The sequence below is a fragment of the Ruditapes philippinarum genome, unplaced genomic scaffold, assembly GCF_026571515.1.
Source record: "Ruditapes philippinarum isolate M1 unplaced genomic scaffold, ASM2657151v2 ctg5773_1_1_1_1, whole genome shotgun sequence".
NCBI classification, from domain to species: Eukaryota; Metazoa; Mollusca; class Bivalvia; order Venerida; family Veneridae; genus Ruditapes; species Ruditapes philippinarum.
The window spans coordinates 1-142,443 of NW_026853206.1; the positions used below are offsets into that span (position 1 = coordinate 1).

General features: G+C 32.1%; 8 protein-coding genes across 11 annotated transcripts; 4 read left to right on the plus strand and 4 right to left on the minus strand.

The window, feature by feature from the left end:
• Positions 1-1,635: 1,635 nt before the first annotated feature.
• Positions 1,636-12,563, minus strand: LOC132736096 (radial spoke head 14 homolog; the record flags this gene model as incomplete). The annotated part of the gene is made up of 9 exons (XM_060723170.1): positions 12,358-12,563; positions 11,479-11,584; positions 10,010-10,096; positions 9,150-9,284; positions 8,137-8,213; positions 7,232-7,380; positions 5,563-5,679; positions 4,651-4,675; positions 1,636-1,698 (listed from the first exon to the last, which is right to left on the minus strand). Coding segments are annotated over exons 1-9 (852 nt in total), but the record flags the coding sequence as incomplete, so codon positions are not given.
• A 138-nt stretch (positions 12,564-12,701) lies between these two features.
• LOC132736103 (uncharacterized) lies at positions 12,702-44,358 on the plus strand. The gene is made up of 16 exons (XM_060723183.1): positions 12,702-12,822; positions 16,886-16,994; positions 18,823-18,927; positions 21,727-21,848; positions 22,328-22,375; positions 22,896-22,961; positions 34,342-34,393; positions 36,161-36,272; positions 37,037-37,126; positions 38,291-38,357; positions 38,951-39,029; positions 39,645-39,693; positions 40,530-40,645; positions 41,505-42,290; positions 42,535-42,617; positions 44,137-44,358. Exons 2-16 carry the CDS (start codon positions 16,892-16,894, stop codon positions 44,356-44,358), a joined length of 2,100 nt encoding a protein of 699 aa, XP_060579166.1. The 5' UTR covers positions 12,702-12,822; positions 16,886-16,891.
• An 8,027-nt stretch (positions 44,359-52,385) lies between these two features.
• Positions 52,386-77,646, minus strand: LOC132736097 (CCR4-NOT transcription complex subunit 4-like). 4 transcript variants are annotated; one of them, XM_060723172.1, is made up of 22 exons: positions 77,518-77,646; positions 76,052-76,112; positions 75,585-75,653; positions 74,886-74,951; positions 74,514-74,560; positions 73,825-73,914; positions 73,371-73,518; positions 72,837-73,001; positions 72,162-72,220; positions 70,778-70,876; positions 70,369-70,495; positions 69,174-69,358; positions 68,649-68,845; positions 67,852-67,986; positions 65,467-65,637; positions 64,733-64,825; positions 62,287-62,426; positions 61,473-61,605; positions 58,874-58,960; positions 55,872-55,976; positions 55,500-55,598; positions 52,386-53,488 (listed from the first exon to the last, which is right to left on the minus strand). In XM_060723172.1, exons 2-22 carry the CDS (start codon positions 76,076-76,078, stop codon positions 53,478-53,480), a joined length of 2,253 nt encoding a protein of 750 aa, XP_060579155.1. In that variant the 5' UTR covers positions 76,079-76,112; positions 77,518-77,646; the 3' UTR covers positions 52,386-53,477. The 4 variants fall into 4 exon arrangements, with proteins under 4 accessions (XP_060579155.1, XP_060579154.1, XP_060579158.1 ...); XM_060723171.1 differs by having other exon boundaries at positions 52,387-53,488; positions 72,153-72,220; XM_060723175.1 differs by lacking the exon at positions 64,733-64,825 and having other exon boundaries at positions 52,388-53,488; positions 72,153-72,220.
• Positions 77,647-85,290: 7,644 nt separating this feature from the next.
• LOC132736104 (ethanolamine kinase 1-like) lies at positions 85,291-95,665 on the minus strand. The gene is made up of 9 exons (XM_060723184.1): positions 95,624-95,665; positions 94,222-94,347; positions 92,727-92,848; positions 91,560-91,697; positions 90,744-90,886; positions 88,481-88,564; positions 87,980-88,143; positions 87,118-87,191; positions 85,291-85,894 (listed from the first exon to the last, which is right to left on the minus strand). The coding sequence occupies exons 1-9, from the start codon at positions 95,663-95,665 to the stop codon at positions 85,822-85,824; spliced, it is 966 nt and encodes a 321-aa protein (XP_060579167.1). The 3' UTR covers positions 85,291-85,821.
• Positions 95,666-96,172: 507 nt separating this feature from the next.
• Positions 96,173-99,465, plus strand: LOC132736101 (uncharacterized). The gene is made up of 2 exons (XM_060723180.1): positions 96,173-96,405; positions 97,696-99,465. The coding sequence occupies exons 1-2, from the start codon at positions 96,347-96,349 to the stop codon at positions 99,041-99,043; spliced, it is 1,407 nt and encodes a 468-aa protein (XP_060579163.1). The 5' UTR covers positions 96,173-96,346; the 3' UTR covers positions 99,044-99,465.
• A 3,942-nt stretch (positions 99,466-103,407) lies between these two features.
• On the plus strand, positions 103,408-105,123 carry LOC132736105 (uncharacterized). Its single transcript, XM_060723185.1, has one exon. It carries the CDS (start codon positions 103,408-103,410, stop codon positions 105,121-105,123), a length of 1,716 nt encoding a protein of 571 aa, XP_060579168.1.
• A 14,571-nt stretch (positions 105,124-119,694) lies between these two features.
• On the plus strand, positions 119,695-122,413 carry LOC132736099 (uncharacterized). The gene is made up of 2 exons (XM_060723177.1): positions 119,695-120,388; positions 120,797-122,413. Exons 1-2 carry the CDS (start codon positions 120,045-120,047, stop codon positions 122,139-122,141), a joined length of 1,689 nt encoding a protein of 562 aa, XP_060579160.1. The 5' UTR covers positions 119,695-120,044; the 3' UTR covers positions 122,142-122,413.
• An 11,790-nt stretch (positions 122,414-134,203) lies between these two features.
• On the minus strand, positions 134,204-136,274 carry LOC132736102 (uncharacterized). Its single transcript, XM_060723181.1, has 2 exons — positions 136,121-136,274; positions 134,204-135,868 (listed from the first exon to the last, which is right to left on the minus strand). Exon 2 carries the CDS (start codon positions 135,841-135,843, stop codon positions 134,539-134,541), a length of 1,305 nt encoding a protein of 434 aa, XP_060579164.1. The 5' UTR covers positions 135,844-135,868; positions 136,121-136,274; the 3' UTR covers positions 134,204-134,538.
• Between the last annotated feature and the right edge of the window lie 6,169 nt (positions 136,275-142,443).

A 142,443-nucleotide genomic window follows, 5' to 3' on the forward strand; every position in this document is an offset into this window, starting at 1 on the left:
ACCTATATTTAATTTCTTAACTTATTTTTACAGAGCTTTAAATTATTGACCAGCCTGTACACTTGAAATAAGAGCAACCCCCTCACTAACTTGCAGTACTAAACAACTTTTTACCCAAGTTTGACGCTCATTTAAACCGCGTAAGCCTGTGTTTTGGAAACTAGCCAGGACTGGTGTAATGAAGAAATTGATCAGGACTCCAGTAGGGCGTAAAACCAACATGATTTTGTTCAGAGGCAGACACCTTAAACAAAACTCTAAATTTTAAAACCTTCATACGCCTGTAACCCCAATTCTATTTTTTGGCTGCTCAAATTTATCTTTATTGAAATTGGTCCTGAATTCCCTAATTCACAATTGGGCCATTCGAATTAAAAGCAGGGAATTTCCATTAAAAAATTCGGGGGGGTTAAAATTGCCCTTGTTTTCTTGTAAATTACATTTTCTAGTTTGTCAAAAACTCATGATTGATAATCTCTAAGCTTTTATATTATATCCTTGTATGTTGAACACACAATAACAACTGTTCTGGCTTTTGATAGTTGCACATTGTGTCCTTTAATTTTTATAGATTTAAACTGATCTAAACTGAATCAAAGTAGTTATAGGGAAGAATTCATTTTTCCCTGAGACTGGAAGAAAACATCTGTATTGATCCAGTTTTGACAGTAAGTTTTATATCTCATTAAAATATTGCCAATATGAATGATAGAAATTCAAATTTCATTCCACTTGAAAGAAAACTTTTTATAGGGTTATGCATAATAAGTGCAACCAGTGTAAACCTTTTAGTTTATTTACCTAAATAGGAGGTCTTTTCTGAAATAATGATAAGGTTGTATAGCTTCTAACTTAAATGATTTGAGGAGTTCCTAATTTTTCTCAAATGCATTTTAAATCATCTATATCATTTTGTTAGCCTTTTTTGTGTGTTAAACCAAAAAGAGACCGCATTTCTGGACCAGCCAAGCTGTCACTATTCAGCTGCAACAACTGACTATAAACTAGGTTTTTGATATCATAACATTTCCTCAAGATTTTATTGCACAGGAAAAGATAGGGAGAAAATAGCTAGCCATACAGAATGCTAAAGCTCAGACAATTTTGCTCAAACTTAGCTTAATAAGGACTAATTATTTGAAATCTCGACAAAAAAGTCTTCCTTATAGATTCAGTGACCTAACTCAGTAGCAATCTCGCTCACATGTAACCTTACTCATAATAGACCTTACTCATAAGTGACCTTGCTCATAAGTGACCTTGCTCATAAGTGACCTTGCTTACAGGTGACCTTGCTGACTTGTTATCTTGTTTGTGACCTTGCTCACTGGTGACATTGGTCTAAAGTAAACGTCCCCAATGGTGATCTTGCTTATTAGTAACCTTGCTCATCAATAATCTTTCCCATTAGTAATCTTAACCATAAAGGACATAGCTCATGAGTGATTTTGCTCATTAATGTTCTTGCTCATGAGTGACTTTGAGAAGATTTGGGTCATTTTCCTTGACCTTTATTTTTTTTCTTTGTTGAATAAATTAAAAAAAATGCATATTTTTATATTTAACAAAGCTACATTTTATAAATGACTAAAATAAAGCTTTATACACGAATATCAAACAAAACATGATACAAACCTTGTCAACATGTTGTAACAGTGTACTTCTGCCTTCTGGAGCCTCTGATAAACATGTTAAAGCCTGAAAGAAACAACAACATCATCTGGTCTTACATAATGTTTCTTTTTGCAGTATGAACAACCATGTTAACAATACCACAAGTAATATGAAAATACATATATGTATTGATAATGGTTTTAATATATGACACAAACATTTAATGTGGAACATTTATTGTAAAGTGTTTTAACCCCATATTAACATACATACAAAATAACAGCCTTAAATGGGTACACCCTAATAAGGGGAAACAGTTAAGTGCCATGCATGACAATTGATAGACCACTGCATGCATGAAATTGATTAAATCAATGTATGTGTGAATGATAAAAATTGCAATTTCATTACTTCAATGCCTAAAACTAACTTTTCATAAACTAGTTACCATTTTGTATTTATAGGTTTTTTCTACCACAATGGTAATTTGTAATTAATATGTAAAGAACAGGTAATACACATTTCGTTTAAGGGGAATATTCAAATTAGTCTTTTTCTTCACTTTTGTGCCTCAAAAACTTTGTATTTTAAATGTTTAATGTGAAACCCAAGCAAAACTGCATAAATTCCTTTCTTTTCAAAAGCTTTGAAACAAAACATTGAAAATAAAAGTATAATACAATACAGTAACGACTATTCTAATACCGACTTTAAGTATCACGTTGACATGAAATTACCACTCATAAATGGTTTAAATTTTAATAAACCCACAAACGACTATCCCTATTTTCAGTTTTTTTATTCCCAGGCCGGCAATTTAAAACTTTCAATATAATAATTTGAAACTTGAACATTTAACACAAGACGTTTGATTTCGTCTAGGGTTTATAAATTTAATAACATAAAAAGTTATATATTAAGTAAGTAATAAAGTTTTTTGCTACGGGTTATTTTTCATGTGTGAAAATTATTTTGAGCTGTCATTAGATATACCATAGAAAAAAAAAAAACCCCAATGTTTAATATGACATCTAAACCTACAGCTTTGTGCCCCAAAAGGCCGTATCTTTTCCCTTTTTTTTTCATTTTTGTTATGTCTGTTTCTCTCACCAATATGAAACATTTTCTCGATGCTACTGCATAAGCAAAATTGATTTAAAGCACATTTTCCAAAAAATATAAAAGATGAGAACAAAAAAAAGTTGTTGCATAGCTTAATCATCTTCTTATATAGAGAGAGCCCTTCATGAGGTAGACAAGTCAGCTTGAATTTTTGTTCTGACTTTAAAGGTAATAAGGTAACAAGGTCTTTTCAAGTCACTGCTTTAAGGTTTAAAATATTATTGACTACATTGTTAAATTTCTAGATTAACTTGTAAAAGAAAGACTTCAGGTACCGTTGCAATGATTATCCTGGCACAAGGGCACCTGAGTAGAAATGAAACCAACCTTTCATAAAATATGCTAATACAAGTGGTTGGTGCGCCAGACTTAGTATTTCATAAGTATTAACTTGAATGGGTTGAGGATAAACCCCAAATGAAGAGGCAAGCAGTTGTTTTTCTGTGAGCAAAAAACTTTACCTTATTGCTTTAGTACTGGTTGGTTCCAGGAACTGACTTGAAGAGTGTTTTCAATAAGCCCTTATAGCTTTCAACACAAACTAAATAAACAGTATAAACAAAAGTAATACAAAATCCCTTGCCATGATTTTAATCCCACAGGCAAGTAACAGACACTCAAAATGGGAAGACCAAGTGGTAAAAGGCTTTGCACTATGAATAGATCCAAAAATGTTATTTTTTGAAAGTCTAGTTGTTTTTGTGCAAATAAGCAAGTGGGAAGATAAGAAAAAAAATATTTATAAAATAAAATGAAACATATAAATTATCGCTTGGAATTATGTTAAATTTAATAATATGCATCTAAAAAGTCATTGAAAACTAAAGGTAATTTGATCTGTTATATGTCAAGCAGAGCAATACTTATTATTCAAAGATCTTATAAGTTAGTGTGCAGTTAGTTTTAAACCCTTACCAAGTCAAATAAAGTCAGTATGAACAAAACTGAACATGTTTCAGTACATTGTTTTTGAATTATCCACTTCAATTAGAGAGTACTTCAGTTTTGCATAAATTTCAATTGCAAGTGATCATCAATTTCCATAAAGTACATATTTTACTAATGGTTAAATGAATGTTAAATAAATGCACAAAAAGTTATAGTGCTCCTCTTAATTTATACAGCATTGTTTAATTGTATGTTGAAAGCAGTTCTTTGTAGTTGTTAAACTAATGGTACAACAGGACATGGCTAAAGATGAACAGTCATTTTTTTGTGAAAAAGTTTGAATTCTTCAGTATAGAGGCAGGTCAGCTGGCAAATTTCAACAGTCTTACTTAATACTCTATTATTTTAGCATTTTGATGCTGAATACCTTTAAATTATAAAATGGACTGCTCCAAGTTTTTAGAAGTTTAACTCAGGACTAGTCCATTTTAACACAATCTTGAAGTCAAGGGTTTGAATATGTGAAGTCGTGTTCAAAATTCCTTTTTCATAATTATCAATATTTTATTTACAGTGACAAACATTTCTTAAGAAGTTAATTTTTAGTTTCATGCATAATTAGCTTTGTGCTTTTAGCTGTCCTAGAAAATATAATAACTGTCACAAATGTGCTGGGGAAAATCTACATCTTTTTTGTTCTGTTTTATTTATATTACTTTTAATATTAACAAATGTACATATTTTTTGCCCTTTCAAAATAATTTACATAGAACCTGGTTTGGTATTCGGCATTTATGAGAAAAGAAGTACGGATATTGATATAAATTAATTAGGAATCCAAAAAGGCAATAAACATGACATTTCATTGTCTTTTAAATTGCCCCGTTTAAATATCTGAAATATCTTTTGATCATTAAAATTTCATACCTTTAAAGAATTTTGCCCTCACTTCACTGGGTTTAGGATTCGTCAACAAGGGGACAAGGTTTGGTGGTTATTGCTTTCGCATCTAATTGCTGTATGTACTTTCCCTTTTGTTGTTATTGTGATTCTTGAAATAAGACAGATCTCATAAAATAAACATAATTCGTCACCAAAGTGCAGATAAATTGGTTAACTTCTTATATAATTTTTATAGGTGTTAAAATTATTACTGCACTAATGTGACGTAATATTATTTTTAATTTCAATCCACTATTTTTATCCAAAACCATTTGACTTATTGTTTGGTTTGTTTTGGGTTACATACGTCACATCGACACCAGTAATAGGTCATTATCCGACGTTCCAGCTTTAACTGGGTGGAGAAAGACCTCAAGGTGCCCTTCCGGGTGCATTTTTTTATTTCAGGCACGAAAATGGGTACCTGAGTAGAGACCACCGACGTTTCCGTAGCTAGCGGATAGCTTCCTCACATGAAAGAATCCAAAGTCCCTGTCGGGATTCTGAACCCACAGCCCGGTGAGGGGCAAGTGGTTTTGAAGTCAACAAAACCTTAAACCACTCGGCCAAGGATGCTTATTTGTCAAATTAACCAAATTAAAAGTCAAATATGTAAGGTACATATGTAGGCTTCCCTCTTTTGAAGGACTGCTGACACCCGTACATTTTTAAGCAGCAAGCAGAGAAGGGCAAAAATTATTCAAAACCACTAAGTGACTGAATCTGCTTACATGAATCTTAGGATAAAAAGCATACAACTTTTTATTTCAAATAATAAATAGTAAAATTTCAATTGTAAATTCTAATAACATGATAAATTATTTTTGCGAGAATAGTATTTTTTTTACAAAACAAAAAACAGTCAATTCTAAATTTGTCAACAAATCTTCAGTAGGGAAAAGGTTTTTCCAATAGAACATACATGTAATTATAGTTTCGGCAGTTTCCAGATCAGGGAATCACTGATCAGAACTTAAAGATATGATAATAACTTACATCATAAGAGCTCCCGCTGCATTAGCTTTAACATCAGGCGATTTGTCTTCCAGCAGACCAACCAGTGCTGGTACAGCATTCACTTCTACAGCCTTGTTCTTTCCATCTAGAGGAGCACTGTATCACCATAACAATTCATAATTAAGTTCTGACAAATGCTATACAATACATAAAGTTCTGAAAATTGCTGTTCAGTTCAGTAACAATTCATAACTAACTTATGACAAAAGCTTAAACAATTCAAAATTAAGTTCTGACAAATGTTATATAAGTCATAACATCTTAAAATGAATTTCTTAAAAAACATTATATAATTAACCTTTTTTTCCCTTATATAAGCGTGTTTTCGACGCTTTTTGCCCCCCCCCCCCCTTTTGAGGCCTCAAACAGTGAAAAAATGTCCCATTTAGACCCAAACACTGTTTTTCGTTTGAGAAATGTTGTTAAAAAAGTGACCATTTTTTCGGCGCCGTCCCCCATCCAAATAATACATCAGGGGTTTGCCAGAAGGGGGATGTGCCCCCTTCTGTTTGGGGGGTTTGAAGGGGGGCGGAGTCCCCCTCATCGCCAAGAAAATTTTGGACTTGTGAGAGGCTTAAAATGACCCCAGGTTGATCATAAAGTAACGTGTAACCAACGCTGAAAGCCTTTGACTCTATCTCAATCCATTGAGAAGTTGCAGCACTTTGAAATAAATTTTGATGGGAAAAAATCGAGGCAAAATAGTGATTTTTGGCAATTTTGAGATGTCCCTCGTTGCCATGGTAACAGGAAATTTAAGACTGAGCATGTCGTTACAAAGGCAATGGTCCAGTCAACATTTGTGCCAAGTTTGATTAGTATTGAAGCATTTTTCATAGTTTCATAGCAGTTTGAACTTGTAAGAGGAGGCTTTTCAGTTAAAATGGCCATTTTTCACGATATGCTCATGGGGGAAAGGGTTAAACAACAATTCATAATTAAATTCTGACACATGCCTTATAAGTCATAACAAATTGCAATCAGTTTCTTACATAAGCTATATAGGTTGCAGCCATTCATAATTAATTTCTTACAAATGCTATAGATAATTTATCACAATTCACAATAAAGTTCTGACAAATGCTACATAATTATAATGAAATTCAACAACCTCAATGTAAAAGAATTAAAACTTGAACAATTTCTGACAAATAAACTGTGATATACATATATACAATAACACAGACTTTGATGCATCAAATACACAAATTTCTCAGAGTTGAGATATTAAAACATTCAGTGACAGCTTGGATGAGGAAAAGTTGTGCATAAGAAACATAAACTTATTTGACAGCAGAGACATTACAAGGGCAATAGAGTAAGAGGACAATGAAAAGGAATGGAACTCAGAGTCAGAAATGCTGCCGGAGTCAGAAATCTCAGTCTAGAATGGTTCGACAAGTAGAGGAGACAACTTTTAGCTTAAAGTTAAATGTTTGATAGTCAAGGGCTGATAAAAACTACTATTATCAATGTGAAACATTTGCTTTTGATAGATGCATGATAATTTAATGCAGAAAAATCATGATAAAATGCAGAAAATCATAATAAAGTATCATATGAATATCGATAGACCTTTGACCATTGACATTTTGTGCTGCTTTACCAAAATTAAATTGAATACCTGTAACGAAAATACAACATTTACCTGAGATCCATGATGTCCCGTGCAGCACAAGCCCTGATGGCTGGATCTTTGTGTGAAAGAAGGGAGGTAAACACTTGCATTGCATCTGCTTTCAGGGCTTTTTCTGTGTCCACACGCATACAGAAATGTAATGTGTCTAATATAAGTTTCTGTAAGAGAAAATGATTGTAATTATACTTTATAAGCTTTAATTCTATTTTTTGTCGGGACTCATATTGACACTGTAGAGGTTAAAGGTACAGTTTCTATTTTTAGTAAATGGAAGACCTCATGTACCCATTCATGCATTACGTCTGGCACAAGCTGGCACCTGAGTAGAACCATTAACCTTCTGTTAGTGAGCTGGATAGTTTTTCTCATATGAAAAAATACAGTCATGATAGGCAAACAGCAAGTGAGTTTAAGCCAGGAATATTGACAACTCTGCCACAAAACATAAGTATTTCATTGGTTATATGAAGTTTGTTAATAGCCAAAATATACATTGAATCTAATGCCAACAATTAAGAATTTCTGAAATCTCTTTTTTCTTTGTTGGGTTTTATGTCGCACCAATACTGTAAAGGTCATATGGTAACTTTCCAGCTTTACTAATGGAGGAAAAATCCTCAGGTACCTCTCCGTACATTAATTCAGGCATGTACAGGTACCTGAGTAGAACCATCAACATTCCAAAAACTAGCTGGATAGCTTTCTCACATTAAAGAATCCAAAGTCCCTGGTAGAATTCAAACTCACAGCAGTGAGCGGCAAAATGACCTTAACCACTCATCCATAGAGTCCCCTGTCTGAAATTTGTTTTGGTGCTCACTTGACCATATTAACAATGACCGCATAGCAAATATGTATATCTTCAAACATATCTTAATTTAAAGCAATATATATCATCCATACAAGTTACGCACCTTTATTTCTTCCAATTCACTTTTTAACTTCATGACTAAAGTTCCGATCAAATCAGCTTTAACAATACCCTCAGCACCTGGTGAAACAAAATAATGTTAAAAATAAGCAAACAACTAAACATAATCTAAACCCTTTATATTAAGAGATTAATACACGGCAGAGTAGGGCCGGAAGGTGATAATCGGCCCGCAAAATGAATAATGGCCCCGAGGGCTTCAGCCCGAGGGCATTATTCATTTCAGGGCCGATTATCACCTTCTGGCACACCGATGACGTGTATTAATGTCTTTAATACACTTGGTAGATCTAATAGTAACTTTTTTCTAAAACAAATACTTTGATATTTCTTTCGTTGAAATTCCTGTCTGTACTTATACTGTACTGTTACTTCTACTGAGTTGTTTACTTTTTATGTGTACAAAGTACACTAGAATCTAGAAGCAAGTATTATTTTCTTTCTTTTTTTTTTTCGGAATGAATTTGTCGTATTATTTATTTAAATTTAAATAGTTAAAAAACTGTGTTCACAATTAAATCAAGCGATTCATGCTAAAAACCTACTTTCACTTTTACAGTTAACTGTTTGATGACGTAAAATCTGACGTCATTGTTAGTTTGTGCATGTGTATTAGTTCTGCGGGCTGATAACTAGTTCTCGGCCCCGGGTCGCAAACTCATAATAGGTCACGTGACACTCATAATCAGTTGAAATCATGAGCAATTTTGTTACTATATATAGTAACAAGTGTATTAATTTGTGATCCTGAATAAGATATTAAGTCTTAATGTAATGTACATAAAATTTAATAAATTTGATAACTGAACAATCATTGGAAACTTAATGTTCAGCATCATTTGCTTATCAATGAAATAACCCAAGGATCTTTCTTTAAATACATAATTGTTTCAAAATCTAAAACAGAGAATATTTTGGTAATGTGGTTTGCCATAATAGATTTATCAAATTATTTAAAGAAAATGTTCAATTGAGAGGGTGTAAAATATAACTTACCTAATGGTGTTTCAGAAATCATTTCAATAGCTTGATGAGCATTTTTCCTGGCAACATCAACTTTATCATCAAATAATTTTGATACTGGTGGAATTATATTATGTTCAATAAATGCATCTCTTCCAATAGCATGACCTGAAATGATATATTGTATTACATCTCTGTTACAAATCAGTCTTACAATTTAATGACAAAGGCAACCAGTATAGAGCCAGGCTAGCCTTGAACATCTGTGCAGTCAAACCAGACTCTATCCCGTTGGCTAGGGCTACTCATAATATTTACATTTATGCTAGTGTGACTTATATGTCTAATGGGATAGGTGTCTTTAAATGTATTCTTATCATGTACTTATGGGTAATATTTATTCAGTGTCACTATAATAAACAATTTACTTACTTACTAACTTAATTACTTATAAGTTATTATGATATTGAAATACTTTATATATCAGTGACAGTGTTAAAGTCATATATAGCAAAAATCATACATGCCAGTCTATGATTTGTAATGATTATAAAGATTACTATTGAACAACATGAATATTAAAACTGTTGAAAAATTTCAAGCGAATAAATACATTGTACATAATCTTATATATACATGCATTCTTCCTAATTTTAGTTAAACATTTTGTTCACTACACAACAGGCATTCATATCTGCAGTTTAAAGGACCACAATGGAAATAAGAATTTGTTTTAACTCTTCTATTTTCTTTGTTTAAATGTTGTTTGATATTGGCATTTAAAAAGACATACATCTTGTTTCTATTTTGTGAATGTTTCATGGTGCGCTACCATAAACTCATCATATATTGAAATTATCATTCACAAAAAAAGAATGAAGAATCATACTTACATCCTATAACATACAAGCACTCTGTTGATTTTTGTCGGACAGTGATATCTGCATCTGTTAGCAACTTTTTTAGACTTTCTGCTATCCCTGTTAATTAAATATAAAAATAGATTTTCATCACCTAAAACTATGACAGGACTTGTTCAGGACTATTTTTTTCCACTAGGAATTTTCAACATCATATGCACAAGTTTTAACTCAAGTTTGTTTCTGTTACTGTATGTCTCATATAGTGGATTTTATTTACCTAATATCTTTGTGATTTGCTATTAACCTTTGAGAATCTGTATCATCACCATCGGGAATTTCAGTTTAGTCACTGCACCTTCACAGGAAATCATTACAAAAATATACTGGCTGACTACTGTGACACATGTAATTTTAATTAAAATAAAAATACATTAATGTTAATATTGCTACTAAACTTATGGTATCATATATGACAAACAAAATTTAACTACTACTGGCTTTATTTTATCATACATACACATTGTCAAAATTTAAGCAAAATCTAAAATTATTCTTTTAAATCAAGATTTTCTGTAAAATCAACAAGGCACTTTTCATCAAAATTATCTCAACACATACAAAAAAACAACGTAGAATGATGATAAACCTAGAAGATTTATATTTTGATCAAAGGCCAATTGAATAAAGCAATAATGATAATAAAAACATGCATATGATATCTGGATTAAATTGGATCATCCAAGTTGCAAGTCTTCAAATTAGTTTGAAAATTCATGTCTGAACAAATTTTAATCACTTCACAAATTATGCTCCTGACACTTTGAAAATACATAAGTACAGATATTGACATGCATAGAAAGTTAAAGATTAAACATAAAATCAAAGGCATTCTTTTATATTTGTAATTTTAAAAATAACACATTTGAAGAATGAATACATCATAATATATTAAAATTTGTAGACAAGTTTATCTATTCTTATATAACACGATTATAAAGTAAATATAAATGTAACTAAACCTATGTTGCAGTCAAAAGTTCAATCATGGCTAAATGTTTTGTATATCACAACTTTGAATCAAATTTTCAGAGTATTTTTTAAAGTACACTTATAATATGTAATATTTGAATATAACAAAAATCTTCTTTTATCAGTTAAAGCTCCGTATAAAATAATTTAAAAAAGAATGACATAAGCAAGGTTGATGAAAGTTGGATATTAGAAAATTTTTGAAAATTATCTTTTTCATATTTGGTTTACAGTCTATTTAGAAAAATGGCTTTTGGGAGTTTAAAAATCCTGAATTTAACAGGAATAATTCTGATTACTGTCAACAATGCATGCACTTATTTATAGGTAATGTGATAATAAAACATGAAACCAGTGCTGTAAAATTGAAAATTAATACTGAAATAGCAAAATAAAATCATGGTTTCAATATTTATTAAATTTAGGCTTCATTTCAAAATTCAAGGCTAGGAGTACAAAAAGTTTCTTACCAACTTTTAAAGCTTCTGCAATGTGTTCAGGGTCATGCAAGTGGTCACAGAGTGACATAACAGCCCTTTGTCTTGTCATCAAATTCTCATCATTTAGTTCCCTATTCTAAAAAAGGTAGTTAAATACTCAAATTACTAAAACAGTTAGTCAGTAATATTGTGAATCATCCAACTACATGTATTGTCATTCTGAAATATTATAACATCCAGTTTATTGGAACCACTGCTTCTATTTAAAAGTTTAACATGTGAATAAATGCTTGTTGCTATTACTAACATAATAATCAGCTTAATTAACTCTCATTTAAGGTATGTTGAAATTTCTGTTCATCATGCATGCTCTTTCAAAATATTTTTTTAGAATATCAGCTTGTTGATATTTTAAGATCAAGCATTGCCCATAAGTAAAAATATCACACAAATCAACATCTTATTTGTTGGACTACACACATGTAATGTAGAATTCAACCTTTGGAAATGTGAAACAATTCATATTTCAAGTCTAATATTCAAGATTATTAAACACTCCCAATTGCAAAAATCTAGGCATTGACATTACTGCTGATCTCAACCTGAACAAACACATCAACCTAGTTACATTTACCTCAACAGCCATTCATATTTTGAAAACAAAACTTCTGTAAAAAGCAATGTAAATAATTTATATCTACTATTAATGCTGAATAAAGTAAGTTAGCAGAGCTTAATATACACTATATAAGAACAGCTTAACTGAAAACTACCAAAGTCATTTTTCATATAATAATAAAAGCAGTTCTTCATGTCTATTTAATAATAAGGCTCAGACATGAGTCCAGAGATTAAAGTCTTCAATCATTTCACATTTGACAATGATTATGAATTTGTAATATAACTTACTAGTCTTGGTAAAGCTCTGTCCCCATAGGCCAATGGTGTTTTTGTTGGGTCAATGTGTGGCGGGTATTTCGCAGAAATCACCGTAAGTGCCATGTTTAACACGAAATGTTTTCAAGTTTATTACAGTTTGTGTTGTTGTCGAAAGAAACTTACAGGTACACCGCTTCCTGTTTACCCAACATTTCCATAGTGACGCCACGCGCACCTGATACGGAGCTATAAACGGACTATTGATTTATAGTTACGAATATATTTTTTTTTTAAAGAACTAACAAATCTTACAATATTTTTCGTCATAGCGAATTTAAAACATGTGCTTCACGTTCATTCAAGATCAAAAAGCAACGTCTGATACATATTTCATACCCATTAAAAACAGCGTTAGTTTCGTAGTTATTGCAAAGCGAGAATACAGACGAATTTTGTGACTTCACGGTCAGGAAAACCATCTCTGTCCCTTACTCAGTAAGAATAAAACGCATTGTGCATATATATCTTAATTGTTAAATGGAAAACCAATTATTGTTTTATCATGTTTATGTTTGGTTTTTAATTCAGAGATTTATTAAAAAAAATTAAAAAAAAAAAAACAAAAAAAAAACACAAAAAAGCCCTAACAAATCTGTCAGGGAAGACCCGTTGCTAATGTTGAGAGAACTTGTGGGTCAACCCTTTTGCCAAATATGTCATGTCATTGTATTGTAACTGTCTACATGTATGTATATGTCTTATTTTTGGCAATAAAATATGTTTAAATCTAACAAATCTGTAAGGAATCTTTCAATTTAATATTTTACAAATTGTCCAAACCAACCTTTATTTAGTTATCAGATTTGAATGTGACGTTTATCTGAATTAACAATAGATTCTATATAAAAAAAACTTTTGTACAACTGAGAAATCGGCTCTCATATTCCCTGTTGGTGTTAGCATGGGTCACTGTATTATTGACATACTTAACATTTTCTATATGTCTTCATTAAATTTCATTTGTGAATTTGACAATTAATATTTTATGTGAAGCAGGTCAAATTGCATGACCGCACATGATAAAATTCTGAGAGTACGTCTCACAGGGTGAGAAAAATGTGCAGCCTGACCAGGACTCGAACCCAGTACCCTCGGAGTACTGTAACGCGGCTCTACCCACTGAGCTATCCGACCGCTTACACATTATCACCCCTAAATAGTGAACAGTTCTGAACTGTGACGTACTCCCCTGCTATATTGAAATTTGTCCTCAAATTTCACAGAGTTTAACAGAGCGATATGAATTAACTCTTAGCTATATATAGTCACGGTCCCCTGTTGAGCGCCAAATGTCAAAGGGTGAGAAAAATGTGCAGTCTGACCTGGACTTGAACCCAGGACCCTCGGAATACCGTACCGCGGCTATACCGAATGAGCAATCCGGTTGCATACGCATCATCATCAACAGTTCTGAACCGTGACAAAGAGTTCAGGGCTGCCGATTTTCCGCGGATTCCGCGGAAATCCGCATATTTCGTGAGCTCCTGGGTCAGTTTTGAGATCGATGTAAATTCGACAAAGACAATAAATTCATTCGTCATACTTTATACAGTACCCAAAAACCGGCACGCTTCGGCTTTTATTGTTACGCTAGCCGCCTATGGTAGGTCTGTAAGCGCTTTTCTCATTGGTCATATCGAGTCTTTTCCGGCATTCTATTTTAGAATAACCAATCAAATTACAGTTTACATTGTCGCTCTTGTCTGTTGTCAAAATGCGTCAAAATGTCGGATATTTGTCAAATTTAGAGTCCAGGAAATTGATTTTAGGGCATACCAAATCATCAGAATCCAGGAGCTTACAGTGGCTTCGCCCCCTGCTCCCCCACCAGGGCTCTGCCCTGGACCCGCAAAGGGGGCTTGAGCAGTCCCCTTGACCCCCGGCATATTTTCCGCTGATTTTGCAATTTGCTGTTGGCAGCCCTGGAGTTGCGTTGATAAGACCGAGTTGGAGTTAGTCCTATCAGGGTCTTTCAAATAGAATGGTCTGGCAACACGCTATGTAAACCCATCTCATTACAATTAAACATGTCTTGGCAGAATTCAGTATAGTTTGCTTTACGCAAATTATGTAAGTGTTCATGAAAAGGCCAATAATTAAATACAGGGGCAAAAATGGAAATTCTAACAACATGATGTTCTTTAAAAATCTTTTAACTTTTGAAAAAAATATAAATATTTCAGAAAAAAAAAATGTTTTTAAAGTCATATTTGTTGAAAAACAGAAGATTGCTTGTTAAAAATATTTGCCGATGAACGGTATCGGGTAACATTTTGAAAATGCACCAAATTAAACATCAAATATTTGTAAATAACATCGTGAAATATTATAAAAATTTTAAATGATACAATTAAATCACACTTTTCTATGTAAAATAAATTTTGTCATTGAACTATAATATGCATAAATTTAAAAAAACTTCTGAAACTCCCTATTTTCAAATATGAGCAATAGATTTTTATCTTGACACTGGGAAAAAAATAAATCCTACTTAGCAAATCTATGATATTGTTACTTTTTAAAGTAAAAACTGATAATGTAATATAACAAGGATTAGTTTTCAGTAATCTTTTAATCAATTTAACAAAACATTATCTTATAATTTGATTTTTGAATGTTGATGTACTATGCCAGATCATGCTGGGTAGACAACCTAATCGCGTGACTCAACCGAGACATTTTTTTTCGTAAAATTGATTTGACTCCAGACCATTCTATTTGAAAGACCCTGGTCCTATAACATAATCGTGTTTCTGTTAGTACTATGCACACTACAACGTGATATCAACTCCTTCATATTTAGTTCCTTTAGCAAAACTTGCAACGATTCTGATTACATTTATCTCTAGATTTGGTTTGCATAGCTTAAGGTTCTGATGTTTACCTGTTTTTATACTGTGATATGATTGGTACGTTTAAGAGAAAATCCACCAGGAATCTGTCATATAGTATCCATTCATGAAGTGAGGCGCTTTACTCTGGAATAGACACCAGGATCTTTTTTTTTTCAAAAACCAATAAAAGTGATTTTCACAGGTTTTTTTATTCTAAAAGAATTTAAGTTAGAAAGAAATGAAACGAAAAATGTAATCTTGAATTATTGAAATTATGTTAACAGTGATGTTCCAGTATATGTCTGTACTCGAAGGGGTTTGTATGAATTATGTCATACAGGTTCTTGCTTAGTCCCTTACTTAGTGTCTTTGTCAACAGAGGTCATTGAAATTGATGATATGCAGTGTGTTGGCAATTTTTATGACTGTACTAGTTATTTTTATGGTATCAAAAGTTGTTGAAATAATTGTTTTATTGAAAAATGCACAATGATTAAAGGTGAAAAGGGGATTTGCAAATTATCTGAACATTGACTATGCAAATGATAAAAAGAAAGTAGAAATTTTCCACTACATGGAGTTTTTAAATAGCAAAGAAATTGTCTGCAACTTGTTATATATAATTTTTTTCAGATTTATTAAATACTGCATGAAAAGTGCAATTTAATTGAATATTAGTTGTATGAAATCAATGCAAGGACTACCTGATTATAGGTAGAGTTATAGACTTTAGTTTTGGAAGTTTTGCATACAATTTGCAATTGATGCAGTGGCATAGTTTACTGCAAATTGGACTTCAGAGAATATTGTAGTTCTTTTGATATACTGTGAAATAATTCTTTTGTAACGAATGCTTAAACATGTATAACTCATGAATTAACCGCCTACCCCCCCCCCCCCCCCACAAAAAAAATGAATGGGCATTTATTTCACATGACTGTTAGCCGATGCAATCATACTGATATCACATACAAAAGTATGTAACATTTTTATTGTTTAAATAATCACTGACCTTTCATCTTTCCCTGTATTGACCTGGCATTGCTGTGGTTTTTATACCAAGTTGACCTGGTGGATATGTCCAAATCACAGTGCCATGCAGGCTTTTAGCAGGGAGTTTTTCATCTGACATTCTCTGCAGGGCAAGGCATTTACTAGGGATTTAAAAGTACAGTGGCAAAGTCTTTGTTATTCCCCAGGGGTGGACAAACAGAAGTAATAATTGACTCGTGCATTACCAAGTCAAAGCTGAGAAAAGTCTCCCAGTTATGTCCCATTTATGTGTTTTGGAAGTTGGTATTATGGTTAAACTCTTTCAGCAAGCTGGATTAACCTAAGGTTTTTCATGTGCCAATGGTTGTATACTGTACACACTATAACATACAAATACAAAACCATGATCATCTAAAGCCCTTGTGAGGCCATTATTCATTTAGGTGGGCTGATTATCACCTCCTGCCATACTCTGCTGTATTAAACTTGCTACTGATGTTATAATGAGGTTATTGCTATACACAGTGCCTTTCCTTAAGAGGTTTTGTCACATTAAGTACACATTTTCGTTTTTATCCTTACCATGCGATTGTATCACATGAATTATAAAATTGATGCCATGATTTTCAAAAATATATAAACAATGTACAACAATAAATTATTATTTCCAGTGTTTAATGAAATCATGTTCAATGGGTAGAAGTTCACGAGATAGAAAAAAGCGTACCAGAGTGTCAGAAGAAGAGGAACAGAAAAAGATTCGGGACAGTATTCTCAAAGGTATTATCTATATTTTTTTCATTTCATTTTGAAGAAAAAAGTAGAGCTAGTTATGATGTTAATGTAGCCAATTTATTCAAACATTTAAAAATTATGTACATGAAAACTTTGAATTGCTTGCTTTATCATGACATTTGTGCCAGTTGTTTGACAAAGGGGCACAATTCTAAAATCTTATATTTGAGTTATGCCCCTTTTTTACCTAGATTTTTTCAGAATTGCTGCAAATGTTAACACTGCAATGGTGCTTCTGGTTTAAAAATTTATTGTGAGATGATTTTGTTGCTTTTTAACAAAGATGATTTATTAAAATATGAATTTAATTTCTTAGGGTTGTTAAAATGGAAGAAAAAATGGAAAGAAACTTGAAATGGATAGAAATAGATTTTTTTTTTACGGAATTTCAAAGTTTTTTTTCCCCATAAGTGTAAAGAGGTCCTTGCTTTCTTGAATTGTGAATGACCACCATTAATTTCTTTGAAATCGTGCAGGGATCCTGCAGGACGAGTGGCTTCAAATTTCTACTTGTCAGGTATTGGCTATGCTTCTCATCCGGGCATTTTTTTATTTAATTTCAAAATAAACTTTGCAGATGCAATAGAAAACCTCACCAATGCAAGGAGAGCGCTAAAAACTTCTCATAATCAATTTGTTTAACATAAATTTAACAAACCCCAAAACCTAGAATCAAAGCTTGTTTTTAGGTTATGTATAAATCACGCACTTTATAGAGCATTTTTTCATGCACATTCCAGTCACACCCATATTCCAATATTAATAATGCTTTTAGAGCTTTAAAAAAAGTGCGCCAAATCATACATAACCTAAACACAAAGTGTCTATTCTAGGAGGGCGATGGGGGGGATTCACCCATTTTATTTGTTTTTTTTAGAATTCCCCCCTATTTTTTCAGAGGCAGGGGGAAAATTTTACATAGAGAAAAAAGGGAAAAAATCAACAAATGTAATAAATTCTCACTTTTCGATAAAAATCCCCCCTGTTTTTTTAATCCTAGAATAAACACTGAACACAAGCTTTGTTTGGCAAATCAACCTTGTAGGTAAAAACGGTTTCCGATCAATAACTTGACAACCCATGGCCACTTGGCCCTCAAACTGTATCAACAACTCATGGGCCCTTTACCTACAAATTTCACAGGTGCATTTGTCTTGGCCAGTAGATAAGCCCTATTGATTGAAGGGTCAAAGGTCAAAATCATGTTGACCTTGTACGTAAAAACAGTTTCAGATCAATAACTAAAACAACTTAAGTTGCCTTGGTTGATATTTTTTATTAAACTAAAAATGCTTTTGGTATACACATTTCAAGGTCTAATGTAATATAACAAATTTGCTGTTATTAAGGAATTAAGGAGCCTACATGATTTATTAAATTTATGCATTTATTATTTGGTAAGAGATTTTGTTTAACTTTGTCATAAAATTGCTGCACAAAACCTTTTAAGGTCACAATGACCAATAGATAAACCCCCCTATTGAATTTTTGGTTTTCACTAGGTCAAAAGTCAGTCACAATAACTTGGCCAAATGACTAATTGGTTGCCACGTTTTGCAAACATATCTTTTTTTAAGTATTGTGTTGCCTACTGAATGATTTGGAGTTACAAAATTACTGTGCTGAAATGTAATTTGTAGTGATTCTGTGACAATTGAGTAAAATCGAATAAAAGTTGCTGGACACAAAAACCAGCAGCAATCAATTCCCTTTCCAATAAATTGGATATTATTTATGACATTGTTGTATCGTTGTATTTAATTTAGATTCTGCTCTTTATAATTCTTCGACAGAATATTTCCTATATTTGTAGTTTTCCAAGCTAGATTGTCAACACCAGGTAAAGGTGGTGCATTACTAGTAGCTGAACCAAGACCAACTGAAAAATCAAAGCATAAAAAACAAAAGAAACATAGAGGTACCGGTATTATTTCAAAGAATTACTTGTCTTTATTTTTTCATTTATTAACTGAGGCATAGATTGAATGAGCAGACTTCCCGAAAGTTAAAAAAAGTGTCAGACATTAGACATGAAAATCTGTCGGACCGAAACAAAATCTGTCAGACCAAATAAAATTAATCAAAATCAAAGGAAAACTTGTGTTTGTATTTTTAAAACACTTTTTGGTTTTAATTTTTACACCGTAAAAATCAGCACAGTCTGTACAGTGCATTTTCACCTCCTCCGTGTCGTACACCAACAATTCATGGTCCTGCTTCCATTTTTCATTAAATTTTGTCTCAGGTGTATTCTTTTCATACTTTTATTGCTGTTCTGGGCGCTCCTCTGACATAGATTTTCGTTTTTTCCCAGGTTTGGCACCTTTAGCGACGCCATTTTGTATATATGCGGCTTGGATAAAAGCCGGACAGTTGGACCGATCCGGAATATAGAATCGCCGGACCTTGTCAAAATTTATCGGACATGTCCGTCGGACCGACGTATTTCGGGAAGTCTGTATTATATTAATATGCCACTGGACGTCATACTTCATAGGAATCAGTTCTTATTAGTCAAGGCTGTATACTTAGAGAGACCTAAAAAACAAGATTTTTATGCTCCCCGAAAAATTTCGGGGGAGCATATAGTCGCCGCCTTGTCCGTCCGTCCATCCGAGCAGACGAGAGCTACATTATGAGGTTTAGGTTTATGTACAGGCACTCTGTATGGGGTTCATTCCGTAGAGACATGTATTATGTGGTTAAAAATGCTCTTATGGGGTTAAAAAAATTTGCTCTTGTGGGGTTAAGAGATCAAAGGAATAACCCCACAAACACGTCTGCTAAGTAAGTCCGTCCGTCCGTCGCTTTTCTTTCCGGGACATAACTTTAAAACAACAAGAGGTATCAACATGAAACTTTGTAGGTAGATAGATCTCATTGAGTAGGTGTGCAGTGTACAAGAACCATAACTCTGCCTTGCCTAATTTTTGAATTATTCCCCTTTGTTTATTTTTACACTTTGAACTTTGTCCGGGACATAACTCTAAAAGTATAAGAGGTATCAACATGAAACTTTGTAGCTAGATAGATCTCATTGAGTAGGTGTGCAGTGCACAAGAACCGTAACTTCTGCCTTGCCTAATTTTTGAATTATCCCCCTTTGTTTATTTTTACACTTTGAACTTTTGTCCGAGACATAACTCTAAAAGTATAAGAGGTATCAACATGAAACTTTGTAGGTAGATAGATCTCATTTGGTAGGTGTGCAGTGTATAAAAACCGTAACTCTGCCTTGCCTAATTTTTGAATTATCCCCCTTTGTTTATTTTCACACTTTGAACTTTGTCCGAGACATAACTCTAAAACTATAAGAGGTATCAACATGAAACTTTGTAGGTAGAAAGATCTCATTGAGTAGGTGTGCAGTGCACAAGAACCGTAACTCTGCCTTGCCTAATTTTTGAATTACATCCCTTTGTTTATTCTTACACTTTGAACTTTGTCCAGGACATTACTCTAAAATTATAAGTGGTATCAACATGAAACTTTGTAGGTAGATAGATCTCATTGAGTAGGTGTGCAGTGCAGAAGAACCGTAAATCTGCCTTGCCTAATTTTGAATTATCCCTGTTTGTTTATATTTACACTTTGAACTTTGTCTGGGACATAACTCTAAAAGTATAAGAGGTATCAACATGAAACTTTGTAGGTAGATAGATCTCATTTGGTAGGTGTGCAGTGTACAAGAACCGTAACTCTGCCCTGCCTAATTTTTGAATTATCCCCCTTTGTTTATTTTTACTCTTTGAACTTTGTCTCGGACATAACTCTAAAACTATAAGAGGTATCAACATGAAACTTTGTAGGTAGAAAGATCTCATTGAGAAGGTGTGCAGTGCACAAGAACCATAACTCTGCCTTGCCTAATTTTGAAGTTATTGCCCTTTGTTTATTTTTACTTTTTGACTTTTGTCCGAACTATAAGAGATATCAGCATGAAACTTTGTAGTTAGCTAGATATCATTGGATAGAACTGCACTGCTTAAAGAACCTAAACAAAGCCTGGTCTAATTTTGGAGTTATTGCTCTTTGTTCATTTTTACACTTAGAATTTTACCCGCTACATAACTCTGAAACTATAAGAGATATCATCAGGAAACTTTATAGATAGATAGATCTCATTGAATAGAGGTGCAGTGCAAAAAAACATAACTCCTCCTTGCCTAATTTTGGAGTTTTTGACCTTTGTTCATTGTTTTACACTTTCCTGTGTCCAGAACCTTCTGGGGGAGCATCAACCGGTTCAACCGGTTCTTGTTTTCTTACAAACCACTTGGTTATTAGTTTAAAAAAAATAGAATATTGTATGATAAGAATGGTCATTTGCAGAATTAATGCTTTAGATGCTATAATGGTATTGCAGTTTTATAAAATTCATTCTTCTTTCTGAATGGATCTTAAATTTCAGTTATTTGGGTGTTTTTCCAATTATCAAAAAAAAAAATTACCAAGATCATTATTTCTATGTGAGTCTCTTTGTCATATAAAGATTACCTAACATTTTGTTTTTTCAATAGTAATTGCTGGCAAAAAGCTGACAGTTTTGCAAGTGTACACTTTACCTAAACAAATGTCATTGATTTCATATACCTTTGTTATTGATGTCATATATACCTTTGTCAATGAAATTGGTAAGTAGGCCTGTAGAAAATTCTTACACGATACCTAAAACCATTTTTACTGAAACATTGCAGTCTCTCCATTTTGATTTCAGCAGTAAGTACTAGCACAAGTACAGATGATTCCTCCTTTCAGAGTATGAGTGGGAGGGGTAGGAAAAGAACCAAGTCTTTAACTAGAAGGAAATCCAGGAAAATCACTAAACAGAAAAAAGAGGTAAAGTAGAAAAATAAAGAGATCTTTTTTTGATTTAACTTAAGAATTGACTAAATGGTATGTATAAAATGTTTTAAGAAGGGTGTAAACACAAACAAAGGAACAACTCTACAAATTTTGTTAATCATTGTTTCTGTGATTTTGTTTTTGTGAAGCATACTTATTTGAATATGATGATTTAGGCATAAAAGAAAAGATTAATTCTGTATTTTACTGTAAAGTCATTCAATCTAGATTTATACTACATGTATATCACATTAAATAGGTTAGTAATAAATTTTTATTTTCTTGTAAGATATTTGCTATTGATTTGATATAAGAGTTAAATTTTTTATACTACATTCAATTTACAAATTTATCTTGTAAGATTTTGCCTATTGATTTGATATAACAGTTAAATTTTTTACTACATTCGATTTACAAAGGTAGTAGTGAATATTTATTTCTTGTAAGATTTTGCTATTAATTTGATATTGCAGGTAGAGAAAGATACAGCTGTTGCAAAGCATTTGAGAGGTTGCCCATGGGTATAACTGATGTAAGTTGCAGTCTAAAGTATTGCAATTTGTCACCTCAAAAAGGAAATAATCAGAATCCATGTCACTGTGTGCATGCTTAAGGTCAAGGTCACATTTATGGTTCCAAAGGCCAAATAATCAGATAGTTTCATTTGTCCTTTACCCCTGAAGGATTTCTTCAAACTTGGCTAACGTGCATCTCAGCAAAGCAATTTGCAAAACCCACACTGTCACTGTGCAGGCCCAATGTCTTTGAAAGTCAAAATTAGAAAAAAATTAAATGAGTGCACAAAAAAATTCTATTCTTTTTTTAAATTACTTTTTATAAAAACTTAACTTAAATGTTTTGCTCTTAAAAAATTGCAATACATTATATTTGGTGCCATATAGGTCAGGTTCAGGTCTTCATCAATGCTGTGGCAACTCTAGTAATGTGCCAGGCATGTGCTTTATTAGCAAAATGTAATTTTGTTAACTTACTGTGAAAAAAACATTGATATCAAATTTGATTTTCATATTCTATCACCAGACTTCAGCCGGAATAAAGAATGACATAAGGAATAAACCAAAGATGTATTCTCATTCCAGGATTACAGTAAGTGATTTAATCTATTCTGGGTAACAGTTTTTTTAACTAAACAGCTATAATACCTGTCCTTAGGGAGTTACTGTAGAAAAGATATTTAATTCTCATACTATGAACAGTGGATTTGTGGCCTGCTGGGCCAAATACAGGTCTTTCTTTCACAGGTACGGGAAGGAGCCCTCTCCTTTTGATTTTGGGCAAATATAACAAAGCACTTTTCCAAAAGGGGAAGTAAAAACCAATTTCAGTTGAATGTTTTAGGTAAACTGCATGATTTAAAAAGTTTTTCTGGGAAAAAAAGGCCTATAAATGGCCTCTGCTATGGAAGGGAAACAGCTCTGCTATGTTTCCATTTATGACACCAGAACTGCTTAGTTCTAGGAAGTGGACATGAGATTGTTCAAATATGCCTAAAGCTCTTGTTACAATCAAGCTTATCTACATATATTTGATCTAACACAGGGTTTTCCCTTAAACAGGTTTTCTGCGTCTCTGATGCACTTTTTGGCCATTTATTTCCATTTTTCAACAGGAGTGCATACCAAGGACTCCCTGAAAGTATAATATTGATATAAGGACTAACTTAAAAACTTCAATATACTCTCAAAGTCTCAGACATGTGGGTCCATTGTGCGAAATTTCTAGGGAAACCCCAGATAACATAATAGATGTCCAGAATGAGGTAACTTTAATATTACACATTTGGTTATCAGAACAGTTATTAGTTTATTTTATATAATCAGAGGACTAGTAGCTCTTCTTTCTGGTCACATATTCTCCCAATTAAAGTGCTGGTCCTTGAGATCTTTGATTTCTGCAACAGGATATCACTTCAAGTGTCATTTATTATGACAGTTTAGTTTATACCAAATTATTTTAGTTTGATTGTGTTGGAGGCTTTAAGCTTATGAACCACTCTCAAATCCGTTCCTATAAGCATATTGAAACACTCTCGAATCCGTTCCAGGAACCAACCAGTACTAAGCAATGTCAGTGTCAACTTTCTTGCTCACAGAAACAATGGCTTGCGCTGACGGGGTTTAAATCCACACAGCCAGCTTTCTTTAGATTTCTAGTATGACATGTTAACCACTCAGCCATGCCACCACTAATTACAGACAGAATAAAAGTGGTTCAGTCTAGAGTTAATAATTGTACAGTGTTGATTTCCTGATACAATTCCACATAAATGACAACAATAACATTTACAGGCATTGTTTGATCTATTTGTAAGTTTCTGTAAGGTACAATAATTTGTATGGCTACACTTATACAAATTGAGATATTTTTGTTGGTTCACTAAGATAATGTTCACAAACTGTGCCGTCAATGTACCCGTGTAAGCATAAAAATTGGGATCTGCAGAGGGTAATATGAGTGTTTTGAATATGGTCATGAAATAATTCATCATAAGAAGTTATTATAACACTTAAAAGCTAAATTGTGACCTTGTTAAAAAGGTAAATTTTGCGAAGTAGTGTCCATTAATGGTTCTTATTGAACAATTTATTCTCAAATAGATTTATTTCATCTTTGCCCTAAATGTTTATATTGCATTGCTACAGATTCAGAACTAAACAAAATATCTGGGACAGGACACTCATAAGCTTTCATAGCTTTCTGCCCAAACCCTAATATATTGTGTAAATATTGTTCATCATAATGTAAATATATCAAATAAAATATGTTTAAACCAAACAATCATTTTTGTGATGAAAATATGTACATGTGAAACATAGGTAGAAATTTATTAAAATGAATGATCATAATGATTTTGAAAACAGTAATCAAAATGTAAAGGAAGAATGTTGAATTACAGTATCACACTTCTAATACATTGCCTTTGACTTGAACAGTATTTAGATAGACTAGAAGTAATGAGTGTTTAATCTTAAATAAATATCATTGGTATTTAGTAGCTAAGTAATACATTGTACTAAATTTGATAGACAAAAATATGGTACCTGATATTTTCAGAGTCTATAAAATCAAAATTACACAGAAAAAGCGGTTTATATTTTACAAGATAAACCAATAGAATTCAAAGAAAATTTTAGTAAATTTTAAAAACAGCCCTTATTAAGAAAAGTTAAGAGATTTAAAAAAAAATTCTGCTCTCTAAGCAGGAAAATGGTCAAACAAGTGTTTAAAATAAGTCATTTGCATGAAATTTGTTTGCTGAATGTTACAATTTGTTCCTTTAAAAGTACTCAGTTGGAAAACATTTTTCAGACTGATGATATTACAGATTATTTAGAGTCAACTAATTTCTGAAAAAGAGCCCTTCAAATACCCAAGCTTACAATCAGAAAAGTGTCAATAGGTCCCAACTGTATGATAAATTTGATAAATTTTTTGCACACAGGTGACAGTGTTCTTTATGGAATTAAGAACAGCTTCCTTGTCAGATTTACAGTTCCTTATAGTACACATTAGAGGTGTGCTACCTTAAGGCCTCAACAGACGGTAGGATTTCAAAGTACAACACCAATTAAAAAAATTAGATGTACAAGCAAATCTTAATGTGTGAAGGCTATAATTTTTTGAATTCGTACAACTTCATACTAGATTTACAGGATAGGACATGTTTTATCTCTTAATTCTAGTTGTACAGACCTCCTATGATGACAGGTGACATTTCCCAATTACCCCCTGATCATAAATGTGTTTAATGAATGAAATTCCAGAACAAATAGGCCTAAAATGTAAACAAAGTAGTAAGATGGCTTAAAAAGTATGTTGAAAAACTCTTGGGAACCCCCAAGTTGTGGCATGTTGGAATCCCAAATTACTCCCAAAAAATTATTATAGACTTTTTTTTTTGGAAAAAGGAGGAGTTTTCATCATTATACCCCACCACAAAATTGGGGGGGGGGGGGGGGGGGCTATAATGGATTCGCTTTGTAGCGTCCGTCCGTCGTCTCAATTTTCTTGTCCCCTCTATAAATCCTTATACCAATTGAAGGATTTTCTTCAAACTTGGCTGGAATGTTCACCTTTAACAAGGCAAATGTGCAGAACCCATGTAGCCCATGTGTCAGCTCAAGGTCAAGGTCACAATTGAAAGTCAAATATCAAACAATCAAATATTAGACAGTATGTTGTGTCCGCTCTGTAAGTCCTACACTAATTGAAAGATTTTCTTCAATCTTGGCTCAAATGTTCACCTCAACAAGGTAATATGCTGAACCCATGTCACCCTTTTGCCAGCTTAAGGTCAAGGTCACACTTGAAGGTCAAAAATTGACTTAGAAAATATTCTTAAATTTTAACATGTATTTTAATATTTCTAAAACTAGAAAAGGTATATGCTTGAAACTTAAAATATATATGAAGTGTCACAATTAGATATGCAGGTCAAGTTTCATAACTCTGTAATGCATTTTAACAAAGTCATGCCCCTTTTTAAGTCTTCAAATTTACATACAATCAAATATTAGACAATATGTCTTGTCCGCTCTATAAACTATACTAATAGAAGAATTTTCTTCAAACTTTACTCAAATGTTCACCTCAACAAGGTTATGTGTAGAATCTATGTTACCTTTGTGCTAAGAAAATGTTCTTAAATTTTAACATGTACTTGAATATTCTGAAACTAACACAGGTATTTGCCGGCTTTTGCCGGCTTAAGGTCAAGGTCACACTTGAAGGTCAAAAATTGACTTAGAAAATATTCTTAAATTTTAACATGTATTTGAATATTTCTGAAACTAGAAAAGGTATTTGCTTGAAACTTAAAATATATATGAAGTGTCACAATTAAGATATGCAGGTCAAGTTTCATAACTCTGTAATGCATTTTAACAAAGTTATGCCCCTTTTTAAGTCTTTAAAAAATTTACAATACAATCAATATAGACAATATGTGGTGTCCGCTCTATAAATTCTATACTTATGGAAAGGATTTTCTTCAAACTTTACTTCAAAATGTTCATCCCAACTTGGGCAATTGTCAGAACCATCTTCACCTTGTGCAAGCTTAAGGTCAAGGCCAACAACTTGAAGGTCAAAAATTGACTTAGAAAATGTCTTAGTTACATTGGGAAAATGAAAGGTTTTTTGTAAATGTTTCCCGAACGATGATTTTGAGAAAATATATTTAAATTTACCTTACTTTCATTTGTCTTTTTTTTTTTCACCGGAGGTTTTTCTTTTTATTTATATGTATTTGTGTGCCCTAAAGTTTATTCCTTAAACCACCTTTTCCAAGTTTGGTCTTCTGTCCAAGGGACATTGGTGGGGGTATGAAATCGCATTCCAGGCGCAATAGTTCTAGTTAAGCTCTTCTGCAGAAAGATAAATTTTCACCATGAGAACCAAAAATACATGACGTGTAGAATGCTCAGTTATGTTATACATTCCAGAAGCATTTGCATTTCCTAAATGCCTCCGCCCATGCTCTACCACTGGCCTACCCTTAATTAGTATTTCTTAAAATTGGGTCAATGCCACAATTATATAACATTTTACCTCATATTCCCCAGTAATAATAGTGAATAAAATTCTGTAAGAAATCTATTCGGATGGAATTGTTTTGGAGGGAAATCTGGTGATTCATACAATAAAGATTTATGGTCTGAATGCAAGTGTTGTATTTCTTTGAAAATAGTACATCATATATTTAATTAGTGTTGTACAGCTAAATCCTACCGTCTGTTGATGAGACCTTTAGCAAGATTTCAATTACAAGTGCTCCAAACCACCCCCTCCCCCCACACCTGCCCTTGTAAGATTTTGTAAATCTACACTAATAATAATGTTATAGTAATTCTCTCTTATCCTAGCTACGTAAACATTTCTGCTAATTTTTTTGGCATACTTCTTTTGTTCTTCTTCTCTAGGACATATTTCTTGTAAAATGCTTGCCATCTTTCTGCCACTGTTCTAATTTTGCACCGATCATATCTGTAGGACAGCAGATATCTGCGGCATTTTTGTAGTTTTAATAACGACTTGATCATTTTCCGGAGATATTTTCTTTCACGCTCTTCAAAAACAATTTTGTTACTTTTGATATGGATGTCAGGTTTGTCTTTGAGTATTGATGGTGGGTCAGCATTGGTAAGAAAGTTCAACACATTTATTACACAATTTCCTATTCCTTTTGCTACATCATTTGTACAGTCATAATGATGATAGATAATTGCCTTCTTTATTTTGTATGATGATAGCTGGAACTTAAGAGCATGGCAAGAAGGAGGTACAATTTCATTTAGATTGTCTGTATATTCTACTACATCGGTATAGACATGTCCATTTATTAGATATTTTAAAACTCTGTATGCCTTGAAATGTTCTTTGGACAACACATTTCTCACAAATTGAACCTCAGTAGGTGTTACAGAGATTTTGTCTTCAATAAGTAAATAATATCCAGTTTTTATAACTTCATTATAAAACTGTTCCAACTCGCAGAAATTATCGATATCTTTTAGATTATGTTTGATTACTTTCAGCGCTGGAACAAGGTCTACATGAATGTCAAAGTATCCACCTGTTTTCTGCCAGTATTTGAACAGTAATTTAATTGAATTTCTTCTTCTTTCTTTTATTTCAATGAAAACTATTTTCCCATAACACTCAGATTGGTGACAGATGGAAGAGACTTCTTGTGTCCTTGAATCAATTATATTAAGAATTGGCATAAATAAACATTGTTGAATAATAGAAAGCAAAGCATATAATTCTACAAATTCAGGGTAACAAATCTGATCTGGTTTGTTGAATTTTATAGTGTTTACAGATAGGATAATATCAAATTCATCTGGAAACCCATTCTTTGTACCTTCATAGAAACTGCCAACTTTGATGATTGATGCTTCTTCTTCAAGAAGTTGAATGTTCTCCATTTTATTTATATAATCCAGATTTTCTGCAAGTTTATATTCGGAAATAATATTTCTAATCTTTTCCATTATAGTTTCAATCCCTCTTTGAATAAAATGAACTTCCTCTTGGTCTATAGTAAATTTACATTCTTTATCATACACATCATTGAGGTAGTGTTCAAGATCATTCTGTTTTTCTTTTCCTTGCTTTAGATCTCCTGGTAAAATGTCCAGTTCCTTTCTACCAGGCTTTAGATCTCCAGTTAAAATGGCAAGTTCTTCTCTGTCAGAATTATGATCTTCTGGCGAAATGGCAAGTTCTTCTCTATCAGAATTATGAATTCCAAGATTTGAACTTATTTGGCTTGAATCCATTTCAAGAACTCTCTTTCTGTTTATGCTGATTTTTCTTGTAACTGAATTTTTATATACAAATGTTCATGTAAATGAATTTAGAAAGTTAATCTTTTTTATTTTAGTTTTTTTTAAAATCCAAAATATTTATAGTTTGCAGTTTGTACAGATTTAATAACAACACTGTTGATATAAAAAATTTTAACATTCTGATTTAAAAAATATCCATGTTTCACCAGTATTGTCAAAAATATAAATAAAGAACACTTTAATATCACTATTGATATGTCACAGCTAAACAGTCTGCACATAGAAACATGAATAAAGAAACAAGAATAAGCCAGTTGTATTACAGCCTTTATTTGATCAATTTATACTGTACCAGTATCAAATTTCATATTTTAAGTGTATGACTTCCCTTGAAGGCCAGAGATAATATTGTGCTTTTCAAATATCTGAATAGGATATTGTGATAATTGGGGTAAATTTTTATGGGTTTTCTCTCTTACATTTGAAATGATTTAGTTAATTTTTGTTTCTATTGTTATATTAAATTATTTTATTATATCAGAGCTTGCCCAACTGGATATAGTGAAAGAATCTGCAAACAGTCAATGAAACAAAAAAAAAATCAATTTCACCATAAAGGCAAAATTTGCCCTCCATCAAATCAAAAGAAAATGTTACTAAATTCCATTTTTATTAAATATTTGTCTTTCAGTCCTTCAACTGATTTTTTTATATACTTCTCAACTTTTGCTAAACACCATGAGTTAATTTTTATAAAATATAAAAAAGATTTCTTTCAAATTTTTGAAAATTCTGATTCAGCAATGTTTAGAGATGGTCCCCTGACATGAATCCATGTTGACTAATCCGTTACAACTTGTCTAGGTAGCATGTATAGCGTGTACCTTAATATTTGCATGTTTTTGATTGGGTGTACAATCACATGTCTTTTGTTATACGGCAACATTACTGGCTTATTGTTATTCAGTGGCTTACATTTCTTACATCTGTAACCTTGATATGGCAAATGCTAACATAAGGCGGCATTTGAGAGAAGAAGTTATGGAGGGCTATAGGGATAGTGCAGCAGGGGGCCACCTTCTGCCAGGTTGGTGCGCCGCTTGGTGCACCACACCATCATCACCAGAGCCTGGGAGAAATACCAGCTACATGGTACACCCAGGCATGCTGGAGGTAGGCAAAGGGTCACAACACCAGCTCAGGATCGGTTTTTGGTCATTCAGACATGTCATGCAAGGTTTTCGTCAGAAACTTCTCTTCAAATGATGCAGGGGGTCATGTTTCCACACAGATGGTACTTAGAAGGCTGCATTAATGTAATTTGCAGTCGAGAAGACCTTGTGTACTATCCCCTTGATGCGTCGACATGGCCAGGCTCGTTTGGAATGGACCATGGAGCATACATGGTGAACCATGCAACACTGGAGACATGTTTTGTTCACTGACAAGTCCAGATTCTGCCTAGACTTCACAGATAGGCAGGCTAGAGTCTGGAGAAGACGAGGTTAACGGTTTCAGACTGCAAATATTACTGAGCATGACCGCTATAGAGGTGGTTTAGTTATTATGTGGGGAGGTATCAGCTGGGATGGATGTCATGTTGGGCATAATGCATGACTTAAAATTGTTTAACTTTGTGAATCTACTTTTGTCGATGTAAACAATGTTACTTGGTTAACGTGTTCTTGTAGTTCTACAACTGGAAACATGTTTTCTTAAACTCTGTTTTCTGTATTAGAGTTTAATTACATTTCATTTCAATTGTACATACATTTGTCTTATCTCAGGCTGTAAGTGTGCAAACCTGCTTATTTATGTATTATATGCAATGGAAGACACGAACATGTAAATTTGTTTTTGTTTTTTCATGTGAGGTCAGTTGTTTGGTTCTATATGTAAACTTGTCATTTAAAAACGAGAACCTTGGAGTAAAAGATTAGATTAAAGGTGTATTATTTCAAATACTCAGATACAGTAAAAAATGCTAGGCATACAGTCATGTTTGCATTTTCAAAAGTAATCTTCAAAAGGAACACTTTACATGTCTGGAATTTTGGCAATGATTGCCCTCCATAGCTGTTCCATCCATAGAGTACATAATATTATGTGGGAGACAAATGTTTTGTGACAAAAAAAACCCTTAAGTCTTTTAAGTTTATTAATGGATTGTCTTTATACTTAAACAAAACAGCATGTAAGCCAAGAACTTTAAGAAGATAAAACTGAATTCAACCTTGACTCATAAATGAATTTGACCTTCAGGGTCAAATTATTGTATTTTCAGTGTTTTTGGTCAAATGTTTATCAATATACATAATGCTGGTGACAAATAATTGAGATCACATTTTTAATCCATATTTCTAAGGCACCTGTGTCTTTAAGGTCTAGACCAAATTTCAAGGTCAAGGGTTCTGAGCAAATTTCTCACAGCTTTTTATGTCTAAGGAACCCATGGACAATATTCATTAATGTAGAGAAGATTTGGATGTCAAACATTGTGTATTTTGTATTAAGTTAAATATGAAAATGATAGCAGTGTAGCTGTGTTATGAGGAAAGAACTTTGCAAAGCTTCATATACTGTAAATATTTTGTATTCTATAAATAAAATGTAGTGTCATGATGCCTTGAAGAGCAATCAAGCAGATAATAACAACATAACAACATATTTAAGATCTAGGAAGGTGTTGATTTTAATATCAGTGGTCTCAATAGTGAGGTCAAATAAAGAACAAAATAATGAATTGGGACTGAATTTGGTGGTCTTAAAAGTGGATAAGTGAGGTGGTCTTAATTCTGGATCATGTCACCATTGACATAAAGAACAGAAAATTCCGTTCTTTAAAAAACTGATCTTAAATCCGAGGTGGTCTTTAGTAGAGATTCTACTGTATTTTCAATACACTGATTTTTTCAGTTTCATGATTAACTTTTTATTATTGAGTAATATACTTTTGAGTGACATTTAACAGTAGGAAAATGTTTAACACAGTCACTTCTGAAAAATAAAAATGCTGATTTAACTTATATTTTGGGTTCCTTAACCAATTTGCCTTTCGATATATACTGTTTTGTTTGTGGAGTTTTTGATTAAATATTCCATTCATGAATATATAAATACTCATTTGGTAAGTAGATTTTCCTGTTGTAGTGTACAGTATTTATTATACCCCCAAAAACGAAGTTTGGGGGGTATATAGGAGTCACCCGGTGGTCGGTTGGTCGGTCGGGCGGTCGGTCGGTCCAGACGTCCGTTGCATTTTCCTTGTCCGGAGCATAACTTGAAAACTAATGGTTGGAATTCAATATAACTACATACAATGGTCAAGCGCATTGAGAGGAAGTGCAGTGCACAAGAACCATAACTCTATCTTGACTAATTACAGAGTTATTGCCCTTTGTTACTTTTCCTTGTCCGGGGCATAACTTGAAAACTACTGGTTGGAATTCAAAACAACTTCATACAATTGTCAAACACAATAAGGGGAAGTGCAGTGCACAAGAACCATAACTCTATCTAAAGTAATTACAGAGTTATTGCCCTTTGTTGCTTTTCCATTGCTTTTTTTTTTTGTCCGTTGCATTTTCCTTGTCCGGAGAATAACTTGAAGACTAATGGTTAGAATTCAATATAACTACATACAATGGTCAAGCACATTGGGAGGAGGTGCAGTGCGTAAGAAACATAACACTATCTTGACTAATTACAGAGTTATTGCCCTTTGTTACTTTTCCTTGTCCGTGGCATAACTTGAAAACTACTGGTTGGAATTCAAAACAACTTCATACAATTGTCAAACACAATAAGGGGAAGTGCAGTGCACAAGAACCATAACTCTATCTAAAGTAATTACAGAGTTATTGCCCTTTGTTGCTTTTCAGTTGCCTTCTTTTTTTGTCCGGAGCATAACTTGAAGACTAATGGTTGGAAAACAATATAACTACATACAATGGTCAAGCACATTGAGAGGAAGTGCAGTGCATAAGAACCATAACTCTATCTTAAGTTATTACAGAGTTATTGCCCTTTATTACTTTTCCATTGCTTTCTTTTGTCCGGACCATAACTTGAAGACTAATTGTTGGAATTCATTATAACTTCATACAATGGTCCAGCACATTGAGAGGAAGTGCAGTGCACAAGAACCATAACTCCATTTTGACTTATTACAGAGTTACTGCCCTTTGTTTCTTTTCCTTGTCCAGAGCATGACTTTAAAACTACTGGTTGGAATTCAAAACAACTTCATACAATGGTCAAGCACAATAAGGGGAAGTGCAGTGCACAAGAACCATAACTCCATCTTGACTAATTACAGAGTTACTGCCCTTTGTTACTTTTCCTTGTCCAGAGCATAACTTAAAAACTACTGTTTGGAATTCAGTACAACTTCATACAGTTGTCAAGGACATTCAAAGGAAGTGCAGTGCACAAGAGCCATAACTCCATTTTGACAAAATACAGAGTTATTGCCCTTTGATACTTTTCCTTGTCCGGAGCATAACTTAAAACGTACTGGTTGGAATTCAAAACAACTTCATACAATGGTCAATATTAGTAGATATCATAGAGTATGGTGGATGATTTGGTACACTTTTGATAGCGACAACACAATCTATATCGTTATTGCCTTTTCTTCTTGTCACTAGCGAAATGCGCCAAACAGGCCCCTTTCCGCACTGTAGTCTTGTTGTGCGGTCACTAGCGAAGCATGCCAAATGGCGCATTGTCTTGCGGTGCGTTGTTGCGATAGGGATCCCCCTGTCGCTTGATTTGTAAGCCAATCCTTTGATTTGATCTGAGCGGCAATGTGACATCGTAACAACACGCCGCACAACAACACGCCATTTGGCATGCATCGTTAGCAACAAGATGAAAGTCCGAACAAATCGCCCTTTGGCGCTTTGTCGTGCTGCTGCTACCGACAACACGACCCACAAAAGCATTCAATATCAGCAGCATAATAGAGCACAGATTGGAAAAATATATGCAGATATATTGAATAATTTATGATAGCTGCATAACCTTTAAATAAGGACTAGTGTGATATAGAATATATCTCATTGGGAAATTTCATTCAGACTATCAGCAATTAAAGGACCAGCATAGATGAAAATTATTTAGGTATATCTCATTATATCAATATTATATTGTTAGTGTTTTTTTTTTTTCAGCAAAAAGTTGGACTGATCAGAACAGGAACAAAGAGTGAACTGGCCAGTAGAGGTAACAAAACATTGGTTGCCTTATTCTGTACCTTTTCAAAATATTTTACAGATACTTCCAAATGAAGTACAGTAGAATCCCTACTTAAGACCACCCCGGAATTAAGACCACCCAGCTATTAAGACCATTTCTTAAAAGAACAGAATTTTCTGCTCTTTATATCAATGGTTACATGATCCAGAATTAAGACCACCCCGCTTATCCACTTTTAAGACCACCAGATTCAGTCCCAATTCATTGTTTTATTCTTTATTTGACCCCTCTATTGAGACCACTGATATTAAAGTCAACACCTATCTTATCTTAAATTTTGTTATGATCTGCTTGAATGCTCTTAAGCTTGACACTTGATTTCACAAGGTGTCAACAACTGTTGTTATTTGGGTTATTGTATGAAAAAAAGGTGAGAAAGTAAATTTTAGAGTGGTTTAATGTTGCTTTCAGCACATTTATTTTATGTATAGAATTAATTTCTTATTTGACAGGTGAATTATATTTATCATTTAATAATTAATATTCAAATCAGACCAAATAGAATTTAATGTTAAATTTCTCAGAAATATATTTAGATCAGATTATATATTATAACATACTTTTATATTGTTAATATACATATTGTTTGTTCATATAACATGACTAAAATAGACCACGGTCATAAAGTATGTAAGCAATAAGAATATTCACAATTAAGACCACCCCGCAATTAAGACCACTTTAGATCAGTCCCGATGGTGGTCTTAATTGAGGGTTTCTACTGTATTTTGAAATAAATATTAAATGCAGATGAATTTTGAAGGTAAATTTTTTAATTTTTATATCTTGCCTGAGCAGTTATTTCTAATGTGAACTTTCAGGATTTATTTCTTGTCTATCATCTGAAGTCTCCATGTCATCCACATTTTTTCATTTGCACAATATCAGACTCATTGTTAATTCGTTTTTAACCAACATTGAATAGGACTTGTAAATCTATACCCTTTTTCTTCCGCTTTTCTAATTAAAAACTGAATTATTGTCATAACCCACTTAGCAGCAAGAGCGATAGGGGTGGTTCACCTTTCTGATGAAGTTTTTGTTGATGGTCATTTAAATTAAATCATGCCCCTCTGTCATAGTTTCTTCCCTTTATATAAGTATTTACAGTTCGTAAAGATAAAGTACAAGTACTTATCATTCATAAACATTAAGAGCTTTTAGTTTATAAAGATGAGAACTTTGAGTGAATTTGTCTAAAATGGAAATCTGTATAGCAATAGATAATTACATTGATAGTATTTAGTATCACACATAACAACAAACCATCAAAGAATTATATATGGATGTAATTGGTAAATGTGAGATATATATGATTCAATATTTCACATATTCAAATATTCATATAGCAGATAATAAAATATTTAGAACAAAATATTATTATTCATCATATAAATGTTCATACTAAATCACATTAAACTTTATCAATATTTTTTATCAAGTAATATTGTTTAGGAATATCCAAATGATACATTTCTATTGTATTCATCAGTATTTGAAATACTTATGGCAATTGTGCTCAATCCACTCATTATATACCAATATACTTAAAGTACTTAGTTTCATAAAGATTCAAAGGAAAGATTTAGTACTTGAAATTCATCAAGATTATGTACACATGGTTCAAGATATTTTACTTACAGTTCAAGTTTATTTACCAATAATTGATAATTCATAGAAACTAAGAACTTTTAGTTAATAAAGATGTACTTATAGCTCCTAATTCATGAACAGGTATAGTTGTTCCAGAACATATCTCCAAACAGACAGATGAAGAGATCAGAAAGATGAGTGAAGAAGCAGAGGCTGAGCTACATATGGCTGGAGATATTGAAGTTGCTGAAAAGTAGGACTTTAACTTATTTGAAACCTTTAACCTACTGAAATACTTTTCTTAACTTTAATTATCTAGAAATTGACAATTGACAGATGTAGAAAGACAAAGCATGGTGGGTTATTTAGCATACATGTGAACTTCTTTTGATGATCAAGTGGGATATTTTTCTTCAAAAAGAGGGAGATTTTAAAATTTGCAATAAACAAAGTAGAAAGACTAGTCCTACATCAAAAAGAGGGAGATTTCTTTAATTTATGAAAATACCCCTTATTTTTAGAAAAATCTTTGAAAATATGGCTGCAGAAAGTGGGAGTCTCTCGCTAAAAGTGGGAGAGTTCACATGTATGACATAGGGGTATTTTTTTTTTTTTTTCAAAAGATAAAGAATCTGCACAAAATTAGAAAATGTACTGGTGTGAGAATCATGCATATACTACCACAAACTGATGCTAGATATGTATTATCATGTTCTTCTTCTTCCTCACTTTGAAGTGAGAAAATATCCATCTTTACATGTGCTCTACCTGCTGTTAATGCTGCAATTTTTACACTTTAGTGTGTTATATAGCAAGCATATTAACTTGAAACTGCTTTATAGCACTTAAAAATGAAACGGCAATTTTAATTGCCCCTGTCTAACATGAGCATTGAATGTAGTTTCAAATGTTGTTGTAATACCAGTATCATTTTATTGGTGCTGGTATGCTTACATTTGTAATAGTGCCATAGATTATCTAGCACAAAAATATCATCATGCTATTTAATTATCTCAGGTTGGTTTTGAGTAGAGTAAGAGCTGGTAGTTCTGAAAAGAAGTCACTGACACCAGCTTCTATAGATATGAGGCCCCAGTTCTCTGTGCCGTAAGTCTTTATTTCTTTTATAGTAAATCAAGTACAAATGCCAGGGAATGAGAAAATAAACACTATGTCTGCCTTATGTATAAAAAACTTTGTATTAATATTTGATTGTATAAATATTTGATTATCATATTTGTTTTGTATAAATATTTGATTATCATATTTGTTTTGTATAAATATTTGATTATCATATTTGTTTTGTATAAATATTTGATAATCATAATTGTTTTGTATAAATATTTGATAATCATATTTGTTTTGTATAAATATTTGATTATCATATTTGTTTTGTATAAATATTTGATAATCATATTTGTTTTGTATAAATATTTGATAATCATATTTGTCATGTAATGTTGTCATGATACAATTACAGGTATATTTTTTACTTATTATATATACTATGCATAATAATGCCATATTTAATGATGAGATAAACTTTGTCCTTCACTTAGCCTGAAGTACTACTTAAAGTAGAATACTACTTAAGTAGAACTACCTAACATTCCTTTAGCTGGCTGGATAGCTTCCTCATATATGATTTGTGTGGTCATGCTGACACTTTAAAGGTCTTATAGTGGCTTTCAAGCATTCTGGTGAAAGAAGACCTCAAGTGATGATTCTTCCTGAAATGTTTCAGGCATGAGCAGGCACCAAGTAGAACCACTGACATTTCATAAGCTACTTGGATAGCTGCCTCACATGAAAGTTTCTAAAGTCCCTGGTGGGATTCCAACCAAGTGTTTAAAGGAGCAAAGTGATTTGAAATCAATGACCTTAACTATCAAACTACATGGGACTAAGTTCCTTATACTTTATCATATTACAATTTCCAAAATTGTACCTAACTTGACTGGTTGTATATACTGAAAATTTTGTGTCTCTTCTTAGTTATAAACAGTTCTAGACAAAAAAAAAGACTATATAAGTGATGAACCCTATTATACTGCTGGCGGTTACCCATGCGACCAGTGCAGACAAAGATCAGATGACACATGGTCTGCACTGTTTGCTATTTAGTCATATTTTGACATTTTCCCAAAAAATGATGAATAGTATTATTCTGATTGAAAAGGGGATAAGTCCATTTAAGACAAAGTTAATCAAATGGGAATTTAAATACGAGATGTAACATTTTATCAAGAAATCTGTGTGATTATATTTCAGGAGTAGTGCGGAGAGTGTTAAAGATAGGCAAAATCAAAGTGGTGTTGGAAGTGGAAAATTTCCAGAGGTAAAATGTATAAGATGACATAGAAAAGTAGATGTAATTGACACATTACATGAATTTTGTTACTGTTAAAGTGCACTCATATCAAAGGGCACTCTGTTGAAAAAATTATAATTTTATACTTCACTTGTTTGTGCTACAATCTTTCATTTGAAATGTTCAGGCTGACCTTATTGGACATTTTTAGATGGATGCTTGGTGGTCTGCTATCTTAAACAGTTCTTCTCTAAAAGAATGTGTCTGTAGCATTTATAGTTTTCTTTAAAAAAAAAAAAAGAGTACAGTTTCTTGGCATAAAACAATAAAACTATTTTCCTTAATGTTACACAAAACTTTAACCTTGACCAGAACATGCAAGTCCTTGCACCTACAGCCTCCAAACATTACATGTGCATGCACCATGATGAACTCTATCCTCAAGACCCAATTATAGGTCATTGGTTTAAAGTCAGGATCACACACAAGGGCATGGTATTCATTTGATCATAGTGCTCTTCACTTTAAATATTATTGTACTTTTCACATTGTGAAATAAATACATACATCAGACACTTGTATTATTTTTGTAAGGAAAAGTGATTTTTTTTCTTTTTCAGACATTACCTGTGGGGGAAACTGTAGCTTCATTGTTGGTAACACTCAAGTATCATACAAGAACACTATATCCCGGAAGAGGTAAAGTAATGTTCAACAAGCTTTTGATTTGAATACTTCAAAATAATGTTCTACTAATATATAGCTCATTATAGAGAATGCTTGGTATTCTGACCAAGAATCTGTCCATGCCATTGAATGCTCTACTTAGTTTTTGTTCAAGATAAAAAGTTAAAATGTCATTTGCATTCCAGTATAATTCATATGATATATAATGTGAAGTTATAGGAATTGAAACCTAGTTATAAACTGCATAGAACACATGTAACTGCAATCTGCCAAATTACAGATACAGAATGATATGAACTTAAATCCCATCAGGAACTTTGTATTCTTGTTAGGAACCTCAACCCACTAGGTTACGAAAGGTTGGTTGTTCTACTCAGACGGTTGTGTCTGAAATAATGCACCAAAGAGTATGTGGGTTGCCACCACAAGATAGGCCTGAAAATTGCCATATAACATTCACAATGTTGACTGACTTAAAAAATAATATAAATAGAAAAATAAAATAAAGTAAAAATAAAAAAAGACTTTACATGGAACTTCACTTCTAAGTTTAAACATATAAATGATGAATGTATTTTTGATTTGAAGACAAGAAAATGCTCATACTTTATATTTCCTGTATTTCAGATTATTTGAAAGAGACCCACGATGAGTTGCTGAAACTCTTGAAGCAAAAGTAATAATATAAGATATTTTATTGTTTGTTGTGTTGTATTTCAAGATATTACTGTTTATTATACACTGACACTTTTTGTACACTATTTTCATGTTATATGTTGTATATTATTTAAGTGGACAAAAATTGCATAGGGGAGATATATAATTTATAGGTAACTTTTCAAAGGGTGTCTGCAAGCATAAAGCTGAAGTTGTCAACTTTGTTACCTTGAACCATGTGACCATGATCATATGGTATAGAATAATCACACAGGAGTTTAATCATACTGCAAATGAACTATGAAATATAGTTGCCTATACTTTATGTCTCTCAGTCCAACCCTGGCAATCTCTCTTACAGGAAAAGATAGATATTTTCAATCATGAACTTTTTTAGTGGTAGTTTTCTTTCATATGAGCTTGAGATATAATTTTTTCACCACTTGATTTTGTGCAAAAAATGCTGCCATATTTTTCAAAGTCAGTAAAAAAATAAATACCATTGTATTTTGTTTGAAATCATTAACAATCCTACTTGATTCCTTGAACATTGTTGTATGAACATTTATAACAATATGGTCATATGTGTTGAACTGTAGAAGGACCTACAGATCAAGAGGTAACTATCAAACTGAAGTAGAAATTGTAACATCTCAATGCATGTCTTTTTTCGCTGCATTGTTCAGATTGGAAAATAAATATAAAATTCATGGCCTTTTGTGACAGTTTTTTTGTAAGGTCTTTAAAAAGAGTTGGTCCTTTAGTACAAGTTTGACAGTAACTTGTTGAATATTGATAACCTTGTAAAGGCAACCATCAAATGGTATGTAACTGTGATTCGATTCTGTATTGCAGTGCTCCTAGAAGTGCTACACCTACCAGATTGCCTGTGTTCAGCACTATAACTAAATCTGGCTCGGTCAGGAGACCTCTGGTGGAATCTTTTGACATTAAAGACTCACACAGTACCGGTAATTGTTTCACTGGTAATATTTCAATATCATTTTTTTTATTTTTATCTTTTACAGTCACAAAGCTTTCAGATAGGAAGATGAAAAAGGTTACAAACTTATGACCAGTTTAATTTTGGATGATAATATTAAGATAATTTAATTACATATACATATTGTTAGTATATATATAATTGATTAGGTGTATCAACTGGCACTTTAACTGCAAAACAGGTGATACAGCAATTTTTCTGTTTTACTGTAAAGCAGATCAATAGGCAATAGATTACTCATATTGCATTATGTAAGGTGGAAGTAAGTCTAAATGACCCACTCACATGTATATTTTGGCTATAACTTGGATTCGAACTCACTGCTGAAAGACTGAAATATGGATTTTTGTTTCCTTGGATTTCATTGTTGTAATTCCTAAAGTAGTGAATATAGAATACCTTAGAATATCTTTGTCATAAATTGCCTTAAAAGGTATGAAAAGGGAGTTGAAGCAATCATGTTTGGTATTCCATTAGATTATGACTATGTTCATTTCATACTTAAGAGCCAGTGGGTGTGCAAGTTCTTTTTGAAAAGGAATAAGACCAGAATGATTAACATATAATTATATAATGTTTGTTTTTGTTTCTCTATTATTCAAAGAATAGGGAATTGGCGTCTCTGTCACACTTTGGTTGAGTTTTTGCTTGCAATTTGTATCTCAAAAACTACTGAAGGGAATGGACACTTGTTTGAATAATTGGCACAAGTTCCATAACTCTGGAGAGTTACTTTTTCAGAGTTATTCCCCATTCCTAACTGTAAGGAACTGAGAATAGTTGAGCGCGCTGCCTAACAACAATTTATTTGTTTATTTTATATTTAGATAATAAAAGAAATGCAGCGGATGTGATGGATGTTGGTAATAAGAATGACACAGAACATGCTTATTCTTTCAATAAACATATTTCTATGGTGCCAAAGATCAACTTTGCGGATAAAAACCCATTTCAAGCAACTAATAATAATGGAGGAAAATCTCATAGTGATGTAAGAAATGTATATCATACTGGTTTAAGTAGCATAAAAAGAATCCGAGATCAGCATTATAGTTATAAACAGTTAGATGTAAATGGTAATGCTAATGGTAAGGAGGGTAAGGAGAATGATTATGAAGAGGAGAGTTTACATCATTTATATAACAATTCAAGATTGTTAGATCATAGGAGGAAGAAAGTTCAGGCGGAGATCAGATCATATATTGACACACACAAAAACAGTCACAGTGGTGATATTAAAAGTGGCAACTTAGCCATTAAGAATCAATTTAGTGGAATAGATTACTTCTTTGCTAGAAGTAAACTAGAGGAAGATGACTATTTCTTCCCAGGTAGTAGTACATCATGTGGTCAGAAAATGCCAAAGTCTCCTGTACTTAAAAGTCGAGTAAAGCTAGTAATGCCTCGGTCCCCTGTGTTGAGTTGGGAGGCTACGAGTTTGTTACAGGTCAATGAGGAGAATGATTATGATAGAGACATGTTTGAACCGATGGAAATCGACACAAAATCAGCTGAAGCTGTGAATCTGTTGCAGCAAAATGATATACTGAAAGATAGATCAAAACAACATCTACTCATCGAAAGGCAGGTTTCAGGTCTTGATAGAACTTTAGGCAAGTACATTTTATAGTTATTTATATCATATGTCATTGTAATATATTATTTCAGTAAAAATATTTCAATTAAACTGGCTAAAGTATGGGGTTGTCTAGGTTTTTTTGGTGAGCTTTTTATCTGCAACCAAGTTGATTTATCACAATATTTGCCGTTACCAGGATTTTAAAAGAAAAACTTATCTTATTTTAATTATGATACTATGACTGTATGAAATATGAATTACATGTATTTCTCTGACAGATTGGGTGAAGAGAGAAGGCCGAAGTAACAGTCAATGTTCACATTGTTCTCAAGATTCTGGAGAATTTAATTCACATGTGCAGGTAACATTACCTTTCTGCTGCAGTTATATATAACATGATTACTATAGTCCTTTTATGAAACAAAAGGTTTTTAATACCCTGACATGTTGTGGGGGAGGCTTGATTTCTGCCCGATTCCTTTGCATGAACAAACTACTTCTATATGTATGGTAACAGAATCCAAAAGGCCATGTAACTATACAGATTGCATTCTCTCTGAACAACAATTCAAAGTTGGGAATTTCCTTAAAATATTGAATAGTTTTATGGTCCGACTTTAAGATGGAACCAAAACAAAGCCTCATATAGGATTATTTTTTTTGTGTCAAGGATTTACCATTAAATTTCATATCGCTTTAGTTGTGCAATGTGATTATTATTGGTATGAATGGTAAATACCTTCATTTTAGTTGTAGCGGAAACTTGATTTTGAGTTTTCCATTTTAAACATGTGTTAATTATCCAAGCCTTTGATTCAATGTACTTAAAATAATTGTTAAAGAAAAAGCGTGAAAGTTATGATTAACCGTGAAAAAATGAAAAAATTTCTTTTGTTTAACATTTTGTGAAATCATTGGGAAGTTTTTGGTAAAAAAATTGTTTTTATTATCATTTTGATAGTCTTTTACTGGAAAATGTTGAGGCACGAGAATATTTTCATTGTAGTTTATTGTTATGTATATTTGGGTTGGCGATGGGGGATATACCAAATAAAGTTACATATTGCACTTTCATAACACATACAAATTCTTTCTTTTGGCACGAGAACTAAAGAAACTCTTATTCATTTCTGATGCACAAAGTTCAACAAGAAAAGTCTAAAACTTGTGATTTCAGGCATGCGAACTTAACAGATCACATGTGAAAATTGTTGTTTTTCTATCAAATACAAAATCCTTATAAGATTAAGGTTTAACAAACATATGCTAATTATATGTTGATGATGAACTTCTTCATTAACCTGGCCGACATGGAAGATTGGGTAACCAAATGTAGCTACAGTAAATAAAGACTTTACTTTCTTACTTTTACATGTATTTATTTACTTTACTTACTTTACTTTCCTTAACTTCACTTCAGTCAGTGTCTATATTTGTTCATTAAGATAATTTTCATACTCGCTATAATAATTAATGTCATATGTTCCAGCTTTAGATTACACTTAAAGTACTGCATCAGAACAGGTCTTTCAGTTACAATTTGTGACTAATTGAGTATGCTTAGCTGGTACAGAGTCTGAACCACCTGTGTCAGATACTAAATTGTGTTTTGTTATCCAAGCTCTTGTGATTGTACATAACACTTATAATATAGCCCTAAAATTGAAGCATTGCTGTGAACATTTCTATTACTAATCAAGATTTTTCATTTCAATAACAAGAAGTACAAATGTTATCTCACCACCTTAGATAATTTAATTGTGTAATCCTTGATATATTTAGGATAAATTCAAAGATGATGTTTCTGTTTTGTGTATGTTCAATGGTGTAATGTTGGAGTCAGTCGGTCTTTGGAAGTCTATTTATTTATGTATATTTAGGTTGAAGCTATGGATATACTGGACTATGCTGACCAAATAGGTAGAGATTCTTACATGGACTGTCGAGGTGACCAGACTGCTTCACTAAACACATCCACATCAGACTGTTCCGGGTCACTAGGTTGGAGGGCACGAGACACTGTCCCACACAGAAAAACTGCTTTACCTGCATCACCAAAATCTCCTGATGCACCAAAATTCTACCCCAAGAAAATGTTCTGAAAACTTGTTGATTTCAAGGCATGCGAAAATCTTTAAACAATCAAAACGATAGTGATAAAATTTATTAAGTTGTTTTGTTACTAATTTTTCAAATACAGTAAACTCCACTTATAATGATATTGCTTTTAACAATATAATGCTAAATATAGCTGTTGCCATGATCCGAACTCTTGTTTTCAAATTGCTTGCCTCTTGGATATATCGATATCTGGATATGAATTTGGCCGTCCCCAGAATATCGTTATAAGTGGTGTATACTGTATGCAAGTACTACTTTCTGTGTGAGGATATGGAAATGTTTTAAATTATATTGTATTGAATTTGAAAGTATATTCCTATCAGTATTGAAATGTTTTAAATGATATTTACAAATATCCTTAAACCGAACATAGAAACTCCTTTAAGGTGATTCTGCATAGTCAGTCATGTTTGATTTTCACTAAGTGGATGCAAAGTGAATATAAAGACAATGTAAGATGATGAACAATTTGCAGTTACACTTCCAAGTCTATGTATTAAGAACTAATATACATAAAACTGAAAATTTTAACAACAAAAATATTTACATTGAATAGTGTTAAATTTCTGAAGACCAAGTAAAATCTTTAGTAAGGTTTTATGCACATTTCTTAAATGACAAAATCTTGTTTAAAGTCAGTTATAGGGCATACAGAACTTGCAAAAGTTTAAATCTAAATAAAGCAGTTTCTCTCACCTTGAAAAAAACATGGCCTCCATGTTGTGTGTAAGAATTTAGAAGTGCCAGAGAAATAAACATTTTTTATCCATTTATTGTGTACATTATGCAGACATACTCACTTCACTGTTACCAAATATAAAGGTTGAATTTGAAAATATGATTGCTGTTTTCATTATAATTGTAGTTCTTGCGTCAATAAATGGTGATTGCCTCCTTGCACTACTTTTTTACACACAATAATTGAGGCCATGTGCTTTGATGGACACAAGATACTGCTTTACTTGGAATTAAGATTTTACAAGTTCTTTGTGCTTGTTGCAAAAAACTGGCATCTGTCTGCACTACAACAGGATTTTGCCATTCATGTAATGTTCATACATCTTCATACAAATATTTTACCTTGTCTTCAGCAATTTAGCACATTTCCAGATAAATACAAGTGTATTGTTTTTGTTACAATTCTCAGTTTTATGTATATTAGCCCTTAAATGCATAGCCTTTAAAGTATTTTAGCAAACTGTTCATCATGTTACATTGTAAGCTTTGTCTGCATATAAAAATTGGCCTACTTCCACTTTGGACCCGCTAAATGAAAATCAAACATGCCTGACAATGCGAAATGTCTTTAATACCAGTATTAATTCTTTTTTAATGGAAATATTGCATCATTCATGCAACTTATACCTCCATCCTGGTTTTTTATCTTTTCAGCTGTTACTTGTCAACTAAAAATCTTCCTATGTACAAAATTGTACCAAAGTAGATCTGACATCCATGACCTCTGTCAGACTAGTTTAATTTTTGGCCATTTTATTGGTTTTTTTATACAGTGGATTATAAAATGTTTTCATTGAAATGTTTATTTTATGGTTGTTTGAATGTAAAAATGTCTCATCTTTGATATATTGGGATATTATCAGCTTTATAGTAGTTGACCCTAGATGTATCAGAAAAGATTATTGTATTTAATCAATAGTATACCGGTGTAAGATTGCAAAAAAAAGCTACCAAGAGTACAGGGCCTGGTCTGACTGCTGATGATCAACACGCCAATCTTCATGCTGGCTTGAGTCTGTACTGGTTGCATGGGCATTTAGATATCACAACCAGTGATTAAGAGGTGCGATACAGCGAATTATTAGTTAATGTCACTTTAAAAAAGATGATGATTTTCAATACAAGGTGATTGTTGTACAAAATGAACTCAATTTTCTTATCTCTTAACATGCTGAATTGGAGTAATGGATTTTGCCCTGCTTTGAATTTGGTAATATTCTATTCAAAATTTAAAGAATTTCTTTATTGATATACAAAGGAATAAGCTACTAACAGTATAGAGCCTGGTCAGACTACACACTGGTACAGGCTGGCCTGGCTCTATACTGGTGGCAAAGGCTAATCAATTTCTGTTTCAACAGGTTAAACTGTTAAGAATATGCCTACTGTGATGTAACAAGTAAAATAGTCTGTGATAAATGTAAATAACAATAGTTTTGCCTTTTTTGTGCTAAAATGTTAAGATAGTTTTGACATGGATTTAGAGGCATGTTTGTTTAAATGAAAGTAAATACATGTATGTACACATTGAAATACTTTATAATAAAGTATTTCTAGTTATTAAGTGTATAAAGCTATGTATATGCTGCGAAAATTATTGTTTGGATTTTAAGAATACTTTGTAAATGTTAGTATGAGAGAAATTTGGTAGTATATTGCCCTTAAAAGCAAATGGTGTGTGCACAAAACCATTTCTAAATGGTTAAACCCCTTACCTAAAATTACAGCATATTTTGTTCGGTAAAATTTTATTCGGTTTATAAATATATAAAATATCCATGTGTTTTGATTAACATAGACATTTTAAGTCACAACTGGTTCAAGAAATTGACCATCAGTTTGCGTTTAACTGTTGATAAATCTTATAAAAATATTTCATAAGATATAGCTTTATATGCTGTAATAGTAAATTTTATAGTACAAGTTCTGAATATGTATGTGAATACATTTGAGACAAAAATATTTAAGTTAAGCAGATATACCTTAATTTCTGCATTTTCATATTGAAATATTTAGTCGACCTTTTAACATACTGTCTGGGAAACTTATCATCCGTAAGATTCATTGGATTCTTAATTCACATGTTTATAAATTCACACATTTACAAATATATCCATGTTGGGTTTAAAACGGTATTTTTTTAAGACAGTTAAATTAATGTAGGTAAATGTCTGATAATGGCATATTTTTCATGTTTTCACCAAGATAAAAAAAATTACCTTATAGATGCACTTTCTAGTGCTATCTTCATGGGAAAGGGTAGTTGCTCAAAAACATTGTTAAATGTCATGGAACAATTAAAGGGTCTATTAAAATATTCTAAAAATTGTATGGAGTATTTTATCAGAACTTTATGAAATTTTGTATAATGATGTTAGCATATAAATTTTTATGGATGTTTGATGTCTGATTTTTACAATGTACCATCCCTGCTTGGTTCTGTTTGTTGATAATTTTAAAAGTTTCAGTGAAAAAAAGCTGACATTAATCTTGAACCTGCTGTTTGATTTTTCATGCTTTGAATTTAGAACAGGTCAAGTTTAAAGCAGGATGCCTACAGATGAGCCTAAGTTACTTTTTCCAGAAAATCTAACTTGAGAAAATTGTGCCAAGATTTTAAGCAAAGAAAAAAAAGATACGAGTAAACTACATTTTCTAAGGGGGTGCATCTTTTGTGGTTTAATTTTATTTTACTTTAAAATATTTTTTTCTCAAAATGTTCACGAAAAGTAGCATCTGGAGGCATGCTGCTTTACAAAGAACATTAGTTTTGAGCCTGGTAAGACAGCACAGATGCTAGCTGTATATTGTTACCAAAATTCAGAGTTCAGTAGATGCTTTTTGCTATGTCAATATAAATATGTAAATCTATTTGTATATTTTTTAACCATGGCATGCCATATAAAGGACTATTTTTATGGTTACAAATAAAACATTACTTAAAATACATTTTGATAGGTAATAAGGAATTGTCGTTATCTAAGCAAATGTTTTGTGTGTGTTAAAAGTATGGTAACATTCCAACTCTTCAACAAAATTCTCTTCCAAATTCTGTACATACAAAAACATAACTACAAAGTTGCTGAAATTTATTACTTTGTAATTTCGTTTAAAGTGATCCACATTTCATACAGTCATTTAATTTTTATGTTAACTATGCAAAGTAAGATTATTTGTGCATAATACTTGCATTAAGTGCTTGTTTTGAGGATCTTTTTTAGTTTGTTTATAATTGTGAATGTATCAGAGATAAAAACTTGTTTATAGATTTGTTATTATTGTAATCATTATTGTTATCTGTTAATTTGTTGACAAAATATTGCCATGCAATAAAACTGTGATGAATTTTTCATTATGTTTCACTTTTGTGGCTGAAGTTACCTCTCCATGAGCATAAGACTCCTATTGGAATTCGAACCCAAAGTGGTGAGGGCAAGTGGTTTAAAGTCAACCACTCTGTCCTTATAAAGCTGTATTATTTATAAATGTAGAACCACTCGGGCCATGACCGCCCCTACATAATTAGATTGTAGACAAAAACACAGAATAAAAGCTTCGCCATAATAAATTTTCGACTTGTCTCGGGGCTGGATATTACAGGCAGGAATTGTGGAAATTCACAGAAAAACAATTATTGTTATGTAAATGTCCTTTGAGGAGTGAAAGTCTATTGTCATTCAACATATAGTTGTGATATTTTTAGACTTGGGCTATTTCAATAGGCAAATTATGGGACTTTAATAATATTTTTTCTCTATCATTGCTTATTATGTAGAATTGTCATCCCTGCTTTCCAATGGTCAATAATCCTATTAAGGACCAACAATACACTTCAGATTTTGTCAGATTTTATACAAGGAAATAGTTGTGCTCTGTGTGCATTATTTCAAGCAAAAATTAGATACCTGGGTAAAATTAATCTGCAAGCTAGCTAGATATGATAGCTGAATCAGACCTACTGCAAAGAATGGCAAATATCTTAGGTAAGTGTCCTTTACCTTAATGGACATGGGAGCCACAAAGGAAACGGATAAAATACAGAGACTATATAATGTTGATAGATTTATTAGGTTTAACTTGGTAATAGCCGTACCAGTAACACATAAATTAAATACCTATGACAGATGATAGTTTGGCAACACTGATCTCTATGTCAGTTTATCGTCATGCATCTATACCCTCTACATTATAACCTCTAAATCAGTAACTTCACAGAGCAACTTGCTTACTATCATATTCTTTATATCACCTCTTTTTATTAAATCCCCTTTCCTTGTGTAATGAATACATATATAAAATGGTACAGTTAACCGTTATACGTTGGTTTTTTATCCTGACGAAAAAATTCTTTCTACAACCTGCTAAATAGCTATTCAATAATTTAAGCTGTCTTTATTCTATAGGTAAAGACTAGCCTTTTATTTCCATCTAGACAAAAAATAACCCCACATTTGTTAATTACCGCACATGTCTTCTTTTTTTTCTTAAAAAAAAAGAAAGAAAAAAATTTAGTGTGAATATATTTGGGAAAAAAAATACCATACTGTTTAGGAAATAAACAACAGACACATGAAATAAAACTGGTAAAAATATCTTGTCACAAAAAAATGATTTTCAACAACTTAAGGCTGAAATCATCGGCATCACAGCATTTAACAGTGAAAACTTTACCATTACATTAACACCAAACAGTTCCTCTATCTTACATAACCTGTGTATTATCAGTTAGGATCCAGAAACTCGATGGATATTATGCAGCTGTATTTTTGAACTCTCAAATTTAGTAAAGTTCATCGTTTTATTAATGCTGAAAAAAATAGATGAAATTGGCTAAATCCAAAGAAACTTACTGAGTGAAACAAATTACCTTAATCAACATTAATGACAAATAGCCATTTCATTTCATTCGCAAAATCTTGCATAAATATCATTGACAATTCATTTTAACTTCCTAGTAGTAAATACTGCTTACCTAAAAGAAAACACCACCATTGTAGTTATGTTAATGCATAATAAGTAAAAAAGATTTGACTACTGCATGTTTCTGGTGTCCATACTTCACTGTGGGAGAAACTGTATGGTATTAATACAATGGCATGAAGCATGGCTCAATATTTCACAACATATATGGCATAAAAAAAATCAATCAAATGACAGAAGAAATAGTTCAAAAATTTCATATTTCCGTAGTTCAAAAACGATTCCTTCTGCAAAAAAAATGTCCTCCGATGTCAAATTTACAAATGGGTGTTTTAACAAACTCTTAAAATACATGTCAAAATGATACAATATCTATCAAATGAGAAATTTCAAAATTTTCAACTTTTAACAAAAGAAAAATGCATTTTTTTCATTTCAAAACGAATCAACTATTGTTCTCAACATGCCTTTTCAATCAAAGCAATTTGGTAGAAGAACACTCTAAGACACTATAAAATCATAAACTAGGCAAAAAATAGGAATTCAGTTCACTTTTTTGGCAACATGTCAAAAGCTAGGGGAAAAGCCGGTTCATTCAACCAATCCGGTGCAAAAGACGAATTCATATCGGGTGATAATCATTACATCAACCTTTTTTTAAATCGACCGACATAAAAGTAAAATAAAACATGTCAAAGTATGCCAAGGCTCTGAAACTCCATGCTTGTTTAAAAATGAAATGATTCCACTATATTATCAATCATGAATGGCAATTTACCAAGGTCACTAATGTTTCCAGTGAACTAAATCAGTTGATGTAATGAAATGTCATAATACACGGTCCTAAATAAAACAGGACTTCAAATATCCATATATTTACTTATTATTTCAATTAAACTGCATTCAACAGTTGTAATAAATCTAAGGCTAAAACAGTTTTGTAAATAAGAGACATTTTGTAATTCAACAAAAATCTATGTAAAAGTTCTTCTTATCAAAATTAACTTGTTCCATATTGAAATTCTTTCTGGATTTAAAAGCAGCACATCTTGCTCACAGTCGCAGTGAAATCTTTTTCTTTCCAACATGATCATCATTTTTTCATTTCATGTCAAGAAACATATAATTTATGCGCTATTTAAAAAATGACAAATTCAGTAATAACTGTCTGTTATATATGGAAAAACGCAAGACAAAAATTTGAGTTCTCCATTATTACATTAAAAAACTTCACAAACAGTTAGCTCCCTTGGGCACTCAGCTAAAACTTCTAATGAAACATAATGTCAAAATATGTCACTGATCACTGATAAAAGTGCCACTTAATTGTAATCTAAGGGAATGAGAAAAAAACATCATCTGTGAGTGTGAGCAAGTCAGCTTCAATAAAAAAAAAATTCTTCTGCAAAACTGATTTTTTTACATGACACTGTTCCAAAAACAAGAGCTGTCGGAAGGACAGCACGCTCGACTATTCTAAGTGCTTGATAGTAAAAGAGCCTTGATAATGTTAAATTTTTCAAGTTCACAAAAGGGCTAATTTTTTTTTATAAATTCATGTTATAGGCCTTAGAGAGAGTCTAATTATACAGTATTGGCTTGACTATTCGGAAGGTAATGTCCAAGGGTGTTTTATTGAATATAATAATACTAATTACCTATGAATACATAAATTTGACAGACAAGGTACAAAGGCTTGTTATTAAGATGTTTTATCAAGAAATCACTGCTTTATTATTATGAATGCATAAAATTGTCCAAAAAAGGCACAAACCCTTCAGTAGTTATTGAGATAACAGCTTACAAACAAAACTTTACCATGAAAAATCAGCCTAAATGCAAGATAGAATTATGGATCTTTGTCAGTGACCTACAATTATGACCCTAAAAGCATATGTGAAGTTTTAAATAAATATCTTTTATAGTTATTGAGATATGTAAAACTTGCATGTAAACATTAACCAAGAGACTAAGTAGAAAAGGGGATATGAATCAGCCTTAATGCAAGATAGAGTTATGGAACTTGGTCAGTGACATACAATTATGACCCTCCAATTATGACCCTAAGTGCATGTGTAAAGTTTCAAGCAAATATCTTTGAATACCTTTAACCTTTAACCAAAATTACTAAGTTTCAAAGGGGCAAATAATTCTGCAAATATTGCAGGCAGAGTTATGCAATTTTGCACACTGATGTACATTGTTACTACAAAAAAGTATTTTACATTTCAATTGAATATCTCAAGCAATAATTGAGATATTTAACTTTACAAAAAAACTTTAACAAAAAAAATTTCTAAGTTCCAAAGGGGCATAATTCTGTCAATATTGTAGGCAGAGTTATCCCACTTGTCAATCTGATGTACCTTGTTACTATAAATAAGTATTGTAAGTTTAAATTGAATATCTCAAGCAATAATTGAGATATTTGACTTTACAAAAAACTTTGACCAAAATTTCTAAGTTAAAAAGGGGCATAATTCTGTCAATATTGTAGGCAGAGTTATCCCACTTGTCAATCTGATGTACCTTGTTACTATAAATAAGTATTGTAAGTTTAAATTGAATATCTCAAGCAATAATTGAGATATTTGACTTTACAAAAAACTTTAACCAAAATTTCTAAGTTAAAAAGGGGCATAATTCTGTCAATATTGTAGGCAGAGTTATCCAACTTGTCTATCTGATGTACCTTGTTACTATAAATAAGTATTGTAAGTTTCAATTGAATATCTCAAGCAATAATTGAGATATTTGACTTTACAAAAAACTTTAACCAAAATTTCTAAGTTAAAAAGGGGCATAATTCTGTCAATATTGTAGGCAGAGTTATCAAACTTGTCAATCTGATGTACCTTGTTACTATAAATAAGTATTGTAAGTTTCAATTGAATATCTCAAGTAATAATTGAGATATTTGACTTTACAAAAAACTTTAACCAACGCAGACGCCGACGCGGACGCCGACGCCGACGCCGGGGCGACTACAATAGCTCTCATATTCTTCGAATAGTCGAGCTAAAAAACCAACACAATTCAAAGCCCTGTAAGGTTTCTTGTTATTCAAATTTGTCATTAAATGTCATATAGTAGTGGAGTTCACTAGAGTTCACAAAGATGTAAAAACATTATACACTCATAGATACAGTTGATTGTAATCTGTTACAAACTCCAATCTTTTTTTTAAATTTTATTTACAAAATGAAGTTAAACATTTAACACTGTTGATCGATTCCATTGTCTTGAAAAAATTTCTTTTGATGTAGAAGTCCGTAGAGAAAAAAAGCGCAAAAAGTTGATGAAAAAGTTCATGGATTACGTACGAAGAGTGGACAGTTTACGTATGTAGAGAAAGCATGTCAAATTTAGCATGATACAGCTTACGATGAGGACAGCAGGATGTGACTGGGGAGCCAATGCTTCATAGTAATGCCTGCAATATTCACTGGAGACCTGAAATATTCAATCACATTATTCTAACAACCGTTATCGTAACAAAATTAATACATATACTTGTCAAATTATTATAAATCATCACACAGATCAAAAACACTTTAGAGCAGAATCTCAATGTCTGTTGTACACTTATATCATTAGCATTAACATATTACCAAACAAATAGATAATTGACAATTAACCATCTGCCTAACAAATCCAACAAGAGGGCCATGATGGCCCTGAGGTCGCTCACCTGTATATAGGCCCACCCAACCCCCACCCCCCAACGTTGCAGGGCCTATTTAACCCAAGGGCTTTTATTTGCACAAACTTGGTAGACACCCATAAGAAGATGTTTCATGCTAAACATCTAAGCTCTAGCTCATTGGGCTTTTTAAAAATAGATTTTTTTTAAGTTTTTACTATACACATATAGTTAAAAACAATGAAACCCCTGGGGCGGGGCCAGTTTTGACCCCAGGGCTTTTATTTGAACAAACTTTGTAGACACTTACTAGAAGATGTTTCATGCTTAATATCTAAAATCTAGCTATTTGGGTTTTTTTCAAAGAAGATTTTAAATTTTGCTATACACATAAAAAGAAAATCAATGACCCCCGGGGCGGGGCCAATTTTGACCCCAGGTCTTTTATTTGAACAAACTTTGTAGACACTCACTAAAAGATGTTTCATGCTTAATATCTTAACTCTAGCTATTTGGTTTTTTTCAAAGAAGATTTTTTAAGTTTTTGCTATACACATATAAGGAAAATCAATGATCCCCTGGGCGGTGCCAATTTTGACCCCAGGTCTTTTATTTGAACAAACTTGGTAGACACCTATTAGAAAATGTTTGATGCTAAATATCTTAGCCATAGCTCTTTGAGTTCTTTAAAAGAAGATTTTTTAAGTTTTTACTATATGCATATAGGGAAAATCAATGACCCCCCGGGGTGGGGCCAGTTTTGACCCCAGGGCTTTTATTTGAACAAACTTGGTAGACACTTATTAGAATATGTTTCATGCTAAATATCTTAGCTCTAACTCTTTTGGTTCTTTAAAAGAAGATTTTTTAAGTTTTTACTATATGCATATAAGGAAAATCAATGACCCCCTGGGGCGGGGCCAATTTTGACCCCAGGGCTTTTATTTGAACAAACTTGGTAGACACCTATTAGAAAATGTTAAATGCTCAATATCTTAGCCATAGCTCTTTGAGTTCTTTAAAAGAAGATTTTTTAAGTTTTTACTATATGCATATAGGGAAAATCAATGACCCCCCGGGGCGGGGCCAATTTTGACCCCAGGGCTTTTTTTTTAACAAACTTGGTAGACACCCATTAGAACATGTTTCATGCTAAATATCTTAGCTCTACTTCTTTGGGTTCTTTAAAAGAAGATTTTTTAAGTTTTTACTATATGCATATAGGGAAAATCAATGACCCCTTGGGGCGGGGCCAATTTTGACCCCAGGGCTTTTATTTGAACAAACTTGGTAGACACTCACTAGAAGATGTTTCATGCCAAATATCTAAGCTCTAGCTCTTATGGTTTTTTAAAAGAAGATATTTAAAGTTTTTTCTTTCGGTTGCCATGGCAACCAGAGTTCTGCATGGAATTAAATTCTTTGAACAATTTTTAAAGGTGACCACCAAAGAAACATTCCTGTGAAGTTTGGATGAAATTGGCTTAGTGGTTTATGAGGAGATGTCATTTAAAGTAAAAGTTTACGGACGGACGCCGGACGGACGGACGGACGCCGGACGAAAAGCGATCACAAAAGCTCACCCTGTCACTTTGTGACAGGTGAGCTAAAAAACTAAACTAAAGTTTCTGTAACATCGTATTGTAAGCAAGTAGGAAAGCAGCTTTAATGTAATAACTTTTAGTTATGATACAATTTATATGCCTAATATACTATATTAAATGGTTGAAACAATGTTGTAAAACACTGAATTGAATAATAAGGAATGTTGGTGGAAAAAGTGCTTTCTTTTTGTGCTTTTTTCTCATTACAATTGTTTACCTTCAGCAAGTTTGTGAGGATCTGCGGTCTGTAGGGGAGGTCTGATGTGTGTCTGAAAGCCAGGAGGGGGATTGTGTGTCTGTGGAGGCCATACTGTATCTGAAATTATAAAACACATGTATACAATACTTTTTATTGATAAAACTCCAACCGACAAACACACCAACATGATTTGGCCATTTTAGATTGCTTGTAACTTCATCAGTCAAATATGTCATATGTATTTCCCATCATGTTTAGATATGACCATTTACCAAATCAAAACTTCTGGTCAATCAATAATACCAATAAATTTCACACCTCTTCATTTCTATAAATCTATACAAAAAATTAACACCAAAAAAAATAACAGTAATCCAATACATCACTTACTTCTGACTGGAAACTGGTGTACAAATGGCAATCTGTGGTTGGCTGTTTCCAGGTCTGTTAGTTGATTTATAGATTTGAGCCAATGAGGATCTTGTAAACCATTATCTGAAATATAAGACAATATTATATACTCTGAAATGATCTTTGCTAATTCACTTTTCAAAAATGTTCTAATTGAAATCATAAACATGATGTCCCTCCAAGTCCTTGTGAGGTCTAGAAAATATACTTCAATGTCAACATATAGATAGATACATACATAATTATGAAATGCAAAGAATTGTGTCATTTATCTACATGATGAAATTATAGTAAAGTAATCTATTGCTACCTTAGATTTCACAAGATTTATTCTTGAAACACATATGTACTTGTAGTAAAGGTGTTTTTATAAAATAACTAAATAATGGTGAATTTCATATAGTAGTGAAAGCTTGCAATTGCCAGCTTGCAATTTAGGACCAGAAATAGATAACAGTACGTCAAAATGTAGCTTCCTTCTAGAGGTAAGTTGTATTTAAGTATGAATGCTCTAGATTACAAAAGTTGTCCACAAATAAACAGACAGGACAACAACAAACCCCCCCATCTTATAGCAAAAAAGACATAATTCATAAGAATGAATAGCATGTTAAAGACAAAGCACATCAAAGTATGGCTAAGCTTTCAAGCATTCTAATTTAAGTTTCAAGTTAACAATCATTATAAGTTTCATTTTCACTATATTTATGAAATAGCTTCACGACAAAGCCATCAATGTTGGCCATGCATTCTACGTCTGCTATATCTTTGGTTTAAATTCTGACCAATATAATCACAAAGAATAAAGCGTTTCCTGTCAAACAGCCACAAGCATTTGTTAATATGATTACAATCTAAAATCTATGAAATACAAATTGATTTACAATGCATTATTTTGGAATAGAAAGCAATGCAATTGCATCGTTTTTAAAAGAAAATCTCTTAGAAAGTGAATTATCTCAAATAAATGCTGGAGATAGGAAAATATTTGCAGCTAGACATGTATAATTAAGTAGTCTGTATTTAAGTATATATACTTTAACATTTCCCTTATGATAAAATGGTTATTACCTCTCTACAACAGTCAATATAATTCTAGATTATTAAAACATCTATTTTTTCTATGATTTCTTAGGAAATTGAAATGTTTAGAGTAAATTATTATAAATAAAGAAGGCAAAATATTCATGGAGATTTGAAATGCAAACCAATATTAACAGGGGAATAAACTCTGTCATCATGTTTCACTATGAACTATAAAGTTCATCATAATAAGGATGTGTTTAGAAGTAACATCTATTAGAAACAGCTGACAACATCAATACAAACCTTTGTCATTTTTCTCTTTTTTTTTTACAATAAATAAAACACTACAGTCAATAAAACAGTAGAGTCTCTATGCACATAATTTGAACCATATATAACACATATGTAATCATTTTTACCAAACAATCCTCTTCAACTAAGAGGTACCATGACACTATAAGTGTGACAAAAAAGTCAAGATTTGCTGCAAAGTCTTCAATTTTTTTTTATAGTTGTCCATGTTTACAACATTTGCATTGATATTCTCTGAAATTCATATATTTTCAAAACATCATCTCTGCAACTGTACAATGTTCAGGACATAACCTCTGCCATTCTTTGTCACTGTAAACTAACTTCACAAATAAAACTACCATAAATATCAACATGTTGACAACACTACTGCAGCAACTGATTTACATAATTTATTCAGATAACCTTATTGTAAAAAGGTCAGAACAAGGTCTAACAAAATAGAAATCACCAAGAACAGACACTGTGTGATTGTCTGGTGATCAGTTCAGGTAGTTTACTAGAGCCACCATCAAGTCAAGAGTCAAGCCAACAGTCACAGATAGAAGCACAACATCCCCTACTCTCAACCAGAAAAAAAAATAACATGCAAATGTTTCAGGGGAAAAAAACAAACAAATTGTAAATTGACTATATTGTTAAGAACTATCAGTCTTTATTTTTTTCAGTTGTGTTAGTGTAGAATCACAATCATGTTGTAGAGAGATAAAAACTTACATTCTGTCAGGGTATTAAGGATAAAAACTTAAACATACAAGATGTTATGCTCTCGAATATCTAAATTACAAACACTGTAAAACTTTGGTTAGCCAATGAAAACAATGCATCACAGGACGGTGAAAATGATGAGTTGCAAAACTTAATGTGAGCAGAGTTAGAGCGTAGCATCAAAAACACTGTTAGCTAGATCTGATTACATGATGAACAAGCTTCAAAGTCATTATGTTAGACAGAAATGTAAATGTTACATAATGGTGTACGAGGGTAAGGTTTTTCAGCTAAAAAGTGTTGGGACATTCATACAAATCTGATGGTACATGAAGAGAATCAATGATCCTGGGGCTCCTTTACATAACAGTTATCCCACAATTGATTTTACTACCCTTATTTATAGATGAATGATAGTAAATGAATATGCATGATGGTAGATGGAAGTGTTATAAATATATATAGAGGTGTCAGATGGTGTAAGAAGTTACATTAATGATGGTATATGAATATGTTTAATATTGAATGTTGGTAGTACAGGAGGCAGATTGAGGTATTTCAAGTGTATGATGATACATAAAGGTGTATGATGATATAAAGAGATGTCTGATAGAGGTGAATGATGGTAAATGGAGGTGTCTGGTGGTATATAGAGGTGTCTGGTGGTATATAGAGGTGTATGATGGTAAATAGAGATGTCTGATGGTACATAGAGATGGCTGAAGGTATATAAAGGTGTCTGGTGGTTTACAGAGGTGTATGATGGTAAATAGAGATGCTTGATGGTACATAAAGATGTCTGAAGATATATAAAGATGTCTGAAGGTATATAAAGATGTCTGATGGTATTTAGAGGTGTCTGATGGTATATTAAAGTGAATGATGGTAAAATGAAGATGCATGATGGTAAAATGGAGGTGTCTGATGGTACATACCATCTGAGAGATTGCTTGAAGTGAGAATAGCAGGGTCGTATGACATCCAAGAGGATGGTTCTGTGCTTTCTGTTGTTTCTGACCAGTCTGAAACACACACCAGCCAATCACACACTGTATTACATCATACTTCTAGTGTTTGAATATAACCAATCACAGTGCTTGTTTCTTCATTCACTATTAAATTTCAACCAATTACCTGCCGCCTTTTATTCATAAATTTTAAGTATTCGATAACACCTACACAAATTGTTAGTTTCAATCTAACCCATTGTGTATGAATGTGCAGCATATCTATTTTTGTTTTCACAAACTTTCTTCAATTTGGAAAAAACCCTTAACCTGCTAAATTTCTTAATTGCAATATGCCCAGCTTTCATTTTTTTGAACTTTTAATTATCCATTTTTATGATATTTAGATGAAAAAATAAAATTAGTCAGCCACCAGTATAAAGACTGGTCAGACTATATAGATGTGCAGGCTGGTCTGGCTCTATACTGGTGGCAAAGGCTAATCAATTTCGGTTCCCGCAGGCTATGGGTAATTGGAAAAAAGAACAAGAATGTCGAACGACACATATACCCCCCTTTCTAGCCATTGACTCACATAATTGGTAATTTTATTACAGAAACTTGCCAAAAATGGGTACATGGAAGTGTTCAATTATGGAAAAATCAACGGAAACCTTTTTGACATTTAAGGCCCATGTGACATTGACCTTTGACCTAATGACCTCTAAATCAATAGAGGTCATCTACTACTTATGACCAATAACTAGGTGAAATATGAAGACTTTGTGATGAATACTTTTCAAGATAATCAGCGGAAACCCTTTTGACATTTAAGGCCCCTGTGACTTTGACCTTTGACCTAGTGACCCCAAAATCAATAGGGGTCATCTACTAGTTATGACCAATCACTATGTGAAATATGAAGACTTTGTGATGAATACTTTTCAAGATAATCAGCGGAAACCCTTTTGACATTTAAGGCCCCTGTGACCTTGACCTTTGACCTAGTGACCCCAAAATCAATAGGGGTCATCTACTAATAATGACCAATCACTATGTGAAATATGAAGACTTTGTGATAAATATTTTTCAAGATTATCAGCGGAAACCATTTTGACATTTAAGGCCCCTGTGACCTTGACCTTTGACCTAGTGGCCCCAAAATCAATAGGGGTCATCTACTAGTGATGACCAATCACTATGTGAAATATGAAGACTTTGTGATACATACTTTTCAAGATAATCAGCAGAAACCATTTTGACATTTAAGGCCCATGTGACCTTGACCTTTGACCTAGTGACCCCAAAATCAATAGGGGTCATCTACTAGTTATGACCAATCACTGTGTGAAATATGAAGACTTTGTGATACATACTTTTTAAGATAATCAGCGGAAACCATTTTGACATTTAAGGTCCCTGTGACCTTGACCTTTGACCTAGTGACCCCAAATTCAATAGGGGTCATCTACTAGTTATGACCAATCACTATGTGAAATATGAAGACTTTGTGATAAATACTTTTCAAGATAATCAGCGGAAACCATGTGGTCTACCGACGGACAGACCGACGGACCGACAGACAGACATTTGCAAAACAATATACCCCCTCTTCTTCGAAGGGGGGCATAAAAATCTTTAAACAAAAACTAAATAAACCTAACAAGGTTTTTGTATTTAACTGCTTAAAAAAACAACAACATTAAAAGTATGTTATTTCTCAGGATGTTTTCTTCCTTCTGCTTTTGAAAAGTATAAAACTGAAGTAAACCAATTTGGAATTAAAATGATCAACTTACATTGAATCTCTTGACAAAAATACTTTACCTCTTAAAAACCAACATTAAACAAAGTATTTTTTTCAATTACAAGTATTTATGCCTATTTCATACTGATTCAACAAAATACCGTCAAGGCTGTGCTTATATATTTATTATTTTTTTCCATTAATTTTCTGGTTGGGTTTGAAGTCATTCTGACACTGTTATAGTCACATGATGACTTTGCCTTTGTACTAGTTTGTCCCAAATTGCTTACTTTTGGTGTATTTATAAACCACGTTTTTTTCTGTTCTTTTTTTTCTTTCTGAATCTATCTACATATTTTCCCCAATCACATCAAACAATACCTCTACCAACTAGAAGGCAACTACCTAAGATTTTTCCAGTTCAACGTATGTCTAAAATGTCATGCTGAAAAGATAATGTTAACCCCTGTGATGCTGAAATCGGAAATACAACACCTACTGTCACCAGCATAAAGCCAGGCCGACCTATGTATACATGCAGACTGATAGGGTATAAATGTTGATGACTAACTTCTTAATTTTCATCATAATACCCCTAAAATTGATAATCGACTGCTTGAAAATTGAAGCTGGCCAAGTCCATTTAGGGAGTTCAGCAGGTGAGGGGTATCACGTGTGAACCGTGCAACAGGTACAAGTGATCTATCTCAGAATATTTACCTTCCCTCTATTCTACATTCACAAAATATCTAAATTAACCAAACACTAACATAGATTTTGTTTGCATAACCATTACATGAAAGCTACTTTAACAAATAAACAAATTAATGGAAATCCTACTTGTATTTTTCTGCGAAGAATTTAGTTGTGTATTTGTCCGTGCATCATTTTGTGGAGCACCAAAACTGATGTTTATATTTGGTAACAATGCACGTAAACCGTCTTGCCAGTCTTTAACATTGAAACAATCGTTCTGAAAAATAAACAACATAAGCACTATAGGCAACGTTCACAATGCTTGATGCTCAATATTAATGGGAATTTTTATTTTTTTATTTTAAAGCTTATGTTTCAAGATTGACACTGTCAATATGGAACTTCCCTGTAAAAAATTTACCCTGCAGGAAGTTTTTGTATTAAACTTTATCATTGTAAAAGCAACTTAATAAATTACATGCAAATATAAGTCTTCGGCAAAATATATTTATATGCAATATAATTAGATATTCACACTAAAATACAGAGACTGAAGAGACACCAATTTTAACACATTTTAGGTCATATCTCTGCAGATGGTCCACTTTACTGACTTTCCAGGATAACTAACCAGTAATTAGCAATTCCACAGCAAGTGACTGACTACTTATCCCACATGATTTCTGAATCAGCCGTAAGAGACAAATGACTGTAAGGTTCAATGTCACAGATCATTTGTCACTGGGAAATTCTGCCTCACCCACATGATCAAACCAGTGACACCTGCATTACAAATCCGATGCACTCAATATCAAGCAAAGCAGGTTGATGTCAGAGACTAATAATAGAAGTTTCAGATGTATACAGAAAGATATTAAAAACTCAAAGAGGAAGAAATACCGGAAAGAATATAAGTAGGAATACAGGTGTGTGGGTGGATAGAGAAAATTTGTATTACCTGTGAACGAGACGACTGTGGTTGTTGATGAATATCTTTGTTAGGGCCACCAAGCATTGAAAAATCAGGAAACATATCTGGATACGTAGAATTTTGTAAAGGTTGATTCATTAAACCCATCATACGACTTGTCAACATATCTGTAATATATAATATCATCTGTAATACAAAATATCATCTGTCAGTTCAATATATCTGCATAGTTCTCTATTCTTCCCTTTCTGTAATATCTCTAGATTATACACAGCAGTTTAAATTACCATATTCACCAAATCAGCATTTAAATTAATTGCAGATTTTAATGATAATTTAATTAGCACAAAAGCAAGCATAACAGAACTGCTAAAGAGATTATGTCATTTAAAATACTCATTTGTGTCTTGTTGAATCAAGAACAATTACTCAAATGATAACACATTTATTTTTAATAATGAGTTTAGTAACTTTTGAATGCTTAGACACAACTTTTGCCTCATTGTTCAAAAAAAATGGCCTTTAGTCTCAGACTTTTATGTCTTTAATACTTGATAATATCAAGTTTTTACTTAAAACATATTCTGAAAATGTGTTACTTTCAGGTCTTTTACAATTTAATCTACAAAGAATACAAGAATAGAGACATTCTAGCATTCAAGGCAGTCAGAAAAAGCCCTAGTATGTAATTGCTTAATCTTATTATTTTGTCTATGATGTAGACCATTTACAGTAACAACGCATAATTCCTCAAAGCAAGATTTAATTACTCAAAATTTTCAAAAAATATGGGAAAGTTCTGCCAAACTGAAATTTTATTTTATCACAATGACAAAAATATCATAACACAAATAGAAGGTATCTGGTTACAATAATAAAGGCAGCAATAACCAACATTAACCTTGGACTTTGTAGCTAGGGTAATGTTCAAAGAAATGACAGCCTGCCCCATGTTTCTCAACAGTCTGATATATCACAATTGCCCAATATTTACAATTGCCCCAAATTTCACAATTATAATAATTGAAGTCTTCCATACAATTGGCTGATCAAATTAGTATGAAGTGCACAAATCCAGTCCTTAAATAACAATCACTGCCCTTATTTCATTCTCTAGTCATTATTAATATTAGAAACATTTGTGTTTTACTTATTTAATAGATGTTCAAAATCTTTTCAAATATTCGTGTTTTTTTTTGTCTCAAAACTCAAACAAAATAGACTCCAACCAATAGAACAAAATATACAACTGTAAAGGTATCAGAAACTCTGAACATTACCCTGAAACTACATAATATGTACTTACCAAACCTTAAACATTTCATTATAACAATGTAACATCAAATAAAATACAATGAAAGGTGAACTTTCTTAGAAAACTTTGAATAAGCATAGGTGTGATGTATCAATAAGTTTCTAATAATAGAACAGGTCTTGAGGTTATTAAACCTTAGATCTCAGGTTTTCCATTGGTCAGTGTGCATTCTGTGACAGTTTCTGACCAATCAAATACCTGAGATATAAGTTTAAGCTTGAAGAATTTTTTTAAAACCTAGGGGCCAGTTATACTCATAAAATGAAGTTATTCAATAAAAAATGTTTCATCCTTAACCAAATATCTAATTTTCCTTAGTAAATTGCTTACTTTTTTATAAATTTAACCGCATGAAATTTCAATTTTTATTTGGCTTTTCCAAAAACTGTAGCATTTTTTCACTATAAAGGCTAAACCAAAAGTAGATACATCTACTCATCAAAGAGAATTCCATTTAAAGTCTTATAGAAATTAGGAGAAAATTTGAAGTGATAAACTATAAGAGGCACTTTGAGGGGTCTCTCTCATAGAATTCTATGTATATAAAATAAGACAATAATATAACAACAACAACAAAATAGAAAAAGAGTTCATTGATGCTACAAGTATTGATACATGCACAGATTTCACTCTTTTAATAACAAGGTTTTTACCAAATATTTGCAAAAACTCATTAAACAAACTTTCTTAAACATTGTCATGGTTAAATTCAACATTTTTGGGGTACAATTTTACTAAGTTATGACTGAATTCTTATACAAGGTTGAATATTCACAACTTTTCAAAATGTACAATTCATAAATACATAATAATTTGATCATAATACATAATTCTCTGATACTCCTTGCAGATCTTGAAGTTTTAACTTTTTACAAGGAGTAAAGAGCTTAAAAAAGTGATATTTTATTTAAATCTTAGGAATATCTGTGAAAGTATCAAGCCTTCATCTCAATGTATCCTTTACAACATCATAATCTTAACATTTCTAAAACTTTCAACTTACAGTTGTCCATGTGACAAATATGTCAGTATATACACCATAATCTTAAGCTAATTCTATCAATCAATCAACTTATCAATCAATCAATCAATTAATTGAAATACAAATAAGATACTAATTATAACAACGCACCAATGTACCAACGTAACGTGATTTACCTTTGTTTGCGACCGACGTGTGATTTGTACGAGACTGAGGGATCTGTGAACCACCTAATTGGGACTGCGGTGCTATATGACTAAGTGAAAACCCTGAAAAAATGGGCAACCCACCCTTTAAATTAAATACGACTACACTAGAAACAACACAGAAAAACTAATGAAAAAGTAGGAAATCAATAAACATATATATTCACACAAGTACAACATTTAATATTCTTATTGATTTTTATGTATGTCAAAAGAATCAATTATGTTGGCAATCTCTGTGACAGCTGTTTTCTTTAGAAACTTACCATTTAGCTTCACATATAACAACAATTAAAAGCTTTTGGGAAATAGGAATAGTGCATTAATAACAGAAGAAACTAAGAGTTTTTCTTTTTGTAAAGAGAGTGCAATTTTTTCCAGACTTTTAAAGAAATTTCCTACAGACTTTACAAACAGCAAAAAAAAAATTTAATCTATAAGCAAAGTTTAACTAAGAAAATATATTCATATGAATTCTCAATGTCAAACATGGTCATATTCGCTGTTTTTTTTTTAAAATAATTAACTTGGAATTGTTCTTAATATTTAAAATTCTTAAATGTCACAAATATGTGACATCGTAAAATGAAGCCAAAGTTTGTAACAACTATATATATATAACTTTTGCTGGAGGAAAAAGGAAAACAATTCTAACTGTATCCATGGAAACTACCATATATTCAGAGAGAATGCCAGTAACTTACCTGGGGGGAGATTTTGTCCTATGTTGTTCTGCATTTGTCTAGAATGTGGCTGGAAAGAACTATGTGACGAAAAACCTAACATATTATGTTGATGTAGCTGTTGTTTTTGTCCATTTTCTTTTTCTATAAGATCTGCTAAACCTCTAGAGGATTCTTCAAGTGGATCGAAACCTGTACAAAAAATCAAATACAGAAGATATCAAATATATAAATATTCATCTGTACAAGATATCAAATATATAAATATTCAACTGTACAAGATATCAAATAAACAAATATTTAACTGTACAAGATATCAAATATATAAATATTCAACTGTACAAGATATCAAATATATAAATATTCAACAGTACAAGATATCAAATAAACAAATATTCAACTGTACAAGATATCAAATAAACAAATATTCAACTGTACAAGATATCAAATCAACAAATATTCAACTGTACAAGATATCAAATAAACAAATATTCAACTGTACAAGATATCAAATCAACAAATATTCAACTGTACAAGATATCAAATAAATAAATATTCAACTGTACAAGATATCAAATATATAAATATTCAACAGTACAAGATATCAAATCAACAAATATTCAACTGTACAAGATATCAAATATATAAATATTCAACAGTACAAGATATCAAATCAACAAATATTCAACTGTACAAGATATCAAATCAACAAATATTCAACAGTACATGATATCAAATCAACAAATATTCAACAGTACAAGATATCAAATCAACAAATATTTAACTGTACAGGATATCAAATAAACAAATATTTAACTGTACAAGATATCAAATATTTAAATATTCAACTGTACAAGATATCAAATATATAAATATTCAACAGTACAAGATATCAAATATATAAATATTCAACTGTACAAGATATCAAATATATAAATATTCATCTGTACAAGATATCAAATAAACAAATATTCAACTGTACTAGATATCAAATAAACAAATATTCAACTGTACTAGATATCAAATAAACAAATATTCAACAATACATGATATCAAATAAACAAAATATTAAATAAGGCAATAAACAGTTCTTATTTTCAAGTTTAAAGTTATGCTTAACCTGAAACCAGCATAGTATTACTTTATACATGGCATGATTAACAAGCAATTATCATAGTATTGCAAGCAATCCATAAGTCCCCTACCGGTTAGAACCCCAGCAACATTCTGATGGGCCATTGGCCATTCAATTTTACCAGTGAATGAATGACATGAATGAACTTAAATCTTTTGAGTTCTAAGTTTGTCTATATCACAGTAATGTGTTAAGTTTCCCTGCCTAGTAAGGAAATTATGTTTATACAACCTTGTCATATTATTACGATGTGGGATTTTAAAGTAAATCCTATAAGGAATGAAGACGTTGGAGTGAAAAATACCAATTTCTCGAAAAAAATCTAAGTTCAAGGGGGACATAATTCTGGAAATAGTCTTGCTAGAGTATTTAACCTTCTCAAAAATGTTGAGTGATAATAAGAAACATATATATGAAGTTTGAAGTAGATACATTAAGAAATAAAGAAGTTATTTAAAAAAGACAACATTTTTTTCATAAAAATTCTAAGTTCAAGGGAGGTAATTCTGATAATTTTTGTGCTAGAGTTGTAAACCTTGTCACATATGATGTGGTTGATGACCAGAAACTTATATTTAAAGTTTGAAGTAAACACCTTAAGAAATAAAGAACTTATAGTGAAAAAGCTGAAAAATTTAAATCAGAAATCTTGAAATTCAGGCTATTTGTTGCCATAGCAACCAGAATTTTCAACATAGGAAGAAAAGAAAAAGATGTGCATAATTTCCAGACTGCCATCTATCCATATATCAAGTTTCATAAAAATATTTTAAGTACTTTTTGAGTTATCACTGGATCCAGTTTATGTGTTAAATTTGCCATATTTTCAGACTATTTGTTGCCATAGCAACCAGAATTTTCAACATAGGAAGAAAAAAAAAAGACTTGCATAATCTCCATACTGCCATCTATCCATATATCAATTTTCATAAAAATATTTTCAGTTCTTTTTGCGTTATCGCGGGATCCAGTTTTGTGGACGGACGGACTGGCAGACGGACGTTCTAACAGGAGAGTAATAATGTGGCTACTCTATTGTTCTCTCTATTGTTCTTTTTAGCCACACAAAAAAAAAGCCCCAAAAAAGCATTACTGAATGAATGACATCAAAGAGAAAGAACAGTTACCTATTGTCTCTCTAGCCACATAATTACTGTCCTGTGAGTGCGGACGGACAGACAGACGGACGGTAAACCTAAAGTCCCCTCCGGTTAAACCGGTAGGGGACTAAAAACAATAATGGCCAGTTGAAATGGAGTAATAATAAATACCTAAATCATCATCTTGCCAATCTTTACTTTTGTTTGTGTTTGTTGTGTGACCAAAACCAAATGCAGCTTGCCAATCTGTTGTTGTGTTTACTGGTATTGTGTCAGGAATTTCTGTTGTTTGTATCTCTGGTGCTTCTACAAATTTACACACACACAAATTATTCCCTTTTACGGGTAATGCTAAGGTATTAAATACATCTGAAATTAACTGGTGCATAAAAGACCTCATGTGCTACTCTGTTTATTATTTCAAGAATAAGAGGTCATTTCATATAGAACAACTAATCTCCATAACATAAACTGAAATTCCTTTGTCTGCCCAGGAGATAATAACAATTAGCAAGTTAAGTGCATAACATGAGCTCTAAAATTCACATGGTGTGCTTATATCCAAAATTTTATTGCATGAGAACTGACATTTAAAAGGTAAATAGAGACATAAATACTTTATTGTAGTATATATATTTTATATAAAAACAACAATTTTTTTCTGTAAAGGAAATATATATTATAGTATGAAATTTACATACATTATTTGCCTTTTAAATATATCATGCTCAAGGTCATATTTTGCTCAAAAATTTTCTTCATACAACTAAAGAACAGTCTGGCACCTGTTTAGGACCAATCCAACATATGTAACACCATATTATAGCACCTTTAATTGAACGAATATTAAGTACTGAGCACATGAATAGGATTATAGAGGAAAATGCCAGTGATTTAAAGTGAGTGTCATTAACAGCCATATTACTGTGTCCCTGAACAAGATTACAAAACAAGGGAACCATCATTACCTGGTTGGACCGGGGGTTTAGGATTTCTTGCCCCGTGAAATCCATTTATACTGCTAAATAACGACAGATTGTCCGTATTATCTAGACCTAGTGTTTTTCTGTTGATAATACTATGAGAAGTAGGAGGCTGTTGTCGTGGAGAAGTTGTGCTTACTGGAGGCACTGTTACCTCTGTTGGTGTGTAAATATTTTGTGGCCTGGTAAAGAAAGAAAATATACTTTTACAAATAAATATATATATACATACAACTTATCGTATGTCTGAATTCATATTCCTTTTTGAATGTTGCATATTTTTATTTTATTTGTTGGACTTTACATCGCACACAGTAGAAGTAATATGGCAACTTTCCTGCTATCCTGGCAGAGAAAAACCTGCATACTCCCTCCGTGCATTATATCAGGCATGAGACCGCATATTTTCATAAGTAAGCTGAATTTTACAGTTACAATTCATTATTATTTACAATACATTTAAAGCAATAATTACTGATTGCAATAGAATCTAGACTAAACTATAAATACCTATTTTGTTGTTGTTGTTGTGTATCTGTGTTTTCTGTAGATCTATGTTTACCCGGAGCTTTGTTATGTTCTGGTTTTGTTTTCTCTGGACTGGTATCTGTATTAGGAAGCTGTGTTTTGTTTGTGTTACCCCCACTTTGTTGTAACGACGGCCACGCCTCATTGTTGGCTGTGTGTGGGGGAATCTGAAACCAGAAACATGTAACTTATGCTTAATGGTCCTGAAACCAGGAGTAACGTGTAACTTATGCTTAATGGTCCTGAAACCAGGAGAAACGTGTAACTTGTGCTTAACATGAACTGTAACATGTTACTTAACTCAGCCACAAGTATAAATTCAATCCAAGCAATCTGACCATTTGTTTCTATTATGCTGGCTAATAAATTTTAGTATTTTGACACTAAAATCCCTCTCCAGTCATAATGGGCAGCTCCAAATTTAAAACAGGACAAGTGCAAAACTGAACTCCAGGTTAAACATCCTACTCACTTTTATTACTATATATCACAAATATAATGAATCTCCATAGCTGCAGGTCAGATAAAAAAAAGAAACTAATTTTCTTAAACTTACATGAAAACCATGCAAACCTGCTAAGTGCATACCAATTTTCTATGATACAGTTGGCAGTATTATTGAAATGAATTTCAGGTACAGCGGATTATATCCTCATTTATTTTGTTGAATTTGGCTTAAATCATAAGAAATTCACATATTTTTACAGAAATCCTTTCTTGTTTCCATTGAAAGACATGGTAAAGTAAATTATTTTCATAGCTTCCAGGACTGCATTTCGTAGTCTTAAGTGTACACTAAGTCCTAGGACATAAAAACAAACTAGGACAAACTTAAGACTGTTTCAAGAACTGTTACCTTCAGTGAAAGACTGCAGACTATAATTGAATTCATTTTCCTGAGAAAAGTTAAGAAATACAATGACAGACCCTTTAATTTGCATGTTTTGCTATTCAGAAATAGTCACTAAATAGGAATCATAAGACATTTTCTTTGAAACGCAAAATTGTCTCAATTTTGATCTTAAGACTGATTTTTCAGTCTTGGGACTAACTGTGAAACACAGCCCAGACTTACAAAAGTAAGACAAACTTTTTATCATCTTACTAGAAATGAGACATATCTTAACAGCCTTAATAATATAAATGACATCAGGTTACGAGTGGCGGAGAAATTTACCTGTTGTGTGGTATGGTTGTGTATATTTTGGCGTGGTTGTGTAGTCTGTGCAGGTGGGCTGTGCTGCATGCTGTGTGGGGGACTCTGTGACGGCTGTATCACTTGTGTGGGAGAACTTGCCTTTTTTCTGTAATAAAATCACCAGGTAAACATACATGAACGAAATTTGAAGAGTGACAGTAACAAACATCCAATCAAGCCAGTAGATAATATATGGTGAATATCTCCTAATAATTAAACAGTACATGTTTGCGTGGGAGACTATTGCAAATTTATCCCTAAAAGAATAATCCTGTAGTATTTGTTGAAAGTTCTATGATAAATTTAGCAGATTTTTTATTAAATAGGATGTAAAGGCTTAGCAATAAATTTGAAGACAATGGAATAATGATAATATTGTTTGACGCACCTAGAAGTTGATGCAGTTTTGTTACTGGCATTATTCTGTGCTGTATTTTGGCTGTTCATATACTGTTCTAAAAGCTTTTGTTCATATTCTTGATGTTTACTGAAAACACAAACATACAAATTAACCAACTTCTTCATAAAATAATCTAGTAAAATAACGCACAAGTCAAGTGTAATCCCCATGGAAAGGCAGGGGAAAATGAGGCAGAGCAAAATTAGCCAAGTTTTAACCTTTTGTCTCTAAACACATCTTTTTGTGAAAAAAAAGGCCAGGGATACTGGGATAGTCTAAATATCAGAGCCAGGCATTATGTGAGGACTTTATCATAACAGTCACCAAGTGGCACATCTGTTAACAGAGGTTTGAAAATTTAAAAGTCAAAGTCCCAACTATTCTCTGGGGCTGGGGACGGCCAAGGTTACAAATGACTAGTGCATAATTCAGCAAAATAATTGTGTAAAATAAACAACAACAAAATAATCTAGTAAGTCAAAGAATCATGTGATATAATCATGTCAAGTAATCAAGTCAAACAAAGTTTCAATTAAAATCAAATTCCTCTAATCTATCTTTATACCACATGGACTGATAGATTGAAATATCACCTTGACAATACATACTTTAGTGCTGAATAACAAGAACATGCAATTTAGAAATTACAAAATTCAATACATGTAGTACATAGGAATAAGCTAAAACAGTGTTGATCCCATTTCTTCAACAGCAATGATTATCATCAACTTTCTTGTTTTATGTGAAATTCAAGCCACTTTGCCCACATATATGCATGGGTAAATAAACTGAAAATCCTGTATTTAGCCATTTTGGTTCCAATGTGAAAAATCATGGCCTTTGGAAGTATAAAAATTCTTCAGTCAGGTATGATCCTGATAACTTTCACACATGCAGTGGCATTCAATAAATCTTAATTATAACTAGAAGGGGTTTTTGTCACAAAAACATATGTCTCCCACAACTAGGTATGGTACTGGTCACTCCTGTGAAGTTTGCTGAAAATCCTGCCAGCAGTTTGACACGTGAAAGCCGGACAAGATTATTCTATTTTTAGCTCGGGCGACCATTTTGTGCAGCGGTCGTACTTACGAAATGGTACTTATCTGACTTTTCCTTTGATCATTTTAGTCATTTTTACATTTACAAGGCATAAAAAAGACACACGTAAAAACTAATAGAATAAGATCAAAGAATATGTACCGTTACCTATCGTTCTCCTAGTCACACATGTACCTCTGTGTTTGTATGGACAGACACTGACAGACGGCAAAAGCAAAAACAATTTTTTGGGGAGACATAATTCTAAAATCAATGAAAAATAAATCAAGGTTCATCCTACTCCTGTGACAAATATACAAACCCCACTTGCATTTCTTCTTTTGTGAAACTAGCCGCTTCTTCCCCTAGTTCATGTAAATACATGCAGTCCTGAAACAAAAACATAGACTGTACAGTAAAATTCATTAACTTGATTTTCTATGATCGAGTCAAAATGATGCAATAATAAAGAGGGAAGCTTCTTGAGCATCTATATACATTACCTGAATAAGTTTAAATCTATACACACAGACTAAGCTTGTTTGTGACAAAGGCAGTAAGCTTATCTAAACGACCCTTGAAGTTTGTTTCCCTGACTGGTCTCATATAGAAGAAACATGGCTGTGGCCTTAGTAAGGCTCATAAACACCATCAGTGCTTCATGAATTGATAAGCAAACAATTTATCCTCTGCGCTATAGATTAGTTTTGAAAAAAGCATGAATCTTAATTAACTTAAACCCTATCTTACAACATTCCAAATCCTTTCAGACTACCTTTGGATAATTATACACAACTGTGTACCGTATATTATATGCAATGGCAAAGTTGCAGATTTGCCCAAAGTTTTGTCCAACTTTTTACTAAATGTGACATATAAACTACCCTCATTTCACATCATTCATTTCCTTGACTTATTTATAAGGTTACAGAAACATAGTGTGAAAAAGAATCATTTTATAATAATGCTTTGAAATTGCAAATTAGACAAGGAGTACAAAACTCACTGTTTTTGGACACTGCGTGCCTCTTAAAAAATGACTACAGTATTTAGTTGTTCCAAGCGAGGCTTTAAGGGTTCGACCATCTATATGTACATTATTCACAGCTATAATGGCTTTCAGAGCATCTTCAGTTTTGTTATATGTTACATAAGCACTAGCGCTGGGACCCTGCAAAAAAAAAAATATGTTGAAATTCAGAAACAAAAAAAAGGCAATCAACACATTAGGTCAGTGCAAAACAAACTTACTTCTTAGAATTGGAATTTTAGCATTGCATGAATACAATTCAGATATATTAAAGAAGAGCCATAATTTTCAGCTTACAGTACAGTGAATAGAAATTGTTATTAAGATTCTTTCCTTCAGTAATATATAGACTAAGATGGAAAATATGTCTTAGTTAGATAGAAGGAATTCCATTATCTAGTTTTTATAGCAATTCCCAAACAATAAGAAATTTAGACTTCCCAAGACTTCTAAACACAATAAATGGCATATTAACACCCAAGGATGACCCAAATTGAAAAACATTTTTACCTGTGCACCTGCATATGATGTACTCTGGTTTATCACAACTTTATGAATTTTTCCAAATTTCCCAAAATATTCATGTTTTTTAAGCACTTCTGGATCGGCCAATCTTGTAGAAAGACCAACAACAAACACTAAATTTCTTTGGACTACCCTGTAAAATTACGACAAAATATACAATGATTTTAGACAAAGCATCCTTTTTTAAATCAATATAAATCATAATTTAAGGTACAAAACAATATGAAAATATTAAAGATTATACAGTAAAAGCTCCGGTTTACAGAAGTTTTTTTTTGTACAAAGAAATAAAAGGGAAAAAATCGGGACTGCGGAAAATTTTCGGTTTGTAGAGGATTCTGAAATACAGAGTATCTGTTTTAGGGAGTTTTTGCTGTATTGTCAAATGTAGAAATCATTTCACAATTAAATTAAGAACTTGGAAAATCCATATTTTTACCTGACATTGGCGAGATGCTTTCTGTTTTCTGCAGCTTTCTGTTTTCTTTGCAGATCTTTCTGACGTCTTTCTTTCTTTATCCTCTGTAATCTGATAATATAAAAGTAAAAGTTGATCTTTAAGCTTGTTCAATTTAGATCATGTGAAATGATATGACGGATACAAAAGCTTGGTCTATTTTTACAACTTTTAAAACTGACACAAATATAGCTTTTATTAAAAAAATAAACATTATCTTTTTCCACCTTCTCTCTCAGTTATAGGTTCATTTATTAACATTTAAGTATTCTAGAAAATGAAATTTCACTATTATGACAAATCCTAATTCCGTCAATGAAACTAAGAATTCCATGTCCAAATATTAATTGACTCTAAATACATTTAATATAATCCAGAGAAACGACTCGCTTTAAAAATCAGAATAATTGCTTTTATCAGAAGAAAATTTTTTCAGCATTTTTCAATGATCATCATCATGCAAAGGTTTTGATTCATGAAATATGAATGATATTCTGACACAAAGGAATGTTTTTTTGTCTTGTTTAATTCACTTTGAAACAATTAAATGTCATACAAATCCCAGTGGTATGCATACATCAAAGAATGAATGGAATCATTCGAGTGAACACACTGAACAACACAAGCTCATGTCATTAATAAATGTGATATGAACATTAGATCGTACTTACTCATCTTCTGTGAGAGGGTTAAATTTAGCAGGATCTTCTGGATATGCCTGTAATGGCAATGGAAAAGCCAATGATTTTTTTTGCATGAAATAAAAGCCAAAGTATAATCTTTACTTCAATCAACCACTTCATGAGCAAATTATTTAAATTATCGATGAAATCAAATTAATATTTCTGTGCACAATTTCAAGCAAGACCCTGTGGACTGTGGTAGTACCTTCTGTCAGATGGTAAGTTAATTTCCCCAAGTTTAAGGAGAACATACCATAGCAATAAAATACAAGTTGGATTAGGTAAGAAATATCAACAAATCAAAAAAAATATTTTAGTTTGTTTTCAACTGACAAATATCTGTTTAATTAAAGCATTTACCTTTCTGCAAGCTGGACAAAGACCATTTTCATCAGTTCTTATCCTATGCCAACAGAATCTACATATCTGAAATAAACATACATATAGTTTGGTTATCTTGTAATAATGTAACCTTATATCATTTAGTTTTCTTCTTGGAGATTACTTAAATGTAAACATTATTAACAGCTTTTTAAATATTTACCTTTTAGACAGAATATGGAAGTGTTACATTTGCTAGTTTACAATCATATACAAGGTCAGAATAAATCACAATGTTCTAAGATTCTTAACATTCATCATTTTTCCCCTAGATAACTAATACTAGAAAAAAAAAATACAGCATTATTCCCAATTACTGTAAAATTCGCAAAATTACATATTAAAGTTAAACAAAAATGACCGCAAACTCTTTCGTATTAGATATTTGAGACATGTCATAATAAAAACCGACAACATGAACCAGGGGCGGAAAAATCAATTGTCCTTGTTGCCCATGTTACCCCACAGACTGTATTGGACAAGTGAATTTTCCCCAGAATTAACTTTATAAATATCATATGGACAAGTAAAGAAGTGCTTCAGATAAAAAGACAAGTAAGTCAAAATCAAATTTTGCCCACCCTGTGAACAATATTTGTACCCAGTTCATTTCTTAATTGAAGCCCTTCACACTTAAACATTTTGCTACTTTTCAGTTGTGAAGAATTTAATACTAACCTGATATCCACATGTGCAAGGGAAGAAATTAATATCATCAATTTCTAATGGTTCCATACATAGTGGACACTGAAATATACATTTGAAATAATGAACAATACTAAAATCCCTACTGGTCAATAAGTGAATATTTTTGCAAAAAAATTAATTCTTTGGTCAAACTAATTTAATCCTTAAGTGTAAAGTTGAAAATGTTATAGCCCCGCTATCATGTGTTTTTGTAATTCATTACAAAGAAAAACCAAAATTTAACTTCTTGTTATTAAATTTAAATTTTTCTTGAACCATTACTTTTTCTTTTTGTATTTTTAAAATTAGCCCCTAAACCCCAAATTTAATGCTTTTTGTCATGCTCTAATTTAAATAAATCTACTAATAATATATAATGTTGGGAGAATACTAGGAAATAATCCCTCATAAATGTTTTAATTCAAATAACCATTAGATGCTTTTTTTTCAGTTCTTACCTCAATCTGTTCATCATTTCCTGACATGATTATTTTTCCTCTTCAACTTTGAATCTCACGTCTAAAAAACAATAATTATATCTAATATCATTTTTCAAGTCTAACAGTTAGAATGGCTGTATGAAATCAATGAAATATACCATAAAAGTTAAAAACAAAAGTATACTCAATTGTAACTGTATTCTTTTTCATAAACATAAATAGGAAGAAATCAGTAATTAAGTAACAGAGATATTAACTAATCTTTTACAAAGAGCCTTATTTAGGTGTATGTTGTTACAAATTTTAAATGTAAGTTTTATTTTCCGACACCCTCATTATACATGTATTTCTGTGTTTATGAACCTTACTGTACATGTGTTTCTTTTCATTTATACATTTTATATTCATAAACTAAATGGTAATTGCATCACGATTGATTAAAGTGAAAAACTAAAAAAAAAACAATAGGCATTAGGATGTAGTACAGTATCGATCCAAGGTCATTATTTTTATGGACAATGAAATATACCAAAAGACCATATCAGAACATCTTTTACTGCCAAAATTTTACAATTTCTAATGTAAGTAATTGCTAAATATTACTCTAGCTTAATATATGTTTGCACACATATTAGATAATATTGTAATCGATTAAAGTAAACTAGATTAACATACTAATTACAAAATATCTGGATAACAAAATATTTTAATGAAGACAGTTTTTTATGTATCTCTTTATCCTTTAGACCTATTACAAAAAATAAAATTAAGTAGCATAAATCATTTAAATACAATCAATTTATTAAATGTAGGCTAGTTTATCCTAGTTCAGAACCCGGGGTATAAACCAGGAGTATACATTAAAGCTCATTCCTTATATTACTGTATAAAATATAGACCCTGACAAACATAGCGGTCTAATTGCAGAAATATACTCATTGTCTGAAATTGAAGAAGTTGTGTGCTTAAAACATGAATTTTGGCTTCAGAATAAGTTCATTTCAAAATATTGATATCATAGAGAGCAATAAGTATATAACCAATTAATAGCCTTTAAAATGGGTTAAAATATATCTTTTTTCGAAAAAAACGTCATACCAGTGACATCAACATTACTCAACAGAAATGAAAGTCGATGGGAAAATGGGTGTGTGCCCTTGTTTACAGTTGTATCAAAATTTTTCCAAAAGTAACCTTACATTTGTAACTTAACGACGTCGTAAAAAAACATTAGAAGACAAAATGCTTCTGTTGTAGTTTAATCACAATTTAATAGTCAGAATAAGTAGTTAATTGGCAAAAATTCAACCGTCCTTCACAAGCTGTTTTGACTGGAAAATCGGGTTTAGACTTGGTAAATAACGATACTTATTCCAGTGTTCCAGGAAAAACCTGTGTAATTTTAGCGGTACATTTCTATAATTTATCGTAAATGGATGTTAACAAATGAATAAAATCTATAATTAAGACTTTTGGAAGCTTACAATTCAGAAATTTTCTGAAGTATTATAACGACGACAGAATCGTAGATTTTGTGCGCAACAAATTCACGCATCGAATGCCCGGATGTCACACTCACGAGATTTAAGACAGCCACCACTAAATTTAATTATTTGGGATGAGACTACTAAATTGTCGGTGATATATTTATACTGAAATCTTACGTTCCTCCTTCATTATCAATGACACGGCGCTTTTAAGTTTTTACAAGATGTTGTATTACGTAAAAATATCTATGTACAGGCTTTAATCATTAACATATACATATCTTCTAAAATGCATTTTGCCTCTGCGACTGATGATTTCGAAATTGTATTTCTCAAAATGATATTGTACGTTGATGTGTATATAGATGCTCTTCCCTGGTGTCATGCAGATAATTTATGTCACACATTGATACACACGCACATTAACCGATGTATTATAAACACATTAACGCAAAGTATCAAAAGAAAGTGCACTGTGACACAAGATGGGACAGTTATAACTTTTAACACACATTTCTATCCTTGTTTTCTATGTAAAAACCATAGCAAATGCCATTTTACATTTTTAATTAAATTTGAAATTTACCCAGCTTGAAAACAGAATTTGATTAATACAAGTTAGAAACTGGAAATTTGTGATTCTTGTTCTCATTTATGATGATTTTAAAAACAAAAATGACATTTAAAAACTGCAGGAAAAAAGAGTAGCAAAATTATATAATGTCTTATTTACATGTGTATAAGGATTATCTTGGCCAAGACAAAAGAATTTCTAAGAGACATTCATGTACTCAAGTTCATCAGATGAATGCGGGATGTGAGCACCATTTCATTACGGAATTCTCTCAAACTCTTTATTTATAATACATTTTTTGTACACGTGTAATACGATCTTAAAAAGTAATAAAGATAAGTACTAGCAGTCTCATAACATTTGTTTCATATACAGTAGAGAGAAGATCGCAAAATAATTTATTTTTAACAAATTTGAACAAAAATATCAATAAACGACACATTGGTTTATAAATGACCAAATATTGCAATTATTTTTACCATTATACATGTTTAATGAAATATGCATTTTGCATGTGCATGTACTACTTCAGGAACATTGAATGTAAGTGCTCAATTCGGGAACATATTCGCAATATTATTTATTTATAGAAGACAGACGTTTATTAGAAAAGATTTTTTATTTCAGTGGATTTTATTCAAGTTACCGTGACATGATTAAACTGTATGGTGTCGCATTTGTAGAGTTGGCAATTTATCATCTGAAGACTCTATGTTTAATTAGTGTTTTGAAAAATGTGAAAATTGGCTCATCTTTTGTTTTGCGTTACATTATATACAAAATGTAAATGTATATTAAACTTTTTATACATGTAGACCTAAGATGTTTATAACCTTTAAAAATAAAACTTTTACCTCCTGATTGATAAGGTCCAGGAAATAATATATTTTGGCCTCTTGGATACTGAGGACGATAGAGGGGACGGGCAGCTTAGAGATGTCTGTGCTACATTGTCTTACTTTTATTACAGCTCCAAAAAGCAGTGTATAAGCCAAAGATATGAGTGGGGTTCACTGTTTGGCGGCCAATGAGAACCTGAATAACCCGAGACAATATGGAAAAGAGGTAGCATTGAAAAGAGCTGCTGGTGCCAAGCAAAGGGCCTGTCTTTCAACCCGTTACTCTCTGTGCTTGGGGGTCACGCAGAACCCCAGCACACTTTTCTTCCTCGTCGTCCCTGCCTACTTTGCTGAGCAATTCTCTCGGCTTTAGTCAAGGTGGTAAGTTACGATAGAAGCTTAACTCCCGAGCGACGAAGGGGTAGTTTGTTTCCAGGATCTACTCTATATGCTCGGATCTTTACCAGTCAAGGGATCATTGGTGATGAATCAGCCAAGCTCCAAATCTTCTTCCGATGCCCTTCACGTCGTGCACGTACCGCGGGGAAGAGAGAAGATCCGGTTTGTTTTATATTTTATTAGCTATGTGTTTTTCACCCCTCTCTCTTCTCTCTTTATGAAGATTAACAAAGCTTTAAAGATTTTTTTCTGCTACCTTGAAAGATAACGATCGCCATAAAACATATATAGATTGAGTGCTACATTCGCATGTTATGAACCCAAAATGCACGTGAAATGGGTGCATTGTTGTATTACACTTATTTTTATCGCTAAAATCATATAAATCTGAGATCAACGAAAATCTTCCGCTAATATTCCAGAGAATATTAGGAACTTTGATATTGAAACCAGCAAATCCTCGCCAAATACACACACGGCACGTACACCGTGAGGTATTTTTGGCGCGAAAACAAACCGACAGTGCAGATACAATGCTCTTCTATTCTTCTATCATCCGAAATTTTTAGGATGAAACTATAGTTTTAACAGTATTTTATTTATAATCTTTTCACTTACGTAATAAATTAAATGTAGATCTAAATAAATTTTATGGATTGCATAGGAATCATATTTTTTTTTACTCTCTACATTGAAATTTATAACGACTGGTATAGAACGATCTACATCGCTAGGGATATATAGATTTTAATTGGAGTCAATGACTAAGTTGTCAGCTGATTTTATTATTGTAAACTTTTATTTTACATCATAACTTTCAAGACTTATTTTTCTAAACGGTACGTAAACACAGGAAAAGAATGCTTTAAAATCAATCACCCATACAAGGTCTTCAGAATTCTATTTGGAAGTCGCTGCTTGTACTCTACGATATCCTCTGCTGGCGACCAGGTACGCTAAACATTTCACTTCCATCTTTGGTATACATGACAAAAAAGTCCTATATAAGTATTGTTCCCATATAAGTACGGGGCATCTGGCACTGCAGACTTGGCCTAGAGGTAATGGTTACAGAATTTCAAGGATTTCTTAACTGAAACAACTGATACAGTTATAGGTCAAAAATGGGATAAAATACAATTGTATAATGCCCAAGGTTCAAATGAAGTTTCTTAAAGGTATTATATACCTGGTACAACTATGTGCAAATATAACAACAAACTGTAAAAGTGTGCGTTTTTCAGTAGTTATTGCCCTCAGACAAAAGTGATAGCAAAGCTGTTGTTATTGCTATAAAAGCTGAGGTAACTAACAATACTAGTGACATGATTGACAGCGAAAATTGGTCTATAGCTCCCATTGCTTTAGTAGGTCTTAGCGGAACAAGGTTTATGATTGATGTAACTTCTGTAGGGTACTACTCGTCAATTTCCAAGCTCTAACTCGTGCAGTTTCTAACAAAAACATTTATTTCTATATATGGGGCAGTTCCAGTCCAACTGTTACCAAAGAGGTAGGGGCCAGGTTGCACAAGTCATACAACTTTTGATGGCACAATGCCTTATACCAAATATCTAATCTAAGATGATTTGTTTTCCAATTTCCTTTTTTAAAACTTTTCTTTAATTAAAAAAAAAATTCATGTAGAAATGAACTACATGACTAACATGTATCTAACATTTATAGGACTAAGGTTCGTTCCTGTAAAGTTTGATGAAAATCTTCACAATGGCTTTTGATGTATTGAGGTTTGTATTTTTTTCCTTAATACTTTGTGGCTGTGATAGAAGATGGCAAACTTTATGCCTTCACAAAACTTCACCAAAGAACACTTAACTCAGATTGGCTAAAAAAGAAAGAACAAAAAAGCAAATATATTTATATATAATATATTTTGGTGAACTTCATATTAAAAATATCCAGTAAATCCAAATATAATCAAAAATAGCAATGTTAATAAAAAAATCACAAATACCCTGAATTAAAAGGTTATAAATTGAAATCACAAAAACAATTTAAAGCCATAACACAATTAATAATGCTAACAATGGCCAAATCAATTTGTTAACCCTGCTAACTTGTGTAATGTATTTGCCCTGCTTTGAAATTGGAACAGTTCATTTAAAATTAAGGTATTTCAATATCAAAATACAAAAATTGAGTTACCAACTGTATAGAGCCTGGCCACAGTGGTCAGACTGCACCAACATGCTGGCTTGCCTGGCTCTTTACTGGTAACAAAGGAAAATTAGTTGTGGTTCCAGCAGATTAAGGATTATCATTGACATCTTACTCATGATCTAAATATTCTCTTACTCATGATCTATATATTAACTAATTCTAATACAAAACAAACTTTTGTTTTTGGCTGTTTGCCAGTAAGTACATGTTTTGAAATTTTACCTAAAAATGATAAATGGTTTTATCCAGAATGAAAGACGAACAAGTCCATTAACAACATTTAGTGTTGTTAGGGATTAAATAAAATACATGTTATGATATATATTTATTTCTGAGCGATAAATAAAGCAGCATGTGTATAATTTTTAAGGCAATAGCTTAACAACTGCAACCTCTGCAGAGGTGCCCCACTCTGCAGAGCAATAATCTCTTTAAATCTCCCCAAAGTAAAAACTTCACAACAACTTTAACTTCCAGAGCAAAATCCTCTGAACAACAACCAAATGCAAAAACTTAAATGCAAAAATATCAACCACAATTTATGTTTTAAAATGTAAATAAAGGTACCATTCTGAATAGATACAGAAAATCCACATTGACTAGTGACTGTTTTAATATTTAAAGATAAATCAATGCATATACATTAAATGCAATAAATCAAATAGTATTGATTTAATGATAATAATTATCATTATAATAAAACAAATCTTGTATGAATGTCCCTCATGTCAATTTGACAAAGCTAATCACATAGCCATATAATTAGAAAAAGATGAAAAAACCTATTTATAGCATCAATGACCTTGACATAATCAATAACCTTACAAAATAGAAAAACTAGGAAAACCTATTTATAGCATCAGTGACCTTGACCAAATAAATAAGCTTACAATTAGGAAAACTTAACCTATAGTCTGAATGACCTTGGCCACCTTACTCAAAGTGGTATGGAATGTATCAGCAAATCAAATATCTAAAACATATTTCATTAAATGAATATGCCATGAGAAAAAGGCACATAAGTGAGCTGGACGAAGAGGTAAAACAGCAAATTTAACCTCCATAAAGGAAAAATACAGAGAGCATAAAAAACTTCTATACAAACATATAGTTATTATAAGTTGTCATAGCAACACCTCTCATAGAAACAGGAAAGGATCATACACAACCTCTTATACATCCTTATTTTCATATTCCCAGCTAATGCTCTAGTGACAGTACTGGTATACTACCTTAGTCATTGTAAATATATATATGAATATGAAAGTAACGTGGTCCCACATTTTAAATTCTATATTAGTTATTAGCAATCAACCACTAACTGTATCACATGACAATCCAATATAATCCCATATTGGACTATGTAGCATCCAACATAATTATCCATTATTGGACAGTCGCTTGTGATATACCTTTTAAGAAAGGTCTTAATGACAGAATTGTCTAAATAAATTCTTCTTAAAGCGTAGAAATTGCATGTGATCATCAGACCATAACAATATAGGGTAACATTTTACATGCAGAATAAACAAATATATATATAAAACAAGATATGTCTGTAAAACATGTATGCCCCCTATCGGCAGCCAATTTGTCATGTGATCAGGTTATTATGCATGACTTCTGACCCAGTGAACAAGCAATTAATAAGGGTTATCTAATATCTACTGGTCATGACTAGTCACAAGGTAATAATTATTGTGACCCCATAGGTTGTGTGCAGCAACTAAAGTTATTAAAAATCTTACCAAATAATATATACATAATTTCTATGAATCACATAGGCCTCATTAATGACAGCCAAGTTGTTATATTACATAAGACCTTCAAATGTGTATACCAAAAGCACATAATAATATCAACCAAGGCAACTTGAGTTGTTGAGTTATTGGTCAGAAACGGTCATTAAGTACAAGGTCACTATGACATTAACCCCTTGACCCCTAAATCAATAGGGGTCATCTACTGGTCATGACCAATCATCATACCAAGTTTGAAGTTCCTAGGCCTAAGGGTTCTTTAGTTATTGATCGGAAACCGTTTTTACATACAAGGTCAATGTGACCTTGACCTTTGACCCCTTGACCCAAAAATCAATAGGGGTCATCTCCTGGTCATGACCAATCACTATATCAAGTTTGAAGTTCCTAGGACTAAGGGTTCTTTAGTTATTGATCGGAAACCGTTTTAACCTACAAGGTCAATGTGACCTTGACTGTTGACCCCAAAATCAATAGGGGTCATCTGCTGGTCATGACCCATCATCATACCAAGTTTGAAATACCTAGGCCTAAGCGTTCTTTAGTTATTGATCAGAAACCGTTTTTACCTACAAGGTCAATGTGACCTTGACCTTCCCCCTTGACCCCAATATCAATAGGGGTCATCTGCTGGTCATGACCAATCATCTTACAAAGTTTGAAGTCTCTAGGCCTAAGGGTTCTTTATTTATTGATCGGAAACTGTTTTTACCTACAAGATCAATGTGACCTTGACCTTTGACCCCTAAATCAATAGGGGTCATCTGCTGGTCATGACCAATCATCATACCAGGTTTGAAGTTCCTAGGCCTAAGCCTTCTTTATTTATTAATCGGAAACCGTTTTTACCTACAAGGTCAATGTCACCTTGACCTTTGACCCCTTGACCCCAAAATCAATAGGGGTCATCTGCTGGTCATGACTAATCATGATACCAAGTTTGAAGTACCTAGGCCTAAGCGTTCTTTATTTATTGATCGGAAACCGTTTTCACCTACAAGGTCAATGTGACCTTGACCTTTGACCCCAAAATCAATAGGGGGTCATCTGATGGTCATGACCAATCATCATACTAAGTTTGAAGTACCTAGGCCTAAGCGTTCTTTAGTTATTGATCGGAAACGGTTTTTACCTAAAAGGTCAATGTGACCTTGACCTTTGACTCCTTGACCCTAAAATCAATAGGGGTCATCTGCTGGTCAAGACCAATCACTATATCAAGTTTGAAGTTCCTAGGCCTAAGGGTTCTTTAGTTATCACTCGGAAACCATTTGGTCTACGGACCGACGGACTGACAAATGCAAAGCAATATACCCTCTTCTTCAAAGTGGGGGCATAAAAATTTATATCTAACAAATACAATGTAGGTTATTCAACATGTACAAAACAGCTTGAGAAATATAAGACTAGCCTGGTGACTTGTCCTATATGTTTTTTCTAGCTGTGTACAGTTCAATATGAAAGTCCTATAATTATACTATATATACTAGACAAAACTTACACAAACTCTGTCAGTGCGTACTTATGATATCTCTTGTCAGAATGAGAGAAACTTATGAAAGTATTGACTGTTGTAACTTTATTAAATTGATTTGCATGGTTGCATCAAAATTATTCCAGCAGACGACAGATAAACCTGCTAAATGTGTGTAATGGATTTGCCCTGCTTTGAATTTGGAACAGTCCAATTCAGTTTTAAGGAATTCCTTAACAAAATACAAAGATTGAGCTGCGAACAGTATTAAAGTTTTTGGAAGATATATTTTTTTCTCCAACAGATTTGTAACAGGAGCACATATAAGTTTTGTCAAGTACTTTGTATATGTTTATTAAAATTTCTAAATAACTATGATACATTGCCAATATATATATATATATATCCCATTATATATTACCATTTACAACAATGGATAACAAAATGTCCAGAGTACAAATACATAGTTATTTAACAATTTACCTGCTTAATTTCTTAAATGGCTAATATACTATCAATTATTATTTTTAGGAATACTAAAACTAATCTGCCAACAGTATAGAGCCTGGCCAGACTGCACGGATGTACAAGCTGGCATGGCTCTTTACTGGTGAAAAAGGTTAGTCGCTTTCGGTTCCTCCAGTTTAAGCACAAGTCTTTACCACACTTTAAAATTTGAAGAATACCGTATCTTCTCTAAAAATTAAAAAAAAAAAAATGCCCCTATTTACTGTCTTTGAGTTAGTTTCAGCTGGATTGTAATTAAAAATTGTGCTTAATTCCTTCAAGCTAGAAAATTAAAGCTATTGTCTTGATAACTAAAATTTTTCTTTGTTAAAAAGTTTGGGAGGAAAATTGGATGCTTATTAAATGAGGGGAGTTTGTTAGAGAACATTTTATATAAATATATCTATTTCAATTAACATGTACCTAATGCCCAAAATTTAGATTACAGACAACCCATCACAATACTGATTAAAACAATGACTCTAATTAACCGAATCCTCTAATAAACTTAATCAATAAAATTGAGGTAATTCTAATATAGGAAATAAAGCTAAGAATAGGCTAGCATTATGCTGGTAATTCCAATGCTAAAAATTCTTCTTTTCTGGCAAAATATTCGTTCAATTTTAGTTCTGCATAACTGAAAAAAGAAACAATTACAGGTCATAAATAAAATTATATATATTATATATATATCATATTCAGTTTTTTTGTTTGTTATGACTTATAATACATCTTTGCTGAAGTTAGAGACATCCTTACTGTAGTGTTTCATTTCTACACTAAATTGCTATATAGATGGTATAACGGCCTTTTACCCTCATTATTCATGCATTAAACAAACTGACAGCACAAAATAACTAATCATAGCAAAAGAAAAGGTTGCTTCTTTATTTGGAAAAATTTCCAATCATCACAGCAGGCCTTACTCACTTAGCCAGGATGTAACATGTATACATATAAACACGCACGCATGCAAGCAGGCTGGCACAAACATACATATGTCTGACCCCTTGAGACCTACGTCACCAGTATATAACAAAAACAGTCTTCATACATGTGTTGCTTGACTAGGTTCTTTACTTTTGGCTACTCATTTTCAGTATCCTGATAAAAAAATCCCTTAAAACTACTTGTTTCTGGTTGGGTTTTAAGCCAAACTAACACAGTCTAGGTCATAAGGCAACTTTCAAGCTTTACTGGTGAAGGAAGAACTCTGAACCACTATCTCCCCCAACACACACCCACTGTGCATTATTTCAGGCACAAAATGTAGAACCATGGAAGTTCTGTATGCTAGATGGATATCTTCTTCACATGAATATTCCAAAGTCCCTGGTGGGAATTGAACCAATAGTAGTGAGTGGTTTGAAGTCAACAAATTTAACCACTAGGATGACTAGGTTACTAAAAAATTAAATATCTTCTTGCCATCTTAGAACTAAATATTTGAGCCTTTAACCTGTATTTTGTAATGGATTTGCCTTGCTTTAAATGTGAACATGTTACAGTCCATTCAAAGTAAATAAACTTCAATATCAAAATGCAAAAACTGATCTACCAATATTATCGAGTCACGTTTGACACATTTTAGTTTCAGCAGGTGAATTGTTTAAGGTATATTAAAACTTTTATACTGACTATACATTTGTATAATAAAATATACTAAAGAAGGTGAACTGTTTAAGGTATATAAATTCTTTTATACTGACTACATAATAAAATACACTTAATACAAACAAAAGTTATTCCTTCAATAACCCTAGGATAAAAATATTTGTCCAGTTTATTCTTAGACAATGAAATTTTTAATGTTCTATGTTTTTTTTTCAAAAAGAAATGGTAAAACAAATAAATACTTACTCTAAAAATCCAAAGTCTATTGCTGAATGTTTTGACTGAACAAGTCCCCAAAATCCCCAAAACAAATGTGCAGCCTGAAAGTTAATGATTAAAAGAATAAGAAATAATATTAAACTTTGATGCATGTGGCATGATGATGTATCATCTTAAATAAAATATAAAGATAGAAATGCAACACAAAACAATTGAATTGTACCATAACAATCAAAGTTTGTTATTCTCGGACACTTCATGTTTCCAGCTCACTGTAGTCATTATACTGTTTGTTAACCTAACTTATATGTAAATGGACATTCATTCTTTCTTCATCTTTGAATTGGAAAAAAACAATTTATCATTCTTAGGGAAATTTCAAAATAAGTACATTGTATGTGTAGTAATTGAAATAGTGAACAGTGCAGATCATGGTCTTGGTCTGCACTGGCTGCATGGGTAGAATCAGTAGCCACCAACCTGCTGAATAGATATGCAAATTACTTACACCAAATGACATTGTGTAGCATGGCTATATATAAATCTCGTTATCAGCCATGAGGAAACAATAAAAGACAAAAGTAAATCTGTTGATTTTCAAAGATTGTGGTGATTTAAACCATAAAATTGAGGATAAGACCCAGTTATGACTCCCAGCCCTGTTGTTCTGTAAATCTGCAAATCTTTTGTTTGTGAACCAAGCACTTTATTCTCCCACGGACCTAAATTGACAATTAAGGTCCGTGATTGTCCTTAAAGACATAATGGTATGGGTTTTAGAGAAACAAATCTTAACCCAAGAACTATTGGATAAATAGCAAATAATTGTATGTTAACCTTGTGTGAGCTATAAAATAAAAATGTTGTTAATATGCAAGTGCATCTTTACCAGCGCAAATTTATTGGTCTTCACATAACAGATTTCAACATCTCTATCAGTGACTGCCTCTGGATTTTCTCCTCTACTTTTAGCCAACTGTTGAAGGTAATAACGTAACCATTCTATCTGGTATGCTTTATCCGGATATCGTGAGAAATCCAGATTATCTACACCTGAAATATCACATAAATTTTAATTAATCCTAGACACAGAGATAAACATTACCTTTTGGTTTTAATATGAATTAAAAAGCTGATGGTAGGACCACATGCTTGACTATTCTCAGTGCTTGATCCTGAATAATGTAGAATTTCCCGGCATTAACATATTGATCACATGATGTTGTTTGTTTTTAATGTAATATAACCACTACATAATACTTTTTCTCACATACCCGTGCCGATTTTCAGATTTCCTGGCAATATGATAATACATTTTTACCAGTGATACGCAACTCTAATAAACATTGACAAAAATACTTTCCTATCTCTAAATTTTATAACAACATACCTGCATATTCACAGAAATGGTTTCCAAGTTCAAAATGTTCATAATTAAACATGGCATACTCGTGGTCAATAAAATAAACACAACCTGAAAATAAAATTTTAGTATGTTACAGTAAGTCTTGGCTTATCAGTCCTAAGAATCTATTGAATTAATGGCCACTAAAGATTATAAAAGTGGAGTATACTAACATATCTCAATGACAAGAGTAAAAAATATTTAACCATAAAACTTCTGAATTTGACAATAATGAATTTGCCTAGTTTTGATTTTGGAACAGTCTATTCAAAGTTAGATTAAAGTTAGTTAAAGGGACTTCAGAACTAAACTACAATAATTGACAGTGCAGGTGGCAAAGACTAATCACTTTCAGCTCCCGCAGATTAAAGGTGAAGTGTTTTTTTTTAAATTTTATTTATTCTTGATATTTTTTATATTTTTATCTACATAAATTTATCTCCCTCACTGTATATGACTCCTTGTAAAGTTTTGAATGTCCTTGAATAATAGGCAAACATTAAAAAGAATACATGTTTTGCTATTAGAATAATCTAAAATCTATAGGCTGGTTTCAATACTAGTTTGTATATATAAACGTTTTGAATTTTAATCATCAATGCTATATATAGAGGATATTGAATGAGTGTAGGTTTAAGACTAGATTTATTGAACAAGTTGAATAAAATCATATTGTGCAAGCCTCTGGCAAGCATAATATTGTTTTATTCAACGAGTTCAATAAATTTAGTATTGAATCTACACAAATATAATATTCTATTTATCATATACATTGTATATAAAATAAGAACAGTAAACTGTTGACAAGAGTCATTTTTCATTGACGCTCCTAAAGTGTAACGCTAACATTAGCGCGCTTTAACGCTATGTTTATAGTGCAAATGACGTCACGTGAAAGTGTTATTACAGTGTAATAACGTCTAGTGTAATACTGTTTTTATTAAATGGTTTTATTACACTCCTGCGCCGCGGTTTATGTGATAAGTTATGTTAGTTGTTTCTTAAGCAGTTTAATCAATATATAAACAAGTCCTGCCCCTGAAATAACTAAATGTCAATTGTTCCTCTAAGTTCATGGAAAGCAGTTTAATTAATATAATACAAGGCACATGCAAAAAACCCCAACTAACTATTATACAAAAATATTCCACAATATTGTTATATTGCTACATCAAACAGCTGTCTCTACAGTTCTTTATGTTGTTTTAATCATGTGCATAATATTTCACTATTCATACAGATTTCTTTACAAAATGGCATGTATTACACTCAAACATGTGTTACCAAATCTAGTTTCATTTCTTGAATGCTATTGCTTTACTATCTATAGAATCTAAAGGCGTGTCATTTGCATAGAAATTTACCTATGGTTATACAGACTTTTATGTTAGGGTTTTAGTTAACCGACACTGTAAACATCACATGACATCTTTCAGGCGTTACTAGCGGACGAATACCTCTGGGGTGCCCCTAAGTGCATTATTTTAGGCACAAATACACTTCTGAGTAGAGCCACTAACATTATGTAAGATAACTCATATCAAAGGATTGAAAATCCCTGCAGATTCATCTATTATCTAATTCTATTATGTTTCCTATCACGTCAAATATAACATATTTATCAATACAATGTTGTTGCTTAATTAACATATTGATCACATGATGTTGCTTGTTTTTAATATAATATAACCACTACATAATACTTTTTCTCACATACTCATGCTGATTTTGCGACTTCGTATAAATGGTGTTGCACGGCCATGCAAAGTCATTTGCGTTTTACAAACAAAGTGTAAAGTCATGCTATATGTAAGGCTTACACTATAGGTGCATCATTGAAAAATGACTCTTTTTCATTAAAATTTTTTTTAAACACTCTTTATTTTGGATATGTGATAAATAGAATATTATATTCTTGTAAGTTCAATACTAAATTTATTGAACTCGTTGAATAAAATAACATTATGCTTACCAAAGGCTCGCATAATATAACTTTATTCACCTCATTCAATAAATTCAGAATTGAACTTACACTCATTCAATATCCTCTATATACTACACACGCATTTGAGATGTAAGAAACATTTTAAATGCATATGTGCATAGTAAAATCTAAGAGTTAATTTTCTGAGCAAACCATTTTATCATGGTAAAATAGAACAACATATTGCAAAAAAAAAAAATACAGCAAGCCTTTGATAAAGATGAATGCCCTTTTATTAAAGATGAATGCCCTAAGTACACTAACCTTTTTCTTCATTGTAAATGATATTTTTGAGCAAAAGATCATTATGGCAGAACACAACAGGGGAGTTAAGCGCCTCTAGATGTACACGAAGTTCATCTAACTCTTTTCTTAACACGTCTTTTGGCTTAATCTTTGCAAGATATCTGTTGAGAAAAAAGTTGAACAAAAGCTTGGCAAATCCATTACACAAATTCAGCAGGTTAAGAAATTTGACTATAAAAATATTTTAAATTAAAGCAGTCTAGTAAGATTTGTGTCAGCAGACAGGCCGGCCCGACTCTATACTGGCACCTTTTAGCAATTAGCATTAGCATTTAATTGGTCAACACTGGTGGCATAGCATGTCAATATTGCTGCAAGCTATTGATTGGTCAACAAGTTGATAATTGAAGGAACTGATAGGACTGTTTATTATACAGCAGACAGATGTTCATTTTGTGTGATAAGATAAGCCGTTTCAGAAAAGATGACACAAATTCCAAAACTCAAAAAAAAAAGAAGAAAAAAAAAGAGTTAATCTGCAACATTTTAAATATCTTAAATGGACTTGTCCATCTTTCAATCTGGACAAAACTATTACTCTGTTTAGGGAAAATTTCAAAATAAGTATTGACTAAATAGCAACCAGTGCAGACAATAACAAGACAGATGTGGCAGATGATCATAGTCTGCCTTGGTTGCATGGGTAGAAACAGTTAAAGTATCACATAGCTTAATAAAAACAGATATTTCAAATGAAATAAGCCTACCTAAAGAAAATAAGAATAAAAATCTTTTGAACAGTATAGAACTTTCTCTAAAATACACAGAACTTACTGTTTATTTCTCTCGGGGTTTTCAAATCCTTCAGGAGACAAATCCAGGAATCTATAGAGTGTGTCCCACAGTGCTGAAACCACCTGCCTACCCTCTGGTATAATTGCATGGACCTTTATCATCTCTTCAGCTATCAATCTGGTATAAAGAAGTAAGTATTTAGGATTTTTTTCCTTCATTAGGAAGGGCTGTTTAAAGAGCTGCGTCACCTATCCAAAAAATTCTTTAAAATCATACAGTTTATCACTAAAACTCGATTTTCATTAAGCTTTTTCTTCAGTTTTTGCTAAAATGCTGTTTTACCCTTTCCTAAAATTAAAGGAATGGTCCCTTAAAGTTTATAAAGGGCCATAATTTGGTCAAAATCCATGTTAGAGTTATGGACCTTGGATAGTGACATTCTATTATGCTCTTAAATAAGTGTGTAAAGTTTCAACCTATTCCCCTTCAGTAATTTTGGAGGTACTGACTTGTACACAAAAAAAAAACTTAACCAAAGTGTGACAGTGAAGCCTTGGTGAGTGCAATATCTCTCCCTATTCTTCAAATAGTCCAGCTAATAAATCAATAAATAATGCATTTACATTAAAATAAATAAAAACAAAAATTTTGGGCATCATGCTGAAATGGACTTGTCCAGCTACCATTTTTAGAACATTCCATTATCAATTTTGGGGATATCAAGGTTGATCAGCACACAGTTGAGAGCCTGGTCAGACTACAAATTGGCAGACTGGCCTGGTTCTCTACTGGTGGCAAAAGCGAATCACTTTTGCTTTTAGCATGTTAAGTTTATTCATATCTGCTGACAGGTTTTTTATGCACAGAGCCATATAGCCTGAGATTCGGGCATTGATATATTTGGTTATTAATAACATAATTATGCCCTATTTCATACTCATTTGAGTTTTTGATAATATCATGTCGATATCCCGAACAGAAGCACATAAAAATTTGACACACAGTAACAAAGGCTAAGAGCCATATAACATTGTACGTATATGCAATGCAGATTTATTTCAATTCAATTCTTGTATGTTAATTAAGATATACAATGTTTATTTCTGAAATAAGCTTGTCTTTTCTAATTAATGTCAAACTATATTTAAACATAAAATCCAAGTATAAAAGAACAATTATGAATTAGTTTAGATATATAAGGCTTACTTCCTGATCTTTTCATCACGTATAGTTTTATCATCAAGGGTACAACCCTGTACAAAACCATATGCTATGCCATTGTCAAATGAAGCATAAAGAGGTGGGCTTCTTCCGGCTGCACTTAGAAGCTAGAAAATATATGTTGGTTTATAAGTTAAGCTATAGGTCATACAACAAGAGGACCATGATGGCCCTGAGGTCGCTCACCTGTATTTAGGCCCCCGGACGGGGCCAGTTTAAACCCCAGGGTTTTTATTTGAACAAATTTGGAAGACACCCATTAGAAGATGTTTCATGATGTTAAGTTTTTACTACACACATAAAATGAAAAACAATGACCTCTCCCACTCCCCATGCAGGGCCAATTTTAACCAAAGGGCTTTTATTTGAACAAATTTGGTAGACATCAATAAGAACATGTTTCATGCTTAACATTTAAGCTCTAGCTCATTGGGTTTTTTAAAAGAAGATTTTTTAAGTTTTTACAAAACACATATAGTTAAAAACAATGACACCCCTTGGGCGGGGCCAGTTTTGACCCCAGGGCTTTTATTTGAACAAACTTTGTAGACACTTACTAGAAGATGTTTCATGCTTAATTTCTAAACTGTAGCTATTTGGATTTTTCAAAGGAGATTTTTTAAGTTTTTGCTATACGCATATAAGGAAAATCAACGACACCCGGGGCAGCCAATTTTGACCCCAGGGCTTTTATTTGAACAAACTTTGTAGACACTCACTAGAAGATGTTTCATGCTTAATATCTAAACTCTAGCTATTTGGGTTTTTTCAAAGAAGATTTTTTAAGTTTTTGCTATACACATATAAGGATAATCAATGACCCCCTGGGGCGGGGCCAATATTGACCCCCAGGGCTTTTATTTGAACCAACTTGGTAGACATCCATTAGAACATGTTTCATGCTAAATATCTTAGCTCTAGCTCTTTGAGTTCTTTTAAAGAAGATTTTTTAAGTTTTTACTATATGCATATAGGGAAAATCAATGACCCCCTGGGGCCGGGTCAATTTTGACCCCAGGGCTTTTATTTGAACAAACTTGGTAGACACTCACTAGAAAATGTTTCATGCCAAATATCTAAGCCCTAGCTCTTTGGGTTCTTTAAAAGAAGATATTTAAAGTTTTTTCTTTTTGTTGCCGTGGCAACCAGAGTTCTGCATGGAATTAAATTCTTTGAACAATTTTTAAAGGTGACCACCAAAGGAACATTCCTGTGAAGTTTGGATTAAATTGGCTCAGTGGTTTATGAGGAGATGTCATTTAAAGTAAAAGTTTACGAACGGCCGGACGCCGGACGAAAAGCGATCACAAAAGCTCACCCTGTCACTTTGTGACAGCTGAGCTAAAAATAATGATACAATAAGACTCCTGTCTATAAAAGCCTGTTTGTAGCAGGTGCTAAAGGCTATGTTAAATCACAAAATTTTTACATATAAGGACAACCAAAGGTTTCTGAAAGTATCCTTTACACCAAAGTTTACCTGTATATTTTGTTTTTCAACATCTCTGTCTATCATAAACTCTGTCCTCACCTGAATTACATTTTCCTCAAAATTACCTTCCTGATAGTAACCGTACAATTGGTTAGAAATACCTCCGGTAAAAACCTGCGGATGAAAATACAGTGGTTAATAATCAAATAATGGCATAGTCTGTTATTTTTTTCTTTTTTGCTAGTTTAAGTGACATGCAGACAACGTAATTTATGGCTACTTTCCAGCTTTATTGGCCTTCATTTTATAAGTCAAACCAATTTAACTTCACATTATATTAAATTGTATAAAACAATGTGGGGTTTAAAGGAGAAAACACTGATATGGTAAAACTATCAATAGAGAAGTTTTTGAAAAACAGCTTTAAAAATAAGGTTATATCATTGTTTTCTGATTTCATATTATTTATAAGATAAATTTTTTAAACCCCTTGCACATAGCATGTATTACCTCCCCTGGCTGACGTTTTTGCCAAGGGCTTATGTATAGTAAATATTGGAAGCTATTTATTGAAACAAGAAGGCCAAGATGGCCCTATATCGCTCACCTGACCTATCAAACTCATCCAAGCAATGACCAGGACAAGCATTCTGACCAAGTTTCATGACAGTTGAGTAAAAAATGTGGCCTAAAAAATGTGTTAACAAGGTTTTTCTATATTCTGGCAGTGACCTAGTTTTTGACCCCAGGTGACCCATATTCAAACTTAACCTAGAAACTTTCAGACCAATTTCTAGGATATTTAGATCAAAACAGTAGCCACTAGAGTGATAACAAGATTTTTCTTTTTTTAGCTCTTGTGACCTAGTTTTTCATCCGAGATGACCAATGTTCAAAGTCATGCAAGCAGAAAGAGCAATTACCTAGACAAGCATCCTGACCAAGTTTGATGATGATTGAGTCAAAAATGTGACCACTAGAGTGTTAACAAGGTTTTTCCATATTAGGGTGGTGTGACCTAGTTTTTGAACCAAGGTGACCCATATTTAAACTTGACCTAGAAATCATCAAAACAAACTTTCAGACAAATTTCCAGGATATTTGGATGAAAACAGAAGCCACTAGAGTGTTAACAAGATTTTTCTATTTTTATCTCCTGTGACCTAGTTTTTCATCCGAGATGATCCATGTTCCAACTCATCAGAGCAATTACCTAGACAAGCATCCTGACCAAGTTTGATGATGATTGAGGCAAAAATGTGACCGCTAGAGTGTAAATGAACAAATGTGAAGACGGACATTAAATGATCCTTAAAGCTCACCCTGAGCAAGCTCAGATGAGCTAAAAAAATAAATAAAACAGATCATTATTTTTGGGTATTCTGTTTCATTTGAGGCTAATAAAAAAAAAATTTAGGACAAAAAAAATTATGACAAAACATTTATTTACTTTTTTAATCACTTCCTGGTCCAAATATTTCACAATAATCATCAAATGTTTGAGAGGTACATTTTTTATAAAGTTTGACAATTATTGGTTGAATAAGCACAACGGATCAATAATTTGAAATCAATATTTTAAAGTGGTGAATACATTGTGAGAGATATGTTTTGGTTACTACATTCATGACATTAACGTTATTTACAGAGGTTCAACTTCTGAGGGTTTATTTGTATAAGATAGGAAAGGTTTAATCAATTTTGTTGAGAAAGCAGTGTTAGAGACAATGAAAATGTACAGGTTGGAATAAAAATTTTACAACAAAAAATATTTTCAAAATCACAATGAAATAACTGCGACAAGCTATATATATTTAGACGCTGAATAGATCAACTGAGTAAACAGGTTTCAACAAGATTTTCAACAAAATGGCTACTGGTGGAAAAATAAATACGGATATTCTTTCTGATGAAATATTTGATGTATTATGTTCAATGTGTAAAAAAAATAAAGGTAAAAACACTGAAGGTGAAAAATTCTGTGTAGACTGTCAAATTCTGTGTAGACTGTCATGATTATTTCTGTATAAAATGTGTAAAAATTCACAATCAAGTGCCTGTATTAGCTGGTCACAAGGTGTTGGATAAATCTCAGTTTAAGTCAGGAACCAGTAAAGGTCTACCGAGGGCACCAGCAGAGAGATGTGACAGACACAGTCATAAACACATTGATATGTACTGTCAGAATCATGATAATGTTGGCTGTACTACATGTATGGCAATTGATCACAGGTAACTTTAAGCATTATGATCATTACATATTCATTCTAGCTACTGCAAACTAAGTGTGCAATTTTCATGTAATTTTGTTGTGATTAATGCTTCCAAGGGATCACTTTGTTTCCGGATTTTTTTAACATGTTTACAATAAAACTTAACAAGTAAATAAGATAAATTATTAATTTTTGGCCGGGTTGCACTGGTGCAAACCCGGGTTATAGTATGGTGAATGTTGGGCGGCGGGCGGGCGTCTGGGCGGGCGGGCGGCGGGGAAAAACTTTCGTAACAGTTTTCTCAGCAACTACTTATCACAGCCTCTTGATATTTGGCATACAGCATCAACACATGGTCCCATACTGTGGGATTCGATTTCAGGTCTGTCGCTCATCCACTTCCTGTTAATCCACTTAGTTAAATTAGTTAGATTTTTCGACATTAATGGTCAATGGTAGGAAATTTTCGTAACAGTTTTCTCAGCAACTACTTATCACAGCCTCTTGATATTTGGCATACAGCATTGTCACATGGTCCCATACTGTGGGATTTGATTTCAGGTCTGTCGCTCATCCACTTCCTGTTTATCCACTTAGTTAAATTAGTTAGATTTTTCGACATTATTGGTCAATGGTAGGAAATTTTCGTAACAGTTTTCTCAGCAACTACTTATCACAGCCTCTTGATATTTGGCATACAGCATTGACACATGGTCCTATACTGTGGGATTTGATTTCAGGTCTGTCGCTCATCCACTTCCTGTTTATCCACTTAGTTAACTTAGATTTTTCGACATTAATGGTCAATGGTAGGAAATTTTCGTAACAGTTTTCTCAGCAACTACTTATCACAGCCTCTTGATATTTGGCATACAGCATTGACACATGGTCCTATACTGTGGGATTTGATTTCAAGTCTGCAGCTCATCCACTTCCTGTTCACATTTATGGTCACTGGTAGGAAATTTTCGTAACATTTTTCTCAGAAACTACTAATCACAGCCTCTTGATATTTGGCATACAGCATTGACACATGGTCCCATACTGTGGGATTCGATTTTAGGTGTGTAGCTCATCCACTTCCTGTATACCCTACTGAATTAAATTTTCGACATTAATGGGTCAATGGAATTTTTTTTTCTTAACATCACAGCCTCATGATATTTGGTGTACAAATGCAACCCGGCCTTTTCTGTCTTTGACCCATTTTTAAAACATGTTGTTATAGTATATAACCAATTCTTCTACTTTCAGATGCTTTTACAAACTGATTTGTTTTCTAAACAGACTTAATTCCTTTTTTTTCCAGATCATGTAAAGATATATTCTACATACCAGAATTCATCCAAAACAAATCTTACCAAGTGGCTTCAAGAGAAATTCAAACAAAGCTGAAGGCATTAGCCAAGACCCTTGCTGTACAAGCTAACAAATTTCAACAGGATAAACAAAGCCTTCTGAAAAGAAAGGCTGAGTTACTGGATGATATCAGAAAATTCCGACAAGAAATTAATGACCAACTTGACAAGCTGGAGAAAAGTTCTGTAGATGAGATAGAAAATAAATTCAAACTTCTTGAAGACAAGATTGAAGAAGGTCTCAAACAGCTACAAGCACACAAAGCAAAGGTTACATCAGCTAATGATAAATTAGCATCTCCAAACCCAAATCAAGCTGAATTGTTTGTTCATGTGAAGATGGGGGAAGATGCTGAAAATGTTGCCAACAAATTTATAAATGATACCAAAATGAAGATAACAGTAAGTGGCATAGAGTTCAAACCTAACAGAAATCTTCTTCAACAGCTGAAACAAAACCAAACCATTGGCATGCTGACAGAGAAAACTACAAAAACTGCTGACCAGTTGCTTCAGATTACAGGAGAACAATCATACTGTGTCAACGTCAAGTTGGATGAAGCGAATTGTTCTATCACCAATGCCTGCTATATGGAAAATGACACAATAATCCTAGCTGACTACAACAACAACAAGCTTAAACGGTTAGATAGTCACAATTATACCATCACAGATTGCTATAATCTACCTGGATATCCATGGCAAATATGTAAAATTAATGAAACACAAGTAGCAGTAACATTATCTTCCCAGCAGGAAGTTCATTTCATTTCTGTAGACAGACAAATGAAAGAAACAAACAAAATTAAAACTGACTTTGACTGTCTTGGTCTTGCATATGCAAACAATGATTTATATATTTCTGATCTCACAACAGTCTATATCTACACAATGTCTGGCAGGAAACTTAGACAGTTTAGTATTGACCAGTCAGGAGATGAACTGTTCTCTTACATAAACACTCTAGCTGTCAGTAAGGATGCTACAAGGATTTATGTTGCTGATGGTAATAAAGGACTGATAGTACTAGACAACAATGGTCAGATTGTTACAAAATTTAATGGTAAACAATTACAGGGGGCTACATATTGTCATCTCACTGAAACAGGTAGTGTGCTGGTATCTGGATATACCTCCAAAAATGTTTTACAGTTTACATTTGATGGACAGCTGATAGGGGAGGTCATAAAAGCTGACAGTGGAAAATCAAGAATTCTGTCAGTTTGCTGTAATCAACAAATGTCTAAGATGTGTATAAGCAGAGTAAATGAAGACAATATTGAAGTGTATGATATCTGATCAGTTATGTAAATGAACACAAACAAACATATAATCATGCTTATGGTAACAACTTTAATGAAAGAATGAAAGTGTAACAAAAAAAAACAAAAACAAAAAAAGCAGAAAACATATACAGTGTGATGATAAACATGTATATAATAAATGGTTACACAGAGATTATTTTCCTTCAAAAAAGTTACTACATTGAAAGTTAAAAATGTGCTCATTTTTGCAATGAAACAATTTCTTAATAAAAGTTGTATTCATACCATATTATTCTATTTTATTTGCTGTATTTGAATTTTCTTATGCCAATTATATGTTAATATTTTCTTAATATCATTATTATAATAGCAAGTCCACTCACTCAACAGTTAACATATCTATTACACAAACATTTCTTGATTTCTTTTACGAGTTGTATGTTATCAATAAAGTTGCTAGTAAAAAATTGTTCAAATGTCCTCATATGCTGAAGTGAAGTCCTTTTGAAATTTACAAAATTAAATCTAAAACAAAGTTACACAAAGAATTTATATAACAGACCGAAGTCTCTGAAATCCCTTCAGCTTTTTTTTTCATTGTAATGGTTGGGTTTTCCAATGATACACTGTAAAAATATAACCTGAAGTCCCAAATTTTTACTGTAGGAGGAAGACATCTGTTGCCCTTCTGAACAGGCAGAAGTTAACATATGAGTAGAACCACATGCCATCCAAGAAAGTAAAATACCTTCCTCAAATTAATGACAAATTAAATTTTCTTACAGGAGTGTAAACCATAGCGTTTACAGTCAAGTGAAAATAACCTTGAAACAGAAATGTCGCTGCATCAAAAATATTTTTACTTCTCATGTTTTTGCAATGTTCAAAACTTTAAATAATGATTTTGAGCATGTTAGATCTTTATTACCTGAAGAAAATAGCGCCGAATGATATTATTTGATAAAAGTACAAATGAAAGTATTTTTACATCCAAAAATACTGAATCATTTTGCTAACTGCCAAATTTAAGGAAACAGTAACAAAGGATAGTTTAAAGTAATCAGTCAATGTGTAATTGTTTTGAAACTATAAAATTTTGACCAAAAACAGTTTTTGAGAAATAAAAGCATTTCTTAGGCATTAGGCATTAAATTTCACAATAACAAAAGCAATTTTAAGCTTAATCAAATACATGTTTTATAATTTGATGGGGCTAGATTATTACAATAGGAATAAGAAATAAAAAATAATTCATTATGTACAAATACTGTAACAATATGAATATATGAAATTATTCAGTCTTGTAAAAAAATTTGAGTGGCAAATAAGTCAAAACATCATCAAGTCTAAAAGAGCTGATTGTTTATTAGATCTTCTCCACTTTTAGTTAAAATAAAGACCTAAATCACATGTTTTCAGTATCTGTTTCATACACATGTTTATCAAGTTTATCAAGTCTAGGCAATGCTACATGTCAAATATCTCGACTAGAGACAGAAGCAGATTTAAACACATTTCCAAATATTAATCTATGTTAACCCCGAGGGCGCGTCCAGTTTTGATCCTAAAGCCTTATTAAAGCCTTATTTAAATTATTTTTTGCACAGGAATATGTGCAAATATCTAAGCTCAGAGCATGAGTATTGTAGTTTCTGAAGAGATGCAAAAAAACTCTTTCCAGTACAAGTCAACGCAACAAATATGATTCCCATGTTATTCCATTTTTGACACCAGGTGTTAAAATAAGTTTTGGACAATGACAGATACATCATTCTAACAACACAAAAAGTCATATCTGAGCCCTTTCTGCTCATGTGAGGAACGTGTGTCCATTTGTAATTGATACACTTACACTGTTACACAATATACATGCATGACTTTAAATTGGCTATATTTGTTCAACACATAATGAAAAAAACATTTGTACGCCGATGTTTTAGAAAGTCCCTAAAACTGTACAGATAAGTGATAAACTGTATGTTAATCATCTGACTTACTTTATGTTAATAAACTTTAACTGTATACTTAGTTACCCTTTGTAAGATCAATGGTGAAGGGAACACTTAATATTGGCATCAATTTTTCAGCTTCAAACAGAGTATAATTACTATTGCAACTATAATCTCAATATTTTGAATGCAAGACCTACAGATTTTACAAACATGATACAACATAAATGTCAGTCTTTAGGCCGACCATCGTCTATAATTAAGCCCTGGCGCACAATTTGTTGGGCAACTGCAACAAATGCTAAATACTGTATTCTCAGTTACTTCATTGATGAGAGATATATTTGTACTCATTTTTACCTTGTCTAAGATATAATATACATTTAAGATATCATAATATACATTTGAAAAAAGTTAGGCTCTGACCGGAGTTTGAGTAACAAACCTTTCAATTATTAATTTAGACTTGCCAATGTCATTAATTTGGTTATCCTTTACATAGGAGTCAACTCGGCCCTATGCCAACTCTGCACGGGTCAACTCGGCACAGGTCAACTGGGCCCACTTTTGAAAAAAAAACAAAAAAAAAAACAACATATTTAACGTATTAACATTTTTTTAAAACTAGCTGTACTTGTATGTTATCAAGGCAGTAAGAGTAATACCAGTAATATCTGGTATATTATTACATGTATATAACTGTACATTGTACTTCTGTAGAATAAGAAATTTGTTTCGTTCCTTCTTGCAGATTCGATAAAAAATTAGTTCCCTTTGATGCTTTTTGTTTGTAAAGTAATCTTCAATAAATTATGAAAATAAAAACGTGTTTACTTATTGTATAAAATATTTTTAATGTTCTTTATCTTATATACATAAAACAACATGTAATGCATTTATTAACATTCAATGTATTTTGCAATGTCACAAGGATGGACTGTTATAAGTTTTTATTACCCAACTCATTGAAAACTCTCATTACCAATTAAATGTAATAAAAAAATTATGAAAATATCTTTCTACATTTGTAAATAAGTTCATATATTAATTATGTGGTTCCAACAATAAAGAGTGATAACACAAACCAATTTATTTATAAATAAAAAAGTGGGCCGTCCCCGCCGAGTTGACCCGTGCCGAGTTGGAATAGGGCCGAGCTGACTCGGGGGCCGAGTACGTTTTAGGGCGGAACTGACCCTGATTCGGATGTTGGGTGTGACTTGTACCTGTAATAAGTTAGAGGTAAAATAGAGAAGCAGGTAGATTTGTTACCCCTAGATGAGCTTAACCTTACACCACATACGTGTATAAATTAAGGTGCTCATATTGGTATCTTCATTAAAATACAAACACCTGAAAATATAATAAACGCTTAATTGTGATTTTATAAGTTGATTTCGGTAATGCAAAGTTGATTTCGGTATCGTAACGTACCGACCTGAATGCACATCCTGGAGGCAGTTGTATGAGCTTAATTAACCTTACACCACATACGTGTATAAATTGAGGTGCTCATATTGGTATCTTCATTAAAATACAAACACCTGAATGCACATACCGGAGGCAGTGGTATATCAGTACTGTATACTGTATAGCCATTGAGCCCAAAAGAAAGTTTAAAATGCAAAACAAAATATTTCAACTAAAAAAAATCACCCATTTATCAGTGTTTATATATAAAAAACAGTTTATGTTGTGTTTGAGCCATAGATCTAAAACAAACTAGATATAAATGAACAGAGAAACTTTTCATAATAAGAAAAACTTATGAACAGATGAATTGCTGTTAAAACAGTAATTTTGCTAAAAGCAGTTAAAGTGACATCCACAGGCGCTAGTCACATAATCAAATATTTTACATAATCGGTTTATATATGTATATAAAGATATCTTTATATACTTATATAGACCGATTATGTATCGTGGATTGACGTGTAATCGATACTGACCTGAATTCGATACTTTATGTTTTTTGTTTACCGCGACACCGCCGGAAGTGGAATGACGTCACACGGGATTTCATAAAACTACCTAGTTCCTAACTTTAATCGAACACTATAAAATTTTGCAAAATGCGCAAGAAAAACGTAAGTTTATTTACTTTTAAAAATGAAATGAATAAAACTTAACTTTTTACTAATACTTTTGTTACATGTTTCAAAATAAAAAGCTCTATGAATAATAATTTTGCAAATAAAGAAAAAAGCTTCATGGGGGGTCCTGCATCGTCTGCTATCTGAGGTCACATGATTGTCATGTGATTTTCATGGTCTATAAATAAGTACAGGGTGTTTGAAAAATACTTACCTGTTATAACATTTTGAGCTTATTAAAAAGTATTTTATCTTTAAATTAACATTATAACAACTATTTAGAATTTGGTTTTCTTTTCTTTTAGGCAAATCCTCTGAAAACATCCATGAAGTATAGGCTGTATAGTCCTACAGCCATGACTTCTGCTTACCAAGCTGTGAAAGATGCCTCTATGCCTATTAAAACTGCTGCTCGCCAGTATGGTGTACCCCAGACTACTCTACGTGACCGTGTCCTGGGTAGAATAGATCCAGATACTGTATCCTCTGGACCACAGGCTTTATTCTCACAAGAGCAAGAGGCTTTGTTTGTTCAGCATCTTAAAGCCATGGCAGAATTGGGGTATGGGTATTCCCGTACTGAAGTCACCTCTCAAGCCAGTAACTTTGCCTTATTTCTTGGCTTACGGGATAAGAATCATCCACTCAGTGATAGATGGTTCCGTGGCTTTATGGATAGATGGCCTGAGATGAAAGTTTTGAAACCAAGAGCACTTTCCAATTACAGAGCACAGGCTTCTTCTAAGGAAGCAATTTCTTCTTTCTTTGCTAACCTCCAGTCTGTATTGAAGGACAATAATTTGATGGACAGCCCTGAACTAATTTATAATGTTGATGAGAAGGGTGTCCAGACTGAACACAGCCCACCTTACATTGTTTGTACGAGTAAAACAACTCCAGCAATAACCTCTGCCCGCTCATCCACCACTACTATTTTAGCCTGTGGTAATGCTATTGGTTCTCAAATTCCTCCCTACTTTATTTTCAAGGGACAGAGAATGAGGAGTGAGTTAATGGAGGGGTCATCACCAGGAGCACAAGGCACCGTTACAGACAGTGGCTGGTCGAATACTGCCATTTTTCTTGAGTATCTGGAAACTCACTTTCTTAAATATGTACAGAGACCCAATAGTGAAACACCTGTTCTACTAATTTATGATGGTCATAAGTCACATATAAATCTTCAAGTTATCAACTGGGCAAAAGATCATCATGTTATCCTCATGGTATTGCCAGCTCATACAAGTCATATTCTACAACCTTTAGATGTTGGATGTTTTGGCCCTCTCCAAAGAATATACAATTCTGAATGTCAAAAATTTTTGAGGAACAATCCAGCATCTAAAATTACAAGGTACAATATTTGTTCCTTGGTGTGTCCAGCATATGCTTCAGCTCTGTCTGTTGTAAATCTAAGGTCATCATTTAAACGCAGTGGTATATTTCCTTTTAACCCTGCTGTTATTACAGACAGTCAACTGGCACCATCTAAGGCCTATTCAACAACACAGTCTGAATCATGCTCCTCATCTGATTTACCTCAGCCAGCGTGTTCTACTGAAAATCAGAACCAAATTTCAAAAGAACCACATTCATTCTTTAAAGCTGCAGAGACAGTAATAGTAAATAAACAAAGGTTTGAACAAAAGACAAAAAACGCTATTTTGAGTAAAATTGTATCTGGGAAATCAATTACAACTTCTGAAATTGAAAAACAAATTACTGATCATCAAAATGAAATGAGTTCAAAGTATTCCAAATCAAAAACGAAAAGGTCTGCAAGTGGCAAAGGTAAAACAAATAAGGTACATAAACGTCAAAAAGTGGTTGCTAGCTCTGACTCTGAAGATTCTTCAGATGTTTCAGATGATGAGAAATGTTGTGTTTGTAAACTTTTTCAACCAAAAGAACTACAAAACTGTGTTTCTCTGGTGTTCACTTCATGGGCTCAATGTGACTTCCAGTCTTGCAATCACTGGACACATCTAAAGTACTGTTGCAAAGAGACTGTAGTGAGGACACATGATGTCTTCATCTGTCCATGCCATAACACTGAAAATACTGAGGAGTAATCCATATAAGAAATAACACTACAAGTTCAAACAGTTTATGTTTTAAATTTAATGTTTACAGTTATTTTTATATTGTTACAAGACTTTTGGGTAGTGACTGTACATGTGGTACTCTTCAATTTTGGAGTCTCGAATATACGTCAATTTTTTTCTGGAAGGACAGATTTATATATGACTTTTGTGGAATATTTTCAAAAGGAATAACATTGATTAAATAATTGAAAACATGTGATTGACAAGAAAATAAGTTAAATTAAAGGTAAGGCTATATTTTTTATATTTCTGTTTGTTTTTTACTAAAGAAAATTGCCAAAAATGTCTTGTCGTATCGAAAACCCGTCAATCCAGGATAAAATATTTGATTATGTGACTAGCGCCTGTGGTGACATCATGAACTGCAAAAATCCAACCTTTGATTTTAATGAGTTTGCCTCATCATTATTAAACCAGACTGGTCGCACAGCTTTCAAAACACTGAGCACTTCATCGCAGCAATTATTTTCTTGAATTTTCACAGGGTCAATAGTAACTTTTATATAAATCGGCGACTTAGCCATATTGCTGTGGATATGGACTTGTTACGTGAGATGTTATTAACATTGACACCGTTGATGAAGGCACAATACTGCTAAGAGATTGGTTGTACACGAATAAATTTATTCCCTCTTTTTTCAATGTTCTAAATGTAAAATGTTATGGGTTAAAAATACATAAATATCAGCAATAGTTATGGATAATAATTAGAATTGTTTGCCATCATAACTTAAAAGGGATCGCCTAAATTTGAATGAAATCCACCCATTACTCAGACTATTGTTGAAATCGTACAATATTTTCATCAACATAGATCTGTACATAATATACATTCTTAATAAAGAATGGGAAGACTAAGGTTTATATGAAAGACATGGAACACTTTCTTTTATACACTTTAAGTGATATCAAATTGCTGGATACTAAATAGATATAGACCAATATGTAGTTCCATTCCAAATATTTTTCAAATAATGATGTACGTTCTTAAACTTAAGATGTCTTGGATAAAGTTAAGGAAAAATTATAACAATCCGGATAAGAATGATATCACATGTAATATGACATTTAAGTTCTAATTCCCAAGAGTCAGCTTTAAAGGAGTTGCTGTAGAGAAAAATGAATAACAAGACCTCTTTAATCAATGCCAAGTTTTATTTCATACCGGTTTAAAAGTCTCTTTGAAACAATTCTCAAATAATTCCAACACCATTAATTATTGTTAAGGTGACAACAGACACTTTCCGTGGTACACACATAAATGTCATTTAAACCAAGTTATTTTAGTAATAATTGTTATTTATTTAATCTTTGTGCATTAAATGTCGTTGATCATCATAAAAAATAACATATTTGAAAAAAATGCCTTTGTAAATGATTGATTTTGAATAAAAATCCTAAAATTTTAAATCGTCATATCAAAGTCATTTTTTATTTTTTTGTCATCAAACTTTTGGAAAATAACCATACTTATATTATCTAGGGAACCGTGTCTCAAATTTTTTCTATCTTTTCTCAAAAAAATATTACGTAACGTCAAACATTTTATGCGACTTTTTTCACCATACATATTACGTAATTAAAGATAATTAAGTCGCTGATTGAGCAAACAAAAATCCCTGACACGGTTCCCTCCGTAAATGAATTTCCTTTCATGTGCTTTAAACCGCATGTTAATTGCTTGATTATTAAAAAAGTTATGCCGATTCAAAGTTAGTCCGACCCGCGTCAAACGAAGTGTCATAAATCGGCTGTTCTCTCTCGGACCCCTACGTTTCACGCTAAATAATTGCATAATACACAAATATCGCACCAGAGAGGGTCACACGTTGCGGTAACATAGTCTTACAACATTTTATGACCCAGTGACATCTGACCAATTAAAAAGCTGCTTATTAATATCAGTTTATAGCCGAAATTTCTTCAATTCTTAACGTGATTTACTGTGCGTCTGGTATCTGTCGCACATGTCACGTGACTATCGGTAAAATTTGAGGCACTCAGTGGGGGGGAAATGGAACGCATTTGCGCACCGCTAGCGGGGTATTTAATTGTTTCCTTTTTGAAGTTTATTTTTATTATCATCAGCATTATTATTGTATTATACCAGTGTCACTCTGCCTGTGTATTCGTATATGAAATTCCGTTAAAATGTAAAATAAAATAACAAAAAACTGAGCATCGACAGTTTTTTAAAGTCCATGGTAGATCGATGTACAAATAAGAACGGGATATTATATATTTTTTCCACCAAATTGATAATGCTTCACATATTTTAATAGAAATAAAAGGTATTAGTCGATCATTATGATCTGGCCATCATGAATATCATCTATGCACGGCATAGAGATCCAGTTTCTACCGGGATAGACAATAAATTCCATACTTTGTCCCAGATTTATTAGTACTGTGTCCGATTTACTGGCGAACAATTTATTTTTACTGAGAATATATTTTAATATCTTTTCTTTTTATTCAAAGAGAAATAATCATCCTTAGACAATCTAAAATGGTTTAGAAATTGTCAGGGACACCTTACCACAAGTCATATAGGTGTTCACATAAAAAATGTTGTCTGTTTTTGTTGTTGTTTTACTTGACATTGTTAGAAAACGAGTTTGAATGTAAAGTAAGCCCTTGAATCCGTACAAAAGTCTATCAACTCAGTGTAATATCTATCAGATTAACGGGACAGACACATTATGGATATTTTAGCAACTACATTTTTAATCAACCCCGTGGTCGTGCGATTTGCCGCTATGCTTAATTATTTATGTTTCATACATTATGTTACGTACATTGGCCGACAATTTCTTAATTTATAAAAAAGGCTAAATGTTGAGATGTTCATAAAAGATGTACGGTAGTTGTACGATACATGTATTACGAGAAGTATGGACCAGTATGGACCTGTAATTCACAGATATATGGAACTAGCGATTTCCCTCATTGATGCCTCAACACGGGGCGGAGCGTTATCGATAATCGACAGGTTACGCGAATAGCAGATACAAATAGTATAGGTACCGTTTTAAAACGTTTAAAAACACATTTTTTGGACTAACTGCTTCCAAAATTAAATCACGAATGTGTTCAGAAAAGGTTGATTAATCTACTTAGCAAAAAATCTCATTTTAGGTATTTTCAGTGATAATTGACTCCGTTGTCACCTTAAGTGAGACTAGCGTTTAGTATAAAGTATAGAGAAAATGCAGTTCGTGTTAGATATATTGATTCAATATCAATGTATTTTAATCACAAGAAATTTATTCAAATTACATGTATGTGTCAAAGTACATGGCTTTTTTAAAGTAACTGATTTTCATTTGCATTTCCTCAGTTTCTCAACATATTTTACTTCCTTTAAGACCGGGACGTGAGGGAGAAAACATTTCAATTCAATGGTATTGCAAAACATACTTTTTGCCTAATTCTGCTAACAATCATGCTTGCAAGGAGTTCATTTTAGATGTATTTTATAGATGTGTACCATAGAGGTGTTTTGACATGACATGATATATATATTTTATGTGACCTTTATACAGTTTGGTGTATGTTTATAACAATAATTGTGTGCAAATTTTCAGGTTATTCTTTCTATCCGTTTTTCAAAAATAATTACTTTCATTGTGAAAAAACCTAACCTAACCTAACATGCTAAAAATCTTATGAAACTTAAACTATAAAGGCTGTACCAGTATTCAGTAAAATGCTCTCATAAAGAACAGAACTAATCGAGATGTGTCCATAAATCGGTAAATTTAGAAGCGACAATTAGTCACTTAATAGTATCTAACTTCGTAAGAGCCCACTCGACTAAACAGTTTTCTATGAATAGTTAAAATGGAACTTAATGATTCATTAGTTATACTTTTGGGAGAATTATACCGAGTTATGCTGACGTCGAATTGATTCACGGATTAATTCTCATCAATATTGTAAATTACTTAGCAAGTTGTGCTGGCCTCCGGTAAAAAAACCCTCAGAAAGTAGAATTCAACATTATTCACAGGGTGGGTTTTTACTAAACGCTTCAACGTAATTCTATCATGTATTTAATACACTGATTTATTTGCATTTCAACTATACAGATCAAACAATAGGTCAACAAATCAGGTTTATCATCTGTTAAGCAAACATTTAATGCATTATATCTAAATAAGATTAGAATATATCAACATAGCTTTGATAATAAGACCATGAACCGAAGATAACTTTTACATAACTGCTATTCAAAGATTAATGTCAATAAATGATTCACATTATAGGCAGACATGTATATTCAATTTAAAATGTGATGGCACGTAGCCAATGTCTTTATTTTCTTTCAGTCAGCAACACCAATATCTCATTGAATAATAATAATACTGAGTAAAATCACAGAACAATCGACATTGTATGAACACAATATTAAATATAAAGTTATAATGTACTAAATCGGCTATGAGCATCATACATACTGGATATGCACATATATTGAATAGGAATATAGATATGGTCATCAAACTTTATCATTGCCACCTCGATCCGTTTATGGTAAAATTGTTTCATATGATTTACAACAATAAACATTTAACCATTTTATACCATCAAGCGAGGGATTTAAAGCTTACATATCTACATGTGTTTTTTTTAATTCATAAAGATTCGATTGTCCATAAAAAATTTGAACCTATATCCTTTGGCGTTGACAGACATGTTGTCTGCTGACCAAAAGGCAAGGCAAGGAAGCTTGAATCCTTCCTTTCTTGGCACAAGCATTTCTTAATATCTGATTTTAACCATATCATGTAACATTCTTTGTCTATTGGTGTATTCCCACGCAATTTCAGTACATACCAGAATTCTTTTGAATCTGTTAATCAAAGATGACGAGCGCTTTCTGACGCACCAACAAAATGTGACTCTATCTGAAAAGAGAAGACATTTTTTCCCTTCCTACGACTTGACTCCATAAAAAGGCAACCAATGACCTCTCCAGATCGTAAATATGAATCGCTGACTGTATATAGCTTTGTTTTGTCTGCAACCGACTCAATTTTATACACTCCTTTATCTAAAACCACCAAATCTTCTACCAAAAGACCACGCCTTTCACAGAATGCCCTTGATAATGGCCAGTCACCTTGTAGTACTTCGTAGAACAATTTCACATTTTCCACTGTAGGTTTGTACAAAAACTCGAGAACATACTGATCATTTTCCTGTTATGCATCAATAACATTCTTGACAGACTCGGCGTTCACTTCTAACATGGACTGAAAACTAAAGCGGTATATGAGAAATAGTTCCCAAAAAGTGGCTAGGCAACAATATAATTCAACATTTCTCATTAAATCTTCAAAGTTGTTTATATCTTGTATCGCTGATTTTACTATTTTTTTTAAATTTTTTTCACACAAATATGATAGTTCATCTTTATTTAATTGTTCAAAATTTACTGTCAAAATGTTTTGAATGCATTCTTGAAAGTTGGTTGTAGTCGAATCATCTAGCGAAAGACAGTTAACGTCGTCGGTCAGCTTCGTCAAAATGCTTGTTTTAGACCGAGACTGTTTTGCTACTTCCATTTCAGGTATCGTACCAAATGAGTAACCACAAAGTAGAGTAACAGTAAAGACTTTAATGAAGAAGATATCGTTAATTTAGAAATCGTTTGTCAATATTTTGCCTTTTCTATAAAAAACAGCAGTTGATTTTATCTAGCGAGAGCAATTTTCTTGTAAAGAGATCTCTAGTGTAACAAAATTGTTGTTCGAAGAAAGAAACTCGTTGCTGGAAGCTATGAAGAACTATGAATACAGATTGTTCTCAAGAAACCTTTGATACGAGTATTTACCATCAACTTTCACAATCAAGTTGACCTTATTGTTTTAACTCATCGATAATCTTACCATGTTATAAATGTTATAAAGAATAACGTACATATTTGTTTTTAACTTGTCACACTTTTCTTCTTATTTTCATTTTAACAAATGTCTCCTCAGAATGAAAACTCCTAATACAGAATATTAGTAAAATATATTAATCATATATTAATAACTTGTACAAGTTCATTTACTTGATCCAAGTAGCCACGTGTAAGTAAATTTTATATATGAAATTTTATCAGCTGACAGAAATAATGTTATCACTTTATAATACAGGATCATCGTGATTTTTAAATTATCCATATGCACGGCGTTAAATTATCCATATGCACGGCGATGCTAAATTTCTTGTGGTCATTTTGTTTTATTGGCAGTATAAGAACATACGGAAGAATATTGAGAGTTATTCATGCAGTCATTATCAAAAGTACAAAATTCGTTTGCAACAAATTACAGAGACATGTTTTGACAAAACTTTATCACATGATTGTAACGTTTTTGAGTTTTATAGTATATTTTGTAAGTTGTAGCTTTACACTATTGCAAGATTAAACTGCTTCTTGTAAATCAATTAAAGAACTGCTATGAAAATAGAAAATCGATTGTTTAGTGCTTTAAGTTTTTCATCTGTTTAGGGATTTACAAAATCAAAAAAATGACAATTTTTGTATTATCAAACAATGCAAGAAACAATTTTAAGCTTTAGAGTTTAGATATTTTTACAGGTTGAGGAAAACATATAAGAGACTTCAAAAACAGTATCAGGTAACTTTTGACATTTACTTTAATTTTTCCTTTGTTTGTTCCAGTGTACTCCGTGATAAAATGTTAATTAGAATTAATTTTCTAGAAAAACTGATCTGTTTGTTTTGTGTTCTCAAACTATTTCGGTGTTTCTAATATTTTAAAAGATATACTTGCAATGAAAGATACTGGGTCATAAAAGATATAAATAAACCATCCCAGTGGTTCTATCGCTTTGTTTCATCTCAAACAAAGCTAACTCATCATTTTCCCAATGAAATGACAACCCATAAATACGTTGGCATACATGTGACATTGGTACGTTTTTATTTATCTCGTGCGCACGAGATACTATGTCGTGACCATGAGTTTCTAAGTCTTAACCACGAGATAATTAAGTGGTGCGCATAAGATACTCACGCCTCCTTGTAAACTCATTTTTCTCTTGCTTATATAGGACAAAATAATGTTATGCATCATCACTAACAGAAAATGATAATGTAATCTAATACTGTTTTTTTATTTTGGAAATATCTTTATAGTGTTTGTCTTTTTACATGATATGTGTGGTTGATTAAAGTTTAGCTACTAAATGATATGCTTGTGATATACCACATACAAAAATGGACAATGAATCCAAAGGTGTTAAACCGTTGGAAGTACGAGGGGTTATCCAAAAATTCGCGGACTTTTTTTTATTGCATAAAAGATATTTGAGATATTGATTTGAAATTCTTGCACTGCTTAGAAGAATAAATAACAAATAAACAGCTTCTTATATTACAACAATATTTAATGTTACATAAACACATGTTAGCGACAGCGGCGCACTCAAAAATTGACGTCAACGACATAACGTTAGTATGTAACGTACAACTTATGCTTCAACGTTACGCAGTCAATAACCAATTCTGCTTCACAAAGTAATGTTCATCACTAATTTTTCTATGCCACTTAAACAATAACGATAGTGAAATTTTATTTTCTCTGTTATATGACATCATAGAAGTAATATACGATGTTTAACGGGTTGTCTACGTTAATTAGTAGTTTTTTAAGCAAAAAATATACGATGATTAACTGCCTTTTTCTACCGTGCGCCGGGTGCCGTGTATGTGCTTTTTTATATAAAATAATTATTTATTGACGCAGATAACTGTTCGTTTCAAAACATGTTGATAATATTCTACAATGTATGCTGATAAAATTTCATTACAATACACGTTGACGTTCAAAAGATATATAAAAAGTCCACGATTTTTTGGATAACCCCTCGTATTTTAAAACTAAGCAAGAATGTTTCGTTATTGCTGTAACTACTGCATTGAGCTTATCTGAGGGACATTCAACACACAACGAAAATAAAAAAAGACCAAAGTACATTACCATTTACGTAAGGGAGCAATTTCCTAACATTAACTGGTGAAAAAATTGACTCGCATAAATGCAATCAAAGTCATCTTTGAAGTAACTTTTCGATTCATATATGACATTGAAACAATGGCCTAACTGTTGCGATACTATGAAAGAGTCTTATTTCCAAGCATTTGAACTCTAAATTATGTAATTGATATATATTTAATGTATGAAAACAGTAAAACCGTTCAAATTATATTACAGAAATTTACTGGTATTTGGAATACTTATTTGTAATAGGAAAAAAATACGTATATTTAGACTAAAACTAATTACAAGCCATTGCAAGACATTTGTGAAACTTTCATTTTGTAAGAAAAAATGGCATATATTTTTTACCGTGCTATATTTAACTATAAGCATTCCTTTAATGAATTATATTTTTAGGTATTTAAATTTGACAAGATATATAAAATATAGTTATATATTTTCCCGACAATTCGATTTAATGATTAAATAATCTTTACGCCTGATAATTGGCGTCCGCGCCGAAGCGCGGCGCCTATTGGAATGAAATGAGATTTTGTGAAAGGGCGACAGCAACTTCTCGAGCCTTTTATAGTTGCCAATAATAAAAGCCGATCATTCCGATCGGTATGAGGGTGCTTGATTATTAATTAGTCGCGATATGTACAATGAATGGCGAACTGGAGAATTTCGCATGCAAACATTTTCAAATGAAATAACCTTTTCCGTCAATAAATCGCGCTCTTCGGGGTATTTTTGCTTATCATTTTGTAGTACACAGTGGGTTATTATGGTATGTTATTCCGAAAGCTGTTAATAGAATGATGAGTTGATGACCTAAATATTCCGAAAATCTATTTATGGAAGGTTGTACTCCTATCGGTAATTCCCGGTCTCTCCCGGGATTTACTAATTACCCGCGAATAGTACCACACGTTTATTGTCCGGTCTCTCCCTGTTTTGGAGTAGATATCGTTACAGAACAGAACAAATATTTTACAGATAAATAAGCTTTTTTTTCAAAAAATGAATGTTTGTCACTTAGTTTGGTTACACTAATTAATAAACACAGATCAACTCTCGAATTGATTGATTATTATTATACATAAACATACAATTCGAAAAAAAAACAACAACACAAATCGCATGTTATATTTTATCTATATGAGATAAAAACAATAAATATGTACAATAATTGAAGAAAAAATGTACATTTTTATGGCATTAATATGACACTATCAACTTTAAAACATTTTATATAATTTGTTATTCGTGTTTAGTAAAGATTCCGAGGAATTATTCAAAGTTACAAATCAGATTTTATGAATTATTCAATTGATTGATAATTTAAAAAATGATAAAGAAAAATACAAATGTACATGTATATGGTTTAAGAATAAACAATATTATAAATTGAAAGATTAACCATGATTTACTGACTTTTTTCCAGTTAAGTTTTGACTTATAATCGTCGATCATTATGACAATTGAATTCTTAAAATAGTAGTAAACGTAAAAACTCAGTATTAAAATAGCGCATAAAAACACACACAAAAAAGAAAAGAAACAATATTCATAAGAATCTGTATTTTTTTTTTATTAAAATAGAAAATTACATTTATTGTATAATAAACAATTATGCTCAACATGATCAACATGGTAATATAACAAGTGTCATATTGTTACTTAGTGTGAACAGATACCTTAAGAGGGGGTCCTCGTTAATTGCAATAACATAATAAGGGACAATTACAAGTATGGTGTTGATCATGCGTTACACATATGGATTATAAATGATTGTATACATGTATATCCGTTGCTATTAATAACCACGATCATAAAGAAATAACAAGTAATATTCTAATTTCTAGCATGCCGATCAAAGTTATAAATAATGAACAATGTCTTTCGTCCGTTCATTCAAAAGTGATATACAATTCTGGTAAAACCCAATGAACCATTGAAAAGTTTATAAGAATATCTTGTCATCATATATCTACTAGTTCATCTGCACCTGCTGTTTGGACGCCCTTTGATGCTTTGCATCAATGCTTTTCTTGTACCATATTTGAATCAGGTATTTAGATGTTACCAGTTAATATTATGAAGTACCGCTGTCATTGGATATTATTTAGCGTCTTGATAAGTTATGGCACATATACATAAACAAATGTACTAACAGTACTTGGAGTATTTTCTTCTCTTGTACAACTATATAAGTTTTACAGGTTTAATTTTCATGTCTAAATGTTTAACTCTGCATATGCCGGTGCTAGGGGGCTTGCATAGTAGCTTACATTTTTGATTACCGTCTACGAGCAGAATCAATCAAACATTTCATTTTTGCCGGTTTTGGTGTTCTTTAGGGATTCCGTTTTCCTCAGCTGATTCTACTTGAAAGCTAAAAATAAGAATAAGCAAGACAAAGTTACTGATATATTAGAAATAATTTTGCAATATGTTAATATAAATTAGTTCTCCATGAATCAGATCAAGTCATATGTATATCTATCCTGTACGAAATTTAAATTACAAAGCAAATTGAACAACAACAGCGGCAGCAACAAACAGAATTTTTCTAAAACTATTGTAATTTACAATAGAATTTAATCATGATAATTTAATCACAACAGTTTTTGTTTAGTTGAAAAATGAAAGAAGAAATGAAACAATTAAGCTGCCAGGGTGGTTATTCCACTTCCGCTGTTAATCCCGCTGTCACATAAGACAATAACGTCTGTCACATGAGGTAGTATAAGATCTAGACACGATATTTCGTAGTTGACAAATTGAAGGAAAACTCTACTCCCTATGAAGAACATATTAGACAGTTATTTATTTAAAATTATATACGCTAGTAAAGCTAACAATTTCTTTAGCTTCCGATGTAATATACCTTTGATTTATACTCTTATTCTACATATTTAATCCTAAATATCTTTATTATAATAAAAAACAAGACAGTAATCAGGCATCCTTATAAGTTAAGCCAATGTATGGATAATTCCATCCTATTTATCTAATTATTGTTTTTTTATTGTTTCATAAAATTAATAGATAAAGTACATGTTTAACTCAAGGTCTATGATATTCTCTCATCTTTGTTTTAATTAGATTAGTCAGTAAATGATCCTGTCTGACTCATTCCACAGGAAAAAAATAACAAAAACGTCTAGAGAAATAAAAACTTTGTTACAACATTAACATAATAAGCATACACAAACAGAACATATATCACCCCCCCCCCCAAAAAAAAACAAAAAAAAAAAAACAAAAACAAAAAAACAAAAAAAACAACTTTTGTTAGAATATGTGAATAAGTTTTGGACACTTAAATAACATCATTTTATTAAAGTATTGTTGTGTATTTTTTATAAATATCCTATAAATATATTGCATTAATTTCGTATTATGTTTGAATAAGAAACGAAATCAGTCAATGTATTAAACAGTTGTGTATTTTGATTACCTTAAAATCATAACAAAATATTATACAATTGCACATTTTGGTTTTGATATATTTTACAGAAAAGTGGAGATTTACAGAGCTGTTTATTTAAGGTCTGCGTCCCCTAAACAAAATCTTTAAAATCATAGTCTTTAACTTAAATTCCATTTACATCAAGTTTTTTTCTTCCATCTTTGCTAAAATATTATTTACCCTTAAAGTTAGGGAATGGTCCCTTCTCATACCAGTGCTGTTCCAGTGAAAAAGCGGTGATATTTCATTTAGAAGCCTTGGTAAACAAGACATTGATTTTGATGCTTATGAATTGATTATCCCTATCAACATCGACTTAAGACTCTTGTAAAGAAGCTATCCAAATAGCTTACAAATGGTTGGTTATTGATTTTAAGAAACATTTTCAAATAAATGATATTTAATTTTTTAAAAGATACAAAAATGAGATAATTCAGCTTTTAAGTTGAAAGGATATCTACTTTGACAGTAACTTTAACTGTTGAAGTAACAACCCTCTTTTTAATAAAATATGATAATAACATGAGGATGTTTGTGGCCTAGTGGTTAAGGTCTATATCTTTACTGTCAAAACACAGAGCTCATGAGTTTGAGACCAACTATGACCTAAACCATGTTACCTCTCATAACACCAAACATGGGTACCTCAAGTATTAAGCATAAGGGTTAATACCTTGGATAGTGGCTTACTATTATGCTCTTAAATAAGTGTGTGAAGATTCAACTTTTCCCCCTTTAGTAGGTTTCTAGATACTGATTTGTAGATAAAAAGATTAATCAAAGTGTGATGCAGAAGACTGGATGAATTTAATAATCTCTTCCTTTCCTTGTACAGCCAAGGTTATAAATCAATAAATTATGCCTTAGCACCATGCTGATTTTTTTAAATGGACTTGTCCAGCTCCCATTTTAAGACCTGTCTATTATCAATTTTGGGGATATCAAGGTTGATCAACCAACTTTTAATTCATTTCTTGTAATTTGATTAAGATATGAAAATTTAATTTCTGAAATTAGCTTGTCTATTCTAATTAATGTCAAACTATAAATAAACATTAAATCAAAGTTTAAAAGAATAATGATAAATGAGCTGGAATATGTAAGGTTTGCTTCCCGATCTTTTCATCAATGGAACAACCCTATACAAAACCATATGCTATGCCATTGTCAAATTAATCATAAAGGGGTATAGGGATGGGCTTTATCCAGCTGCACTTAGAAGCTGTAAAAACTATATGTTGGTTTATCAGTTAGGCTATAGATCATACAAAACAATGATATTATCAAAATTATTAACCCATTGTTACAACTGATGCATATAGGGAAATGCCTATCACCGTTCAGCTGAATGTAAATAACAATCACTTAAAAGTCTGTGCTACGACCGTTTGACCTTTTATCATAATTCATTATCTCATGTGACTGCATTATCCTAATTCTACATTATAACTGTCCATTGTAAAGAATGAATGTAAAAAACCAAACTAGAAAATGTAATAGGTTTATTATACGAGTATGTTTTATCCAGTACATATTTCTATTTTGACTCTAGTTGATTTAACAAGGCTAGGGTCTGACGAGGCGTGGTAGTGACAGGTGTAACTGGTTCCAGTAAAATCCATGTGTTCCAAATACAAGTAATAGATCAAGATAGTAAACCTTTTGTCATATACATTGTCAAATTTAAAATATATATTCAACTACAATATCAATGGCATTATGACAGCAATACCATTAGAGAACATACTCGAGTGTTATACAGCTTTTTTCTGTTGGGGCGTTTGTATGCATGTCATACATGCATTAAATATAGGATCGTATAAACAGGTATATATATATGATTGTTATAAATAAACCTGTTCATAGCAGGTGCTTAAGGCTATATTAAGTCAAGAAAATATTACTCTTTCTTTTTTTTTAAAATTTAACAAAAATCTGCAAATATGCTGCTTTAACTGTACTGCAAAATTATTTTTATTCATGGAGAATTTATTTTTGTCTATTTCGTAGAAAGGTCAATCTACTAATTTAACAGTCAACATAAAGTTATTACATCTTAAGAACTATTATCAATACATTCACGTTATTGTATTACGTTATTTGCATTTTACTTTTTTCTCATAAAACAAGACATCCACAAATTTAATACATCCAACAAAATGCGCCGTTTGACAACAGCATGCACATTATCATGCCTCGAATTGCACAGCAACTATACGTAAAAACATTTTGTCTATTTGCCTAAGGTTTTTTTTCTTTACTGAAAAATGCACAAAGATATACACTGACCTACATTTTGTTTCCACACATCATCTCATGTCTATCATAAATCTTCCCTCACCTGAATTACATTTTCCTCAAAATTACCTTCCTGATAGTAACCGTACAATTGGTTAGAAATACCTCCTGTAAAAATCTGCGGATGAAAATACAGTGGTTAATAATCAAATGATGGTATTAACTGTTAATTTTCCTTTTTTGGTTGGGATTTACGTCATGCAGACGCTGTAATTTTTCAGTTTAACTGGTGAATGAAGACCTCATGTGGCATTCGTTGTTATAAATAAACACAGTTTAACCAATAAAACTTCTCATTATATTGAATTGTATAAAACAATGTCGAGTTTAAAGAAGAGAGAGCACTGATATGATAAAACTATCAATTGAGAAAGTTTATACCCAAGTTTTTGAAAAATAGCTTTAAAAAAACACAAACTTTTATCATTGTTTTCATCATATCATCATTTCCATGCAAAAAGCATGTATTACATCCTCTGGTTGACAGTTTTGGCAAGGATGTAATATATTTTAAAATTTGAATACTATTTATTGAAAAAAATAATAAAAAAACACATTATTTTTGGGTATTGTGTTTCATTTTAGGCAAATAAAGAAATACTGACAGAATTGTCAGTGTCTTGTTTTACATGTCGCTTGAAAAATTCTGTTCATATGACAATACAATTATATACTTTTTAGATCACTTCCTGGTCCAAATATTTCACAATAAAACGCACATGTTTGAGACGTTAATATTTATAAAGTTGGACAACAGAGTCTATGCATTAAAAAGCAAATCGGAACAATATTTTAATGTAGTGAATACATTGTGAGAGATATGACATGTTTTGATTACTACATTCATGACCGTAACTTTATCTCTATAAAGGTTAAACTATTTGGGGTAAATTTATTCTTAAATGAAGATAGGACAGATTTTAGTTATATTGTTGAGAAAGCAGTGAAAAAGATGATTGAAATATTAGCGTCGGAATAAAAAATTAATTGCAAAGAATTATTTTCAAATTACTTTGAAATTACTGTAAAATTAAATAAGGACAAGCTATATCTATATTTAGAGGTAGTATAGATCAACTGAGTTAACAGGTTTCAATAAGATTATCAAAAAAATGGCTACAGGTGGAAAAATAAATACGGATATTCTTTTTGATGAAATATTTGTTGTATTATGTTCAATGTGTAAAAAAAATAAAGGTAAAAACATTGAAGGTAAAAAATTCTGTGTAGACTGCAACGATTATTTCTGTATAAAATGTGTAAAAGTTCACAATCAAGTGCCTGTATTAGCTGGTCACAAAGTGTTGGATAAATCTCAAGTAAAGTCAGGAACCAGTAAAGGTCTGGTGAGGGCACCGGCAGAGAGATGTGACAGACACAGTCATAAACACATTGATATGTACTGTCAGAACCATGATTATGTCGGCTGTTCTACATGTATGGCAATTGATCATAGGTAACATTTCATTTAATTTATTTACTTCAATCATTCTTTAATCCATTGAGTCGGCCTGCATAGTGTTTTTCCATCAATTGATCATTAACCAATAAACTGAAGGTCAGTCGATTTTTAAATTTCAAAAAGAAAATCACTAAAATGCCATTTTGCCAGGTAATGGAAATAAGTCATTATTTCAGATAGATAGAGGTTAATATATTAATCTTTTAGTCAGGTAGAGGCCAATATACTAATCACTCTGATGCAAACTAAATGTTTACATGTTTAACGTTAAAACTTAATAAGTTAATAAGATAAATTATTTATTTTTAAAACATGTTGTTATAGTAAATAACCAATTCTTCTACTTTCAGAGGCTTTTACAAACTGATTTGTTTCCTAAACAGTCTTAATTCCTTTTTCCAGATCATGTAAGGATATATTCTACATACCAGAATTTATCCAAAACAAATCTTATCACGTAGCTTCAAGAGAAATTCAAACAAAGCTGAAGGCATTAACCAAGATTCTTGCTGTACAAGCTAACACATTTCAACAGGATAAACAGAACCTTCTGAAAAGAAAGGCTGAGTTACTGGACGATATCAGAAAATTCCGGCAAGAAATTAATGACCAACTTGACAAGCTGGAGAAAATTTCTGTAGATGAGATTGAAAATAAATTCAAACTTCTTGAAGGCAAGATTGAAGAAGGTCTTAAACAGCTACAAGCACACAAAGCAAAGGTTACATCAGCTTATGATAAATTAGCATCTACAAACCCAAATCAAGCTGAAGTGTTTGTTCATGTGAAGATGGGGGAAAACACTGAAAATGTTGCCAACAAATTTATAGAAGATACCAAAATAAAGATTACAGTAAGTGACATACAGTTGCAACCTGACAGAAATCTCCTTCAACAGCTGAAACAAAACAAAACAATCGGCATGCTAACAGCGAAAACTATGAAGACTGATGATCTACTTCAGATTACAGAAGGACAATCATACTGTGTCAAAGTTAAGTCTGATGACTATAATTGTCATATCACCAGTGCTTGCTATATGGAAAATGGTAAAATAATCCTAGCTGATTTCAACAACATGAAGCTTAAACAGTTTGATTGTCACAATTATATAATTACAGATTGCTATAAATTACCTGGAAAGTCCTGGCAAATATGTAAAATTAACGAAACACAAGTAGCAGTAACATTTAACTCCATACAGGAAATTCATTTGATTTCTGTAGACAGAAAAATGGAAACAATAGACAAGATTAAAATTGATTTTGACTGTCGTGGTCTTGCATATGCAAACAATCATTTATATTTTTCAGATGAAACATCGGTCTATATCTACACTATGACTGGCAGGAAACTTAAACAGTTTAGTACTGACCGGTCAGAAAAGAAACTCTTCACTTCTATACGCAGTATAGCTGTCAGTAAGGATGCTACAAGGATTTATGCTGCTGATGCTAATAAAAGACTGATAGTACTAGACAGCAATGGTCAGATTGTAAGAACATTTAATGGTAAACAATTACAATTGTCTATATATTGTCATTTCACTGAAGAAGGTAGTGTGCTGGTATGTGGATATACCCCTAATAATGTTTTACAGTTTACATCTGATGGTCAGCTGATAGGAGAAGTCATAAAAGCTGACATGGGAAAACCAAGAATTTGGTCAGTTTGTTGTAATCAACAAATGTCTAAGATGTGTATTAGTAGAGATGATGAAAACAATATTGAAGTGTATGATATCTGATCAGTTATGAAAATGAATACAACCAAGCACATAATAATGATTATTGTAACAAAAATAATGAAAGAATGAATGTAAAAAATGTGTAACAAAAAAGACAGAAAACATAATATGTATGTATATAAGAAATGGTCATACAGAGATTCTTTGTCTTCAAAAAAGTTACATGTACTACATAGAAAGTTAAAATGTGCTCATGTTTGCAATGAAGAATTTTTTGAATAAAAGTTGTATTCAAATCATATCATTTTCTTTCATGTGCTGTATTTCTTATACCAAGTATATGTTAATAGTTTCTTAATATCATTGTTGTATGTTATTAATAAAGTTGCTAGTATTTTTTTACAAATGCTGTCATAGATTGAAGACCTTCTGAAATTTACAAAAAATATAAATCTAAAAGAAATGATACACAAAGCATTTACATTACAGACCACATTCTCCAAAATAAACATAGTTTTTTTTATTCAATTGATCTGTTGGGTTTATAATTTATAATGATACACTGCAAAGAATTTAACCAAGTCCAAAAAATTTTACTGTAGGAAGAAGACATCTGTCACAGTAGAACCACATGCCATGCATGAAAGTAAAATGCCGTTCTCAAATTAATGAAAAATTAAATTTTCTTACAAAGGTTTAAACCCTAGTGTTTACAGTCAAGTAGTATTACTATTTTACTTTAAAAAATACCGAATCACTTTGCTAACTGCCAAATATAAGGAAGCAATAGCAAAGGATAGTTGTAGATGAGAAATAAGTCAGTGTGTATTTTTTTTAAACTAAACAATGTCCTCAAGACAGTTTTTGAGAAATAAAAACATCTCTTAGGCATTATGGACCTTTGATTTCACGATCACAATGGCAACTCTAAGCTAAATCAAATACATGTTTTATGATTTGATGAGGCTAGTTTATTCAGAGAGGAATAAAAAATTTAAAAAATCATTGTGTACAAATATTGATGCAATATGATTATATCAAATTATTCAGTTTTGTAAAAAAAGTTTAAATGGCAGGTAAATCAAAAAATATGAAAAACAAGATCAACAAGGAAAGGCAGCGTTCAATGAACGCAACCCCCATATGACCAAGCAACAAGAACCAATGGTAAGGAGCCCAGGCGGACCCCAAACATAAAAAGGACAGGGCAAAGACACGTTAATCATTAAATGATAAATAATTTGTAACTGATTAGGAATTCAAAGAAAATAATAATAGGCCCACAAAGGGGAAGGGGACAGGAGACCGGGAAAACGGGGGGGGGGTCAATCAAAGAAATAAAAACTAGAGGCAATGGGGAAGATACTTACCGTAGACGAGAAAACAACAAGGGACACAAGCAAAAGTGTCACCAAAACAGTATGAAACAACATAGACATACATCTGAGGAACACAGTGGGGCGCCGCCTTGGAACGGTCAGCAGCATAATAATAAATGCTGGGGAGTTTAAACCGGTTAATGGTGCACCAAACCTCGCTCTAAGCCCCACCATGTTCCTATAAACGAGACAGTGTAAAAAAATGAATCCCCGCCAAGTGAAATTCTAACAGTTGTCATGGTTACAAAAGGTTAAATAAGTAAAACACTAAAATGATCATGTAGAAACATATAAAAGTAAACCCAATGACCATAACAAAAGTACTCAATGTCCTAAAGGAAGACAGAGCAACAAAAAAATCACCTACAAGGGCCCGACGAAGCAAGGCAGAAGACGAACATTAAGACAATTCAGTCCCAAAGGGCTTTAGGAACTATCCATCCATCATAGAGTCTCCCACTTGGTCCGTCAGATGCAATCAAAAGAGGAAAGCGTAGTGTCCAACTGTAAAAGGGTTGAACACTAAACATGCAGTATGTCTTAAAATAGTAGGGTCATAACATCTTTTAATAAAACGTTTAATAATTTTAGTAAAAACAGCAGAAAAATTACCATGACCCAAAATCTTACGAAGTTTGTAAACCACATCGCCATAAAAACCAGGCTGGCTAATCCCTTGTCGCAGAAGAATTTAAATCACTATTGAATTTAGAAATTAAATCAAAGTTACGATTGTAAAATTTAGTAAAATATTTCCGTAATTTATGATAGCGGTAGCCCTGTTTTAGAAGCTTGCTGGTAATAAAAATATTCCGCTCGTTGAAATCCTTTACGTTGTTACAAGCTCTAGCGAATCTAAATAACTGAGAAACATAAACCCCGTAGGATGTTGCATGGGGTACGTCTCCATCCAAATGTGGATAATTAACTATACAAAAGTCAAAGTCATCTCTTTTATCATAAGTTTTCGTGTGAATAGAATTGTTGTTGATAGTAATATGAAGATCCAAAAATGATGTACTAAAATTTCAAGAGTTCGTTTTATTAAGTTGTAGTTCATGCGGATAAATGTCAGACACCATTTGATCAAAATAGGTATTATCTAAATTAAAAATATCATCAAGGTATCTGGAAGTATTATTAAATGCGACTATAACATCTTGTTGTTTCTCTTCAGAGAGACTCAACATAAAGTCTCTTTCATAGCAGTATAAAAACAAATCGGCGACCAGGGGTGCACAATTAGTACCCATAGGAATTCCTATGATCTGTTTAAATAGGGTATTACCAAACCTGACATAAGTGTTGTCTAAAAGAAAAGAGAGTGCTCTACAAACTTCGTCACAGGTCCACATAGTATAATGTTTAACCATACCGTTAGTAAAAAAAGCTTTGTTCGAATTACATGCTAGAAAGGTAACTTTTTCCCGTGCAAAAGTTTTCTGAATTAGGGAAATTAGTTTATCATTGATTAATTTATGTGGCAAAGTTGTATAAAGTGTAGAAAAATCGTATGTACTGACAGTTGAAGCTTGAAAGTTATTAATTTTGAATTTATCCAAGATTTCACCAGAATTTTTAATTGACCAAAAGAGATGTTTGCCTGTGTTTTCATAGACTTTATCACAATATCTAATTATATGTGTTTTAATGGCAGTCAAACAAGACGTCAATGAAATAGAAAGTTTACTTGTAGTGCAAGATGTAGAATTAGCAATAAATCTGGCTTTGTAAGGTTTTTTATGTAATTAAGGAATCCAATACATAATAGGAAGTTTGAGTTCTTTTTCATTAATTTGGACTTTAAGATTGGAAATATTAGTAATATGATTGTTTACAATGTCTTTTTCGGAGGCAGAGGTTTTAGAATACGCATTAACGTCCTCAACTCTAAAAGTCCCGATTTTTTATTAGATCTTCTCCACTTTTAGCTTTTTCAAAGACGCCAATGTTTTCAGTATCTGTTTCATATACATGTTTATCAAGTCTATCAAGTCTAGGTAATGCTAACATGTCGAATATCTCGACTAGAGACAGAAGCAGATTTAAACACATTTCCAAATATAAATCTATGTCGGGGCTAGGTTTGATCCTAATGCCTTATTAAAGCCTTATTTCAATTATTTTTTGCACAGAAATATGTGCAAATATCAAAGCTTAGAGCATACGTATCTGAAGAGATGCAAACTCTCTTTCCAGTACAAGTCAATGCAACAAATATGATCTCTTTGAAATTCCATTTTTGACACCAGGTGTTAAAATAAGTCATTGATACATTTACACTGTAACACAATAAACATGCATGACATTTGCCTTTATTTGGCTTTATTTGTTCAACACATAATGACAAAATATTTGTAAGACCATGCCAAAGAGTTAGAAAGTCCCTAACACTGTACATATATTATGTATTATGTACATTATTATGCAAATAAGTATATCTTTTAAAATGTATAGTCTGTTTTTTCAAGGCTTATTTGTGTTTGAGTATGTTAATTTTGTATACAATAGTTAACAATTGATGTCATGTGACCTATGTAATTGTATATATTGTAAATATGTTGCCTCATGAACCAGTCTGGTCAACTGGCTTTGTGAAATAAAGATATATTATCATATAAGTGATAAAACTGAATGTTAAACTGACTACACTATGTCATTAGTCTTTTACTGTACATTTAGTAACCCTTTGTTAGATCAATGGTGAAGGGAGCAATCAACATTAGCATCAATTTTTCAGCTTTAAACAGAGTAAAATATTAACTATTGCAACAATATACTCATTTGTTTGACCGCAAGACCGACCGATTATTACATAAATGTCAGTCTTAAGGGCGACCATCGTTTATATAATAAAAAGCCCTGGTGCACAATTTTTGGGCTACTGCATAAAGTGGAAATACTGTATTCTCAGTTACTTCATTGATGAGAGATACATATGTACTCATTTTTTACCTTGTCTAAGATATCATTATATGCATTTAAAAAAGCTAGGCTCTGACCGGAGTTTGAGTCTCAAACCTTTCAACTATTATTTAGACTTGCCGATGTCATAAATGTGGTAACCCTTTATATAGGCTGTTGGGTGTGGCTTAGATTTGTAAGTTAGATGTGAATTGGGCAGCAGGTAGCATATTTGTTATCCCTACATGAATTTAACCTTACATAATATTGTATAAATAATATATATAATAATTATATAATAATAATTGTATAATATTGTATAAATTGATGTGCTCATGCAGGTATCTAAATTAAAATACAAACACTTGAAAGCGCATACCGGAGACAAAGGTTTATCAGTTTAAAAAAAATATTTAAACAAAAATAATACCCCTTCTATATATAAAAAACACTGTTTACTGGTTGAGCCACAGATCTAAAAACAAACTAGATATAAATAAACAAAAAATTTGTCATAATGAGAAAACGTATGCATTGTTGTTAAAGCAGTAATTTTGCTCCAAGTTACACCCTTAATCTCTGTTAAAGTGACAGCATGATCTGCAAAATTCCAACCTTTGATTTTAATGAGTTTGCCGCATCATTATTAAACAAGTCTGGTCGCACTGCTTTCAAAACACTCAGCACTTCATCGCAGCAATTATTTTCTTGAATTTTCACAGGATTAATATAAACTTTTATATAAACCGGCAACTTTGCCATATTGCTAATGATTAATGAATATGGACTTGTTACTTGAGATATTACTAACATTGACACCGTTGATGAAGGCAAAATACTCCTAAGAGATTGGTTGTACACGAATAAATTTATTCCCTTTAATTTTTCAATGTTCTAAATGTAAAATGTTATGGATTAAAAGTACATAAATAACAGAAATAGTTATGGATAATTATTAGAATTGTTTTCCATCATAACTGAAAAGGGATCGCCAGAATGTGTTCCACCCATTACTCAGACAATTTCCGTGGCTGTTGTTGAAATCGTACAATATTTTTATCAAAATGTGTACATAATATACATTCTTAATGACTAAGATTTAAATGAAAGACATAGAACACTTCCTTTCATACTCTATAGGTGATATCAAATGGCTGGATACTAAATAGATATAAAACAATATGTACCACTGAATTAAGCCAGTCCTATTTTATGGTGCTGAGGTGTGGGGTTTATTACAAGCAAGCCGAATTGAAAAGGTGCATACAATGTTTTGCAAACGAACATTAGGTGTAAAAGCAAGCACACAAAATGATTTTATATACGGCGCTCTAGGAAGAACGGACATATATAGTCTAAGAATTTTGTACATTATAAAATATTGGTTGAAAGTAAAAAGCAGTCCTGAAAATAAATTTTAAAAATTATATATATAAAATGATGTTAAATGACATTGAAAGTCAACCTCACAAATCACAATTGGGCTTCATGTGTCAAAAATATTTTAACGAGACTATGTTTTTATCATGTTTTTATCATGTTTGGGAGTAGAAGATTTTCACATATTTGTACAAAGTCTTAAGCATGAAGGATGTTTTGTACAAGGATGGCAAAGTAGGATTGATATATCAACTAGAGCTACTTTTTATAAATCTATATGTAGTTTTGGTTTTCAACCATACCTTAAAAAAACTTAATGTTAATAAATATAGAAAAGCATAATGTAGATTGAAAGTATCCTCACATCGATTAAATATAGAATGTGGCCGGTAGAATAGAACTGTGAGAGAAAACAGACTTTGCGTACTCTGTGATAAGTTAGAAGATTAAAATTTCATTTCCTTTTTGAGTGTAACGTGTTTGACACAATTAGAGATAAATATATAATTCTAACACTATTGGAATGTTTTCTATATAAACAAAGAAGGTCCGAAGCGTGCATTATTCTATATTCTATCACTCCACGTGATTTTGTCACTATAGACAAAAGAGAAAAAAAACTGTGTTAAACTGCCAATAAACACTGGTTAGGGACTACTTGTATGCGGCTTTTATGTTTTCACCCTCGATTATATAGTTTAAAAAGCCTTTTAAAGCAACAATAAAAATGCATTTTATTTATATTTTCAGTTCTTATAATGTTTTCTTTTCATACAATACAGAAAAAATACCTCACATACACTTACGCCACATATTTGATCCATATCAGTTAATAAATATTTTGACAAAACGGCGCCAATCCGTAAGCAGCGTAATGACGTCATCGTAAGTAAACAACTCATTCATAAACAAGCTGACGTTATTTCATACAAACATGATACAAGAATGAAAAATGGGGCACTGATGTAAACACAATACGACGTAAGTTTTTATTGTAATAACGTTTTTTCTTATTATTTATTTTGTTTAATAATTTTTATATCTTTGCAACAGAAGGGTGTGAAAATCGAACAGCGTTATTATTATTAATACAAAAATCGGCAACAGAAGTTGTTTCCGCTTGAAAAAATAACATTATAGTGATCTTCCTAATTTTATCGTGATAGAATCGAAATAACATCGGCCTGAGACGTGTATATCGGCTATTTAACACCGGTTTTGTCATTTTGATGCGAAAAAATTAACCACTCAGGCCTACGGCCTTCGTGGTCAATTCCTACGCATCAAAACTTTAAAACGGTGTTAAATAGCCGATATTAACCTCTCAGGCCGATGTTATTTCTTAAACAATGCACTCGCCGTTCTTATTATCTCCCTGTGTATTTTCACATTGAGGGCGCCATTTTGTTTGAAAAACTGATAAATAAAAACAATTTTTTGTCGAATTTTGTTGTGAAAACTATCTAGAATGAAAGAAAATGGTCTAACTAAGAAAATGAATCCGAACACCAATATCGTCAATTAAGTCGTTAACGCTGTACAGACGTTTAAGGTGTTGTTTACATGACGTCACAATGTAGCGCCAAACAGCACGCACAAAACAATCAAATCAAGTACGCTATTTCAATGTCGCAAACGAGTTAAGTATTACATTTATTTCACTTTTAATAATTTCTATTTCGCTTGGAAAATTATAGACTGCAATAAAATAAACAAACAAAGTTTTACCAACATTTTCAAAATTCTCAAAATGTTTCTACACACGGTAGATTTAACGACAGTTTTTTCAACCCACTGGAACGGCCTTTAAAGAACGTTTCTATTGGAAACTCTCAGGCGAAAACAAATTTAACCACCAAACATAAAGTCCAACTTTATAATTATAATTATATTTTTCTTGACGTGTTAGAATGGAAATAGATATTAATTCTTCGTGCATTATTGTATAATAATGCACGTTTTTCATTCAAATGCTTTGTAATTAATCACTCAGGCCTATCGGCCTTCGTGATTATATAACTACGCATTTGAACTCAAACCGTGCAATATTCTACAACAATGCACTCAAAATTGATATCTATTTCCTAAATAGATACTACAGAGTTCGACCAAGCAAGTTTCAAACGATAGACTTGTTTTCCTTAGAAAATGTTTAAGTAATAAGAAATTTATCTGTATATGTATATAAAGCTTTGAGATAAGAAGATGCAGATATAATATTTATATAATAATATTGTGTTACATTCTTTAATACTTTTATTGATTGCGCATGGTTGTACTGCGGTATATACAAAGGAAAATATACATATTCATAGTTTCAATTCAACGCGCTGAAAGAAGATAACTAATAAGTATGTGTTAACCTTCACGAATACTATAACATTCAATTATTGATTTTATCATGGCTTTAATTAAACTTATGGTTGTTGTACATATGACGTCAAATGGCGTTAAAATATTTATCTTCAAGTTAAATGAAAAAAAAAGCACGCAGCATTGCCATGTATTTGTAAATAGAAAATAGTAATAAGTGTATTAGAAGTAAAAATATTATGTGTGTGTACACAAATGTATTTAATGTATGTATGTACGTACGTACGTACACACGTGCGTACGTAAGTGCGTACTGACATGATAGAAAATTGTTTATACAAATAATAACAAAAATAAGAAGATGCAAAATAATGTTTTATACTTAGTTTATATTTTATATCAATCTTAATAAACATTTAAGATTCAATTATGAACAAAAAAATATATTTTTAAAACAGTCACAGTTTTAGGAACACAGCTATTCGTTTCTTCTAGTCTCAGACATATTCTTTTGTATTAGATATTTTGAAATGTAAGGGAAGTAATTACGAAACAAATGCATTTAAAGCTTGTAAGTGTAGTGTATCCTGTTTTTTGCATCTTACTTTTTTTTACAAATATTTTGTTTACTTTATTGACAGATTTATTGTTGACTAATGCCAATATTAATTCATCAGTGTATATACCAAAAATGTGACTATGAGCTATAATGGCGTGGACGGTAGTTTGCACTTGACAGTACCGTCCATGAACAGGCTCAATCAAATCGAGTCTGCAACGTTTTCAATTTTGCCGTGTTCGGCTTTCTTAAGTGATTCTTATTTCTCTATTTTGTCAATTGTGTATTGTGAGATTTATGAAAGAATAAAGCTTCTTCTTCCTCTTTTTCTACAAATGGTACACAAGTCTGGAAAAAAATTCCAGATCCTTCATAAAAATGTTATTAGTTAAATCTGTTTAACTTATAAGTATTCGCATAACTGGAGGAACGAGGTTAAAGCTACATTCTCTCAAATTTAACAAACCTATAAAAAAATTTGCTATTCTTTCGCATAAAACGCCTGCATATATATTTGTGGAAATGTTATAAAATCGAAAATTTATTTGTTTTGATTCTATTGATTTTTCATGATTGAGTGTTTGCTTTGAAAATGGAGTAGATGAGTTATTGTTCTTAATTTGTATGGTACTACAGTATCAAAACGTTTTAAATTGGATATATAGGAGAGATAGAGCACTTTAAGCTTGACCAACAATAATTTCTCTCTTAACGTAAAGTAACAATCACATGATATATTTCAAAAAGTTTAATTGGTCAGTTTTATATCAATAACTGCAATTCTGGAGGTAGAGCAATGTAATTGCTATACATGTGTTCACCAATGGATAAAGAGCAACATTTATAGGGTATATAATATTAATAACAACATGTATGGGAGGTAGAGAGAAAATTTTGTACAGTAATAAAAAAATAGGGATAAAGCAGTTTAAGACCCAGGCGACGATAAGTTACTCATAAAAATCACACGGAGATATCATTAATTCATATTTTATATCATTTTATAATTAATACACAATATGTTTGTGCTTATATTTTAATCAAATGGGATTCCATATTTTATTAAACGATTACTATCTTTTAAAGCTACATACATATATAAAAATGAACCCCCAAAAAATATTAAACATAATAAGAGAATGCACAATACATAGGAAACGTAACTGTGGATGTCAACACAGCCTTATTCTTGCGCTAGCAATAAGTTGAATTAAAGTTATACGCAAAGAAATTGCAAATAATGGGAAGCTCGTGTTGTGAAACTAAACATGCTGACTATAAGAAAACGTTGATAACGTCAAAATTCACTGCTTTCGTTAAAAGTTCGGACATTTCAAATATGAGAGTAAACTTTCTCAAGGGAGAAAGGATCACGGAATGCAGCTTGTAAACCAAGACAGAGACTAGGTCAAATTAAAATAACAACAATGCAAAACACAGTAACGTTACAATAAGTGGTGAATTTAAGTTTAGCTTCAGAAATGTTTTATAAATGCAGTATTTTGTTGACATGTTGACAAAAATAGCAATGAAACATGCATTTTAAATGGATAAGAGTGATATCACATGTAATATTACATTTAAGTTCTAATTCCCAAGAGTCAGTCTTTAAGGAGATGCTGTAGAGAAAAATGAATAACAAGACCTCTTTAATCAATGTCAAGTTTTATTTGATATAGCTTTTAAAGTCTCTTTGAAACAATTCCCAAATCATTCCAAATAATGTTAACGCTTGAGCAGGAATTTCCCCCTGAATTTTTACGAGGAGACAACATTTGTATCCATAAAGCCAGCAAATATTATTGGATAAGATATGTGTAAAACCCATATAAATACCATTAATTATTGTTCAGTGAGACTAGCGTTTAGTATAAAATATAGAGAAAATGCAGTTCGTGTTAGATATATAGAGGATATTTGTTTAGTTCAGTGTAAGATAGGAATATATTTCACTGAGTGAGCACCAAAATGTATATTTCACGAGTGGCGCAGCTACGAGTGAAATATGAGCTTTTGGTGATCACAAGGTGAAATATATTTCAATCTTACACCAAACTAAACAAATTTTCTTTTTATTACATGCAGAGAAACGTTTTAAAAAGACATTTAACCTAATACTGAATAAAAGCTCGCCAAATAATAATACAACGTGACGTCATTTACGACGTCACGTCATTAAGTTGGTACCCAGTACTGTGCACGCTGGTATTTCACTGAAACAACGTAAGGGGCTTAAATTCAAAACAGTGAAATTATCAAAGTGGTATTTTCACTGTTTCAAACAGTGAAATTACCAGTTTTTATATCACTGATATATTTCTATAAACCACCGAAAAGCATGTAATAAATTGATTCAATATTATATTTTAATTACAAGAAATATATTTATATTACATGTATGTGTCAAAAGTACATTACTTTTATAAAGCAACTGACTTTCATTTAAATTCCCTCAATTTCTCAATTTATTTCACTTCCTATCAGACCAGGACGTGAGATCGAAAAAAATTCAATTCAATGGAATTGCAAAACATACAATTTGCCTAATTCTATTAAGCATCATGACTGCAAGGAGTTCAATTTTGAATGTATATTATAGGTATGTACAAAGAGGTGTTTTGATATCACGTACAGGACTGGACATATTTTAAGAAACCTTTATACAGTTTGATTTATAACAAGAACTTGTGTGCAAATTTTCAGGTTATTCTTCCTCTCCGTTTTTCTAGAAGAACCACTTTTATTGTGAAAAAAAAAGCTTTCATAAAGAACAGAACTAATCGAAATGTGTCCCACACTGATTAAAATCAGCTGTAAATAACGATCCACTTTTAGATCTATCTGTGACCAAATACTAAGTCATTTCTGGTCACCATAATTTATGCACAGCAAGTCATCGGATAACTTAATTTTGAAAGCGATGTGATTTCTAATTTTAAACCTGGGAATACCAATACTGCGTAGGTAATTTTCCTGATTCGAGAACAAACATGGCGTTGTCCTTATAGCCGACAGGTAAACTAACAAAACAATCTTGCCCTTTTAAAAATTGACTCTCATTATTTCAAGTTAATGTGTTAATTACTACGTCAACCATTTTTTTCCTTACAAAAGACAACAATTTGTTTAACTTCCACGAATAATGGTATTTTTTATACTTCTTCTAATGCTATGTAAAACCTGTTGAATTGCATGGCTAAAATAGCCTCCACGGGAAATCTGAATTACAAAGAAGGTGAAACAAATAGGTCGTCATCAAATAAAAGAAATAAGTAGATCTAAACTTTAGTCAGATTGGATGTGTTCATGACCATAAGTCACTAAATAGTATGTAACTTGGTAAGAGCACACTTCGACTAAAAATTCTCTATAAATAGAACGTAATCACTCATTAGGTATACTTTTGGAGAATAATACTGAGTAATGCTCACCTCGAATAAAATAACAGATAAATTCACAACAATATTGAAAATATCTAGTTGTGCTGGCCTCCGCTAAAAAAATCAACCCCAGTGAGTAGAACTGACCTCGGGTTTAACTTTTTTTTTCGTAGGGTATTTTTCTACCAAACGCTACAACGTAAATCTATCATGTATTCAATTTACTGATTTATTTGAATTTCAACAAAACAGATCAAACAATAGGTCAACAAATCAGGTTTATCATCCGTTCAGCAAATATTCATTACATTATACATATTGATATATATTTAAATGAGAATACTATCTTAATTAGAATATATCAACATAGCTTTGATAATAAGACCATGCATGAACCGAAGATAATCTTTACATAACTGCAATTCAAACATTTATGTCGATAAATTTTTCATATTATAGGCAGACATGTATGTCAATTTAAAATGTGATGGCACGTAGCCAATAACTTTATTTTCTTTCTTTACATGTGGTATTTTTTTAATTCATAAGGATTCGATTGTCCATAAAAAACTTGAATTTATGTCCTTTGTCGTTGAAAGACATGTTGTCTGCTGACCAAATGGTAAGGCAAGGAAGCTAGAATCCTTCCTTTCTTGGCACAAGCATTTCTTAATGTCTGATTTTAACCATATCATGTAACATTCTTTGTCTATTGGTGTATTCCCACGCACTTTCAATACATACCAGAATTCTTTTGTTTCTGTTAAGCAAAGATGACGCGCTCTTTCAGACGCACCAACAAAATTTGACTCGGTCTGAAAAGAGAAGACATTTCTTCCCTTCCTACGACTTGACTCCATAAAAACGCAATCAATGACCTTTCCAGAACGTAAATACGAGTCGCTGATTGTATATAGCTTTGTTTTGTCTGCAACCGACTCAATTGTATACACTCCTCTATCTAAAAACACCAAATCTTCTACCAAAAGACCACGCCTTTCACAGAATGCCCTTGATAATGGCCAGTCACCTTGTAGTACTTCGTAGAACAATTTCACATTTTCCATTGTAGGTTTGTATAAAAACTCGAGAACAGACTGATCATTTTCCTGTTGTGCATCAATAACATTCCTGACAGACTCGGCGTTCACTTCTAACATGGACTGAAAACTAAAGCGGTATAGAAGAAATAGTTCCCGAAAAGTGGCTAGGCAACAATATAATTCAACATTTCTCATCAAATCTTCAAAGTTGTTCATATCATGTATTGCTGATTTTACTAATTTTCTTATTTTTTCACCCAGATATAATAGTTCATCAAGTCCTGTTTGAACTGGAACATCGGCTGCCATAAGTAGAAGATGCATCTTTTTATCATCTGGTCCGAGTTTGTTTGGATTAGGTAAACCTTGCATATAGCTGATACAGTGTTTTATCTTTATGCAAGATGCTAGACACTTTAATCTGAGCTCTTCATTCATAATAGTACCAAAACGTGTCATCAGAAATGCAGAAACGTCCTGCTCAGCAAAGAAATATGTAATTACAGTTGTGGCGACGTTACATACAGTCCCGAGCATCCGTTGACCAGACACTTTTGATGTTGTTCCAATACAGTTGATAACCCCTTTTGAAAATCTCATCAAGGATTTGATTGAAACGTCGAATTTTGCATCACGGCATACTTCATCTTCTTTATTTAATTGTTCAAAATTTACTGTCAAAATGTTTTGAATGCATTCTTGAAAGTTGGTTGTAGCCGAATCATCTAGCGAAAGACAGTTAACGTCGTCGGCCAGCTTCGTCAAAATGCTTGTCTTAGACCGCGACTGTTTTGCTACTTCCATTTCAGGTATCGTCCTGATATATTTTCTGTAAGTACCAAAGTAGTAACCACAAAGTAGAGTAACAGTAAAGACTTTAATGAAGAGATATATCTTATTCATTTAGACAAAAATATGAGCAGCTTTGAACAGTCATTAATTTAGAGATCGTTTGACAGTATTTTGCCTTTTCTTTACAAAACGGTTAATTTTATCTAGCGAGAGCAATTTTCGCAACCAAGCATTTTTAAAACTCACTGATAAACTTAAAAAGTGATAAATGTTATTAAAAATAACGTACCTCTTTTTTTAACTTGTCACGCTTTTCTTCTTATTTTCATTTAAACAAATGTCTTTTCAGAATGAGTACTCCTAATACAGAATATTAGTAAAATATATTAATCATATACAAATAATTTGTACAAGTACATTAACTTGATTCAAATAGCCACGTGTAAGTAAACTTTTTATCTTGTACATATTAGATATGAAATTTTATCAGCTGACAGAAACAATCTTATTACTTTATAATACAGGAGCATCGTGATGTTTATATTATCCATATGCACGGCGATGCTAAATTTCTTGTGATCATTTTGTTTTATTGGCAGTATATGAACATATGGAAGGTTATTGAGAGTTATTCATGCAGTCATTATCAAAAGTAAAAAATTCGTTTGCAACAAATAACAGAAACATGTTTAGACAAAAATTTTATCACATGATTGTAACGTTTTTGAGTTTTATAGTATATTTTGTTTGTTATAGCTTTACTTAACTGCATTAAAGAACTGATATGTACTGTTTTTTATCTGTTTTTGGATTTACGAAATCTAAAAAGCTAAAAGTAAAAATAAGCAAGACAAAGTAAAGGCCTCAACAGACGGTAGGATTTAGTTGTACAGCACTAATTAGTGATAAGATGTACAATTTTCAAAGCAATACAACACTTGCATTCAGACGGTAATTCTACACTGTAGGACTCCTTTGAGTTTTCCCTAAAAAGGATCCCTTTACATTAATCCTTTACATACTTTACTCACTAAATCCTTTTTGCACCATGAGTAATGATTGAAACACCTCCTTTTAAAAAAAATATTTTTTTTTAATGTGAAGCATGACCGAGACTCAAACCTGGGACCCTCGGAATACCGTACTGCAGCTCTACTGACTAAGCTATCCGGTCGCTTACACATTACCTCCCCTCCACTAATTAGAGAACAGTTCAATACCGTGACATAATCATTTTCGGAATAATTTGGGATTTGAACATAACACAACTTTGGGTCTCTTAAAGAGTTTTTTTCAACATCATTTTTACCCCATCTTACTACTATGTTTACCTTTTAGCCCTAATTCGTAGTAATTGTTCTGGAATTTCATTCATTACACCCATTATCAGGAAATAATTTGGTAATCTGTTACTTGTCATTGTGGGAGGTCTGTAGAAATCTGTACGACAAGATTTTCAAAATAGAACATGTCCTATCCCTTACATCTAGACTTAAGGTTTCCGAATTCAAGAAATAGTAGCCTTCACACATTAAGATTTGCCTGTACATCTTAGTTTTAATTGGTGTTGTACTTCAAAATCCTACCGTCTGTTGAGGCCTTAACTTAACTGATATATTTGAAATCATTTTGCAATCTGTTAATACAAATTAGTTTTCTGTGAATCAGATCAAGTCATATGTTTATCTATCCTGTCCGAAATTTAAGTTAAAAAGCAAAATGTAAGACAGCAAATAAAATTTATCTAAAACTATTGCTATGTACAAAAGAATATTGTCACAACAGTTTAGTTTAGTTGCTTAATGAAAAAAGAAATGAACCATACAATTAAGAATAACAAATCAGCTCTCAGGATGATTATTTATTCCACTCCCGCTGTTAATCCCGCTGTCACATAAGACAAAAACGTCGGACACATGAGGTAGTATAAGATCTAGACTCGATATTTAGTTGACAAATTGAAGCAAAAACTGTTTCCTACCAAGAATATATTAGACAGTAAATCATTTAAAATTATTTACGCTGGTAAAGCGTACAATAACTGTTGCATCTGAAGTAAAATCTTTTGATTTTACTACATTTTAAATAATAATTATCATTACGAAACAAGAAAATAATCACGCCTCTTTGCCCCCGTTAACCCTTTTCCTCATGAGCATATTGTGAAAAATGGCCGTTTTCATTGAAAAGCTTCCTGTTCAAACGGCTATGAAGCTATGAAAAATGCTTCAATACTGATGGAACTTGGTCCATAGCTTCTGTTACAGCATGCTCAATCTTATATTTCCTGGTATCATGGCAGCGGGGGATCGTCTCAAAATTGCCAAAATCACTATTTTGCATTGATTTTTTCCATCAAAACTGATTTCAAAGTGCTGCAACTTCTCAATGGATTGAGATAGAGTCAAAGGCTTTTCAGCGTTGGTTACACGTTACCTTACGATCGGCCTTGGGCCATTCTTAGCCTGTCACATGTCCGAAATTTTCTTGGCGATGAGAATGGCTGCCCCCCTCCTGAAACAGAAGAGAGCACATCCCACTTCTAGAACCCCTTGATGTCCTTTTTTTGTTAGGGGGCGGCGCCGAAAAAGTGATCACTTCTTTATCACGTTTTCTCAAACGAAATACGGTGTTTGGGGCCTAAACAGGGCATTGTTTTCACTGCTTGAGGCCTCAAAAAGGGGATGGGGGCAAAAAGTCGTCCAAACACGTCTATATAAAGTAAAGGCTTAAGGCAATGCACTGATTATACTATCCTATCTATCTTGTAATGATAAATTCATTACTTCTTAGAATGAGAAATATAATTGGTGCCACGCAATGTATATGATATCTTCTCATGTTCGTTTTTGTGTAATACTGTTCAGTTATATCTTTTTATTTTTTGCATTTTTTTTAATGTGTTTTTTGACTCATCTGTAAATATCGCAAAAACATTTCAACAAACGATGTCTAATTATAACTAAAAGTTAAATAAAGTTGAATCAAGAGTTAAAAGTTCTATGAAGTATTGGTTAAAAAGTATAGACTTAACAATTTGTGCTTTTGTTAGCTAAGCCAACATCATTGTTAAGATTTGTCAGTAAATCATAAAAATGAGCTTTTTGACTACTTCCAAAGAAAATAACAAAATTGTCTAGACAAATAAGAACTTTGAACTTTATTCTTTGTGAACAGATAGAAGGTATAGACTAAATAAAATAATATATTGTCGATATCATACTCTTAATTGAGATAATTTTGAATCAGTTCATTAATCTAAGAGTGAAGAATCATTGTTGCAGGGTGGGAAAAATATTCAGCCTCATCGACACTTGAACCCGGTACCCTCGAAATACCTTCAAGCGACTCTATGGGCAGAACTAGGCGGCCGCTTACACCCTATCTCCCTTAAGAAATAAACAGTTCAATACTGTGACATACACTCTATAGAAATTTGTCCTTGAATTTTCTAATGGGTAAAGAGAAAAATGTAAAATTGTACTCGAAGCTTTATACCATCAAGGTCCCCGCGTTAGGCGCCATATGTCACAGAATAAGTGAAATGTGCAACCTTACCGGAACACGAACCAGGGACCTTCGGAATATCGACTGAGCTATGCGGCCGCTTACACACTATATCCCCTAATAAGTAAACAGTTCAATAACGTGACATTATCACAAGTAAGGTTTGACGTCCATAATACTTAGAACCTTATACACTCAAACCAAAGTATATTATATATGAACTACATGTATTCACTTTGAACTGATCAATATCCTCTATTTCGATAAACTTACAGACTTGTATTCTTTTTCTTTCTTTATGGTTTATCTTTCAAATCGTGTTTTTTGTGTGTCTTTACCACAGTGACTATAAAGTATAATTATGCCGCTATGATAAAGCCCCATCATAAAGCGTAATAAAACTGAATTAATCTTTGTGAACAAAAAACGCTGACCTCCTGTAGCGTAATATGTTACGTTGTTTATGACCTAAGATGGTTATGTTTTTTAATATAGTCCGGTGGTGTCAACATAGTTAATGGGACAATCAGACCTTCCAGTCATTTATGCAATCCAATAGTTATCATCCGAAGGATAATTCCTTTTTTCAATACAATTAGAACTGCACTGACAAAACCCCGCCAAACTTTATTGAATACTGACTGTCATATGGTCAATGAAATTTCAGGTAAATACCCAATCAAAATCATAATATTTCAGATCTATTCTAATGTTTATTCATTAATGTTACCAATGTTTAGTTAGTCTGTCTAGTATGATAAAAACACCGGGAGTACGAAGACTTACTTACATGTACGTAATTATGACTAAAAAGAGAGCATTGACACTTCTATAAAAGTGTTATGTTCGATAAATCAAAGGAAGCTGTTTTTGTTTTGAAATATTTTTTTCTTGTAGGAGTAAAGTTTTATTTTCATGTCATAAACATGTAAGTAGTGTTTATTTTTCGTTAAATCAACTCACTTCATAGGTTGAACACCATACAAGGGCTAGGATCGTCGAGTTTATTGTCGTTTTTGGAGGTAAAAAGTGATTTTGTTGGTGACTGTTGTTCAAACATATAATGACGAACTACAAATTGATCGTCATCAACTAATTTTTATATTGTTCATACGATACACATAATGTAAGTTAATTCAAATCATATTACAAGAAACACAACTAAAAATAGTTATCATGAACTATCAGCAATTTACATAGGGATATATGTACGTCACTTCCGGTTTGAGATAGCAACTGCGTTACGGTTAGCAACTCTTACATCTGTATGATACCGGACTTTATAAGGGTAATACTAAGCGCAATTACCGATGATTTAATGCTTAAATTATGAAAAATAAACTTACTTTAGTTTTTTCTACGCGATTAAATATAAAAATTAGTACGGAAATATGATGATCACTCACCTTTAAACGATAACATAAATTTCGATCATTTTGAATCAATTCTTAAGCATTATCATTTATGTAAGAGTGAAGGCTATTACATAGTTTGAACAATTCTTTATCAAACGAAACACTCACTCAAAAACATTTCTAAAAGTTTGAAGATAACTGAAAAATCATCTCAAATTTTTCATAACTGCCTTAAATCCAATTGGATAAATAGATGGCATAAGAGTTTAAAATTTTATCAACGAACTACACATTACTTAAAGTACTTTAAAATTGTGAATCAAAATTACTAAGCATTAATCCCATTAATTTAAGAAGATATGTTTAGCAAGTAAGGTTAATTACCGTTCCTGCATAATTTTCCAAGTGAAGATTTCAGGGGAATTTCAAAAAGAACAAGGTCAAGTGTCAAACATAATTATGGCATTTTATATCTGAAATATTAAGGTGCTTTACAAAACAAAATATTTGAATGAACCCTTTTTAGATAACTACATAAACAGAAACAACATTATACTGGGGTATAAAGTAGTAAGTATGTTCGTGAAAAAATATACACTTAATGTCAAATGTTAACATTGCATTTGTTATTGAAATGCTTTAAAACTATAGTTCATATGACATGACATTGTTAAGGTACTAAACTAGTTATAGATATCATAATGACTTGTAATGAACTTCTATTTAAAATGTGCCATCACACACATTAGAAATGACTTAACTTGGACGTTAAAATAATTCAGGATCTTATACATGTTAAAATTTCTCTCAAATTAGGCACATACACTATGCAGTTGTACATTTGTTAGTTTGTTTCAGGAAAGCATATGCTTCGTTAATAACATTACTTTCGAATTAAGAATATACTGTTACATTCAAGACCTTATATATATTATGTTAAAATTTCTCTCAAATTAGGCACATACAATATGCAGTTGTACAATTGCTAGTTTGTTTCAGGAAAGCATATGCTTCGTTAATAACCACTTTCGAATTAAGAATATACTCGTACTGTTAAACTATTATTTATTTCAGCAGAATCCAATTTCTCCAAACACGAAATAAGCCAATAATTGTCTGTATTGACGTTACGTTTAATGTAACCTTCCAAGAGTTTTCTTTATTTTAATAAAATAAATTATATACACACATATCTCATGACTAAAATAAATTCTCTTTTAGTCAGATATTACAATCTAGATGTTTTTATTTCAGAAAGATGCAATATATCCATTACAAGATTAACAATTTTTTGTTTCAAATTTATACTACTTTATACTTAATATTCTTTATTTGTTGTACTAAATATTATCTACATACAGCGTAAATACTCAAACAACTTTCTTCCTTAATACCCATGTGATGAGATGATACATGCCTGTAAACATTTTACGGTATGATGAAATAGTAATTTGTATGGAAGTCAACATATTACCTTATTTACATTTCAAATTGACAAGTTGTTTTACATTATCGCTACTTTCTTCAGGTAAAAATCAGGTTTATTCTCTAAAACAATTATATTAACATCATAAAATTCATGTTTGCCCTTTATTAAGAAGTAAAAAATTATTTATTTCTGAAGCATAAATGCCATTACACTAAACCTATCCAATTTTTATTGAAATGGTCTTTATAAAAGAATTCCTTTTTATTTAAACTGAAAAGACTGTTAAAAAGAATTCAATAGAATTTGTACCATGACCAGGAA

Bases quoted from the DNA above. Each gene is read 5' to 3' on its own strand.
- LOC132736101 (XM_060723180.1), top strand. From the start codon at position 96,347: ATGTACTGTCAGAATCATGATAATGTTGGCTGTACTACATGTATGGCA. The intron at 96,406-97,695 runs GTAACTTTAAGC...TTTTTTTTCCAG, and splicing joins TGTATGGCAATTGATCACAG to ATCATGTAAAGATATATTCT.
- LOC132736104 (XM_060723184.1), bottom strand. From the start codon at position 95,665: ATGATTATTGTGAAATATTTGGACCAGGAAGTGATTAAAAAA. The intron at 91,698-92,726 runs GTAAGCCTTATA...TCTTTATACCAG, and splicing joins CGTGATGAAAAGATCAGGAA to ATTGATAGCTGAAGAGATGA. The intron at 87,192-87,979 runs GTAAAGATGCAC...ATTAACTTTCAG, and splicing joins AGACCAATAAATTTGCGCTG to GCTGCACATTTGTTTTGGGG.
- LOC132736097 (XM_060723171.1), bottom strand. From the start codon at position 76,078: ATGTCAGGAAATGATGAACAGATTGAG. The intron at 68,846-69,173 runs GTATTTATAGTT...TTTCTTTACCAG, and splicing joins CAACAACAACAACAAAATAG to GCCACAAAATATTTACACAC. The intron at 61,606-62,286 runs GTAATACAAATT...TTTATTTTTCAG, and splicing joins CACAGTCGTCTCGTTCACAG to AACGATTGTTTCAATGTTAA.
- LOC132736103 (XM_060723183.1), top strand. From the start codon at position 16,892: ATGAAATCATGTTCAATGGGTAGAAGTTCACGAGATAGAAAAAAGCGT. The intron at 40,646-41,504 runs GTAATTGTTTCA...TTTTATATTTAG, and splicing joins TAAAGACTCACACAGTACCG to ATAATAAAAGAAATGCAGCG. The intron at 42,291-42,534 runs GCAAGTACATTT...TTTCTCTGACAG, and splicing joins AGGTCTTGATAGAACTTTAG to ATTGGGTGAAGAGAGAAGGC.
- LOC132736099 (XM_060723177.1), top strand. From the start codon at position 120,045: ATGGCTACAGGTGGAAAAATAAATACGGATATTCTTTTTGATGAAATA. The intron at 120,389-120,796 runs GTAACATTTCAT...TCCTTTTTCCAG, and splicing joins TGTATGGCAATTGATCATAG to ATCATGTAAGGATATATTCT.
- LOC132736105 (XM_060723185.1), top strand. From the start codon at position 103,408: ATGACTTCTGCTTACCAAGCTGTGAAAGATGCCTCTATGCCTATTAAA.
- LOC132736102 (XM_060723181.1), bottom strand. From the start codon at position 135,843: ATGGAAGTAGCAAAACAGTCGCGGTCTAAGACAAGCATTTTGACGAAG.